The 144,179-nt window shown below is 39.0% G+C and overlaps 2 protein-coding genes and 1 pseudogene across 4 annotated transcripts; all 3 read left to right on the top strand.

The window, feature by feature from the left end:
• Positions 1-3,914: 3,914 nt before the first annotated feature.
• Positions 3,915-5,561, top strand: klf17 (Kruppel like factor 17; the record flags this gene model as incomplete). Its single annotated transcript, XM_079243554.1, has 3 exons — positions 3,915-3,980; positions 4,100-5,240; positions 5,350-5,561. 3 exons carry the CDS (start codon positions 3,915-3,917, stop codon positions 5,523-5,525), a joined length of 1,383 nt encoding a protein of 460 aa, XP_079099680.1. The 3' UTR covers positions 5,526-5,561.
• A 36,099-nt stretch (positions 5,562-41,660) lies between these two features.
• slc6a9 (solute carrier family 6 member 9) lies at positions 41,661-103,921 on the top strand (the record flags this gene model as incomplete). 2 transcript variants are annotated; one of them, XM_079244056.1, is made up of 13 exons in its annotated part: positions 41,661-41,690; positions 86,159-86,315; positions 89,895-90,026; positions 90,185-90,458; positions 92,331-92,463; positions 92,597-92,731; positions 92,837-92,940; positions 95,560-95,797; positions 97,919-98,053; positions 98,140-98,239; positions 100,502-100,602; positions 102,573-102,743; positions 103,661-103,921. In XM_079244056.1, 13 exons carry the CDS (start codon positions 41,661-41,663, stop codon positions 103,919-103,921), a joined length of 1,971 nt encoding a protein of 656 aa, XP_079100182.1. The 2 variants fall into 2 exon arrangements, with proteins under 2 accessions (XP_079100182.1, XP_079100181.1); XM_079244055.1 differs by lacking the exon at positions 41,661-41,690 and adding an exon at positions 56,975-57,016.
• Positions 103,922-136,503: 32,582 nt separating this feature from the next.
• Positions 136,504-141,749, top strand: LOC306757956 (leucine-rich repeat-containing protein 24-like; annotated as a pseudogene). Its single transcript has 5 exons — positions 136,504-136,628; positions 136,668-136,904; positions 137,650-137,928; positions 138,291-138,459; positions 140,503-141,749. The product of its transcript is annotated as a leucine-rich repeat-containing protein 24-like (transcript).
• Positions 141,750-144,179: the final 2,430 nt, after the last annotated feature.

A 144,179-nucleotide genomic window follows, 5' to 3' on the forward strand; every position in this document is an offset into this window, starting at 1 on the left:
AAAAATCAAAAAAAGGAAAAACTGTATAAAGCTTTTATTAGTAAAGGGTTAAAAAAAAAAAAAACTGAAAGACAGAATGACCACAATAAGCTGTATTAAGTTAAATAGACAAGTTGCTTTTGTACATTAATAATAGAAACAGTAAATAATATCTTTAATCAGGCATTAATTATAACTACTCAAGTTTAACGTAGTTTCTTCTGATCCTGATCATGTAACATGTTTAAGGCAACAGTCTGTCAAAGACTGCCAAGTGTGTATCACACTGATCTCATTAGGCTAACAGCTAGCTGTTAATGGCATCAATAGTGCTGAATGCTACTAAACCATTTAACCACCATGAGCCTGAATAAACCTTTTAACACTGCTGGCATCTAGAGTGGGGCAATAATCTTTTGTTTGATAGGAGGGACTTATTTAGCATATGGGATCACAGTGAGTCTGCCAAGTGATTTCATTTTTTAAAACTTGTTTGTCTTTATGGATGTTATATAATAGAATTACGCAATAATGATTTAATATAAATGTGTAGACCAATTGTTGTCTTTTTCATTGTGTAATGTATCTCTGCATTTGATTATTTTAAAAGTTGGTCCAAGTTGTAGCTAACAGTTAAATGTGGTCTAGCCTGGTCAGATGTCTGAATTTTCCACCTTCAAAATGACTGTTTGACCCAACAGGCATTTTTTTAGGACTCAGGAAGGGCAAAATTAAAGATTAGACAGGTTTCAGACCAATGCTATTACTGTTTTGCTTTCCCATGATTCTCGTTGCTTGTTTGTCTTTTTTTTTTCTTATTTCCTCTCCTTCAAACCTCCCGTTGATATCTTTCTAGAAGGTAACTAGCCTGTCTCCTTGCTGTCGCTGTACTTTCTTTTTTCTCTGTCTCTAATCACTTTGTTGCTTTTTCATGTCATGCACGGCAGCATATTTATCCAAGATAACAACTGGGCTTCCCCTCTCTTTCTGGGTGAACGAGAATAATTGCTGTTTGTGTTTGTCTGTGTGTGTCCCAATATTCTCCAACCGAGATTGTTCTTGACTGTTCTCAGAACAGCTCATGTATTAAACAGGATACCAAATGTTCACGTGACACCAGAAGTCTCTACCTGACTCTCAGTCATAACAGATTAACTTTAAAAACACCTATGTGCTCTAGATATGTCCATTTGAATTAATATGGAAGTTACTTGTCATTAATGGTGTAAAGCAATAACTTTTTTCTTAGAAATGCATGGATTTTTAGTGTTGCATGCATCCATGATTCAGTTATTTACTGATAGCTGCTAATGCCAACAATTTCTCATAACTACAGTTTCAGTTGTCCTGCAGTTAGCCAAGTTTTTTTTTTTTTTAGCTATTTGACCATTGTTTTTTTCAAAATTCCAAAAATAAGCTAACATGTTTCTTTAAATTCAGACATTTTTATACTTTTAGCTTTTTAAAATGACCTTTAAGCTAACAATATCCATTATTTTCTGAGAGCAAATCGTTAACATGTAACAAACTAATATGAGCTATCCCGCTGTTTTAGCCATTTAGCTTTTGTTTGGGAGAAGTAAGCTCATAAATCAGTAGCTGTTTCAAACATGTATAGTCTATCTTGAGCTTCTTTTAAGTATCAGTTTAGCTAATGATATCCACTAATTTCTGTTAGAGCCATTTACATTTAGCAGGCTATATTATTAACAAGCTACTTTCAGCTACAGTTTAAAACAATGGATAATTTGATTTTTCTTTTGTTTTTTAAAGTAACAACACACAATATTGTAGACATTTCTAAACAACAGAGTTTCGATTGACACACTCCAAGAGAGAGAATGGGGGAATTGTAACAACTAAAATAAAGAAGCTGGGCTATTTGTGTTTGCCTAGTTAACGTTTCAGTGTGTCCAGGTTGGGATGCCGTGGTTCTCACTGTCTGCTCAACTGTAATCTTAAGTAATTGTGTTTAGCAAACACTTTAGCTGAAAGACTTCCTCCCAGCTCAGAAAAGACAGTCGGAAAAGAGAAACTTGAGCCCAGAATGATTCTTTATCTGCGTCTGCCCCTCTTTTCTTGGCAAGTTGTTTTCTTACATGACCTGAAGCCTTTGATGAGACAAGATGGATGAGTTGTTCAAGTAAAGCTAATGTCAAGTTTTAGTGAGTTTAATTGTTTTAATGTTTTTCTAAATTGAATTACACTTTGTTTATCAAAAGAATCGATAGGCAGCAATAGTTACAGACATGCAACGGAGGATTCTCTTCTTAGTTAAGAGTAAAGAAATTGAAAAAGCTTTTTATGCTTTAATGTGGAACATATTTAGTGATTTCTGTAAAAGGTTAAGAGAACATCTGTATCCCTCTGACTGTCTGAAGGTGACTGCAGAGTGAAAGTACAGGAAGCAAGTGTGAAGATTTTCCTCAGGAAACAGTCCATTTCCACTTGGCTCAGAGGCTAAACCGGAATAAGTTTTACGTAAGCAGAGCAGGTCAAAAATAACTGAGTATAAAGACAGAGCTGCTGGACGCTGCATTTCACAACACCTGCAGGAACACCGAGAGAGAAGGAGCCATAGCAAAGTTTCAATCAGCCTGTTTGACTTTACAGTAATCTGAGATATTTCCTATTAAAATCCAGCTAAACTATAAGATAATAAACTACTGGACCAGTTAAATGTTTCATTTTCATGTTAGGAGTGACAATATTAAGGTTGAGCTTTACAGTGAACTATCAGTGGGAATGAAATAATTTAAAATTACTAATTTTAAGAAAACTCATTGATGATTTTTTTTTTTTTTTTAAAATGTGGCAACTCCATTTCAAAACAGGCAAAAAAAAATTACATTAAGTAAATAATCATTTGAATTCATTTAAAACTTCAAGCCTTGAAGTTAACATTCTTCCTCAGGTTTTCAGCTGTTCTTAACATCCTTCTTCTGCACAGGAATGATGGCACTAATGGCGGTTGGGAAATCTTTAGGTAACATTGTTTGCTCCCGGATTATCAGCTTGTCTCGATGGGCCGCGGGAAGAGTCGCCGCTTCACACGTTTGTGTTTGTGCTGGGCTGGCAGGGATGATTTCAGGGACCAAGTAATGAGACTTTTCTCTTTGGAGTCGCCGGGACGAAACTGTCGGGAACATTTAAATTGCTAAATTTGTGAGCAGCAGAGGCTTTACTGGCTTTACGGACAGCCTGCTCTGGTTCAGCTCTTCTGTGTTTTTCCGTGTCCTTACACACACGCTGAAGTTTTGACTCGTGTATTACATGTTTTTTTCTTTCTTTCTTTCTTTTTTCCTGCAGGTTTAGTGTCGCCCCCTGTACCTGCCTGAAGAAAAATGTCATTTCATATGGAAGCTTACTTTGATAACTTGATGCGTGAATAGAAGATGCCTTTAATGTGTCTGACTCATTCTGACTCATAAGATTAAAATTTTGTCATTTTATTGTTTGATTTGACTCATTTTTTTAAATCTCCTTTTCTATTTCTTTCTTTTTATTTATTTGATCCGTACAGCAGAGAAACAAACATGCACTTGCAGTGCACTGAATGCAGATAAAAGCTCCTGCCCATAAAAAAAAAATAAAAAAAAAGGGGATATTAGTTTGGTTAATTTCATCCAAAGCAACTGGGACGTACCTGCTTAAGGCACCAGTGCTTTTCTTTTTTTTCCTTCTTAAATAGCCGGGAAGGTGCGCACGTGCGTGCATGTGCATACCAGTTGAGTAGGTATCCAGACCACACCCCCCCTGGTCTGAGTAAAATCAGCTATAAAAGAGTTCGTCAACAGTGCTGATGCTCATTGCTCACATACTGAATTCTGAAACGCAGCCAGCCTTCAGCTCTATGGACACAGATAAGATTCTCTGTTTGGGATTGGAGTTTTAAAAATTTGCTTCTCTTTTTATAAATCACACAAACTGTCAGCATGGCTGTGGCTGAAGTATTAATGCCTGCCATTACGTCGTTTCAGACTGGCAAAGCGATGGAAAATGTAAGTATGCAGGATTGAACGTGCTTTTTCTCTGCTTTTGTGTCAACGCACTTATGATTGTTGAGTTGCTGCTTGACTGTTTTTTGACGTGCATTTTTTTCTTGACGCTGCTTTTCCAGCTGTGCAAGATGGATGAGAGCTTGCTGAGCAGCGCAACAGGTGGCGCAGACAACCGGCGCATTGAGGTGGAGTTCAGCATCGTTCACTCTCCTGCGCTTCATCCCAAAGACGAAGACGAGCTGGACACATATTTAGACCTCGAGTTCATTTTGTCAAACACCATCGGCAGCGAGGTCGTTGGCAGTCACCACAATGGGAACATTTCACCGTCTCAGCAGCAGCAGCAGCCGCCGCCGTGTGCGTACTCCTTGCCGGAGTCTCCGGATAGCTGCAGTTCTGTACAAGACTGCGCCGATCGCACTTCTTCTCACCTGGTCTCACAAGGTTACCACGGAACGGTAAACTTCACTGACTCTAGCCCAGTCCGAAGCCTGATGGAGGAGCTTTTGACACCTGACACGAATTACGCAAGGGAGAGGTCATCCGACAGAGCTGGAAAGGCGAGAGATGGTCGCGAGTACACAGAACTGCGAGCTCTAAACCCTGCCAGCATTCCGTCAGCTCCGACTCACCCTCAAGTGGCGGCATCTGCTTCCCCGCTCGGATACAAAATTAAAACCGAGCCTGGCGTTCAGTCCTGCATGATGACTGCTGTTGGAGGGAACTTCGTGGAAGAGGGTTATGACAAACACCAAATGCGCTCCGTGCATACAGCGGCTTTTACGCACCACCTGAGCGCAGTTCCAGCTGCGGCGCAGGGCTTCGGAGCGCACCCCGCTCAGCAGCCAGCGCTTCACGGACACACAGACTGCAGCCTTGTGCAAATAAATTCACCCTTGAATCCTCATCATCATCATCATCATCACCCCAATGCGCACCACCTGTCAAACCAGTACGTGAACGCACCATATCTCCCACAGTACGCGCAGTTTCAGGGAGCGTACAGCATGCACAGGGAGCCCGCCCACGTTCACCAGCAGCACCATCCTGCTTCCATGCAGGGAATGATGCTCACGCCTCCCCCATCGCCATCCTTGCTGGACTTTTACGCGCATGATGAGGCGGGCTGCATCAAGCAGAAGCGAGGCCGCAGGTCGTGGGCCAGAAAACGAGCCGCCACGCACAACTGCGAGTTCCCCGGCTGTGGGAAAACTTACACCAAGAGCTCTCATCTTAAAGCACACATGAGGACGCACACAGGTGAGAACATTTATAAAAGAAAATCACTCTTCATTGACAGCTCTTGTGTGGTTTCTGGACAATAAATAAAAGCTGAATTCTCACCTGCAACCTTGTGTTTGTGTTCCAGGTGAAAAGCCATACCACTGCAACTGGGAGGGCTGCGGCTGGAAGTTCGCCAGATCGGACGAGTTGACTCGGCACTTCAGAAAGCACACTGGACACAGGCCTTTCCAGTGTCACCTCTGCGAGCGCGCCTTCTCCCGCTCAGACCACCTGGCTCTCCACATGAAGAGGCACATGTAGGCCTTACTCTGCTTCTGGACACTTCCATCTATCAATCCACCGTGGGGTGGTGCATTCCATCCCAGTTGGCCTTCAGATAAATGAATGTATTAAAATTTTCCTGGAGAGACCTTCTTGTCATCAACCATAATGAACATTGTTGGGTATTTAGGTGGGAAACAGTGCTGATGTTTTGTGGTTGTCCTAAACTAAGTGCCTCTCTTAATTTTGTGTGTGTATATATATATCTGTGTATATATAAAAACCTCTGGCTAACTTATAGTAGCTTAGTATTTAAGTCATTTCCTCTCCATGTCTTTCTAAGTTATTGATCGCTGGTGAGTGCCTTAAAGATAATGCTTATTTGCTGACTGTGGGCAGGACCCAGAAATTTGTACATAAAAAAGTGTGTTTTTTTCCCTCAATGTTTACATGTCATCATGACTACTCTGATCAAGTTCAGGTCATTCAGAGTTTGTCTTTTGTTTTTTTTTTTAAACTTACAGGGTTTTAAACACATAAAAGTGGCTTTATATTTGCTATATGCTGTGGGGTTAACCCAAGGTTCAGACATTTTATTTGGCTTTATGGAGGCTTGCTTCAACATTTACAGCTTGTTGTTAAAATTTCAGACGCGGACATGAGTTTTATTATGGACAGATTGTTTTTATGAATGAAGAAATTTACTGTAACTATGGCTATATACTTGAAACTGAATTGTAAGCTCATATATGTTGATTTCCTGGAGTGCATATGTTTTATACGCTTGCAAGGGCTCAAAAATTAAAGTACTTTTACTATTAATGTCCTGTTTTTCTATATGTCTTCAACTTGCAAAAGTTGTACAACCCCTTATGTTATAATAATGTCATATATATATAATATAATGTTATAGTATACATATATGTATACTGAGGATATGACAAGTAACACAGCACTGATCCTATTTCAAATCGTGGCTTCCAGCCTTTAACCTTTTACTTATGTTAACTTATCATCTGAACAGTAACCTCAGCTAAATGTAATGTGGCTTCAAATGATCTTTACACACTATAAAATCTATGATGTGGTTATGAAAACATCTACAAGGCCACATCGTTTTGTCATTTTCAGAAAATGGAAAGCGAGCTTAAAAACCAGGCAGGTGAAAGACTGCACCCTGGTGTTCATCATGTCCATTTATCGCTCTGATCAGTAAAGCTGATGTCAAGTTTTCTCTTGTGTTTTATTGGGAAAATTAATGACATTATTTGTTTTATTTTAATTTTTTTAAGAGTGACATTTCTTATATTTACGGTCAAATTTCCAAGTTCCCACCAAATGTAGAAAGCGGAAAAATAAGAGATCATTTGATAATGATTTAACTTTTAATAGAATACATGCTCATCAGAAATATGTATAGGCACATTAATTAGCTCACTTAGTAAAGAATCAGGATCTGTTTGTGGATTTAGTTGTTTGAATGGTCCAGCAGGTTTATATGTATATATATATATATATATATATATATATATATATATATATATATGTATATGTATGTACATATCTTATGTATATATATGTATATATCATCTATCAATACTCTCATTCTTATGTGTACAATAAACTGTGATCACTGTTAAACCTTTCTGAAATCTGAGCAAAATAATTGTGTTGTTAGTTATTCTAAGCTACAGAATCAATTTTATGAAAACCAATATTCCTGATATACTTATAATTACTTACTTATAATTACTTTTTTTCTAACATACACCCTTTTGTAATAATGTAGTGCAATATATTAATGTTTTTTTTTCACCTCAATAAACCTTTTTTTTTCCTATATCAAACTGTTGAATTGCTTCTTAATCTTATAAATAAACAGCATAATTTTTGCTTAGTTTTTCATCCAGAAAGCCTCCTGTTAAGATGGAGTGAATTACTTTCTGTTCCTCAATGTATCCACCAGGTGTCCTCCCTGCTTCAGTTTGTACTACCAACAGTGGCCCTTTCAGTGTCTTGCTGCAGTGTAAACTTTTCTTTTATGAAGACCTTGCCTTTGTTCAAGGCTCTTTGAGGCACTGAATTTAATCTATTTTTGTTTATAATAACAAACACATAGTTTTTTTATGTGCAGCCTCCATGATTCATTATTAGATTGGTGTTAATTTTTCCTAAAAAGATTAAGCATCACTCTGTTGACCTCAAATGGGCTACATATTAAAGTCTGGATATTAATCAATTCTACAGACATTAAATAAAACTTCAGAAGCGAAATGATAATCAGCCATCATTCATTTTATTATTCACAGTTAATACTGTGTATGATGATGTGTATGTTGATTCATGTATGTAAAGTGCCCTGTGACAACATTGTTGTGAAGTGGCGCTATACAAATAAAGTTGAATTGAATTAAATTGAATACCCATTGTAATGTGTATTTTACCCACACAGATTGTTTTCAAACAGTGTGTGTTACAATAAAGCAAGGCTAACAGCAAAACAGAACATGATAGTTGCAGATTTGGGTCCAGATCACAAACAATTTTCCTCAGGAATTTTGACATTTTATTTTTTTTAAAGACTACAGAGGATGAATATTTTTAACATATAATATCATTACAAAGAATGTTGTAAATTTTTGTTTTTGAGGGCGAATCGTAATTTATTAAAGTCGATCCAACAGGAAAATGTCACATAATAAATTCTATAACTGATGTTGAATTTAAAAATGAAGATCATTAACACTATCAGTTGAGCCACACTGTAACGTGACCCTCTTACCAGTTCATCTTAGTGGGAACAGTATCAGTATTCTGAGTGTGTGCTTGTGTGAGTGTGTTGTCAAGGAAACAAAGCTATGTGTGTGCCTTTAGCTTTGTTTACCTAACCCTGTGGGCTTCTGGGTTTTGTCAACTGTCACTGGGTCAGAAGTCAAACTCCACATACCCTGTTTGTAGGCAGAGAGTGATCATCAGTAATAATAACCAATAATCTAAAACGATGTTGTATTGACAACTCGTCACGCATTTTCTCTAATCTGAATGAGTAGACATCCAAAGCACACAGTCTGGGTATTGTGCTTTACATATATTAATATAAATCCACAAAGGAAACATGTATTTTGATGTGGATTTCTCCCAGACAGCCACTCCCTGAAAACGCAAACATCTTTCCTTTGGGTCAAACTGGGGGCATGGGAAGACTCCCATGTCGACAACAGACAGAGGAGGTAACTTTCACTTATCTGTCCCAGACTCACACTGTAGAAGATTTTTGAGACTGATTTGAGTTTTTGACATCCTCAAACGGAATTCTAATGTAAAGATAACACTGTGTGAAATGGCTTTTCCTGTAAGTTTTGCTGTCTTTCATATATGCAAATAATTATGCTTTATCTTTTGTGAGATATAGAGCAGTAAATAAAGGCAAGATCATGTTTCATAGGTGTGAAACTTTATATTTCAATACTGTGTTATAAATGACAATAACAACAGTAATATAATATAATATAATATAATATAATATAATATAATATAATATAATATAATATAATATAATATAATATAATATAATGTAATGTAATGTAATATAATATAATATAATATAATATAATATAATATAATATAATATAATATAATATAATATAATATCAGTAACAATAATACTGAGGACCAGGAAACCTTGTATCATCATTGACGTTTCATCATCAGTCTCATTCTTTATGCTGACCATTGAACCTTCTATTCATTGAGTTTTCACAAAGTAAAGAGGAAGATAGAAGAAGAAATTCCAGCTCACTGATTGGCCAGGACATTCACCACATGTAAACAATGGCACAACAGAGACTGTGCACATGATGTCACTGCGGGTTACTTTGCCATTTTACAGGAACCGTTCTGCTGTTTCCGCCTACACTTTCAGGTTTCCTGTGGTAAACTAGGTTAAAAACATGAACAGAAATGTCATTATACCATGATAAGCTGACAAGAGAAGTAAAGAGTTATTAAGATACAGAAACATTACTTATTAATAAGTTTGACTGATACAAGCTGCTGAACACAAATGAAGTTCAGGTTCAGGTGTTTTGCCACCGGCTTCAGTCTCAGAAGTCAGTTTTTACCTTGTGTGTGTGTAAATTCCTGCATCTGCCATGAATTAAAATCTGTGGCGTTACAAACTGTCCGTTGCAATTTCCTCCGCATACTGGAAATCTATATGCTAAATTAACATTTCTTGTTGAGTAATTTGATTCTTTATTTAAAGAATTTCTGTTCAATTATATGGATACATTTATGATAAATTAATATTTTCTGGGTGCTATAAAAGATAAAGTGTATGTCTGAATATACAGGATTAATACATTCAATACATCCTGCAAAATAAGAAATAAAAAACTAAAAGCATTAAATTTTATATTAGGTATATTCAATTATTACAAGAACAATTAAATATACGTATTTAAATAACTTTACTGGACCTGATGGCAGATCTGCGTCTACAGTCAGTAACTGGTTCTACATGAATTCTCAGGTGTACCACCACATGTAAACCAGGTCTGAGACTCCTGCTTTTCAAGCAGACCAAAGTTTGCATTTATGGTAAACCCCAAAGTCCAAATGTAGACTTATTAACATGCAAGGTGGCAAATAGGTCAACACCTTGTGAACAGAAGTGGATTTATTCCGAGGTATAGAAAGGATGATGGATGTCAGAAAGTTGAAAGAAGCAGTTGGTGTTCTCGGCTCACAACTTGTACACAACGTGACGCCAGCTTTGCAGTAAATAAACCATCACAGTATTTTGCTGAACAGACAGAAGGACAGGGGATTACTATTAAACTATTAAACGGCTGAACGGTGGCACAGTGGATAGAACTGTGGCCTCACTGTCACTGGTTCGATCCTTGGCTGGGGAGGGGTTCAGTCAGTGGCCTTTCTGTGTGGAGTTTGCATGTTCTCCCCATGTATGTGTGGGTTCTCTCCGGGTACTCTGGCTTCCCCCCACCATCCAAAGACATGCATGTTAGGTTAATAGGTTACTCTAAATTGCCCCTAGAAGTGAGTGTAGCGTGAGTGGTTGTTTGTCTCTGTGTGGCCCTGCGATGGACTGGCGAGCTGTCCAGGGTGTACCCTGCCTGTCGTCCAAAGCCAGCTGGGATAGGCTCCAGCTTCCCCGCGACCCTGAATTGGATTAAGCGGTTCAGAAAATGAATGAATGAATATTCTGAAATGCCTGAAAGGTAGTCTCTCGTTACAGAAAATGTGATGATGTGAAGCAAGGACTACATGCTGCAGACATCACTAACAGATGTAACACAATTACATTATTGTGTGAGTGTAAGTTACAATGGTCCCTTTATCTCTTAGAAAACCAAAACACAACCTACTGTTGCTTATTCCATATGTGAAGCTGAGTATAAGACATTAGTTGCCACTCAAGACTACTTACAAGGCATGATGGGTACCAGTACATTTTACCCATTTACGTTTATGAAGACAACCGGTACTATAAATTTGGCAAAGGATCCTGTGAACACAGACATGTGAACATGCCAACATGAAGTACATATAGTAAAATCCACTGTGAATGATGCAAAAATGACCTTAGAATTTTTTCTAACTGATCAGATGGTGATGGATGTGATGACTGAGCACGCAAAAAAGCTTTAAGAAACAAAAAGCAAAAAGGATAGAAGGATGAGAGGGGAAAAAACCTTTACAGTGATGTTTGTTGATTTAATTATAACAACATGAGAGTAATGGGGGTGTTATAAAAAAGTGCTCTTACTTGTATGAGCTCTATGAATGCTGTTACGCCGCATGTTAATCTGAAAGTGATGGATGATGAAGTCAGCCATTGAGAAGCACTGCAGCTGACATGAGATGTTTGTAAAAGTTATTTCTGCAAAATAAAACTTCATAGAACTCCGGCTGAAGTTCAGCTGATGCCAATTCAGTTTTTCTTACCTATGTCATTTTAATACAAGCGTTGGGTACACACGTAAGGACCGTTGTATGAAATATAATTCTGCTCACAGTGGGCCTTAAACACCAGGGTTGGGGATCACTGCTGCCTTTTATTATGGATCTTTAAACATCAATGCCTTCCTCCTGCCTGGTCCCCACATTTGGGTCTTTTACTTAAAACCACACATTAACTGCAGTTTTAGGGCATTAATTGTGCTTTTCCTATAGGTGCTAGAACAGTTTGTCTGATTATAGCTGAGAGTAAATTAAACAACAAGCTAAACAGTTTTTAATGAATTTGAGTCTACACAATGCAATAAAAGAATCTATATGCAAAAATAAAAAACAACATTTGAACCTTTAAGCACAAACTTGCAAGATCTGGGCACCTATAATTGATTGGCCATTGAAAATCCAAAGCAGGCTACATGGATACTAATTATTTTCCTTTAAAATAACTAAAAGTAAGCTTGGGCATCCAAAATTTCCTGACCATTTGCGGAGTTTTGAAGAAAACCTGTCCTGATATAACTGCGCTCAAACTGCCACAAAAATACTTCCCATCATCCCAAGTGTCAAACCTCCTCGTCTGTCTCCCTCCTCTCACCCCATCCCTGTCTCCTCCTCCGCGCACCCCCACAACCCTTCAACCCGATCGGTCCACCAACAAGGTAAAGCCCCCATCCGCATGTCAAAACCTCCCCAGCGCCATCCCCCCATCATTCAGTTTTCATTCTGTCCTTTTGTTAACGTGTTTTCTCTCATTATTTATGATTAAGTGGAAGCTTCCATTTCCCAGTAGCGGTTGCTGCACCAGTCTATCACACCTGTCTGGAGGACTGGGCGCTTTCTCTCCGCTTTCATCGGATTGTTTAACGAGCATTTCACTCGCATTCTGGCTCACACACACTCTGCATGATGGATGCGCTCATATTTAGCTTCCAAACAACTGGACACAACCAATGTGAGCCAAAACACCACGAGGCTCTCTCTGTGACAGGAATGGTTGCGGCGCGCTCTCATAACAAAAGACCGAACAACACTCGCGCTCATCGCCCCCTCCCCCGACACACACCGAACACGTGTAGCTTCACCACCAATATCAGTATGTAGCGCAGTTCCTCTCATAGTAAACCCCCATTTTTGGAGCTTTTAGTCGCTAAAGTTTGCGACTATGTCCAGGTTTTCATTCACACTTTGCAACTAGAAGCTGGACTGAATCCGTTTTAGTGACGCAGATAGAAACGGAGCCGAGTCCACCACCGCCGACAGGTTGGACCCGCGTCTTTGGGCAGAAAGCCCTCTCACATGTTGATGCACCCCCGCCTGTTTTATGAGTTGAGGGGGGAAAAGAAAAAAGGGAGGGGTTTGAGGAGGAGTTGTTGCCCTGGCAGTGACCGAGGCGGGACTGAAGACCAAGGTGATGCAACCTCCAATAAGCCAATATTGCCGGGAAAAATGACAATCATGACTTTTACTTGAACAGCTTCAGGGTAAGAAGACAAGGACTCACTTCTAAGGTAAGAAAATTTCTCTGATGAGGGATAGATGACTTAATTCTATCCTTTTTTTGTGCTTTTCTGCTCAGTAGTTAATGAGCGAGTGGTTACCAGCCATAACGTGGTAAATCCTCTTAAAGGAGCAGTCCGCACGCGACCAGATCATCAGGCCTTTTTATGAAACCAAAAGTGTCGGCAGGTTGCCTGATATATATTGGATTGTGGATTGTTTTAAAGTTTTTATCTGATGTCAGCAGAGAGGAACACGTGGCATCGATTGTGGGTTCCCCCTTGTCGTGATGACAGAGAAATAGTAGAGGCGGTGGTGAGCAGGAGGAAGAGGAGAGGGTGGTGATGAAGGGAGGCGCATAGTCGAGCGTTTTTCTTTAAACTTTTCTGCCCTGTTAAACAAATACTTTCATATCTTTTGCACACCTACTCTTCTTCTGAATTACTCCAACACATTATGACTTCCGGGCTTTGTAAAGCAAAAATTTAGCACAAACGTAAAGGAAATTGTGTTTGGTTGTATACTTCCACTCTTTATTAATTCATATCAGTGATGTTTTATACATGTTAGAAAGCCTGAATAATCAACATTGCCAGGTGGTATAGCTTGTAAAGGTCATGCATCTGTGAAATGGGCAAAACTGCTAAATATATAGGTATTTCCCTCCAAAAATCTGCCAAAATCCCCTGCTGTATTCTGTTTGTGTTCACACTAATTTCACTAATTTATTTATTGCCATGTTTTTTTTAACAGGAACAAATGCTGGATGTTTATATGAATAAATAGATATACGGTATATATATATATATATATATATATATATATATATATATATATATATATATATATAATTGGATTAAAAATTCAGAAATCAGGATTATTTTATTCACAATTTAAAATTGATTTTTTGTTAGAAAAAAAAACATTTTATAGATCTGTTTTTTTTTTTAATCTACAAAAATCAGCAATATTGGATAATTGTGAGAAACGCAATTTCAACAGATTGGCACCCAAAACAATCGGAAACGGATCAAATCGGGACAGAAGCATATTGTCACAACTCAAATATATATATATGTATATATATATATATATATATATATATATATATATATATATATATATATATATATATATATTAATACTAACAATATATATATATATATATATATATATATATATATATATATATATATATATATATATATATATATATATATATATATGTATATGTATGTATATGTATGCCCCTGTCAGGTGTACAGACTGAAAACACAGACAGTGCTGGATTCAAAATACAGGAGTGTAGAAACAGATAATATAAGATTAGCGTTTGCAACAAAATTTAAGATTTCAAAAGTAAGAAGGGGTTAAAGTTTGACGACGCAGAGGGAAATAAAGGAAAAAGAATGAATAGATTGAGGTTTGTGTGCTTGTGTGTGCAAATGCGTGTGTACATGTCACTGTGCACATGCATACGTCTGCATGTGATCACTGGTAACTCATCGCAGACTTATTTCAGTTTCAGATATTTGTTTATATGTGTGTTATAAACTTTGACTACAGTCACTTCCTTGCATTCAGGTGGCAATGATTCCATAGTTTCATTGTACTAAATGAAAATGATCATTGGCGTCTTGCTAAAAGACGGTTTACACTCGCTGCACATCAAGTCATAATGGCTTTATTTGTTCAGTTGTTGAAATACTAGCTCGTTTATGCTATTAACAATCAACTATAGGAATAAAAAAGGAACAAAACTGTCAAGACATGGTAAATTATGTTTTTCCAGGATAAGGTGTTGAATCAGGTTTATTATCCACTATTTCTAAGCTTTGTTTATAAGGTGGTCTTAAAGGTAAGATTGTGGCCTGTTTGCAGTGGCCCAAAACAGTTACACAGAAAGACAAGTGAGAAAGAATCATTGTGTGCATAAATTACTGTGCCGCTACAAGAGATATTATTAAACACGAACTACCTCAGTTTGTTTGGCAGCTTTGCAAAATCTCCTAACATGCCCTTTAAAATAAAGCTGGGAATAAAAAAATCACTTAAAAACTTCAGTTGCCAGGTGTGTGACAGTCATGGATGTATGGCGGAAGGCAGAGCTCTGTTGCTATAACTGTATGCAAGGTGCTTCTGTGCACAAGCACCAGTTTGTCTGGTAGTATGAAAAAAATACTAACAATGAACAAAATGGGCTAACATGCACAGGCTTCAACAACTACTTATGTGGGGGTGTGTGCTTGAACACTGGATACGCTTAGTTCATAAGTTAGTATAAGTGTCTGGCAGACAGTGGTGACAGCTGGATGGAGTTCCTTGAGTTCAGGCTTTGTGGGACCACACATGACAGATGTTTTGAACTTAACCCAGACTTCTTTTGGCTTTGAGTTACTGAAGTGTCCCATGTAGATCAGAGGTGTCCAAAGTCTGTCCTTAAGGGCTGTTGTCCTGCAGGTTTGTCTCAGCACACCTGCCTTACTCTGAATGGATCCAGCAGCCTATGAAGTTCTGCATAACAAATGAATAATTTGAGTCAGGTCTGTTGGAGCAGGACACATGGGAAACCCTGCAGGGTTGTGGCCTTTGAGGCCTGGAGCTGGACACCCATGATGTCGAATATAGAGACATTGTGGCTCAGTGTTTTGGGCAGGGATGCACCGATCCACTTTTTAGGAGTTCCGATACGATACCGATATCTGAAACTTGAATACCTGCCGATACTGATATTTGCCAATACCAAATCTGTTTATGTGAACATTATTGTGACTATGGTTATTATTGCTGTTATAACTGTGTAAGATTTCATTAGGTTGTAATAAATGATCCATCCTTTCTGAAGTTACCTCACCAATACAAATATAATAACATTACAGATCTAACAATTTCAATAAGCTTTATTTTGATTTGACACATTGTACCTAAATACAACTATAAATGTGTGCTTTGAAACAAAGATCTAGCTTTTAGTGCAGTGTTCCTCACTGTGTGGCTCGCAAGCCGCATGCGGCTCACTGACTCTTGACTTGCGACTCGTGAAGCAGCCACTGGCTTTCTGAAAATGCTATCTAAACAAGTCATAATGATCCTCAACGGTGCAGTTCTCTCCACAAACAAGAGCTGCAGGTTTCTTACAAAAACTCCACTTAAATCGTAATGGCCTCAACTGACCCTGTCAGAGTTGATTTCAGCTGCACTGTACTGCCAAAGAGCTGCTCCGTCGGTAACTCCATATATATATTGAAAAAGAAACACCCACATTCCGGAGGCATTATTGTATTTTCACCATATACTGTTGCATTAGAATGTCATTACTCTTTGTAATATTTAGGACAACAATTCCTTGCTAAAAAGCTGAATGTTACTGATTTGACAACGTAGCAGGATACGCAGCATGGGAACGCATTTTTGGGGGGAGTGGCGGCTCTCCTCTTGTCTTAGTATATTGAATTCTTGTTGAATTAACAGTGAGGATCACTGTTTTAACAAAAAATGTCACATTTTAACATTCTGTCCGAAGCATGTCATCAAACACATCTGCGCTAGCTTGACTAGTGTGGTATCTGTTGTGGTATCGGTCCGCTTTTATTAATACGAAGTACGAGTACACACGCTTGGTACTGAGCCGATTCCGATACTGGTATCGTTATTGGTGCATCCCTAGTTTTGGGTTTTCTCTTTTTTTTCTTAAAATTCTTATGTAACCTTGGAGATTGTTGGTTTGTTTAGTCTTGTTTGTTTACCATGTTGCAGTTTATTTACCATGTCACCTTCTCAGCCCTCCTCTTCCTTTTCCATTGTCCAGCTTTTGGTAAGTCTTGTACAGCAACCGGGCTCATGTCTAAGCAGGGTTTCTTCAGTGGAGCTCGAGGCTTTTTGATTTGTTGGAGAAGCGGCTTGGTTGGCATCTGAAACAAAAGCTTGGTTGCTGTAAGGAGCAGAGGTTTAGTTGAACCAGTAACTTGGTCTATAAATAAGGTTGAGGCCTGAAAAGCTGGATTTGGATGATGGGTTACTTGTAAACATGTAAACTGACCTTCCTTAAATATGACTGAATAAATTGAATTTTATGGCCTAATTCTTAACAAGACCTGGTGTGACATGTATTGTTACACAGTACATGTGTATTGTGCCACACCAGGTACAGCAACTGCACTCATGTCTAAGCAGGTCTTTCCAGGATTCATTCTCTTCCAGGAAGCCCTATTTTATAAAGGAGTGGAATTTCTTTCATAAACTAGAACCCGTGGGCTCACCATCTGCGGGAGGAGCCATAGGGGTCGGGTGCAGTGTGAGCTGGGCACGAGCAAGGGGCGGGGACCCTGGCGGTCTGATCCCCGGCTGCAGAAGCTGGCTCTAGGGACGTGGAACGTCACCTCTCTGGTGGGGAACGAGCCTGAGCTTGTGCGCGAGGTTGAGCGGTTCCGGCTAGATATAGTTGGACTCACCTCAACGCATGGCTTGGGCTCTGGAACCAGTACCCGTGAAAGGGGCTGGACTTTCTTCCACTCTGGAGTTGCTCATGGTGAGAGGCGCCGAGCAGGTGTGGGCATTCTCATCAGCCCCCAGCTTGGTGCCTGCACGTTGGGGTTTACCCTGGTGGATGAAAGGGTAGTTTCCCTCCGCCTCCGGGTGGGGGGACGCGTCCTGACTGCTGTCTGTGCTTATGCGCCGAACAGCAGTTCAGAGTACCCACCCTTTCTGGAGTCCTTGGAGGGAGTGCTGGAGGGTGCTCCTTCTGGGGACTCCATTGTTCTGCTGGGGGACTTCAATGCTCACGTGGGCAATGACAGTGAGACCTGGAGGGGAGTGATTGGGAGGCATGGTCCCCCCCCCCTCTGAACCCAAATGGTGTTTTGTTATTGGACTTCTGTGCTCGTCATGGATTGTCCATAACGAACACCATGTTCCAACATAAGAGTGTCCATATGTACACCTGGCATCAGGATTCCCTGGGCCGCAGTTCGATGATCGATTTTGTAGTCGTATCATCGGACCTGCGGCCACATGCCTTGGACACTCGGGTGAAGAGGGGGGCAGAGCTGTCAACTGATCACCACCTGGTGGTGAGTTGGCTCAGATGGTGGGGGAGGAAGCCGGTCAGATCTGGCAGGCCCAAACGTGTTGTGAGGGTCTGCTGGGAACGTCTGGCTGAGTCCCCTGTCAGAGCGAGCTTCAACTCCCACCTTCAGCAGAGCTTCGAACATGTCCCGAGTGAGGCGGGGACATTGAGTCCGAATGGGCTGTGTTCCGTGCCTCTATTGCTGAGGCGGCCAGCCGGAGCTGTGGCCGTAAGGTCATTGGTGCCTGTCGTGGCGGTAATCCCAGGACTCGTTGGTGGACACCAGCAGTGAGGGATGCCGTCAAGCTGAAGAAGGAGTCCTATCGGGCCTTCTTGGCCTGTGGGACTCTGGAGGCAGCTGATGGGTACCGACGGGCTAAGCGGCACGCGGCTTCGGCTGTTGCCGAGGCAAAAACTCGGGCATGGGAGGAGTTTGGCGAGGCCATGGAGAAAGACTTCTGGACGGCTTCGAGGAGATTCTGGTCCACCATCCGGTGGCTCAGGAGGGGGAAGCAGTGCTCCATCAATACTGTGTACAGTGGAGGTGGGGAGCTGCTGACCTCAACTCGGGACGTAGTGGGTCGGTGGAAGGAATACTTCGAAGACCTCAGCAATCCTACCAACACGTCTTCCGATGAGGAGGCAGAGCTGGTGGACTCAGGGGTGGACTCTCCTATCTCTGGGGCTGAAGTCACTGAGGTGGTCAAAAAGCTCCTTGGCGGCAAGGCCCCGGGGGTGGATGAGATCCGCCCGGAGTTCCTTAAGGCTCTGGATGCTGTGGGGCTGTCTTGGCTGACACGCCTCTGCAGCATCGCGTGGACATCGGGGGCAGTACCTCTGGATTGGCAGACTGGGGTGGTGGTCCCCCTTTTTAAGAAGGGGGACCGGAGGGTGTGTTCCAATTACAGGGGAATCACACTCCTCAGCCTCCCTGGTAAGGTCTTTTCAGGGGTCCTGGAGAGGAGGGTCCGCCGGATTGTCGAATCCCGGATTGAGGAGGAGCAGTGTGGTTTTCGTCCTGGTCGCGGAACAGTGGACCAGCTCTATACCCTCTTTGGGGTCCTGGAGGGGGCATGGGAGTTTGCCCAAGCAATCTACATGTGCTTTGTGGACCTGGAGAAGGCATTCGACCGTGTCCCCCGGGGGCTCCTGTGGGGGGTACTCCGGGAGTATGGGGTACCGGACCCCCTTGTACGAGCTGTCCAGTCCCTGTACGACAGGTGTCAGAGCTTGGTCCGCATTGCTGGTAGTAAGTCAGATTCGTTTCTGGTGAGGGTTGGACTCCGCCAAGGCTGCCCTTTATCACCGATTCTGTTCATAACTTATATGGACAGAATTTCTAGGCGCAGCCGAGGTGTTGAGGGGATCCGACTTGGTAGCCTCAGGATTGGGTCCCTGCTTTTTGCAGATGACGTGGTCCTGTTGGCTTCATCTGGTCGTGATCTCCAGCTCTCGCTTGAGCGATTCGTGGCCGAGTGTCAAGCGGCTGGGATGAGAATCAGCACCTCCAAATCTGAGACCATGGTCCTCAGCTGGAATAGGGTGGATTGCCCTCTCCGGGTCGGGAGTGAGGTCCTGCCTCAAGTGGAGGAGTTTAAATATCTCGGGGTCTTGTTCACGAGTGAGGGAAGGATGGAGCGCGAGATCGACAGACGGATCGGTGCGGCGTCTGCAGTAATGCGGACTCTGCGCCGGTCTGTCGTGGTGAAGAAGGAGCTGAGCCAGAAGGCGAAGCTCTCAATTTACCAGTCGATCTACGTTCCTACACTCACCTATGGTCATGAGCTGTGGGTCGTGACCGAAAGAACGAGATCTCGTATACAGGCGGCTGAAATGGGTTTCCTCCGCAGGGTGGCCGGGCTCTCCCTTAGAGATAGGGTGAGGAGCTCGGTCATCCGGGAGGGGCTCAGAGTAGAGCTGCTGCTCCTTCGCATCGAGAGGAACCAGTTGAGGTGGCCCGGGCATCTGGTCAGGATGCCTCCTGGACGCCTCCCTGGTGAGGTGTTCCAGGCACGTCCCTCTGGGAGGAGACCCCGGGGAAGACCCAGGACACGCTGGAGGGATTATATCTCTCGGCTGGCCCCCCCGCAGAGTTGGCGAATGTGGCTGGGGAGAGGGAAGTCTGGGCTTCCCTGCTTAGGCTGCTGCCCCCGCGACCCGACCCCGGATAAGCGGCTGAAGATGAAGATGAAGATGAAACTAGAACTCTGAACTGGCCAAGTCTTGTCTTGACTGTGGATGCTTGCAGCTATATATTACTACAAGCTGACTTGCAATTTAACTGTTTCAAGAAAACATGAAGTACTTCTCCATTCATTATATTTTACACTGTCAGCAGTATAACTTTTGAAAAATTCCTCTGACTTTTCCTTTGTCACTTCCTGTGTGTTTACCTTCCATAGACACAGTCCATATATGCATTAGCAGCTGCTTTTGGACACTCTGTCAACACCTTTTTTCCTTCATCAGTGAACACCGTTGTTCCAGAGTTATAGCATGCATGTAGATCTTTGCTTGATACTGATCACACTTTTTCCTCACTTTGCAGAACAGAAAGCGTGTAACATTGCATATGCCAAACAGTTTTGCCACCAGTATGACTGACTTTCCATGGATTTAACATTGGATGTTCAAAATGTTGAGAGGCATCCCTCTATCAGTCTTTCTCTTCTGAGACCTTAGCATAGTGAAACAGATAAAAAAAAAATCCTTCATGTATTCATTTGTATTCAGTTTGGATTAATTGTAACTATACAACCTACCTCATTCAAGTGTGTTATGAAAGTGATGAGCTAGCTTGCTACTAAGCTAACAACGTTTGGCATTTTGTGCTGAAAATGTTGAGGATTGACGATGTCTTCATAGAATCCATGTCTTATCTATGCACAAAAATGTACTCTGACAAAATATAATGAAAGCAGCAAAATAAAATACATGCCCATGTATGTAATAGTGTATATTCAAACCGCTGACTTGCACATTTAACAGCAGTTCTTATCATGCTAAAATTAAATGTTCTGCTGGAAAAAGGTGCATACAGACATTCACATGGAGGTTCATTTGACACTTGCGACCTACCTAAACATTTTCCCAGACCAGTTATACCCTCTTCCCGCAGTGGAAAATAGCACTCCCCATCCACACTTTCTCACTTTGGTAACCTGGTATGAGGCAAATGCTCTAATATGCTGTTTGTACCAAGTATGTGGCCTTGCACATCTCAGTGTAGGTATTCTCTGTTGAAACATGGCTCCAGAAGGGTTTTTGTTTATTCAAATACAATTTTGCAAACCTGCAGCATTACAACTGACCAGATTGATAAGCAGCAACAGTTGATTTTCTAAGAGCTGCCTTTCTTTCCTGGCATTGTGTTAACACACTCCTGAATGCTTCAGAAAAGCAAACAGCCAAAGCAGCTGCTTTTACAGAGATGCTGATAATCATTGATGATTATCAGTTAACTGTGTGCCTTCAAATACTTATATATGACTAGTACTTAACCTCTTAAATGTGTACATTTTTTTCAGCCAAATATTTTGAAGGGTGCCCGAGGTACACCAGTGTTAGGTTATAAAGGATGAAACAGTTAACAATTACACCATGCTTAAACTGTAAAAAGCCCCAAAACAAGGGTGGTCTTCTGTGTCATGTTTGTTCTGCTGCATCTTTTTAATTTATTTGCTTTGTTGAAGCTAAATCTGATCAGAGGAAAACATTCAAGCCGGCAACAAAGACGCAGACGCTACATGTGCCAGATAACTAGCGGTTAGCATGCAACACTTCTGCTGTGTTTCTGAGGATGTGGTGAACAAAAAACCAGAAAATGCCAAAAAGAAGAAAAATATGTCAAAACAAAACTAGATGTGTCCAACTTTGAAGCAACTTTGAAGTATATCAGATATATATTTTGGACTAGAACCATTCAGTGTCTTCTACACCAGCAGCAGCATGTTAAAATAAAAGCTTTGGCACACAGGAAGCCGGTGTAAAAACGACAACAGGAGGGATATGCGCCCTCATTTTGGTCTTTGTGAAGACGCAAGCAGCAGCATTTTTAATTGTTTGCTGTTGTCTTGGGGTTTTTTGTGTCGAAAAACCTGTAAACACTCCATTACAGTCATCTGCCAGCCAATTCCCCTTTTCTGTTTTCTTTCACTTTATGAATGATTTCATTAAGTTTCCACCGGTGACTGAAACAAAACATTTAAATACCTCATGTGAATATCACATGAGGATTAAATGAAGAACTAAATATTTACAGAATTTTCCATTATTTTTATAGAAAGCAAAACTTGCTATCAGACAAGGAGGAAAGTGTTCTGCATGTTTACCAGGCATTGCTGCAACGCTTCCAAACTGGTGTCTGGACTCATGGTAAAAGTGAGGTATGTAAACTGAGACTGAGCATGCATGAATGGCAGGATCCCCAGCCCCCATTCACTCAGACTTTCTACCCTCCTCCCACTACATCCTTACCTTCATTACAGGAGCACCTTTCTCTCATCTGGCCCTGACATTTTTCATTTGCTGTGCCGGTGCTGAGCTCTGTGGGGGCACACGGTTGTGTATAAAAGTAGAAAGCCAAGGAGTCCTTTCACCAAATGACAATTCAAACCTCTTATGAGTCATTCTCCAGCATGAAAAATAGGAAAAAAAAGTTTTAAAAAGTAATCAACAGTACTGTTGAAAAGCTTGAAGCATCCCTTGATTTCTTTATATTTTATATAACAACCCTGTCTTCTGAGCTTGATCAGTCGTCTGCTAGACCTCCTGAAGGATTTTGAAAGGTTTTCTTCTGAACTTGGCCGCTTTTTCAGCCACTCTCAGTCTAGTCCTGGTCATTTTTAGAGGAATGTGTGTGTGTGTGTGTGTGTGTGTGTGTGTGTGTGTGTGTGTGTGTGTGTGTGTGTGTGTGTGTGTGTAAAACATTGAGTGCTGAGCTATGAATCATTTAGGCTGAGAAAGTTTTCTAACCCAACGGATAAACCAGTGTTGCACAAACATGGCACATAACCTATTGTAAGATGTAAATTTACTGGAAGCTTATTGCATCATTTAGTCAGATTTTTAGTCAGATTTTACTATATGTATTAAAATGACCTTTTATAACAGTTTAGCAGAGATGGAGTTGTATTTTTTCACCAATGAGATGAATACTGAAGAGCTGTAAGTCAAAAACTTGGACAATGATAGTAGCTAATAGCATTCTTTTACAACACCTAGTACAAACTCATTTTTGCCACATATGATGTATTTTCATTTACTTTTGTGCATTTCAACGAATTCATTCAATGATTTTGCCTGACAATGTAAGAAAAAAAAAAAAAAAAATAGTGGCTCAAGTCTTTTGCACATGACTGTGTGCTGTAGATATTATTCCATCAAGATCAATATGTATCATATCAAAAGTGTACAAAAATTCTAATTCAAAGTTTTTACAATTAAAAAATAAATAAATACAATTTGCAATCAAAATTTATAAATAGACCTGTGAAAGCATTCCTCACACCAAAACTCATGTTAGCAATAACTTGTGGTGACAAACCCAAAAAGGATTAAAACAAACATTGTCCTTCACTTTGCAGAAACTTTAGTACCCTCCACTGAATGAGCATTTTAGCATCACTGAGTGAGCTGTTTTGATTTCACGGACATTGGCTATAATGTTTAGTTCCCTTTCTTCCTCATATCCGTAACAGGAGGCTGGAAAAGCTTTTAAAAAGCTTCAGTTTGCGCAGCACCGAACTGTGTAAACCTTTTACAATGAATTAGCATGTAGCAAAACAACTCAAGCCAATGTTGATCTGTGACAAATGGTTGGAATTTTTTGGTTCTTTCCACATATCATGACTATTATTATTTAATATAGTTGTTATCAGAATGTGTCCAAAATCCATTTTGGTTCAACAGAAACACACTGAAAGATCATGGCCAAGGCTAATTGCCAGAAAGGCAAATATGCTCATAATCCTAACCCTACTTCTCCATATGGAAATCCCATATTTCACAATTGTTTTACGTAAACAATAATTCCAAGAAGAATGCAGGCCTGGTTTAAATGTTGGGGTATAACAAAGGGTTTATGTTTTCTGGCAGAACAAGTGACTTGCAGCATTTTTGTTATAGTGTATTATACTAAAATATGTTGGTAGGATTTTCCCATGGCTCGTATCAGACAGTTTTCACAGCATGGCTCCCGGATATTTCAGTGTTGTTTTTGTGAAGCATTAGTCCAGACATGTCTGGACGTCTGGAATGCCCAAATGCTGTGGCATTAGAGCATTAGAGGCAAAGAGGAGGAAACGAAACACTGACAGCACTGAAGAAAAACAAAAGAAAAAACTAGTAGCTGCGAGTCAGCTGTGGCATCACAGTTGTCTGTACATTATGGGTCATTACTGAGATGCTGCAGCAGAATGATGCATGGCAACTTGCAAGTCACTCGGATGAAAAGTCATGAGAGAAGAAGATGGAGTTGTTTCTGTTCCCACCACTAGAGGGCACCAAATCACAGTATAGCATGTCAGAACATTAAATCTGCATTCAATGAGAAGTGGCACTGCATCTTAGTGCATTTATTTTTCAGCTGATAGAAGCTGCTCATCTGGATGGAAAAATACCAGCTCTGGCAGCCTTACCTGCAGGATGATTTTGAACATGTCAGATGGCTCTTTTGTTTCAAGAAAACGAAAGTAAAACCTTCTCAGCTAAATGCAAATATAGTTAGAGGGTTGTCACGAGCCTGTTCATGCTTGAGCATCTGTGTTTTGGTTGATTTGAACAGAAATGGTTTGCAAACTGACATATTCAAGTGGTCTGCTGTCCATATTTAAGCCTTACAGTTGAAGGTAATTTTATACTTTGGGTATATTTATTCCACTCTTACAGAAAAGTCACTGATTTCTCATTTACACATCACAATGGAGCTGAGTCATAATGAGTTCACCCTTAAAAAATGAAAACACTAAAAACAATCAGGCCCTGTTTAGTTCACAACATTTCTATGCAAAACAAAAAACTTTTCTTTGTGTATTTGAAGAAAAAATGCATTTAAACAGCATAATGAAGAGGCAAACAGGACTAGAAACAATGTATTGTATTTTCCGCACCATAAGGCGCACTTAAAAGCCTTTCATTTTCTCAAATATCAACGGTGTGCCTTTAAACCTGGTGGGTCTTATCTGAACACATTCAGAACACAATGAGACCCCCTTAACTTAAAAAACGCCTGAATTCAAAGCATTCTTGGGTGAATCGCATCCATTGGCTGAAGACTATGGATAAACCATTTCCTTAAAAATCGTAAGGGCTGCTCGCTCTCTCACCATCAGTTGTTGGTTGTCACCTGCAGGTTTTATTAATTATTATTATTATTAAGGGGGTTGCATTACATCCGTAGTTTTTATAATTAAATGGAGATTCAAAAAACAACAAATGATAAATAATTATTTCTAAAAGGTCAATGTAATTAGTAGGCAATCATAATAATAATTATTATTAAGGCAGTTGCACGCACGTTTTTTACTCAGTTGGCCTTCCACAGGGAGTCAGTCGGGCGAGGTATGCGAGTTTATGTGAAAGTATTGTGGACGCCTGGGCTAAGGTATCTCCTTTGACTGTTGTCTAAGCCTTTGCAAAAGCCGGTATCATTGCTAAACAGCTACCCATCAATGAGACTGAGAAACCAAAATGTTTGATGGCGAAAAGCTGTTCAATTGAGATACAGAAGATGAGAACAGTGATGGATTTGTGACAACATATTGATAAATAAATAATGTTTGTATGTTAAATATGTTCCGTAGTTGAATAAAATTCAGCCAAATTCATTGTTTTGCTTTCGTTATCTTGTTTTACTTTTGTTTTAGCATGTGCACAATAACGCGGTGTGCCTTATGTGTGTCTTAAGCACAGAAGTAGATCCTGCGTCTCATAATCAAGCACCTCCTGTGGCCTGAAAAATATGGTTAATATGCATGCCAGTTAAAACCTTTGTATGACACATGTACTCGGCTTCCTCATAAGACTGGGTAAACACAACACAGCAACAATATCGTTGCCTGCTAACCGCTTGCTGATCTGGCACATGGAACATCTGCGTCTTTGCTGACAATATATATGTTTAACACAAAACAGGTTTCGCTTCAACATTCCAGATAAATTACAAAGTTCCAGGAACATGTTCACTTGTTCACTTGTTTAAGTGACATGTTGTTTAAGATATGAAAGACGTCACCCAAATGTTTCCATTCCAGTTTGCACTGACAGGGCTCATCTCGGGGTTGCACGGATATTTCACTCTGGAGGCTGTTGTCAAATCTTTGTGGTTTTATGCGACCCTGCGACTGTCTAAACGTGACGCCAGAACGCAACCAAACCTTTGTGTTTTGCTCTCTGCGGGGCCTCAGGAAAACGAAAACATTCTCAGAAAAACAAGCCTATACTTGAACCGAAAAAAATTCTTTACCTTGCAGCGTATTTCCTTAATCTGCACACAGTCATGTAGAAATAACAATGGCCGGAACTGATGAGTGACAGTTTATGAATTTGATGTGATTAATATGTAGTTCTGCCACAATCTATCAGCTTTGCATTAACTTCTGTAATAAGCATATCCAACAGCATCTATTATTTCTACTGCTTCTCCATAGAATGTATGTTATTAAACTATCATTAGGCTTACGCTATAATAGAGTCATAAAATAAACTGTTAAAGGGACAGTTCATTTTTAATTATTCTGACAAGTCAATTAACTTCCTGCAATTATTAACTAGCTTATGGAAACTACACAATACATTTAATGGGAAAAGATGCCTGTCGCGTTCAGACTATTTGTAGGTAAACTGAGGAATAAGGAAGATGATACATTTTGTATGATGAAAGCTATCATGTTGTGTGTTCTGTAATTTTAGTCTTGGTCTCTTGTTTTGTACCGTAGTTCTGGTTTCCTGTTTTAGTTTGTAGTTTTCCTGGTTTAGTTCAGTGATGTCTAGTTTCCTGTTTTACTTTCCTGTTCATTAGTTCACCTGGACTCATTAGTTAAGTCATCCCACCTGTGTCTTGTTCTGTTTGTGTGTGTATACACACGGCTTGGTTTCTGTTCCTCGTTGCTGGATCATTGTGTTAGCTTGTGTTAGATCACGTTTCCCTGTGTTAGTTTAGTTCCTTGTGTTAGTTTTGTTTTCACCGTGTAAGTTCTGCCTTCATTTGCTTCCTGGATTAAAAAACCTCTTAGCTCTGCATCTCTGGCTCCCTTCTCCTGCATGTGGATTCACATCTCCACCACCTCTATGACAGAAGCTGTTAAAAATGAATAATTGTGATCTCTCATAGGTCACATTTATATTTTTGGGAAATATAGCCAACTTCAGAGTCAAATAAATGATAAAACATAGAATGATTTCTTCTTCTTGTCCTTATGTGACCCATATCCGATTTTTTTCTATTTCAGTCAGAGCAGCACAAATCCATTTTTATTTTTGTTTCAAATCCGACTTCACTTTGACACGTGCCACTAAATGGGATACATATCCGATCTTTTTCAAAGGCACCTTTTATCGTACTTTTACATGATTTAAGTGAGGAAGACATCACAAATCTGTGCCTGAAGGAGCAGGACACGATGTAAGCAATAGGCACAATAATGTTGTAACTTTTTTCAACTCTTCAACTTTAAAACTGTTACAAACATGCTAACAAGTTTAGCATCTGTATTTACCTTCGTGAACACGTCACACCGCACGTGATGTCACATCTTCCACTGCGCAGGCGGATCACTTCAGGTACATGTCCAGTTCACAGTGAAGTGTGATGGAAGTTGCATTTTCATGATAATGTGAAGAAATGTGCAAGAGTAATTGAAATTTTTAGAAAAAAAGAAAAGATTTGATTTTGTTTTAGTCATAAAATTGGGGGGAATGGTAGCCTAGTGGTTACAGAGGTGGCTTCAGTCTGGAGGATCTGGGTTTAGGTTCCCCACTGTGCCAAACAGCAGGATACCACTGAGGACCCATGAGCAAGTTCTATAGCCTGCTCATTGGTCCCTGGGAGCTGAAACATTACAGCCAATTGCTCTTTGGTAAATCTAGAGATGAGTCATTTGCAGAGTCTGATCATCTCGCTCTGTGATGGACTGTTGTAGGTTGCGTGGCCAGAGTGTCTAACAGATGGCAGTCAGCAGACGTCCGCCAACAAGTTGAGACATTATTGTGCAATGGTGCATGTTGTCTTAAAATACATAGAAACCCACAATGGAAAATTATCATTACACACATTACATTTTACCCACTAAACATAACTGAAATCAAATAAGCCTAAAGTAATCTAACATGCACCATGCTACATCAATATCGGCTCTCGCGGGCAAACAAAATGCCCGCTTTAAATACCCTCACACCTGAATCCCAACATGAGCATCTTCCACCTTTCAGGTACGCGCACTAAATAATGTCTTAGTCATTCTTTCCCCGCTGCCACAGATAACTCTCCAAACTGTTTCCCCATCCCCAAACAACTGGTACCATACATATCCTATAAAAGGCAAACCAATTCCTGTAACACAATACAACTCCCCCCCCTTCCCATATTTGGTACCATCCAGTGGCATCACCAGTTGGGTAAAACCCTCTAAATGCAGGACATGAGCAGCCCTTCCTCCTTTTGGTCCTAGAACATAAGTATGATAAGTAAATCAAGAATACTAACATTTCATTAACACAGCAAAGAGAATATTAAACCAAATTATTTCTATTGGTTATTTATTTTAACTTTGCTCAAACACAAAACACAAACAAACCCAGAATAGTTGGTGTCTGCTTACCACTGAGAGGATAAAGAAGAGTATCAGTACCTCAAATACAAAATGGTTAGCTGTTTTTGTGTTAACAGTGACAAGTGGTGGCACCTTACCCACTTTGTCACATGGACTGACGACCTGTCCAGGTTGTGCCCGGCCTCTCGCCCCATGATTGCTGGGATGAACTCCAGCCTCCCTGCGATCCTTCACTGGACCAAGTGGTATAAAAAAATGAATGAACCAATATTAATAATCTTGTTATTAGAATTAATTGAATTTCGTCAGCTAAATTAAACAGTGATACAGTTGACTGTATCGACAGTAGAATTAGTTAGAATTAATAATAGTTAGTTTATGTTTTGAATTTATTATTTACAGCATTATGAATTCTGAAGTTTGGAGGCCTGCAGAAACACTTGTCACTCATGAAAAAAGCTTAGCTTAAACACGCTTATCTTTGCATAGATTTCTGCTGATCTCATTTCGAATGAGTGTTTGTACCAGTGAAAGTTACCCCGCAGGTTTGTAAAGTGTCATGTTTTGCGTTCCGTCACATAGGAAACGTGCTATAATGTTTGCTGTTGTTTTACATTCGGTTAAAAGACAGTACATAGAAACGGGTTATCATGATCTGTGGATTATAGTTTAGGGTTTTGGTAATCTGTCTGATTTGAGTTGATTTGTTTTATTTTGTAATTATTCGCCCTCTGTGTTCGGTTTTGCTTCCTGCTCGTCACCTCAGCTGGTTTAACGGCCTGACTTCGTCTGTTTTTATCTGAGTTCCTCGGTCTATTTGTACACCTTGGCTTCAGTTTCTTCATCGTTTCCTGCTATTATTCTTGTATAAGGTCCATGTGTCTCTTTCAGTTTTCTTACTTCTGTTTGGCTTTTATTTTTTATTAAACCTTGGTTTCCTGCACCTGCCTTGTCAGCCTGCATTTGGGTCCACATTCGACACAAACCTTGATACTAGTTGAATCATACTGGGAATGGCCCTGCTGTGTGCTTCCTCTATACAACATTCAGATTGGATCTCCTATTGACTGAGTGAACAGTGATGCTCTTTACATTTGTTTTTTGGAAGAATGGTGATTGGGATGTCTAAAATGTCTATTGATAGGTAGAACACTAGGTAGAACCTGATTGTGGACATTTGAAATGATTATTTCTAAATGTTAAAAGGACTAACCATCCCTGGTGAAACTGACCTCTGCCAAGTTCAGAGTATTGGCTTGTCCTGCAGTGGTGCAGCTCTGACTAGTCACTAGCTATTTTTTTTGTTTGTTACTGTTTCTCCCGTGTCTTTTTTATATCTTTGTGAAGACTCATCAGGTGCGCTCGTGATTACTTTTCATGTGAAGTGATGATGCTCAGACAAGCTATACACACTTTTGCTGAAATAATCCCATCTGTTTTCAATTTTTGGGCCTTCAACTTTTGGGGCCTGTACTTCTCGTGTATAAGAGGAAATACTCTAATTGTCACCTTGTTAATTACTGAGAGGTGGTTTGGATTGATTTATTTTATTTCATGGTATAGAAAAGTGGTGTAATCTCCATTGTGTACAGCAGACTGTGTTTAAGTTGATTCATGATAGGGTGAAAATGAAAGAGGAATTTTTGTTCTTACACACCAAGTGGAATGTTGCAGATAGTATGCAATTTTTTTTTTTTTTGGTAGAGTGCACTAATAATAGGGCTTTGAGCTACACAGCATATTCAACTATACCTCAACATAAAAGAAATCTGAGTCAGGAGTCTTGCTCAGAGTACAGTAGATAGGTAAACAAGACTTTTTTCCGTTATATTTACAAGTGTATTATATGCATGTTGGGTAATTCTTGTGTGGGTTCTAAAGCATACAGTAAAAGTGAGTACAGTCATGTGAACAAACCAAAACAAAACTGAAACAGATATATGCTTCTTTCCACATGAGATCACATCCACCTCATTAGTTGTGCATTGCATAGAATTGTCAGTGTGTTCTTGATCTCTTGAAAAATCCTTGTATAAGCATAGTTTGTTCCCTTTTCTAGTTGTTCATTTCATGAAACAGATCAAGGCTGCTTTAGTGTTTCTCCTGCAGCTGTTAAAAAGGGACAGCAAGCTGAGGATTTTACCAAAAGACATCAATAATAGTGGCTCACAAACTGTTTGTAGGGATCAAAACTAGCTGAGTCAAAGCATGTAAGTTTACAGTGATCACTTAAGCCTCCTTTCTACCAAAGAAGAACCTTTGGTGGTTCGGTGCTGGTGCTAGAGCCACTGGTTAGCAGGCTTTGTTCCGGTGCTTGCAAAGAACTGGTTTTGGTTTCAACTGAAATACCGTGGTTGGTGCTGTGTCATTACGGCATCTAACATGTTTTTACGTACCTGGACACCTGGGAGAAGAAGTTCTCTCTCAGAAATCATAAACCATGGAGAAGTGTGTGGTTCCCCTGCAAGCTCTGCTCTTGGCCTTCCAAATTTGTGTCGACTTTCACAGATGAACAAGCCATTTGGAAATGGCTTCCCCTCAACGTTCAATAATCAAACGCAGAGAACAGCAAGTACGTGTTACGGAAAAGGGTATTTATAATCAGTGTATAATGTCGTTGCAACAGTTGTTAGCTACATGTAGCTCAACTTAGAAGATTACAATTTGAGCACTCTTAGATACATTTATGTACATTTTCTCAGATGGTATTAACGCAGATCAGAATGCAGTCGTCTTCTGTCATGTGGGCACATCCTGTGTTGTCGGTAAATCAAAGCTCAGAAAGAAAAAGCTGAAGCTGCTTCCTTGGATTGCTCATCAAGGGGGTGATTCCTAAGGAGGAAGATGTCAATAGCACATTAGCTGAGATCATTTTAACTTGAACTAATGTTTTTGATCACCCTCAAGGATGATCTTTACAGTAAAGTCAAAACAGAACAAAGTCATTGGAGAATGTAAACCCATGCAGAAGTGAAACAGCCGGATGTTGTTTGTTTACACCAAACACATGTAGCAACGGTGTTATTTGCACACTTACTGGAGCAGAAATAACAGTGGAAAATCTGGATCCATGAACTCCGATGTCATATCTTGAATTTAAGCCATTAGCAGTGAAGAGATTAATCATTAAGAGTTTTTCTTTACAGGTTTGACGAAATTCTGTACCTGCATGTTCACATTAAAAGCCTTCTGAACTTGGACTTGAGCTTTGAAAAAAATCAAGAAAACTTTTATGACTTCTCTAAGTAAGTACTTGAATCCAGTCCAACAACTTCAGGATGTTTTTTTCAAAGACAAGTTAAGCAGCTGCTAAACGTTTCTTGAAATGTTTGTTCAACATTTGTATTGAATTAAATGAGAATGGAATAATAAGATCAGACTGCTCCTGCATTGAATGTCTACTGTGTCGACAGCATCATTTTAAATTTATTATTGTGAAAAATGCCTGTATTAATTTGAACACATGGACATGTAAGTATTTTGGGACACAGGCGAACTCACACAGTAAACTGTGTTTGTACTATTATGTCTTTATGGTGTATTTGATGCTGTTTTTGCTGTTAAATCTGGGGGAAAGTCTTTGTCCTATTAAAAGACAACAGAGCATTGCCCCTGCATGGGTACATTTTGTGCTTGTGTGTGTTTTTGGATGTGCCATCAGAGTATGATGGTTTTTGATCATCTCTACCATTTTTGGCTGGGATTTTTAACTCGGTTGTCATGGCAGCCTACATTGCTTTGTGGTTGGTTTTTATGCTTGTAGATTTACTGATATATATAATGAGTTTCTCCTTCCTCTGTATCTGTCACAGCAGTCAATATCATTTAAATGTCACCATTAAAAAAAAAAAAGATTTGTGAATCTTGTATTAAATCCTATATTCTCTCATTCCTGCTTCCACTGCTTTATTGTGAGATTCTTTTTAATTTTCCAGCTGTCCAAAGTGATGCCTCATTTGCTGACTCTATTCTCCTCAGTGCTGAACAAAGACCCTCCATAGTTAGGGGTGCTTTGAGTGCTGTAACAGTTTTGTAGTTGTATTTAGCCGTATATCTGAACACAATATGAGAATAAGGTGGTCTATCATGACTAAACAGAACCCCTGGAGTCACAATCATACTGCCGCATATTGACCTCATTGATAATAGACACAGCTGCTTTGCAAGCCCAACAATATGATGCATTGTGAACATGGCTAGCAATAATGGAGGCTGTTTTGTCTTCAGTCCGCTCTGTTGTACATCATGTCAGAAAGGGCTCTTACACAGCTACAGCACAAATGCAGTTTGCAAATACAGAACAGCTGTGTGATTGTGTAACTGCAGGAGGCTGGTGTTGTACATGGGCCTTCCTTTTATGGCTTCACCTTGGTTATCTGCATCAAAGATGGTGAAACAGGATTTAACAAGAACATCCTCATTAGCTATCATTCAGTTACTGTCCGACTTCCAGTTCTTTGGCTTATCAGGTCATGTTGTTCTCAGAAAATGGGGCCATAACAGAAATAGTCAATTATGTTCATTATAACTAACTATTAATGTAGAACAGAAGTCAAGTAAAGTTAGGCTGATTTTAAATGTTTCTGACTGCTGTCTTGTAGCAGGTAACGTCTGTTTGGTAAAGATACTTTAACATGTTTACTGCAGTATTAAACAACTGCTCCGTTGAGCCCCGTGTAAGCTTTAACTTTAAAGACAGTTGGTGACACAAGACTCTGATTTGGGTCAAGTCTGACGTGGGGGCTGGTATTTGAGGCAGAAAATAAAGCAGAAAATCATGATTTTGAATAAGGGGCTCAACATACCTCTGCAGCTTTGCATAGTGCTTCCAAATGTTCAACTGCCTGGTAAACTTGCTACTGCCACAAAGAGGAAGTGCTATAAATAGGCTTGTAGGTGCCTTTTGGTTTTGTTTGTCCTGTCACTGAGCTTCACCCTGAATGAAGAAAGGGCTTGTAAGCTTTTGTGCAGAAAATATATATTGTAAAAACACGAGGCTCATAGGTGTTGTTCACCACCGGACAATTATTACAAGTGATGCGTTTATGATTGTGAGGGTAACATTCTTAACACTTTATCGCGCTTGTTATGACATTAATTGTAAGATTTGCACAACAATGATGATTTGGACCTACCCTATGCATTTAACATTCAACCAATCAACATTTGACCAATGCTTGGGGTGAGCTCCCTGAGTTCTGCATTGTTAGCTTTTTAGAGGACTGCATGCTAGGACTGGGCGATTAATCAGATTTTAATCTCAGTTACGATCTGGGTTTTCAACAATCATAAAAATAAAAGGGTGTGATTATTTTTCTCTTTGCAGTTTTCTCTCCTGCTGTCTTCAGTTGCTAATCGAGCGTCTCTGGCATTGCAGCGCTGTGCTGTAAACTCCTCCCACAGCCGCTTTAGTTTTATTCAGCCACTGTTACCAACTTGGAGAGTTTCTCGCTAAATCTGACAACTTTTTTTGTTAAAAGCGACTTGCGACAAATCTAGCAACTTTTACTGGAGTTATTAGAGACTTTTCTTGTGTTTTGGTGATTGACTTAAAGGCACATATTGTTTTGCAGTTACTGTAAGGAAGGAGCAGCGGGAGCTTCTCCCCGTCCTAAAGCACTCCCAGGCGGCCAGTCTCACAGTCAGCTCCGGCTGCAGGTCAATGTAGAATAACTGCAGTAGGTTGTGGAAGTTCACCTAAACATAGTTTATACCATTGTCAGTGAGAACTGGCTGTGTTATTTTCGTATACATAGTTCAGCGAGTTAAGACACTGTAATATATCTCCGTTATAGGGCGTTACCATAGCAAGGTGTTAATCAGCTTGTTCAAATCAGCCGTCTTTTAACAGGTGGATGAGAAAAACGCGCTGTAGCTTGACAGCGGTTGTTTGGCATAAAACGTACATCGAGGCCAACATAAAATAGTTCCTATATAAGCGGTAAAACCTGATTAAACAACTCGGAACCGTGCATGAGATGGTTATAATCCGCGACACGGAGTCGAGAACAGCACGGCGTGCAGCGTTGTTTAAGAATACTGGATAATTGTGTTAAATAATCGAGATCTCAGTTTCAGTCAAAATAATCATGTTTATAATTGTTGTCATAATTGAGCAGTCCTACTGTGTGCCCCTTCCACCTGGATTGAAAATGTCTAGGTCTGCAGAAACTGACACGTTCTCAATCTGGCACCTCAGCAAAAGTATAAACACATACAAAATAAGTTAGAGCTACTTAAGATCATAATACTTTTGAAATAACCCACATAGACTGAGTCAAGTCAACCGGATGGGGTTTGATTTCTTGAAGATGCTTCACTCTATATGTAGAACGTCTTCAGTTCTGATGGAGGTAGTGGAATATTTCAGTCAAGCAGTTTGTGAAACCATTGATGTTTTAGAGCCTCATGGTGTAACTGAGAATTTTGACTCAGGAAAGATCACCTTTGAATGACCATTGCCCGTTGTTTCATATAAAGCTAACAGTGGGACGTAAACAGTGGCCTTTCTGTGTGGAGTAGAAAAACAAAACTTACTTCACTTTTGATTTTTCTGAAACATGAACTCATTTGTGATTGTCCATCTAAGTTTTAGCCCAGAGAATTTAGTAATTATTCTGAATTTTTCCCCTGGCTTATTACAATTTAATACAATTAAGACACTTTCTGGTATCATTACTGGGTGGAGTGGTGGGCTGTGTTAGATTAAAAAGGTTTTCCAAGGTATTATCAAGTCCATGTGTGGCATTTTCATGCTGCACCATGTAAGAAGTGACATATTTTCCATCCTTGGCTTTTTTGCACTGAGACATGTTCAGAATTTCTCCATGTATATTTTTTTCAGTTTAGATTTTGAAAGACTGAAATCTTGTACTGAAAACATGTACTTAATTTTTCAACTTACAAAGTTTGGCATTGTTTCGAAATTTGATTTATTATGTTTACATAAATTAAAACAAAAGTTAATTTCCTCTGACTTTTCTTTAACCGTTGGGCTGGTAAAAGTGAAAATTCAGTTCATGAAGTTGAATTTTTTTTTACCTCTCATTAACAGAGATCAAATGTCTTCCAATACATCTGTGAAATTAACACATAATCCTCGAACTTTAGATATTTTTCCTGTCTTCTCTTTATCCTTTCAAGATTTTTTTCAATTTCTTTGGTAGTTTGCAGCCTTGATTTGATTATTTCCTACTTGTATCGTAATAGATGGCTCCTGGAAAAAACTCATAAGAAAACTGCATGTACAAATGGCACTGTGTATGTATAGGGGAATACCCCCCCCCCCCACTCAGGTGGACTATTTCAACACCAAGGGGGCTGGGTTAAGTCAGGTTTTTTTCAACTCCTCATATTTTCCCCAAGTTTCCGGTGGCTTTCTGGGATCTTATTAACATTCCATGATTTCAGCTTTGGAGCGGGGGGTAAACAGTACACAAGGGTCCAGGAGCCGTAACAGGTTACTTTGGGCTTGGGTTACAGATAAGAACAGCATGTTCTTACACACTAATCACATGCAGTTCAGCAGTGCTGCCAATCATCTGTCATTGTGTCAGGACAGGAAGAAGTGCTACTTCTGTGCTCTTTTGTTGTAGACAGAGACGCCTTGATTTTCCATAATGCTGCAGTCATCGCTAGTCAAAGTCTTTCTTTTGAAGCTGCGTCACTTTCTTAACTGAACTTGTCAATCTCATTGCTTTGTGAGCAGTGCAGCAATATTATGCAGGCTTTCTTTTTAATGACACGGGCTGAAGACTTCTTCATTTTCTAACTTTGTTGATAATTCTATTATCAAATTAAAATCCAAAAACCAAAAATCTGTTTAGCTATAAATAAAAAGGCGAATAATAATAACAATAAAAACATTTTCATTCATCTATCCGTCCATTTTCTGGACGCTTATCCTGGGTCAGGTCGCAAGGATAGCTGCCTCATTCGTCCCTTGTCCAGGGGGGGATCCTAAGGTCCTCTCAGGCCAGCTGAGAGATGTAAGTCACGGCAAGTTTCTTTGTACAGCATATTTCATGAACAAAACAACTTTAATTTCTTTACATAAAACAAAAAAAAGCAAAAAATTCAAAATGATTGTAAATCAAATAAAATAGTTAAAAGCCTGATAAGGCAAGTTCCACCCAGGAATACCAGGTTGACATCCAGGACCCACATAACCAGATGCCCGAACCTTCTCCATTTGGCTCATCTCTGAGCCCCTTTCTGATGCCTGAGCTTCTTATCACCCTATCTCCAGTACCCAGTCCTCTGGAGGACTGCACTCAATTCAGCTGCTCATATCTGTGATTAAGGATGTCACAATTACAGAATTTATGATTATTGTGAAAGAAACAATCATGATTTTACGACTTTAATTCTTTAAATTTTACTTTGGACCATCAAACTTAACGCATTAATTAGAATGAACACATTTCTTATTAACTCGTAAACATCTCAGCATTTACTTATGTCATAAAAATCTGAATTCTGCATTGTGTTGGTAAGAAAAGTTAATTTTGGGTCCTGTCAGGGCGGTGAACCGAATGCACCAAAAACCACTCCTCCTCATTCGTAAACATTCTGACAGTTTTCAGCCTGACCTTCAGAAGACGGCAGGATGAACTATTTAAAGTTTCATATAAGTTTGCTGAGCTGCTGAGCTGAGCTGATCTGCTCGTATGGTTCAGACATGACATGCAATGATTGATTAATCATGGAGTGAAATACCTTTGTTAATTGTGAAATGAAATAATTATGACATCCCTATTTTTTTGGTTACAACTCACAGCTGATGACGACAGGAGAGGGTAGGAGTGTAGAATGACTCTGCTCTGTTTTCACCACAAGAGACCGATGCAGAGTCTGTATTACTGGAGACATCTCACCCATCTGCCTGTGGATCTAATGCGTCATCCTTTCCTTACTCATCAACAAAACCCCAAGATACTTGAAATTCTCTGCTTGGGGCAGGACCTCGTTCCCAACCTGGAGAAGACTCGCCACCCTCTTCCAGCTGAGGACCATGGTCTCAGATTTGGAGGTGCTGATTCTCATCCCAACTGCTTTAAACTTGACTTGGCCACTGGAACCACATCATCTGCAAAGATCCTGAGTCCACCAGACCAGTTCCTCTGAACACTTCAGCTACAGCTAGAAATTATGGCCATGAAAGTTATAAAGAGCAGCCTTGATGAAGTCCAACCCTCACTGGAAATGAATCTGACTGGCAGGTACTGATGGCAATGCAGACCAAGCTCTGTCACATCGCATAAGGTCAGGACTGCTTGTACAAGTGGGTCCAGTACGAAGAACCCATGCACAGGAGCCCCAAGGAATAGGGTCAAACTCCCTCTCCAAGTCCACAAAGCATATGTAGAAAAGTTTGGGCAAACTCGCATCGTCCTTCCAACACCCAAAAGAGGGTACAGAGCTGGTCCTCCGTTCCACAACTGAGATGAAAACCACACTGCTCCTCCTGCATCCGAAATTCGGCTTTCTGATGGACCATTTTCTCTAGGACCCCTCACTGGGGAGACCTAGTGGAACACATCTCCGGTCCCTCTTCTTGAACAAAGACAATGCCATCCCAGTCTACCAGTCTAGAGGCACTGTCCTTGAAGTCCATAATAAAAAAAAATACACTAACAAGTAAAAGATTGATTATAATTTTATTAAATAATAAATAAATGTGTAAACATTTAATGATTTTTTTTTATTTAATAAAATCTTGGTTATAGTCTCCTACAGTTTAGGCTCAGGATTATCCTTTATGACTAACAAACAGGTCAGGTTTGAGTAAGTTTAGTTAGCCATCAAGTTGCCACTCCCCAGGAGTTGTCCAATAGGCTTGACTCACTGCTGTGTGTACCTACATTAGTGACATCAGTGAGGTATACACAGAGCTGTGTGATTGGATCACACACTTTAGTTTTAGTTTCTCAGGGGGATGAACCAAGTCCCTCTGCTGAATCTCAAGTTGTTGTTTTTCTTTACTTTGTTGTCCCTTTAATCTTCCAGCGTCACATTGTGAATGGTGAGTTTCAGTTTTTCACCCAGTTTTGTTTCCAGTCATCTTTTCATTAGTGTGCAGTGTGCTGCGTGTGATGGATGTCCCGGGACAGATTTGGGTCCCTGTGGGCTCTTGCAGATGTGATAGGAGAAGCGTTTCCTTGTGTGTGGGATTGTAACACTGAATGGTGGCTATATTTGGCCACTTTTCTCTTTAGCTGAAGTGCTTTTAGTTCACTGTCTGCCGTTTTTATTTTCATTCACTGAGTCAGCGATGGAGTCAGCTGAAAGGAGACAGGCAGAAGAATTTCTGTTTGAGTCTTTAAATGACAACCTCATAGGGCTTACTCGAACATATGTTTAACCAGTTTTCTTTTTTCTCTTTACTTGGATATTGAATAGGCGTGGGGATCTTCTGTTAATTTTGAATCATTTTTCTGTGCTGAGATATGGGAAGAAACTTGCTTAGATCAGACTTGTTTGGGCACATTCTGTGCACGCCTTGCCCTGTTGTAGACCGAAGAACTGTTGCCATAAAGGGGTATATTTTATGTATAGCAATAAAATTACTCTGACAATTACTGGACATTACTGTGACACATGGCAATATTTGCTACTGAGATTAGAAAGATCATCCACTTTACCTATCAGCAGTTTTAATTTCCTGTCCTATTGAGTTGTTTATGGACATCATTTGTTATTAAAACAGTATTAGTTTGATGTAGATTTCACCTGACCCTCTCAGAACTCAGAGAATTTTATAGACTAATCAAAAGAAGTTGGGCTTTTTTTGCTCACGTAAAATTCAAGTTAAATGTAAATGTTTCATGCTACGCTGATAGGTATTTCACATTTGTTCAAGTCATGCACGCCATCAACACTGATGTGTCCCTGATATATGTCACAGACCTTCTTAAAACACTTTAATAATAATATTTAGTCATGAACATAACACTTACCAGGAATATCAGAGATGGCATTTTATTGGAAATTTGGTGGATCTAACAAGTTTACAACTCCAAACCAGATGCAACAATTGGTAATTGTTGACCCCCCTCCCCCGCTCCCCATAGTGTCCCTCCATATATTTTAGTGCTTATTTAAGTGGTTTTAACTTCATAATCATTTTTTATATTCAGTTGTGAGACTTCACAAACAATTTCACTGTTGTTTCCTTTTACTTACTCTTCTCTGGCCTCGTTTGATCTTGTTTTGTTTTGTCTGTTTGTCTTTGTTTAAGTCGCTGGGGCCTCTTGCCAGGTCATCATTGTAAATGAGAAGTTGTTCTCAACTGATTTTACCAGATTAGATTAAAAAAAATAAACCAAATAAAAAAGATGCCTGAAAAATTGGTGCAAACTACATGAGTTGTTCAGTCAACTCTATTAAATGTGAAAAATTGTGTGGAAATGGCATTTCTGCTGGTTTAACCCATAAATACCTTGACCTACAAAGGTTAATTAAAGTGATTACACTCATGCAGATGTGACATAATTATTTTTATCCCAATAAAAATTGGTTACATGATTTATTGTTGTTGGTGATGGTCACAGAAACACAATAGTGTTTCTGAAATCTTTGGACCTCTCTTTGCACATTACAGTTTTAGGTTAAATTTCCGTAGACAAAAACTGACCGTGTTAATTTGTATTTATAATGGCAGTATGACAGCTTTTTTATTTTTTTTCCATTGATGACTGTAATTTACTTTGGCACAAGGGGATGAGTCACAACCTTACCTTACCTCAACAAGTCTGTCCTTGGTTCGAGCTCCTTTTATACCCAGTTTTAGCACCCATACCTATCACCAATTTATTAATTGTGGAGTCTTTTAGACCAACAATTTTCTGCATATTTAAATTTCAGTCTCTACTGCATCAAACTCTACATCTGTTTATATTGTCTAATCATCATCACGTACATTATTCATTTTCTTTGTATTTGTGTTAAATTCAGTAAGATTATAATAAATGTTTTAACTATTCTAGAAATGTGGTTTGTGTCAAGCACTTATTCAAGTTAATCACAAGAGAAAGGAAGTTGTTTCATACCTGTATGGATCACCTACTGGGAACACTTTTTCTAAAAGTTTTAGATAACTTCTTAAGATTCTGAAAATAAATAAATAAAATTGAGGCATCTTGTCCAAATGAGCATTTAAAAAAACGTTACACTAGAACTTCAGTGTTTTCTGCCACCTTTCTAATCTGAGTTCAGTGTTCTTTTTCCCAGTTTGGCCAGCATACAGCAGCAGTCAGTGTGTAGTCTGACTGTTTCCCTAACAGTTAATCTCTGCTCACAAAAGACCACTTTGTTATGGTAGCTGCCTTGCTACAATATGCAAATCTTTTACTACATGCTTTTGAAATTCTTTACATTAATTGTAACCTGTTTATTTAATTATTGCCCAGGGCAATAAAGGTCGATGATGAATGACAAAATTTTCTTCTTTGGCTTCCAAAGGAGTCCGTATTTAAAGACCAAGGAAATGGTTTGATTATAGCAGAGGAAAAAATAACTCAAAAGTATTGCCTTGCCTTCCCTCCCTTCCCCTCTCCTCCCCTCCCTCCACCCCTCTCTGCCTGTCACGTGTTCTTTTCACAGCATAGAAAAGTTTCTGGATTAGGGCAGAATTAACACAAAGCAGCGACGCCACCCCAGCTACACTTGCAAGCAACACAGAAGAAGAAGGGGGGACGGAGACAGAGCCTGACACGGCGGGGTGAAGACACTTGAGCGAAATCGCAGCCACCTCAGAAAACTCCGAACCCTGATAGCGAGCGGCGGGCAAAGACGAAGCTCCAGACAGAGCGAGAGAGAGAGCAGCAGCAAGGCTGAGGATCTTTGCCGACAAGGTCCTGAAGGATGGCAGAGAAGCAGTTTGCTGGGATCCAGGTAAGTTTCTTCTTGTTTAAAGAAAAGAGAACACACACTCTGTCACACATGGATGCAGCCTCATCTCAGCTGTATTGCTCTGGTGGGATGCAGCTGCTGGACCACTAGTTGAGTTACTCCCTGCCTCCCCGTTTCGCACCTTTTTGAGGCTCAGTTCTTTCGTTTCTCTGCACTAAAAGAGCTCCAACACTAAAGTTACAAAGTTATCCTCACTTTTGTATTAATAATTCATGTTTTCATAACTAGATTCCTAATTTTTTTTCTGAATAACAGCAAAGTGTTGAAGACAGACCTGCCATGTGCTGCTCAACCTGACCACAAAATAGGTCACCTTTGACTTTGTTCAGGGGGAAAAGAAGCTTTTCTCTCCATTTACTTTGCTCTCCTCAACTCTTTTTTTGCCTGGAACAAGAAACACATTTTCACTATTTTGGCCTGATAAGAGTCGAGGCCAAGAGGTAAACGTGTCGGTGTCAGGCTTGCGCTGACTGTGAAGCTGGAAATAGAGGTTTGGCATCATTGACAGTCAGGTCACTTCTCCCTCCATCTCTCCCTCTCAGTGCTGGAAAGTCCTTTAGTCCGTCTTAAGAAAGCGATAAACACAAACTCCAAGCTCCAACTCTCCACTGACATTCTTGCTTGTTTGAAGCCCTGCTTTCCTCCCCGCTAACTTTTTCTTCCCCTCCCTCACTCCGCCCTTTCAAGATGAGCCTCCACATTAAAAGGATTAAAAAAAAAACAACTGTGTATATATCATCTTAAGAGGAGGACGTTATCAGTCTCGCCTGCTCTCTCCTCTCGCTCACTGTTGAACGATGGAGATTGGATTCTTTCTGGGTTTGTTGTGAAGTCAGTCAGTATTCAGAATAATCTGCCGCAGCTTGATTGTTAAGGTTGAGAAGAAGTTAAATAATTTCCACAAGAGGATTTATTTTTAAATGCCCCTCCCTGAAACTAGATCTTACTGATATTCAGTAGTCACTAGGAAGCTTCAAATGTTTTGACAGCCATCAACGACCTTATGGAAATCAGTGTGTAGTGGTTGCCATGACTCCCTGTAGTCACTAGGCGGTTTGAGGCTTAATAATGTGTTCCTGCATCAAAAAACAAAAAAGGAAAAGAAAGATGTTTGTATTAATGTGTTATTGTTTTAGGTCATGTGATAAAGAAAAAGCTGCAGTGTAGCTAAGAGACTAAGAAGTCTTAGATTAAAAGGTAAAATGTGTAAAAGTGACAAAGATGGACATTAGAACATCGAATGTCAAGCACAGTTCTTGACAGAAGGTGTCCATCAGGGGTAAAATTCCTTCAGACATGAATATGTTTTTATCTATAAGTGGATCCAGTGGGCTCTGGTGCAGCAGTGACTGCACCACAGGTAACTAGAACATCGTGTACATGACTACTGTCTTCTTCTGTGTACTTTTTAATACATTGCTTACAGTCCCAAATGGTGCTCCAACACCTATTAAACATATCATACGCAGTGTTAAAGCTCAGAGGGCTTTCACATCACACATACAGTTGTTTGTCCATACAGAGACACCATAGTAAAAATGGTGCCACAAATATGGCAATAGATGTAAAGTGATTAGATACTAACTGAAATATAGTTGTTAATTATATACTACTTTTTTCTGATCTTTGATTTTGTGACATCCTGCACCTGTAAGTTTGCTTTCGAGTGACTTCAATCATTTATGAAGGTAAATGAAGCGCAGAGTGATGGGGAGATTGCAGAAAACAGCTGCTTGTGTACTGTTATGCTGAATCCGCCTGCTGTGATTGGTTGCTTCTGATGGCTAGGCCTGTTGTCCTCAGCTGTGTTGGACAGTGATGTCAGCTTTGGCTAGGAGGCGTCAACAACGACTCAAAGAAAGCGTGTGTGAGTGCGCGGACAAAAATCTCGCTCCTGTCGTCAGCTGTCACCTTATTCTTCACTCTGCTCCACCCTCTCCTTGATGCCTTTTCCATCGCTTCCTCCTTCGCTTCTCTTCTCACATCTACAGCAATAGTTTGTAAGAGGAACTTATTCGTCTCACATTTCACACGTATTCTGCTTATTTTCACCTCCTATTTGAAGGCGGTAAATCACCTTTGTTGCTTGTTTCTCTTCAACTTTGCATTACTTCTTTGGGCGTCCCTTGGCCTTTTAGTCGGGTCAGATTTATCTGTGCTAGCCCAGATGGTTGGTGGATGGACCGGTCAACATAAATCTCAAAACACACAAGGCGGTAGCTTCCTGCTACCGCTTGGCTCGGGCGCTCGCCTTCTGCCAGGACTCCTTTCTGTCCAAACTTAATTCTCCTGCTCGCTCACAGCTCTGAAAAGAAGCCCCATCCCTTCAATCTTAACCGCGTTGTCTTTGACTGCCCTGAAAGCCACAACTTCCACTGAGCGGATGAGCAGATGGTGCCCTGGCACAAGCTTTTTACAGGATGGACGGATATCTGTCTCTTTGTTTTTACTCCTTAGTTACTTCTTTTTACACTTGTAGTCTTTAAAATGTCTGCCGTGTCGATGTATGTGCCGGGATGTGAGAGTAGGAGGGGAAGAAGGAGGAGTTGGTCCGTTGTGTTACTTATTTGTCCACTCAAGCCCACATTCATCTGTCAGGCTGTGCAGGCCACAGCTGCTCCTTCATCACCATCAAGGCCAAATGGGCGAAGAGGTCACGTAAGACTGGCCTGTGATCAAAGCATGTTATAGGCCTGCTGTTTCATTTTAAACCCACAGTATTTAAGATTCCCAGGAACCGAAGGGCAACACTTTATATTCATACACTCATCTCACATATGACTGGGCAGTGAGTATTAGGTTTATCAAAACACACTGCCTTAAAATATACAAATAAATAAATATACAAATGTACTTACATTCAGTATTATCATGCAATAAACCATGAGCCGTAGTTAAGTAAACTGTTAAATTACAATAAAATATAATTTAGCCAACCTTTTATTTTGAAATAGCAACCTGCACCAATAGGCTTTTCCAGTGTTTCTGCTACCATTTTACGTGGCTCCTCTCATCATTTTATTTTATTATGTTATATTTTGCATACGTTTATATTTTGTCCTTTTACTATAAAAGCTAAACAGCCTGATGTTGTTAATTTTATTCACATGATCACAATATTTACGACGTGCCATGTCTCTAAATGTCATGCCACACACACACACACAGGTGAGTTACACTCCCACTAGTTTGCATGTTGGACATTATGTTGCATCAACTGTGTGAAAAACACACAAAAATATCTATAATTTGAAACACTTTCACTCCTGCGAGGAGTCTCCCTGCCTCGGTGCTATGAACCTTGTGTGTATGAATGCATGATGAACAATCAGAATCTCCCGATCATTTCAGTCATTTCTGGGACACATTAAGTCTTAACGTTGATATTTCACATTCAACTTCTTTCTCTTCACATGTGTGTACAATAACACATGTGTGCAAATAAAGTTTTCTTGATAGGCAGGGAAGTCAGCTGTCTGTCTGTTGTGACAGAAGCCAAACTACCAAGAAAATTATCTTTGGAGATGCATTAGGTATATTAGTCATATAACCAACCATAATTTCACCAAATGAATGGTACGGATACTGTATCAGAAATAGCTAAACTAGTTAAACAGCAGGCAGTAAATGGTGCACATCAACAGCTGCATTTCCACCTCTGGAGAAGAGGATCGATCTTCTCCTGCATAGACTGATACCTGTCATAACATGTCTTGGCTGCAGCTGTCTTTTCAGTATTAATGCTGTCAACCTCAAGTGGAGGCTGACATCTCCTGGAGAAGGGATTAAAGACATGTAACATTAATAAATCCCTTTATTATTTATTTGTTCTTATTAATTGATTGTGAGATTATATATATATATATATATATATATATATATATATATATATATATATATATATATATATATATATATATATATATATATATATATATATATATATATATATATATATATATATATATATATATATATGTATATATATATATATGTATATATATATATATATATATGTATATATATATATATATGTATATATATATATATATATATATATATATATATATATATATATATATATTCTGAACTCTAGACGAAGCATCACTGTTTCATTTTGCTCAAACATATTCAACTAGATTTAAACTCAATAAATTTAAAAAAACACCATGCGCAGATGATGTTTTGTAAGGCGCCCCCCGAATTGGGAGCCTTTCAGTATGTGTGAGGGTGTAATAGAATGAATGTTTTCACTCCGTCGGTGTGTGTTTGTGCGTGTGCCGTTTCCCAGGGGTTGTGGGGCTAATGTGTGCTTTAAGCTGTGAGGCAGAAACTAAATGGGAAGAAATAGTAGAACCAACAGCCAAAACCTCAAAGGGGTCAACACACACACATACACATACACACACACAGACACACTAGGGCTGTGACGATCAGCTTTTGTCCCGATTCGATTTGATTCAGATTTTTTTGGGCGCCGATTCAGTTCAAATTGCGATTCTAACAATTCTTTGATTTGCTGATTTTTGTAGATTAAAAACAAGAAACAGTACAAAACATTTTTGTTTGTCAGTTTTCTTGATTTCAATGAGAAAAAAAACAACACAGAAGCCAGACCATCATTTTGCTGCTATAACGCCCAACATGACAAGTAAAAAGATCAATAAAAACAATAAGAATGACAAAAAATATATAATGGATTATTTTTATTTATTTGAAAAAAAAAAAAAGATTTTTTTTTAAACAAAAAAATCCATTTCAAAATTGTGAAGCAAAAAATCCTGATATTTAATTTTTTGATTTGATTTTCCCACCCCTAATGCACACACTGAGAAACAAAATGGACGACACTTAACGCATCAAGGTCATCCTTTAGAGAACACAGGATTTAGGTGAAGTCACTAGAATTTCACATTTTTATCACTTCTGTTTTTTTTTTTGTAATGTAATGTAATTCATGTTCTACAATGCATTAAAAACTTTTTCAAAGATGTAATTATAATCAGTGGTCTAATGAGCACCAATCCTTTGTTTAAAGGCTGTTCCTGACATACAGTCACGCTGCATTTGCAGCCGTCTGATTATTGTCAGGCGTTTTCTGTTATTTAGGCTGTCCATCCGCCGTGTGCGGCCCTTGACTTGACTTACAGGTGAAACGACTACTTTATTCGCCTCCCTCTCTGTTCTTACGTAAGAGACATATTGAATTGCCAGTCAGCCAGTTTAGTGAACAGCAGTGCTCAGCAACCGTGTTGACTGCCTCTGGGGCCAACGGCCAACTAACAGATGTGAACCGAGAACCAGAGCGAGACGCAGCTATGAGGGCAGGTCGACAGGGTTGAAATCGGACGTGATTTTGTCTCTCCACCTCCTGACTGATGAGCTCATCGGAAAAAAAAAAAGAAAAAAAAAAACCCCAAAACAATGCAATCCTTCGTGTAGGACGTAGGCAGCACCCAGCGTTAGCTTAAATGGCAGCCACTGTGGCGAACATACAATTGAGCGACAAGGCCACACATGCCAAACACGTCCACTGCTGGGCACTCATGAAAAGGTACCCCACCACCAACCGACTTCCAATGTATGCTTACACACATAAGAGAAAAAAGGGACTCTGCTGTGTTTCAAACCTTTAGATTTCATTAAGAAAAACCACTCAGGCTGAAAATGTCGTTTTCTGATTTTCTTCCTCTTCTTTAATGGGTTTCCCTCCTTCTAACCGCACAAATTAAAAAGAGGGGACTTTACGCTCGTCTCTGAAGACAGTGAAAGTATGGACAGGGCGCTGACATTGTGTCTGCACAACAGAGCAGCTATATGTCCCCCCCGTTTTCTGTTAGCATCATCAGCAGCAGCAGCAGTTTCCAGCTGAACTCTTTTCAAAGACCTTTTCAGAACCATAATTATGTAATTTGTTGTGCTTGAGCCCCAGCCTGCTTTTCCGGCTGGATGTACTGTATGTGTGTGTACTAAATGGCAGCTGTAAGCCAGCGATGAAGGGAGGAGTTCGCTTTTCTCAGGGCTGGACAGCCTTGTCCTGCTTGGTGTCACACCTCCCCCTGAGTTATTTATCACGCTTCTATCTCTCTCCGTTTCCTGTTTAAACGTAGAGTCCACAGCAGTGTAGTCAGATAAAATAATCTTTTTTGGCTCATGGATTGTTATTAAAAAGTTGATTGTGACAGAACCAGGTGCAGCTCAGCTGGAGAACAGCTGCTTTGAATAAAAGAGAAAAAAAAAAACAGGAGACAAGTAGAAGAGCAACACAGACGGCCGTGTTGATGATGTACAAACTTTATGTTGTTGACTGTGTATCCTCAGCTGGATTGCGGACCCTCTCCAGGGCTGTATGGGGGTTCTGGGTTTTGCTAAAGGACCTTTTAACACATGGAAGGAACTTCAAATTAACGGAACATTTCTCTAAAACCTGGAAGAAAGACAAGGACACACACTTTTAAGAACGCTGCCAGACTTTAGTGTTTGCTACATAAATTATATGATATTCTATGAAAAAAGAGCCCCCCCCCCTTTTTTTTTTCCTTAAACACACTTTCTTCCCTGTCTTTGCACACATGAAGCAGCAGATGAAGTTGCATGCAGCAAAGCGGCAGCACCTTGGACAGTGCTTCGTCTTTATGTGGAAATCAAGACGACATATTTCCCGTCCTTCCCGTCTGTTTGTTCGCTCGCCCCCTCTTGTCACATTTTCAGCACGACAGCGACTTCTGCCACGTGAGGCCAACTTTTCTCACATGTTCCGCACTTTCATCCCCAGCAATGGTCCCATATGTTTGTCAAAACGTGTATGTTGTGTGCTTTTTCCGGCCCGATTTGTTCCCATGCCTTCTCTCCAATGAGGCCCGCTCTCCCCGGGGGTCCGGGCCAAAGCCTCACGCTATTTATACAGAGCGAACAGCTGGGGCCCTCCCAGCCAAAGCAGTGAGGGATGAGGGGTCGGGGGATGGGTGGAGAGATTATCATGGAAACTTCAGGTTTAACCAAGCGTTGGAAATGTCTCCTGTTCCTTTTTTTTTCCTCTGTGCTCCCTTGTCTTTCGTGCTCTATGGGTGTGCAGGGGGTTACCAAGACCAGGTCGTGTCCAGTTCATGTCATCTGGACTGCTGGACCCACCTTCATCCCTCATCTGAAATATGTCCACCTCTTTGTTTTACCTTAGTTTTAAAGAAATTTCTCAGGAGCTGATGTTTCTTGTTTTGTTTTTGCTTTTTTTTTTTCCATCCTGAAACACAGTTTCTTTTAATGCATCCAATTAAAGTTTTCGTGTTGGACTGAATGGAAAGAAAAAAAAACAAAAAAAAAAGTTGATTCTGCCTCCATCTGCGCTTCAGCACATTTAGTCCTTTTGTTAAGTTGGACAAAGCCGAACTGCCGTTGCAAAACTGATCTTTTTGCAAGCTTTTCCCATTTCCTCCTGCTCCACAGCTCCTGCGGTGCTTGTCTCATTGTGAACTTCAGTCCTGTGCAGTTCTCTCCTCACCGCTCTTCCCTTCACTTGTTTCATCCAGTCTCCTCTCACAAGTCACGACTGCTCTGCCCTCCATTCTTTCAGCTTTTCCTCACATGAACCACTCGTACTCGGGCTGAGCCATGCCTCCTTCGGTTCGAGGCCGCTCTCGCAGTCAGATGTCCCGTCACATACGTGCCGAAGCTAACGAGAGGTGAAGAGAAATTATCCTGATTGCTTTAAGGGACAGATATATAGATCACACATGATGTCACGAGTAGAGATGGAACTCCCTGTGAGATGAGATGTTTAAAGGATGGGAAACAATGTTGTGATTTTGAAGTTTTTGTTTTTTTAAATTCACATGTTGAGATAATGTCAGATCCTCCCGGTACTGCAGTTACAGTATGTCAAAAGCTGCATTAGGGTACAGCGAGGGGCTGTATGGTTACTTAGAAGTGCATTCGAAATATATTTAAAACATGTATCTGAAAATATTCTGAGCTGTTTTGATTTCATCAGGATACATATTTCTGTTTTGTCAACTTACTCAAAGAAGTGATGTTTATATTGTACAAAATCAGAACAGATTAAACTTTAAAGCGCTAAAACCCCAAAGTTGAGTAAAAGGAATAAAACTTCGACTACCTCTCAGTCAATAAAACATCTGTAATTAAATGTCTTTAATTTCTCTCACAATATTTCTTGTGCACATCAGCAGGGCTTGTGCACGTGCGTTTGCTCACTTCAGACAAATGGGGTCTTGCGCAAGTCACTTGTTTGTTTAACTGTAGTCCCAGATAGAGGGATATTAAAATGCTCTCAGTGTGGGTTACAGACAGAACAGTTCTGGACACCGATGCATCGACTGCTGTTCAAAGTGTCTGATGTAACCTTCTCCATCCAGTTTGTGCTGGATGGATAAGCCTCAGAAGCTAATCAGACAGAATGACAGTCACGGTCATACGCAGCATGCGGGCATCACCTTTGGACTGTGGGAGGAAACGTGTGTTATTGTTAACAATGATGCAATTTTGTGACTTTTTGTGGAATATTAATTGAGTTTTTCGGCCTTTAGAAGCACAAAGCTCTCTCATACAGAAAGGTATTGAAGGGATGCTGCATATCTGGCATGATTATGCAGTGATATTTAAATTCATTTGTAAATGCTGATATGAATACTTTGAAAAATGAGAGAGAGACAGAAAATATGAGAAAGAATTAAATATTTCAAATGGCTGTTTTTAAAGCTCCACTGCCTCTGAAATGTTAATGTGACAGGAAATGATAGCAGGTTGTCGATTGTTGTAATAGATAATAATTTTTCTCACAATCTTCTTGGTTCTGGTGAACAATTAAGAGAGAAAAGAGTCTGAATACTGATTTAACATTCATTTAGAATAATTTTACAAGTTCAACGCTTGTGTATTTTGTGTGCCACAATCAGATAAGTGTATAAAGAAACTGAAAAACAGCCTGCTTGCTGTAAACAATCAACCTTTGGCAACAAGATAAAGATTATTATTATCCCTTTGAGGCTAAAGGTGTTAACTCTGTTAAGCAATCAGAAACTGAATAATGAGCTAAAGACTGACAAGAACATGAATGTTAAGACATGACTTTAGTGTTTCTAATATGAGCTATAATCCCTATTGTTATTTATATCACAGAGAAAAATCCAGATGAGTTCTTTGAGGTGTTTAATTGTGAATTCTTTTAACTCTCCTACTTTCTATGGATGAACAAATAGCCTGTCTTCTATTTACAGCTTAGAAGTTAACCATACAAGCAAAAGTAAGACATGTAAACTACTTTATTCTAAATTTCAGATTAAATTATATTTGTTGTGGTTTGTAGAGAAAATATGAGTTTGTTAGGTTCCCTGGCTTAGTTTTTCCCTGTTTATTTCTTTCACTCACTTAAAGATGAATTTCCGTTGGATTGGCGTCTGTGTTTGTCCCCAGGTTTACCTATAATGGATGTTGGCATGCGTTGGGATGTTAACAGGAAAGGCCTGAGGACGAAGGAAAAGGTTCTTTCTGACCTTATCAGCGTTGTGCTGGCAGCCTTTTTCCCGCTATTTGTCTGTCTGCTCTCATCCACCAATGTTTCTGATTGATTAACTGATAAACAGCTTTGGTAATGGGTTCACGTTTGGTGTTATTGCCTTTCCTTGCTCCTTGTGACTGCTGTTCAGGATTTCAGTGATTGAATGTAAGCAGCGTTAGCCTGTACCAGAACGAATGTAAGTCTCTCAAACATGTAGAAATAAATGAGAATCATAACAAGTTGGTCTTATTATAAGCACCAGCTTCTGTGCTTCTCTAATTAGAGTTAAATGACCTAATGTAATGGTGCAATTAGTTAACTAAACAAGCCTCCTCTATAAACAGCCGGCTGCAGCCACGATAAGCACTTACTTTAACATGTGTTTCATCTCCAACGGTTAAAACTAAATGCTCACTGATGGCCTCAGAACTTAATGCCTCCGTAACTCAAGTATTGTCATGTTGAAGCGTGTGTCTGAGTGGGTGCACTTTTGAAAGTTTTTTCTCAAACTTGGCCTCATCATGGGCCAACAGACCCCTCCTAAGGCATAACTAGTCAGAAGTGTCCCTGTGGAGCAACTAATGATTCACCATACGGCGCCCCTAGACTTTAAACCAAAACTTTTCATAGTTCTTGTTGCTGCTTGTAGAAAGAGCTGATTTTTTTTTTTGTTCCTGTCCAAGATCATCCAACAGTGACATTACTCTAGACTGGATGGGTGTATGTTGTTTTGTCCAACACACAAACACAGCAAAGGTAACCCGCAACTCTGTTTTACTGGAGGTAAAATGCTGGTTGTGTAAGGGACAGTTTGAAACATTAATCTGAAAACATGAAACAAAGCAGATAGCGTGATGATGAAGCCCATGTTTGGTGCCAAATTTAGCATTCATTCATGCACATACACATGTCTGAGTGTGTGTATTGTTTATCCCAGAAATAACACATTAGTTAATGAAGTACTAGTTAAAATGACCCATTATAACCTGAAACTGAAAGTCTCTATACCACCACACAAAACCTTCAGTGGGCGGCGTCTTTGGGGAGTGCCATAACACATAGATAAACAATGAATTGGCATGCAGCCTGCAACAGCAGCAGTGACAAGCTGTTTGTTTAGCTGTTAGATGTAGAAATAGATACATACCAACCTTTACAGTACACGGACAGTTTGTACATTTTTGTTCATGGTATGCCACGCAGCTTGTTATGCCTCAGAAACTCCCACGAAGGAAGTCACAGATCATTTTAAACCAGAAGTAATCATTATAACATTGAGTCTGTTTTCTAAAATTTCCACTGCATTTTATAAAGCAGAGTTCTTTGGCTAAGCTTTACATTAGCTTCATAGTTATTGTCTTTACCCTTATCAGCATCAGAATCTTGTTTTAGAAACCAGAAGCAACCGAAGCGGATGTCATATCAGAAGCTTTGGCTTGATTTTTAGCAACAATTTTGATGGATTTTAAGTGTTTTTGAAGGAGTGCAGGCTCTCAAGCTTTCAAAGCTCTATCAGGCGGTTGATTTTAAATGCTGATTATTCAAGGAAGAAGTAGGGCTGGACAATAGATCATGAACAATATAAATCAATCGATAGATGTCTGTTGAAATAGAAAATTTCTAAATACTGCAGTCAGGACTTCCCTACAAACCCGTCACAAACACAAACCCAGGCATGCTCTGTCAACAAGCCCCGCCCCTCTCAAACCATAACAGAGGACATGTGTTTTGCAAAAGATGTTGCACCAACAAGTGTAGAGATGTTGAATTTTTTTTTTTACTTTTATGATGCATTGAGATGCAGGCATGTGCAATTCTGCATTAATATACCAACAAATAGTTATAGTCAATTATGACTATAACAATGCCATGCATTCTGTTGCAGGTTGTGTTTGTGGGTGTGATCCAGCATGCTGCAACAGCTCGCCAGATAATTAGGTTTCCCAAGACAGATCTGAGACAGAATCTTTTGTAAAATATTTTATTTGTAAAAGTGTAAAACAAATATTTTCATTGACTCAGTGAAATCACATAACACATCAAAATGTATTTAAAAAAACTATACGTTAGCTTGCGGCTAATGTCAATGGAAAATACTATTGGTAGGCAAGCGGTTTGCATACGCAAGCGTACTAAAGGAACTAAAACAACTTTGGCCATTAATAAATGTTTACCTCAACAATATTATTTTTGTTTGATTTTAAACGGACAAGAAAACTTGCAGGAAAACATATTCTTGGCATAAAAGACAAAATGAAAAACATCTGAACTTCCTCTAAATTCTGACTAGCCATATGCAACAAGGTAGGTTTATGTGTGATGTTTTAGACAAGTTTTGGAAATTGATGTTGGTTGGGTGTGTGTATGAGTGTGTGTGAGAAGGGAGGGGCTGTTGAATATTCTTTGTTGTGTTTTTATATCTTGTAAAAGTACTTTTGTTTCATTCTATTGTAGGAAAAGTCCTTAATAAAGTTTAATTTGATTTGATTTGATTTGACGAAACTGACCACAGACACTGCAAAACATCTCACCACTATATAGCTGCTTTTTCTTGATTTTCCAGCAGTGTAACAATTAAGTTAAATAAATAATAAAGCTCAAAATAACATTATTGTTTAGATGTTTATGACTTTTGTCAATATCAGGGTACTTAAATTGATTTCCGATATAACTAGAAATACACAGAGTACATAATTATCTGACTGCTTGTATTCATTGATTAAAAAAGTAACAAAGTGCAGAAACAAAAAACTGTTGTTGGTAAATCAAATTGAAGACAAGACAAAATTTTGAGAGACCAGTAAAAATGAACAGCTGTTATACAGAAGCATAAAATGACCAGGGCTGATGTTCTGCTGTTTTAATGTAGCCTCCAATGTTTCACGAGGGTTTCTGTACACTTTTAAATTATGTTTAGTTCAGAAACATCCTTGTTACTTATTCAAAATAAATATCAAGCACTTATCTCTGATCTGTGTTATATCAGCGTTCTTCACTGTTAACAGGGGCATGCGCAGCCTTGCTGCTAGATGAGAATAAATAAAACAAACATGCTTTTACATCACTCTCTAATAACGCCAAAAAAGTCTCTAGATCTGTTTATGGTCTTTTTTTTTTGGAAAAAAAATATTGCGAGGGTTGCAGCAGCTGTCCGCAAACGGAATATCTGAAAACTCAATAAAAAGAAGGACAGTGGCAGCACTGATAACTAAGAAAGTCTACATTAGCTTATATTTATTTGTGATTATTTTGATCTCTAACTGCCGTTTTTGTAAAATACTTTGGTCAGCTGTGTGAATTTTTGTTTTAAATGTGCCATATTTAAATTGTTATTGAATTGATATGTCATTTATAATATAGTTACATTTAATTTAATTTAATTTAAGGAATAAAATAATTGAAACTCATCAACATCACAGAATTATTTGTTGATGGAAGTATAATAAGAAACAGTTAAGAAGCATAAAGATCCAAAACATGCTGTGCGTAATTACTTAATGACACTAAACATTAATTTAATCATTTACATATCAATTACCATGTGGTAGTATATAGTCTGGGGGAAAAAATGAAAGCGTAGAATATTAATCCAGGCATAACGTGGATAACCAATGTGTACAAAAGAAAGAGGTGATAGGGACATCCCTATCAATTAGTACGTTTTATAAAACAGATGGATGGATGAATATTAGTATTTAATGGCTTCAGTATCTGGGTGGCTTGTCCTAACTGCAAGTTGTATTCGTTCCAGTGTCTGATGCGTATTTCAGGGAAAGCCAGGCTGACATCTTTTCCTGATCCATGTTTTTATTTTATTTTTTTGTCTTTGATCCAACGTGGAAAAGTCAGATGGCATACACACACAGGTTCAAATATACAAACATGATATAACATTTTTGCGATAATATAATGGAAAACATCCAGTGTGGTTTGACGTGTAAAAATCTTAGTTTCACATTATATTAAATTGGTTTCACATTAAATCAATTTTGGTTTCACATGAAAAAACACTTTTTTTTTTGTAATGGATGAATTGAGATTCGGTGATTTAAAAAAAAAAAAAAAAAAAACTCCATTAGCGCCTCTGATATAATGTGTCTGTTTTATGTATTGGCCTGTGCAGCCGTTTGACAGGAGCACTTGTTTTCTTCGCTTTAGTACTTCCTCTCAGCTCGCTGAATAGTTTGGGTAAATGCTAATTATTCTTTTATTGCATCCCCTGTGAGATTCTATTGCTATGAATTGATAGACAAATGAATAGCATCCTGTCTGCGTTACTCGTCTCGTGTTAAACATAACTTGAGGCCCTCCACTCAAGCGGCAAGCGGCCATTGTCCGCAGCCATCAAACACCCATTAGGCCCAGCGCCAGTTGCTTGTCAACTTTTGACATCCCCCGCGCCACATCCTGTCAGAGATTTAATGCTGACCGGTTGAGAGACAGCATCTCATACTTCCGCTTGACTCATGGTTTTGTTCATCTCTCAATCACTCCTCTATTGTGGATGCGGTCTTACCTTTTTTTTTTTTTTTTTTCATGCCCCCCCTCCCCCCTCCTTTGCCCTTTTTGTTGTGGGTAGCCATTAAACATATGCCGGCAAACAAGCACGTCAATGTGGGCATCAAAACAGAGGCTCAGGAGGGAAGCGCTTGAATTTCAAAGGTTGTAACTCTGCGAACATGTTGCAGATGAGGCGAAGGAGGTGGGCTTTGGCTCCGGCCGGCCTCTCGGTGTGACACGGCAGGCGGGTGGGGGGCATTGGCAATGTCAGGTTGTAGAGACGGACGAGGATTTGGAAGAGTCAAGTACTACTGAAAGGGAAGTTGTTGGTGGTCTGCAGAGTTGCAGCAGCTGCCCCTGAAAACAAACGGAAGAAATAAGGGAGACAGAGAGAAAATGGGATGGGAGGAGGAGGGGGGGGGCAAAGGGGAGTCCGGTGGAAGGCGTGCGGGCTCCTCACTTTTTGGGCTTCCCACTTTTTTTGTGTGTGTCCTTGTGTTAATCTGTGGAGGGGGGGAAAAAAGTGAAGGAGCGAGAAGGAAAGAACTTGGCAGGGACCCGTTTGTTCCCCATACTCTCTCCCACCCCCACCACTTTACTCTGGCCAGCTAAACTGGAAGTTCAACACCCCCCATGTCCCCTCCACCATCACCACCACCATGGGTCCTCCTCTGTCCCGCTTACTTGCTCTGTATTCAGCCTAGGTGCTCCAGTGACAACGAGCCATTCATTGTGGAGGTAGAGCAAAAGAACTGTGGATCTCTCCTGTGTCTTTTCTTCTTTTTTAGGGGGGGTTGGAAGGTGTATGGCTGAGAAAAAAGAGGGAGAGATCATAGTCCTGCAATAAAGAAATGCTACGTAAAAAGGGCAGATAGAAAGGGAAAGTAAACGAAGGAGAAGAGAAAGTGAGGGAGGGGTGAGTAAAAAGTAAGAGTGAAGAGCGAGGGAGAGATGGATGGAGAGGGGAGGCAGAGCTGGGATCACAGAGGGAAGGGAGGGGGTGTGAGAGAGAGAGAGAGATAGGCGAGAGAGTGGGCTACCATGCCGAATGAGCAAGAGAGGCGGAGAGGAAGCAGAGCTCCATCAGATGAAATGAGGTGAAAGTAATTCAGGCATTAATCAAGCCAGGGCAAAAGGGAGGGTATACTGTGTTTTCTTCCCCCTCTTTCGCTGCGGAACTGAAAGGCAAGGTGTGAATGAAGGAGCCCACAGTGGCCGGCAGAGAAGCACCACTGGGTCACAGCATCAAATCATGTCCGAATCGAACACCATTGCCGCTTCAACCGCAGACCAGGTCAGTCCAAGCTGTCATATTGTCTTTTAGTTTATTTTATCTTGTTTTTACTCGCGAGGAGCAAAAGTGATGCTGTTGTTCCTCCTGAATTTGTCGCACCTGACATCGATTTCAGCAGAAGGAAGCTTTTTTTTTTTTTTTTTTTTCTGAAGTTATAAAAAAAAAAAAAAAAGAGCCTTGGAAAAAAGGGGGAAAGAAACACTGAACAGAATCCCAAGTTCCGGTGAGATGTATATCATCTTTAGATCCTAATTCGGAAGTAGTTAGGGTGGGGGGGGGGGGGGGTGAGTTTCTAAGAGCGACTGAGTGAGTGTGTGTTTCTTGGACTATCAAAGCAACGATTGTTTTGCTCGGAGCTGCCTGGACAACGGTACAGGGTCCTGAAAGAATTGAATTCATCAAGACGAGCTATTGTCTACGCCGCCTTATTTTTCGGTGATCATTCAGGGGGTCGGTGACGACTCAATACCCCCCACGCCACGTGAGGAGGGGGAACCAGCTCTTTAAAAACCCGACCACGTGTGGCGGCCCTGAAAAGTTTGAGAAGTAATTGCAGTGGGAAGTCCGGGCAGTGCTGCAAGAGATGGGGTTGGTAAGGAAGTGGGCCGGTCTGCCGTGTGTGTGAAAGAGTGTGACAGAGGAGAAAAGTAGAAGTGTCCAGAAAAGGATGATATTTATGCCCCCTTCCTACCCACACCAACACCACCTGCCCACCCATCCCCTTCCACAAGCAGCTTTAATTGCACACTTTGGCACATGCATCCCTCGCTCCGCTGTCCTTTATTAACCGTCGACTCACTGAAGCAATTAAATCCTCTGATCTGTTGAAGATAAGATATACAGTTATTTCCATTGTAGCAGATAAAGACAAAAACGGTGTGTGTGTGTGTGTGTGTGTGTTGGTGTATAATTGTGTATGTGTGCATCCGACCTTGCTGCCGGCATACGTTATTTGCCAAGTCCTTGTCTCCTGTTTCCGATGCAACTGTCAAGGCTGAGTCAGCTCGCTATAGTTTTCTGAGCAGACACACACATAAAAACACACACCTACAGGGTTGTATCCATAGATGTTTGTCCTTTTTTTTTTTCATGCCCCTCAAACAAACACAGCTGATGTTGAAATCTCTCAACACAAATCTCAAAACAGGATGGATGTTGTAGGTGAAGGGTTGAAGTTTTTTAGCGCTTCAGATTGTGTGTATGTGGGAGCATGTAGACATGCGTGTGTGTGTGTGTGTGTGTGTGTGTGTGTGTGTTTGTGTGTGTGTGAGTGCCTATTCAACATATCTGGATGGGTTAGATTTGTTAACAGCCATACAGTGTTTTTCTCCCAAAACTGCAGGAGTTACAAATAGCGCTGCCTGTGCTTGCGTGTCCAAATTTTTCGTGATAATTACTGACTCGTCCTCTTTCTGATCTGCTGTCAAATTACACACCGCTTCAGTACCAGCGGGCACGCTACACAGTCGAATCTTACTTGTCTAATCACTGACCGTTCAGACGTATGTGACCGCTATCGTTTTGAGTTCATGGGTATTCATTATTAAATCCTCAAACCTTCAGTTTCCGTTTGAAGTATATTGATTTTTGAAAGTGTGTTTTGCTGCTGTAATCAGTAAGAAATAGCATTCTTACCACTATTTCCCCGCGACCCTTCATTGGATTAAGCAGTTAGGACAATGAAGGAATGAATGAATGAACAACTATTTCCCTCGTTAGTGGGAAAGTAACATTAAGACCCCAGCAAACTGGCAAATACAAATGCTATTTGCTGTAATCATAAACGATCAGAATGAGCTAAAATGTTTCTTACATTTAGAAAAAAAAAAGAACAGGATACGAGTCGTGCAACTTTGAATCTGTCTCCCAGTAGTGAGCAATGTCTACCTCAGTTTCCATTGGAAGGTTTTCCTTCTCTTCAATGTTTGTTAATGTGTAAATGTGCAACTTAAATAAAGTAGAGAGGTCCATAGCAGTGTGCAGACACATATGGGAATGTTGTAACTCTTAAACAATTTGTCACCTTATACAAGCTATTTTTCTTGTATCAGTAAAAATAATTCATTCATGACCCCAAATATCCTGTTTAACCTGATATCCAAGTTATACAACTTATTCTATTTTTCAACATTTAGTAGAAGTTAGATGAAGTACCTGGTGTCCAGTGGCTCATGTTTGCCTGAATCAATAGTGAAATCCTCATATCCTCCAGATTTCTCTTTATGTTGCAGGAGACCCTATTTATTACCGAGAAATTGATTGCCTTTTGAATTTGGTTATCTAGGCGAAACCCTTCTCTACTTTGGTTAAATATGTTGGATGGATGCACGTCAGCAGGACCTTAAAGAATCTATTTTTGACAAAAGTCAAGTTGAAACTGAGTGAAAAGTTTAAATAATCTCAGAAACTGTAAATAATGTGGATGTCACAGAGCTGAGAGAACATAGCTAAACTGAAATGTCCTTAAAAGCTAAAGTTGAAAAAAAAAAAAAAAAAGTAGATATGTCCTTTCTGGTCACACATGGTCAGATCTAGCTCCACAGCTCTGGAGAATGATCTGATATTATCTAATATTTGAGAAGATATTCTAACACTGGTCTTGGGTGGCAATAAGTCTGCGGTGCTGTAAAATGTTGTAAAGTGGAAACATGTTATAGTAATTTTGAAGGACAAGCAAGCCAAAGCATTTTCAGTTGTTTTGGTTTGTTTCTCAGGCATTTGCTGCTGTTTAAAAATGAATGCACACAGATTTTTATGAGAAGAACAGACTGCTCCTTGAACTAAGCATTGGATGTCATTCCAAATGTTTTTCTTATAGTTTTCCACTGTTTTTGCAACGTAGTCTTTATTTAATGCTCCACTGGTTCTTGTTTGTACAAGAAGGAAAAAAAAAGAAAGAGTCAATCTGTACTTTTGATAACTTGTGCAAAGTTTTTCTTTGTTGTAGCATTTCATTTATAACATTATTATGAGTGTTACTAAATATAATAAGGAAAAATATCTCATGATATGGTTGAATAAGACTGAGCTGATGGAGATGACTACTTGTGTCCCGTCCACACACTATTTTTTGCAAGGGGAGGGTAAAGCTTCTCTCAAGACTGACTTCATAAAACATGGACGTTAAAGAAAAGTTTGATGTCATTCCATGAGTGTTAACTATTGGCCACCTATAATTAAAACTCTGATCTAACCTTTAATTGTCAATCAATAGAATATCAGACTATAATTTATTTTATCTCTTGCTGCAGGGAGGAATGTTGTTTTCAGCCCTCTTGGAATGACAACTCTTTCACCGTTGTCAAAAACATCCAAAATCACCCAGTTTCTCCTCTCACAAGTAGTTTGGCTGTCCAGCTCTGATCAAAACCTTGTTTTTCCCCATTTCCTTTGCCATTACATGGCTCACGTCTTTTATCACAGCAGTAAAATGACCCTGCCATGTTGGGACAATTGTCTGAGGTCATGTGTGCGATATCAAGGCATGCTTGGATAGTAATTGGAGTAATAAGAAGTTCAGATGGATATGGAAATACAAAGTGAACACTGGTGATTGGCTTTGACATCGTTTTACAGAAAGAAAAGATTAGATGATACCATATTCATACCCAGACAAATGCTGTGGTTGCCCGGTCATTTCTCTGACTTCATGTGATCGCAGCAAATTTATTCAGTTAGTCAATGTTTTAAAGACGTCAGCTGAGTAGCTGAGTTCAAGTTATTTCTGATAACACACAAGAAATAAGAATACACATATATATGGTGTCAAATATAATGATATAATATGATATATATATAATATAATATGGTGTCAAAGATTCTAAGGAAGCCCCTCATGAAGAAATATAGAACTCTTTCCATCTTGTAGGCATTTGATGCACCCCCGAACATCTACCTGTCCATCTATAGCTGTGTACTGATGTAAATTTAGCCTGTCTGCCCTTCAGGCTTTCATGGTTTCTGTAAAGAACTTTATAAGTTCTCCCAAAATGACTTTTTTAGTTTTGCATTATAAACTGAGTAAGAAAAGGACTGGGAAACGTATCGAAATGGAATCGACGGTGAAACATCCACAGATGTCATAAAAAAAAAAAAAGGTTGATGTAGCTGCTATTATACAGCTTAGTACATTACATCTGGCATTTGAAGCTGGCACCACACACACACACACACACACACACACACACACACACAATGCCCATCTGGGGGCAGGTGTTGCAGTTTATGGAGCGGAAGTGCAAAGTAACTGTGTTTATTTGCTGCGCCAAGGTTTAGTAAGCAAGGGAACAGACACATGTGCAAGAGAGACATAAATAGATTTAGTGTGTGTGTGTGTTAATGTGTGAACAGGCATTATTGTGACTCTTGTCCATCTCCCTGTGGTGGCTCCAACCTTCGGTCTGCCTTTGACTTCACTAAGTTTGGCTTCCGGGTTCACAGCTGCTTTACCAAAACATTCACTCAAACTACACAACACAGATCAAACAGATGACATGTGCATTATGTGGATGAACAAAAGAATTAAGGTTGTGTGAGCAGAGAGGTCAGCTGATAAGTTTAGTGAAAGAAGAGCTGGGATACTGATGAAAGGATTGACTTGACATGCATATTCAAACTTCAAGCTTCTTGATTGATTTTAGATTTAGTTGAAGTCTTTTAGCAATTTTAACATCTCAAATAAGTTGCCAAATTTTCTCTTTGGATTTTACTATGGATCTGACATTGGTTTAAACCTTCCCTGAGATATTCATTGCCTGTCATAGTTGTTTTATATCTTCTTTTGAAGATTGTGTTGTTTCAGGTACTTATGAGTGGTCAGGGCCTTACCTGCAGTAAGTAGATTGCAGGTAACTAGCAAGCTAACAGCTATGATGAAACAGTGAATTTTACACTATGTTACTTTTACACTAGTTACTTACTGTGTCTTTACATTTTATTTAATCCAGAACATTCATGTTGCAACATGGTCCATGATTTGAAGAGATGTGGTGTAAAAATATATAAAATACTTTGCTTTAGTCAGTATGAAAGTTGTTAAAGGTAATGTTCAAAATGTAAAGAAAACTAGCTTTTGTGCTGGCTCCATGATGAACAGCGATTAGCTTAGTTCACCACTCAAGAAATCCTCTATGACTCACCAAACTGAAAGCACTACATACAACTTCACTTACAAAAAAAAAAAAAAAAAAAAAAAAAAAAAAACTAACTATATAGCTTTTTAAATATCTTTGTGTTGGTTTGCATTCTTATGAAGACTAAATTATCAATATGTTTGCATTAAATATCGAGCTAAATTTAACCAAGCAGTTAGCTTAGCATAGCAAACAGACAGCTAGCCAACCCAAAGGCAGCTTGTCATTGTTGAAGGCAAAAGAGAAAAATCTAGATCTCACTAAATAACAATATTTATGTGCCTTATGTAAAATTGTTTGATATATTAACCATAATGTTTAAAAGAGGACGGTATGATGTGTTAGAAAGGATAAGTGCATTGTATTGCTGACCTATGATTTAAAGGTGTTTTGCTAGCTTGGCAGTGGAAGCCCATACATTTTAATAGTACCGTTTGCTATTTTAACTATTAACTGCTTGCATTTGGTAGACCAAAATTTTTGGTGGGTGTAATGAATCTTATTGAAAATGTATTAAAACCAGTTTACATGAGCATCTCTCACACTTGGTTTGGGTATGTAATCCCAAAAGTAGTGTTTTGTATCCCGTTACTGTTTGAAGTTAAGTCTGTTAAATCAACAATCTGTTTGAAAAAAAGAAAGAAAAAGAAGCCTTTTTCTCTTGCTCTTTTTCTTTGGTTGAAAATTAAAGGGTTTTGGTGTTATAGTTGGTCAGATACAGATTTAAACCACTCTCAGTCCAAAGCTGAGTGGTACTAGAAATAGCATTAGTTGGGATTTTAATCAGAACTCAAATCATCATATGAAGATTGCAGTACTGCAATTCAGTGTATGCCAATATCAGAAATTCTGCCACAACTTTGATTTGATTTGATCAGATAGTAAGCAATTATGATAACTTGCAGATTTAAACAATAAATAAATGTTGTATCCATTGGATCAATGAAACTGGATCATTGAATCAATGTATCAAAGTATGCTGGTATTCTGGTACACCCCTACTGCCTAGATAAGGCTGTTTCTTTCATTCAGATCATTGTTTGATTAAGGAAACACCTGCTAACAGAACCTTATACAACACAATAGGTAAATCTCTGTTTACTCATATTGCCCGTAAATGAATAGATAAGAAAAAAAATTACTGAGTATGTTCAGCTTCCTGTCAACTTGTCATTTGTAGGCAGAAATAAAAGAGGACCAAACAAGTAATGCCTTGTTTAGCACATCTTACTCCATTTATGCTTCATTGCATGCTGGTTATAAAATATCCTGATGTGACCCAAGGCATCAGTCAACATAGAGGTCCAGAGACTGCGAGCTGTAATTGTGCAGCTCATCTAGCAGATTGTTATGCATATCTGTTGTTTGATAGTTCTTATTGTGTAGTAGTATCTGTTGATGGTGAACACAAACAAAAATTGATGCGGATGTCCATATGCCATAGAAATAAAATAAAGTTTGATAATATCTGTTGTACCTTTACATTTGATGTAAATTGCTGAGACAGCAATGTTGATGTTCAGTAACAAAGCCAAACATTATTGCTTAATGTGTCTAATTAGTTTTTATGCACACAAATGCAATGGAATCAACAAACTTTCTTGTCACATAGTTGCTTATCCTTTCCTCTAACACTTTAACCAACTAATTCCAAAGTTAATTTTAGCTGATTTAAGATATGCAACATTATAACAGGTAAAGTGCCTTACAAGCCTTGTTTGTTTTGTCCCGCTCCTGTAATTCAGCGTTTCTCAATCCACCTCACATGTTTGAGATCTTTCTGTTCTGAAATGAATGGCTTGTTAACAGGTTTTCAAAAAACTTAATGAGGGTGTCCATTAATCTGAATCAAGTGTGCTGGAGTAAGAAAACATCTAAAACATGCGGGGCGGTGAGCCCTGAGGATCAGGGCTGAGAAACACTGGTGAGCTGGTCAGGGTGTTCCCTGCTTCTTGCCATGCAACAGCTGGGGAAGGATCACTACTTTGAATAGGAAGAACTGATATAGAGGATTAATAGAAACATAGATGCATGGATAGATGGCAGAAAACTGAAATAAGAAACTGAAGCGGTCACTTTTGGAATGTGTCTCATACCTCAGAGATGCTAAAAATGTCAGAGTTTCAGACAACAGCTGGCAGCAACAGGAAAAACAGAGACAGACATATACTTGGGTTAAGACGGGTCAGACCTTAAGGTCATTCAAAGTTGAGCTGTTTCTTTATGTGTTTGATCACCTTTTGGAGCCCTGTTCATTTACCAAATCTTTTATGTCTATTATTTTGTATCAGTACTATATATGATATATGTAAACGTAATATATAGTTAGAAAAAATAGGCATGCTTTATGTTATATTTATCATAAAGCAAAAATTCAGGTAAACCATGCATCAACTGAGCTTAAAGTCGCTTCACATACAAGTTCCACAGCTCTTGTATTATCACTTAGAGATAACACAAAGGGTTAAAGATTGTATTTAATTGTAGGGTTCAGCAGCTTCAGTATTTTGGAGGCTGTTAGTAAAAGAAATAACTGTCAAGATTGTACCATGGTCAGTCACCCTGCTTGAGTTTCCTTCCTCAGGCAAACACACTATTAGAGAATGCTGGGGTCAAGGCATGGGTGAACAGCCCAAAGCCTACAGTGGCAACAGGCAGAATGTTTTGATGTTGAGTGTGTGGCAACTGGGATTTAGATCGACATGGATATGTTCCAATTTTAGCTGCTATAATTGTGAATCAGTCTATATAGTCTTCATTTCAATTAATTAATAAAATAATTAAATAAAATCATAGACAGAGAGACAGAGCCATTTACATCAAGACAATCTTCTTGATAAACTGTTTTTATGAGCATCTTCATCTTTCACTGTACCATAATGCACCTATTAATTCTGGTTCCTGGGACCCTGGGCAGTAAGGCACTTCACATTCAGGCTTGTAAGGTGCTCCAAGCCTAAATCTGTGGAAAATTAGTATACAGGTCATTTTAACCCTCTCATGCCTTCTTGATATAAATTCCTGCTTTTATTTTGGACTGTAGCACCACCACCAGCTCTCCAGAAAACTGAAATTAAAAAATCTCAGTTATTCACTTTATTATCTTTCAAGAAAGTGGCAATAAATACAGCCTATGTCATATCATCCATTCTAATTTAACGTCAGTGATTTAAACCAAAAAAAAAAAAAAAAAAGAAAAGCAGAGAGTAGTTTTTAAATGCAACAATCATTACTTGCTTTAAAGAAAAAATAATTAAAGAAAAATTAGGAAATAAGTTAAGGCAATAAACTAATTTATGCTCCTTTAACATAAGTACATAGGTGCGTATGTGTCAGACGTCACTGCCAGAGTAGTCCCTTGTGTACTTTACATTGGCATGGTTGAGAAGGGGAAGTGCAGACTTTAGTGTTCATTTACTTGTTTTGACATCAGTTACAGACAACAGTGACAATGCAGAAGATCTTGACAACTTGCTTTTTTTGTTTTTTAGAAAGATCCATAAAAGAGGCAGCAAAATATGGTGGTCTGTTTTTTTTTCTTTGCATCTTTCACTGGGTGCGCATAAACTATACTGTACTTGTAGTTTCTGGTGGAAGTGTTCTGTTTGCTACTTATCGGTATGCATAAATTAAGCTTTACACTGCAAGGAAAAACAACAATGATACTTGGCCACAGAGATAAACATAAAACTACATGCATTCTTTTTAAGTTAATTCCAGGCCCTTTGTGTTGTGGCTTGCTTGGTGGAATCATCATTTTATGGAAGCAATGGTGGAGTTTTATAGAGAATAAGAAAGACAAAAACAGATCAATAACTCTTTAAATACACATATTATACATCATATTAATGGGAAAACAGTACCAGTACATGTAATTAAAAAAGACATTTCGGTTAAGATAAAGTAAATATACATGCACTGAGGCGTCGTCTCAGCCTCCACGTCACACATTGTAAGAACCTATATGGAACCTTGTAACTTCAAAACTTGCTCTATTTTTTTTTTTCTTTTTTTTTTTTTACATTTATTTAATGAGCACCGTAAAGTCGAAATGACGTAAGTTGAGAACCGTGTAACCCAAGGACCGCCTGTACAACATTAGCTTAGCTGCGGTGGCCTACCTAAGGCAGAAAGACATCAATGCAATCATTCTACTTTAATATATAGGTTATATATATTCATTTTATCTTTAATATAATCTTTCAGATGATGATTTTCTATAGTCTGTAGTACCTAACGATTTGAAACTGATGGCATTTACTGCTTTTCGTTGCGGAATAAAATTTATGTAACAGCATCTCCTACTAGCCAGGCAGAGAAGCTGCACAACTCACCCCAGTGCTGTACGGTCGAGGCACAGTCCTGCCTTTTCCTCTCATATCGTCACAGCGGTCTGTTTGTACATTCGCAGTCCATTCCCCTATATAAATTCATATACATAAAAAGACAGATCGCTATGCTGCCTTTTCACGTTACTGCACCATGCCAATAGTCTATGTACGCTCACAGAGAATTAGTGAAATACTGTTACACTCTCAACATTGGTTGACATTCCCACCAGAGGGTTGACCCTGCTAGAGAGGCCAAAACAATTTTCAACTATATCTTTTGAGGATATAGTTGGTTGTGGTGACATAGTTAATAGTTTAGGGACTGCATTGATCATTTTGCTAGTTTTCCAAGGTGTTAATGGCGTCTTACAATCTTGATTGTGTTAGATTAGGCAGGTACTTACCTGTGTATGGCGCAGTTTTCAACCCTAGAGCTCACAGCATGTGCCGGCTTAGCTGTCACTTTGTTCATGCATAGTGGTGAGTGCCACATAAACAAGCCTCTTTTCACCAATCTTCCTTTCCACATTTTTTAAAACTGGAGCTGGAAAATGCTTAAATACATATAAATAAATAAATACATTTGTCTCACTGTAAAGCCCCAGTTTGTGAAAATTACTTAAATGCAGTGGAACAATTATTGAACTTAAACAACCAAGCGAGGCGTTAGAGCACTACTTAGGACTACTTCAGTAAGAAGTTAGTGGAGAGTCACAAATGTAAAACATCTTGCACAAGTTGAAATCTCCCATCACGTGATGAGGTACGGAATGATACATAAGTCTGTTAATTCCATTACTGATGCAGATTAGTGACAAGCAAGCCCTCCATGTATTTGGCACCAAGCGCCTGCTGACAGCTAATATCATCATATGAAATTGTGCTACTAGGGAGGACATATATCCTTCCCATTGACCAGTCAGCTGAAATAAATCATCAAACACGAGGAAAAACTTGGAAAATACAGCTGAAAGAAGTGCACGATCTCCTGCTAGTATGACTTCTGTGAAGAGTAATAGCAACTGAAAACTGTTTGGACAGAGCTTCTCCTCTGTAGGCTAAATAACAAATTAGCTGTCTCTGACATTTTATAAAGCAAGTAACAGTAAGTTATCCACCTTAAACTGCAGGATAAAGTACTTGATGGACTACCTGCCCTGTTTCCAATATAATTTAAACTTCTAATATAATATAAACTCAAATAAACTTCTCTGCTAGATTGAATTAACTTACCTGTCCAGTAAAAAGCCTTCAACTTTCATGTCAGTTTTGAAGTCCCTCTACCTCATACATCTACTTCCCTTTCCTTTTTTCCCTCCCTCTCATGGGACAACGAGTATGGCTCCATTTCATTGGAAAAAGGCAAGCTGACTAATCCACACTCACCTTTGGTTGTTTCTCCTTAACCTTCCCACAAACAACACGTGGGGCTTCACAGCTAAAACGCAAAAGGCTAACAAGTTTGTCCCTTTGGGCTATAGTGGCATCATAATGATAAGCATTTAGACTCATAACAGATAGCTATTGTTCAGTATTACACAGACAATGTTACTTATAAGTCTGAGCACACTTGTATCACTATATATATCAAATATGCTCCATTCTGCGAAAAAAAAAAAAAACTAGAACAAAGCATAAATCAGTTGAAATGACAGCATTCTTGTAACAACCCACATTCCTCAGCAGTTTTCTGTGATAAACTGCTCCAACCTGTTCTAACCTGCTCCACATTTGCATTGCATTATGCTGCAAGTTACAGAAAGAAGGAAAAGTTTAAGCAAAACTCAGAAACTGGGTGAGGAGAAAAGGCTGATGAGGCTTATTCACAAGCTTTGTCATGGATTTGTAGGAAGCAAAGACCAGGAGAGAAAAGAGCTGATGATGAGGCTTGTTGAGGCAGCGTGCTCACCGTGTTAGCAAGGAAACATGAGGGGGTTTAAGGCCGATAGTGCTTAATAAGGCTGCGAGTGTGTGTGCCCACGTGCATGCGCTTGTTGAAACAGAACACTAGCTGTGCAGTACAAGGATCTCTGTGGAGATGATGTGTGTTAACTGCGACCGCTGGAGAGGGCTGAAACACGAACAAAGAGGAATGAAGAGTGATTGGAAATTTAGTTTGATGACCCCGTTTTTTGGTATTTCAAAAACCTGAGAATAAGGAAACTACAGAGGATAAAAGTTAGGAATTCATCTTCACAATGTATCCTTTTGTTGAAACAGTTTGTCCCAGAGACAGAACTCAAAAACTAACTTGGAGTGAAATTTTCTATCCTATCTATCTGCATTTTCTTTCATTTAATGTAATATTTGTTTTTATCAGATAGTTAAATGATTGAAACTGGGGAAAAAATATAATAAAAAAGATTTTCATTCCGTTTTTTCATTAGCTGGCACGGTATGGGAGAAAATGTAGAAATGACTTTTTTGCATTCCTATTGATCGCCAGACATTAAGAATGTTTACAGTTATTAAATCAAAATGTTAAGTTAAAGTAAAAATAAAAATAAAAAAAAAACCTAAAACAAAACGTGAATATCAGAAATCTGGTATGTATTTTAGGAAAAGAATTGAAATTCATTGAAATGCATTTGCTGATAGCTGATAAATGTATTAGTTTTTTCCTTTGTGCAGCTTCATCTCTATTGAAGAGGATGAATTTGTGTGCGAATAAAGGCCACATATCACACATAAAAGCTTCATTGCCACTGCAGAGACCTATGCCCAAACCTTATTACATTTGTTTCATATTTACTATCATTGGATAATTAAACCCCAAAGTTACTCAGTTTTACATGTCTTTGGTGTCCCCTGATGTAAATTGCAGGATAAGTGAATGTTTTACAGTAAAAACATGACTGATGGTGCTGCAGATGTCATGTGCTTCATAATTACACAGCCTCGAGGTTCTTAAGCACTTCATCATCGTCCTCCAACTTCCAGCTGACTGAATCCAACATGGCAAAAGGCTTCTGCTGCCCTCTAAAACCCAGAAAGATGGTGTTTTATGTGTTTACCAACACAAAAGTTAAAGAAGGCTTTTTTCCTTCTACATAGCTACGTACATCAGCAGTTAGAAAATAAGTTTTAAATTGACGATTATCAAAGCTGCTCCTGCGCACCAATTGTCTGATTTAAAGTGATGCAACACAACAAGTCAAAAAAGTGACGTGAATTTTTGCTCCACGGCTGATATTGTGAAAATACTCCAGCTTCAATCTAGTATTCACACACCATTTGATCGTGCTGCAGGCATTGTTGGATGCCTCAGCTATGCTCTTGCGCAGGAGTGTTGTGTAGGGGGGTGAGTAGGATGCAGGTGAACAGCTTGCGAGGGCCAACAGCTCCGCGGGCCAGTCTCGCGCATCAGTTGACTGCCATACCCTGATGGGACCACGCACAAATGAACTTGTTAAGCAAATGAGTGAGCAAGCAAGAGGGTTGGGGGCAGGGGTTGGTTGGGTGGGTGCACATAACTACAGCAGCTCCTATTAGACCTGCTTGTAGACCCGACACACATCGGCCATCGCTGCACCTCACCCTCTGATTCTATCTGTCAGACTGTCTTCCTGTCACAGCCCTCAGTGTCCATCTCTGTTTCATTCTGCCTCTTTCAATCTCTCCCGTTCACTTGAGCTCACGTAATACCATTGTTTAATCAGAGAACAGCCTATTTCTGAATTGGATTGGGAGATTATCTTTACAATGCTTTGGCAGGACAGAAAATGGACAGCAGAGGAGACTGTCAAAATCGGATTTCCCTTTTGATGCTATAGAGATGCTTACCAAAAATAAATAGATATGTTTACAGGATGGGACATGGGCCTGAAATCCACAGCCGATGGTTATTCCAGGTAGCTAATCTCCACTGGAATAAAAATTCACTTCTTATTTTTAACATGAAAGAGTGATTTTGGACGTAAAAAGTCAAGCATTTAACCTCTGCCCCAACCCCACTTATCTTCATTCTCATCTCTACCATTCCTCTCTCCTACAAAGATGTCTGCACATGATCTCCGTGTTAACCCAGGAAGGGAGGAGATGGAGATGAGTCGTTCAGTCCCTAGGTTTTTCTGGACTATTTTAAGGGATTTTGTATCAATTTTCTTAGCAGAAAGAATTTTCTGAAGGCAGGGAGCTGGATGGGATTATAAATAGCATTTCGGTTTGGTTTGGTGTTTGGATTTTACTTTCACTGTTTAACACTATAAGAAGCTTTTTTTTTTCATTATTCTTAATTAAAATTTATTTCCCAAACTTTTAACCAAAGGACTTTTTAACAATGGACTCGGAACAGTTCATGATTAAAACAAGCTCCCTCCAGTTTGTGATTGGTATTTGATCTGAAATTAATACTTCAGTGATGATCATAGATCAGATTTCAACTCCTGAGAACAGCTTTTTATCAGAGAGAGTTTTCTTTGGACATCAGCCATAAAGTGTAAAAGCACAGTTATCTTTATTTGCAAATTGTACAGTATGAAACCACGAACCAATAACAGAGAGGGTACAGGCTTCTTTCAGAAGAAAAACAAAAATCTAAACTCCACAACATTGCTTTTTATCATAAAGCATTATCCGTTTCAATTCAGGGAAATGTACAAGAAAAATACGCTTAAGTTTTTTTTCAAGAAACAGTTTAGTCTAAAATCATGTCTATGGGTAACTGTGTTTATAACTCTTCCAAATTGCCAGATAGGAGAAGGGACATGATGGGAGAAACATGCCTTAAATTCAGCTGTTGCTGTTGGTTTTATTTACAGAAAGGGATGGGAAAATGTACGAGATTCTACAGCACTTCCTTTTTTCAGTCCTCAACTTATCAGATTGTTGGAATGTCACTTTGGAAAAATGCTCAAACACCTTCACTGTTTTCAGCTGTGTTTTAGTCGATATCAAAGCTTTTCATTTACTTGTGGTTGCATCACTGTGCGCATCACCTCCCATCTTAAACCACAAAGCAATTGTTCTTAATTACATTCATGTTGATCTTTGCACAGATGATCCAGTCATCTGACACCAAGAAAGTACTTTTTTTTTTTTTTATTGTTTTTTTTTTTTTTTTAATGCATAAAGCAAGAGCAGCAGCCCAGGAAGTATTGTTCGCAATACTGTGACTCTTGCTAATCTCACTCACATCATGATATACTGCCGCTTGTCATTGCGATGTTGCATTTCACTTTGTGTAACATCACCCACAGAATCAACTCGAGATTTGCAATACACAGTTGTAAAAAATAAAAGCTTCAACCTTCTTTCAGTTCAAAGATTTTTTTTTTTTTTATCTATCTGAAGACTGAATTAATATGATTTGTTGGGTATGATTACCAGAAAGGTAAAAGATCAGACTGGTTAAGTTTCCAAACCTTTCAGCAAACCACAGGACTTCTGAAATTACCTTTAGAACTGACAAGACCAGCTCTGATGTTGGTAAAAATGTTTGGTCATAATGAACAGCAACAAATTTGGTGAAAAGGAAATGCAGCATGTCCACACACATCTACATCCCATGCTAAATAATAAGCACAGTGGTGGAGGGGTAATGGTTAGGGCTTGTTTTGCAGTCACAGAACCTGGATATATGGAAGTCATCCAGTCATTTAATAAAAATTTGGTCATTTAGATGTAAAAATGACTGCTGCTGAATCAAGGTTTAGTAATGACATTAAAACACTGAGTCAACAATGAAATGCTGCAAAAAAACTGTGTTCTTACATTTTGGTATATTTTCTCTACTAAATAAATACTTGCATAGGGATGTGCAGGTTGTCTTTTCCAATTCTCTATACCTTGTAACGACCAAGGGAAATTTCCACTCTTTCAGAGATGTGAAATCTGAGCCATAAAATGGGACTACTTTATTTTGCAATACAACAGTTTGGAGTGATAGATCCTGTAAATGATCCCCATCTCTTATCCCACTCTTCATCTCATCCTCCTCTTTCCTCCTCATGACACCCCAGCCATTGGGTTCAATTAATCAGCCATGGAGGGAGATTTATTCAGCCCCTGCCCAATGAGATTCTTTGGAATGTGGCCCCAATGGTAGCAGGTTGAGAAGCCACGGTCTACACTGTCTTTAGGCCTATTACTCTCACCTCACAGCTCATTCATAAAAGACGCTTTGAGCTGCCTGGTTTTAGAGGGGATCCGGTGGGCTTTTTGTCCCATAACAGCTGAGTGGATTCAATCATTACATACAGACGTGTTTACTAAACTCTGCATAGGTGCTGCGGGGGAGATTACGTGTGCCACTTTGAATGACTAGGAGTCTGATTATTGGCTGGGAAACCTCTACTAAATGACAACATGTTGTTCTGCCTGTTTTGTACCAAAAGACCACCTTAGACAGGCTTGAATACAGTATTGAGCTGTTTACAAAACTGTGACAGGAGATAATCGTGTAAAAGTAATTTGAAAGCATGTATTTATATCATTAAATCCAACAAAAAGACAACAAGAAAAAAACTATACTTACAAGCATTACTGGTCTTTTAAAGGCAAAAACTGGAGAGCATTCAGATAGAAGAAAAAAGAACGATAACACTACAATAAAAAAACAATGTTATTATTTGTCCTCGGTGTCTTTTACCTACTTTAGCTTAGTTGTTTATTGACAGATTTATAATAATTTCTAGTTAAAAAAAGGGTCAAGGATATTTTCCCTTTACAAGAACTGCATAGTATTTAGAAAAGGTATTATGGTATTAATTTTTAACAAATTTACCATTTCTGTGTAATGCATTGATCAAAATACTGCAAGAAAAAAAAAAAAAACTCCACTGCCACCATGGTTTCATCCAACTGGATTAGTTTTATGGAACACTGCTCTATGCCATATGGTCTGAATCTTTCACAATAGTCTTTAGTAACTTTTAAAGCTACTTTGAGAGAGCAAACTACTCCACATTAGTGTGCATTCGCACCTAATGGTTTGCCAGGTCCAAGCAAACTGAATGGTTATATGAATTTGCTTTTCATAGCGAAAGTGTTTCTGAGAAAAAGCAAGTTTTCCAGTTAAACTTCTGAAGTACAAGGAAAGCAACATGATTTGAACTTGCAGTTGGGTGGAAATAGAAATAATGAGAAAGGATATTTCTGTTCTGAGCTGGTCATGAAATGTCTTCCTAAAAATCTAAATCAGTCATTGACTGCTTTATTTTGTGACCAAATAAGTCCCTAACAAATTTCTTGAGTTGGTGCTGACTTCAGATGCCAACATATGTACTCGGTAGGAAGCTCGTGAGTGCTGAATGAGCTACTAAACACTTATTAAGTTTTGCTTTGAGCAAAACTCTTAATCTCTCAGATGCAACATAAACTCTTTTTCAAAAAGGCAAGATATACACACTGGTTTGACCGCTTTCCTTGCCTATGTTTAGACAGATGTCTGTACAGACAAGACATTCCCTGCATCAACTTTTCCTTCCCACACTGCTAAGTTCCATTGTATTCAATAACACTGATATATAGAATTTGCTGGTTCTCAGTGAATCCTAAACCACCCTACCTGTACTGCAGTGGTGTGCAGTCAAGGAAGGCAGATAGACATAAATGCATTTTAATATTTAGTTTATACACACACACACACACACACACACATATATATATATATATATATATATATATATATATATATATATATATATATATATATATATATATATATATATATATATATATATATATATATATATATGGTTTTTTTTTAACTTTATTTTAGAATTATATTTATTATAATCTGTCAGATGATAATGTCCTATAGCCTGTTTTACCTATCAATTTGAATCTGATGGCATTTCATAGCTCAATAAATATTACTCAACACCACCTCCTCCTGGCCAGGCAGAGAAGCTGCCCCTTTCACCCTTGTGCTGTACGGTCAAGACCGTGGGCACAGTCCTGCACTGCCTTTTTATCTTAAGGCAGATTGCTACGCTGTCGTTTTACGTTACTGCACTATGCCAATAGTTTATGTTTGTTCAAAGGATAAGTGAGTTAGCGCTTTGCTATCAAGTTCGGCTGTCATGAGTACCGGGGGGGCTGACCCTTTTTCAGAATCCTAAACAATTTTCACGTCTTTTATTTGAGGAAAAACATTAAAATATACTTCTGGTTGTGATTACATACAAAGTTAAATATTCTGAAGACTGCTATTTAATCATTTTGCTAGCTTTACAAGTTTTTAACACAGTCTTACAATCTTGATTGTGTTAGATTAAGCAGGCACTTACCTGCCCACACATTTAAATGATCTTTCTTTGCTGTTTGGGACTGTCTGCCTACTTAACCCTATAGCTCACGGCACATGCCTGCTGTAGAAGTGACTCGTATGTTTATCTCTATCGTTATCGTATCGTCTACTTACTGCTCCTCTAGTCCTAACTCAATGACTTTGTTTATAATTTGAAATACTATTGCTGGTGCAAGCTTGATTACACACAGAGATGCATAAAAGTTAGTCATATAAATGAGAAATACATAAAACTATCAAAAGTCATAAATTATGTTTCCTCAGAATGAGGCAATGATGCCATTTTACTGATGTGTGCATTCAAAACAAAAGCGTTAAACAAAATTTAGTTTAAATTTCATGTGGAAATCCAGAAGCATAAATGGTGAAGTGGGGTTTCTCAGCCTCAGGCCGCAGCTGGACAGTAAGCTCCAGAAATATGTAGAACAGATTTTACTGAGCCATCAAAAGAGTAAGTAGTGTGTTGGTAAAGGAACAGAACAGATGTCAAAAGGTATAAACACACACTTGTTTAATAGTTATTACTTTCTAGGTTGATTCTTATCTCTCTGATGAATGGGTCCTACCACATGTTACAAGCATGATTATGTAACAGCATAGAATGCGTGCAAGAACAGGTTTCTCTAAACTTCTGTCAAAATGAGCAAAATGCAAATAAGAAAGACAAGACGCATATATCTATTTGCGGTTTCCGGCTAAATACGCAATATGTCACTGCCACAACTGTGCTCCATCATTGTTCAGTTTGTTAGTTTGTTTGCTAGTTCTAAGAATGTTTTTTTTTTTCCAATAACAAAGTCGAATAAGGCTGTTTGTTCAGTATTTTGCAATTATGAGAACTTCCTGCCAGTATGAACCAATATAGCATTAAATTAGTCTCTGTTTAGCTTTCCCAGGAACAGTGAGAGGAGCTTGAAGGAGGACAACAGAGTGTTTATTGTGGAGTAGTGCTGAGCGAACGTCCTGAGTTCAGATACAAGTATCTGAAGGGCACAGCTGCAGGGACAGGGACAATGACCAGAACATCTACATCTGCAGTGATCAGTACAAACAACAAACCTTTGTATGCAAAAGCATTTGTCAATGGCTAATCTTCAGTTGTTTCCATGCTTTTCTGGGCTTTCTGACTACCTCTTGCATTTATGCAAAACACTGACTGCAATTTCTGAGGGGATTTGTTTGCTATGTGTGTTTGAAGTTTGTGACATTTTGTATTTAATAGTTGCAAAACTGACATTAGCTAATTTTATGATTACTTGAATGAACATTAGACATTAATTAGAATACCAGTGTGGTATTTCTTTACACACTTCAAACACACTTGTATAGAAGATATTTGCTTTAGTGGACATGTTCACTTCCTGCTTATCTCTTCCTTGTAATGCCACTAACAGGTATTACCTCTACAGAAGCAGCCGTTCATATGGTCACATATAGATTTTACAGCATTTGGATACAGCTATATGCTCAAACTAGGAGTTTGAACTCTCACTATATCACAGAAGGACGGCTTCCCATGAGAGAAGGGCCGTGAGCTGTCAGTAAAATGCCATCGCTCTGCTGGAGGTGCCACAAAATAAAATTCTTTCACACAGGAAATGAGATGCACAGTAAGCAGTTGCACTACTTTACAAATCGCTTTCTGTTGGAAAGATTATCAGGCCTTTGCAGAGCTTTGCACTCGACTGACTGCTTTCTTTTGGCAATTGTACGAAGAAGTTGTGGCTGGTGAAGCATGCCGCAAATGGGAATAAAGCAAGGTATTGTAAAGCAAGAGAAGTGCAAAGGCACACACTGCTACTTTAAAATTTGTGTTAAACACTTTTTTTCTGTTTCAGGAGAAGGTAAATAAACTCAGCTGTATTTATTGATACACTGGCAGCAAGTCCTTTACACTGTACGGACCTGCTGCCAGGAGGCTCTATGAGATCTCCATAAGCAAAAAAAAGCACCTACCTAAAGGGATTAAACAGTGTTCTGTCATATTTGAAGAAATACCTGCATGCATAATATTTCCTGTTTTCCAAGAAATATGTAACGCAAGTAGGAACAGGTCAGGATTATTGCGAAATATTCATGTGTCATAGGCACTTGAGACATCTTGTATCAAGGCAAAGTTTTGTGAAACGATACAAGAAAATGACTCATCAGTGCAACATTCTGCCAGCCAGGACTTTTTATTAGATTTGGCCAATAAAAGCCATTCTACTTTGGGGACTCTGAGACATTCTGAAAAAGGTTGCACCTTTGTTTTGTTCTGGTTTGCTTTCACAGCTTTTGATTTAGGTGCCTAGGTTGGGTTATACAGTCATAATAGCTGCTATTCCACAAAACAAAAGCTTACAAACAGGAAAGAAAATCCAGGCACTGTATCCAAGCAATAATGACGTCATTATTATCACCCTTACAGTCAAGCACGGCAGTGGTGGCATCATGCTGAGGTGATACTACTCTGCTAAAGGCACTTAAAAAATAATTGAAGAAATACAAAACAAAAGCTGGTTTACAGATAGTTGTGTGTAAGACCAAACAAGATCATGTCCAGAGAGACCTTCAAATGACTGGACCAGTCTGTCCTGTTGAGCGTGAATGTTTCTGCAAGGGGGAGAAGAAACTTGCCAAACAAAGATGATCTGAGCTTGTTGGATCATTGCCAAGAAAACTTTAGGAAGCGCTACTGGACTTTGACAGATTTTCTTAGAAAGGCACCCCCTAAAGACTTCTAATTATTGTCCATCGTGCATCCTACCATTGTTGTAGCTCTCTCTGTCTAGCAAGTAACATTCAGTCCAATGTTCAATCTTTCCTTATTCCTTGTTCTGTCCCTTTCTCTCTTTCTTTTCCTCTCTTCCTCCAATATTTCTCAGATGAAAAAAAACATAATGCACATTAAAAAACGACCAGTATGCTGATATCCATTTGCTAGCTTGTGACACAGTGCGTACAGTAGGGCTCATCGGCCACATGATGATCCACGCTGGAACCTAAAGTGTGAGTTTTCAGCCTCAGTACATCACGGGGCAAAAAGTTACACAGTGCTACTATTGGGTTGTCATTGCTCCCAAAGGTTGTAAATTTGTGCTTTCTGAAAAAGACTAATAATTTTAGGAGTTTAAAAGGTGACAAAAAGCTTCATGCTCTGCTGAGGCGAGTTTTCAACAGATTTTCACAGCTTTTTTTGGTCAATGTTTGTTGTTGTGTTTAGCTTGTCAGCAAGCAGCTCAGGCACAGCACTTAGTACCTAAAGCCAAGTTAACAGCACTTTATAAAGGGTTTTACATCCACCATCCTCCCTCATCAACAGCATACCACACATTTTCTTCACCTTACTGCAGGGTGTTGTTGACATGGTTCTGGCTAAAACACTCTGGACCAACCTCCTGTCACTTCCTGCACGTGTAGTCTGAGCCTGCACAGCAGAGATGAGTGGCTCTGCTGGCATTTACATTTAAAGCACTGAGCTGGCATTCTTTTTAAGATCAGCTTAGTGGAGAAGTGGAGTTTGGAACTGATTATTTTCAGTCGCTGTTCGACAGACTGCTGGACTGAAACCTGTTTGAATTTTAGAGAAAAGTTAATTAATACAGCTGCCAGCACAGATGTACTGTTTGTGCTGAACATACAAAGCTGCAGGCTTTGAACTGAAGATGATACAAGCTCAGTAGAAGCAAAGTGTAATTGAAGTTTGATTTCAGTATGTGGAAATGTGTTACCTTATTAACACAACCTGACCTGTCTGCCATCTTTTTGGTTTGGCTGGTACTGCTGAGGAGCAGTCAGCTGATCATGTGATTTTTGTCATATTTTCCATTGTCAGCAATGACTTCGCTAAATGGAAGTGATGAAGCCCATCAAAGTAAGCAGACAGAAATCACCAATTTGAGCAACATTCAGAATCCTTATGTTATTCTTTATTCTTCATGATATTACATATTGCAGGGTTATGAATTCAGTGTTTTAGTAGATTAACTGTAATTGTGTTCACAAGTTCTTTTCAGGATGTTTAAGTCAAGATATTGGTTAAGTGTTTGAAGATGTTCTAAAGAAAGTCAAGAACATGGACTTTTGGACTATAAATGAAAAGTTCTTTGCTCACAGTTTTGTTGGTTTATGTATGTTAGGCCCACCGCTCTTCCTCCGACTCTGGACTAGCTGACTATCAAAAGTAGAAAGATTTGCACTGAGAATTTACAAGCGGTTGCTTTGTCCAGACTTTTTTTTCAGAACCAGACATGTTGATACATGATTTTGCTTTAAGTTGACATAGTTTTTGATGGGGGGTCTTCTATTGCTGTTGTTTTGGATTTGTTATTGTGTCCTCTTGTCTTATCACCCCTTTCACAATTCTGTAGTTTGCTGTTTTTAAAGTTTTAGCAGCAATTCATAACATGAGAATTTGCCTATCACTCAACTTGACATGTTTACTATGTGACAGGCGATACTTGTGCCTAAGGGAAGCACAGGTACCAAGCATAACCCTTTCAAGTCCTGCATGTAGGCAGTAAGTCTGTAATCTGACTCCAATAATATCTATATCTTGGAAAGTTGCAAACTAAATATGAGCGCAACAAGGGTGGTAATGTTGGGTCTTATGTAAAGCCCAGATGGTCCTAGAGAATTCTGTGTCAGTGAAAGGGAAGAAGGGAGGATGTCTGTCTGACAGGCTGAATGACTGATGACCAAGGTGGCTTGAGTGGCCAAGACCGCAGGCTGTAACACCTGGGAACAAAAGGCAGCTGTCGTGGTTATTTAAGGACATGATGAATAAAAAGATTAGTCAGTCTTTTCTATAATCCTGGCTGTACAATGCAGATTTGGGCGGGGCTAGCAGGGATAGTGGGCGGAGACTGACTCCTGTTGGGTGTGGCAAAATAAACTTGCTGAAAAGTAGCTCCATCCTCTGGAGAAGTCTAAGAACCCCATAGAATCCTTCAATTAGGAATATTCACGATGAAAAATTGTGCATTTGCCGTAAACTCCCATGGTATACGTATTTAAAATGGTAAAATATTTCTTCTTCATATATACTCCTCACTAAAAGTTAGGGATACTCAGCTGGTTTTTCTGTCAGAATAAATCCACCATAACCTTCCCGGGTAAAGTTAGGCTGACCTCGAAACTTCTGGATGCACACCTACATCTGTTCAATGTCTAAATAAGGGGTGGGGCTTTAACACATTAATTACAAGTAATCAATATGAGATAAATTAATGGGTTAAAAAATCAACACATTTTATTGCGGAACGTTTGTCAGTGCACCAATTTTACTGATGCACATTGGAGGCTTCCGCTAAAAACGTGGCACTTTGGTGCTATATTTAGCGATGATTAAAAAGTAGGCCTGTCATGGTAACAAATTTTGCCATGTGATTAATTGTCTCAGAAATGATTGCGATAGACGATAATATTGCACTAAGTGATTATTGTTGTCATTTTGAGACCGTTTTCAACAAAAATAACAATAATACCAAAATAATGCAAGCGCACCCTTTCAAAGATCAACATACTTTAATTTCTAAAGAACATTTAGCTCAATTTGAAGACTAGACTCATCCAGTCCCCAGTCTGCTAAAACAGATCAGGATTTCTCTGGGGTTTTTGGCAATGTATCTATCTGGAACATTGATTTCTAAACACGATGCAACACAGTTACATAGTCTATGGTCAAGCTCATATAAAAGGACAAGTTTGTACTTGGCCAAAGGTGGTATGGTACAATTGAATGTCTTTGATCACCTTCAGTATGTCATTTTTTATATCATTGTAAAGTTGTGGAAATGCCGTTTGTAATATGTTTGTTCATCCAGGCAATTCATAGTGGCTGTGAAATGTTTGCAACATTTTTCGTGTTGCACCGTCCTGCTTGTATTTAATGTGTCGGTTAAACACCTCAGTGATCGTGGACTGTCGGGAAGATGAAGCTAGCCTGTTTGTTAAAGTCTTTTTTTCCCAGCTGGGAAAACTGCAGTTGATAATTGTGTTTTAAGTGCAGATGGAAGCTTGTCATATTGCTATGTTTAGTTAAAACAAATAAGGGAGAAAAGAAAGAGAAATGAGAATTATTGCGTCCAGCGAACATATTGCAAACATTTTTTCTTATCGTGCGATGAATTGACTGGTTTATCATTGCAACAGGCCTATTAACAAGTCTAGCAACTGTTGTTAAAGAATTTTGGTGAGTAATGTGAAACTCTTGTCTGGTAACAGAATGGCTGCTGCGTAAGCCGCTCCCACATCCAAAAGATCACACAAGAACCTCGGTCCTCACACAACATCGTGCTTCAAGCTGCAGTCCGAACAGAAGATAAATATCTCTGTTCTCTGACCAGTCACAGTCTGGCTTACTGTCAGATAATAAAACCTAAAAATGAAGACAAAAAATTAAAAAAGTTAAAACACTTCGACTGGAGTTGTTAGTAAAAGTACATGAAATAACATTGTTATTTTAGGTCTGTCAAGTGTCCTATTTTTTCTACTGTTCTAAATAAAATTTAAATTAAATGGATATTTCATGAACCAAAAAGAGCCAAAGTTTACAACATTATTATCCTGGTCTAATGGTTTAGTCAACCCGCTAAATAGATGTAACTTAAAAAAAAAAGATTTGCTTTTGGGGCCAAATATTATGAAATTGAAATGCGATCAATTAAGATGAATTAATTACAAAGCCTGTAATTAATTCGATAATTTTTTAAAAATCTTTTCCCAGTCCTATTTTAATACATATTCATGCTGATCTCTAATCTCTCTCTCTATCTCTAAGATCTTGTACCAAGAAACAAAGAAGCATCGAAACCATGAATTGAACATTAAACGTTCTGGTTCGATGGCAGCTTGTCTAAACAGTCAGTCTCACCAAGACTACACAAAACCCATGACTACCCATAGTTATTTTATGTTGTAGTACTAAGTACTGCTTGTATACTTTTGTTTCTATAAATTGTTTTAGGTGAAGGAGCAATTCTCCTTTCATGTCCGACATTCATGATACAATATTAATATAGCATCAAGCTTTTACATTTTCTTACAATTTCACATTAAATAATTATAATTAGCATATAATATTAGAACAAAAACTAAATACAACCTTATTTGTAAACATTTTGTCTAATGTCTAAAGTACAACTTTTTAGTTAATATCAAAACACAAACAATTACATCATAAATATTTCATAATCAGATTTTAAATATAGTCATAAATGGCTCATAAACATTTTGTCTGCTAAAATTGTACTTAATAACAACTTTTAAATGTTGGATTATTTAAATGAAGACTTGTTAAAGAAATATTCTTCATATTGACTCAGTCATCATAAAACTGCAGTGGGACATCATGTTTCCTATAAACTGCATCTGTTAACATCCGACACAGTTCGTCACATGCAGTTCTTTCTTTTAAGACCGAGAAAATTATTCACTGTTATCGTCTTTATAAACATGAATTAACAGAGAATAACCATAAACCAGTGGTCATGATATTGACCTGATTTAAACTTGAAAATTACACATTTCACAAGATATTTATGAGCATATTTTATAAGAAATCAGAAATCCAGCCCAACCTGGCCTGTTCTTCGTTCCATAGCCAGAACCCTGTCTAACTTTTGCACTGAGTTATTTTTTATAGTTTCTTTGAGTTTACTAATTTAAATAAATTAGTAAAGATTGACTGCCAAAGCCTCAACTGCCTAAGTTGCAGGATGTTAAAAAGAGGGACAACACAGAGAAGTAACTGTAGTGGAGCATTGTTTTAGCAACTGTAAAACACTCAAGAGCATCTTAGTGGACTTCTGAGATTAGACAGTGCAATGCTCAGAGAAAATGTAAAAAAAACAGCTACATTTAGGATTTTACAGGCCTCAGTTAGCATGTTAAATGTTAAAAGGGCATGACTGAACTCACATTTTCTTACTTTATGTCCCTGTAATGACAACTGATTCAACAACTAGCTGCATCATGTCTCTTCTCTGATGTTTCCAGCCAATAAAAGTCAGTCCAGTGTTAGTGATGGTGATCTGGTTCATTTTTCAATGACTAAGATTTCCTGAATTTTTTCTGAAAATCTGTCCATAACTTTTTGAGTTATGTTGCTGGTAAACAGACTTGGTGGAGGTAATAAATATGGCTGTTTTCTTCTGAGGGATTTTCAGAAGCGAATCATGTATGTTTTATTATTATACACTGCAGATGGTAAGATCTTCAACATTTTCACAGTTGTGTGCTGAAGAACATTTGTCTGAGGTTGCTCCATACATATATATATATATATATATATATATATATATATATATATATATATATATATATATATATACATACACACACACATATATATATATATATATATATATATATATATATATATATATATATATATATATATATATTTTTTTTTTTTTTTTTTTTTTTTTTTTCATGTATTATTCATAGCATTTCAAAGCCATCTGAGAGGTTCTCTCTAAAAGGCTTCTTTTTTCCCAGTTATGTCACCAGCCTGTTAATGTTATTACTTACCAAATACTCATCAGCCGTTTTTCAAAACAACTACATTTTCAACCTTTTGTTGCCTTTGCTCCACCTTTGTTTTAGATGTATTGTTGCCATCAAATCCTAAATCAGCAATTTTCCATGACATGTTAAAATGTCTCAGTTTTAAAATCTGAATTTGTTTCTGTTCTACTATGAATTAAAATGGGTAATTAAATTCATACTTTTACATACATTGTACGCATAATGTACACATTATTGGAACTGAGGTTGTGTAGAAATGGCATCTAAAGTAATAAGGCTAATTTTGTTCGTTTCAGCTGTCGAAGCAGCAGTTGAATAACAAGTTTTATTTAGTTACTAATAAACCAGTTTTGTGTATAGAAAAAGATATCCATCTTTTAGTTTTGAATAATGACTATACAGTATACTGTCGACATTTTTTTTTTGGTTCACTCACTGCACTAGTTAATTTAAATTCAGCTATGTTGACAGCTGTGTGTACATGCCTGTCCTGAACACATCAGGTTAGGCTTTGTAGAATGGACACCACAGATTTAAGAGTTATTGCTATTCCCAGTGTTTCCTCTCCTGTTCATGTGGAACGGGTTATAGACTGGAGTACAACCTGTCAGCTTGTGTGTTTATGCATTTGTGTATGTGTGTGTGTGTTTGTGGTATTTTGGGGGATTTTTTTTTTCTGTGCACCCACACCTAGATGCTGACAGGGGAGTCAGTACAAGAAGTTCTGTCGAACCAAACAAAAACACACACACAGCTGCACACTGCCTACAACACTTCTTTTCCTTCCAAAGTCAACTCTGGACAGAGACAATGTAAAGTGCGACCCACTGCGATGTCGGGCTAACTGCTGGTGGTTCTGACCCGTACACTGCAGTGCCTGTGGGCTCACTCTGAGATTTCCGTCACTAACAAAGCTTGTGTTTGCTAAACTTCCTGTCGATTGCACCTGCAGCCTGAAAGCCCTGCAAAGAGGAATCAAGGATGTTGGGAAAACTCATGTTTGGGTTTTTTTTTTCTTCTAACAGCCAGAAACAAACACAAACGGCAGAGCTCTGGAGAAAATTTAGCAACTGTTTATTTTATGTGGCCATTGCTGTTTTGTTGTTCATTTTGTTGTGCTGTTTTTTTTTTCTTTGTTTTTCAATAAGTCTTAGTAGCAGAGCTTTAGAAAGATGTGTTTTTAGATGTTTCTGTTTGTTTTTTTTTAATAGGACTTCAGTCTCCTGTAGTTTTATGCAACAAAATATAAAAGAACACTTTTTCAGAAAGTCTGTAAGGTTTTGTATCTTTAAATCTGTAGTTTAATTTGTTTAGATATTCATTCAGCACATTGGATTGAATAATCACCGAATGGAGCCAATTATCTATGAATAACCTTGGACTAAAATGGCAATTAAAGACACTTGTTAAATACAGCCCACATCAATAATCAACAGGTAAGGGTGTCAGGGTTGGATATAAAAGTAGTAGACCATAATGACTGGTTTGGTCATTATGAGCCATGACCAAATCAGTTGGTCATGGCTCATAATTTGTGCAAAGGTCTTTTAAAAATGTTTGACCTTACTGCTTTTATGGCAAAACAGTCTGATATAAAACATTTTAGTGAAAACAATGAGGAGATATTATCGAGGTGAAAATGCCAGAAGCAAAATCACTTGATTTTATCTTTTTAAATAAAAATAGCACTTCATTTTCTAAACTCTCCTTTTGCTACAACATTGAAGTCTATATTAAATGCATTAAATAGTAAAACTACGACTTGTCAACTTTAGGCATATTTTCCGAGGAATGTGATGCAATTCATTTGATTATGAAGAAGCTGCCTCTGTTTCACACAGTCAAAAAATGCAGCATGAATAAATATTTTTATATTGCGTTATGCACAAAAATGTTCACGGACTAAACAGATTTATATAACACCCCATATTGGTACAAGACATATGCAGAAAGCTACATGTGTGCTGTTAAACTGTAATAACAAAAAGAAAATGAATTGTAAATCACTTTGGTTATGAGGTTGACAATCACTCCTGTTTTTATTTCTTCTGAACACCAGAACACGTCAGGGCCTCAGACTGCAACTATGTAGTTGCATTTTTCCAGCCAACTCTTGAGGCAGCGCAATAAAATTACAAAGTAACTATACATACTAGTGCACTTCAAAATATGCCTCCCAGCTGCCTTTGGGACTCTGGTTCATTTCACGTTTACTGTATTGACCCGGGCCATGTCGAGCCAAGTTAGCCACAGTTGAAGTCAAAGACTTTGTCAACATTTTAAGTCTTGGGTATTTACCTCAGTGATATTAGTTAGGTGAATTTATTTTTTAGCACAAGTGCTGTCATGTAAGTCCAAAAACACTAACACGCACACACACGCACGCAAAAGAGCCCGTAACAGGACGGACAGACACAGCTAAGGGTATAGGAGAGGTCACGAGAGAGGGACCATCTGATGCCAGCAGATGGAGTGATTGAGGGAGGAAAGGAGAAGCTGGAAATCAGGACAAGACCAAATGCTTATGGGCAACTCTGAAGGCGCTGATTTCACTTCACATCCCGTCTGCTCCAGCGAGCCCACCTTATGTTAAACTTTGGGGTAGACGGGGTAGTGCTCCACTGAACATGTTCAGTGACAAGTTTAAGCCTTAGCTCACAAGCATCTAAAATGTTAATGACTTAGTGTTGTGTTTTATTGCTTGATTTTGATTACAATAACTTTATAAACACATCCAGTATTGCAATCTCATGGAAATAAGGGATAGTTTTTTTCTATTTGACTATCAGCTGTTTAAAATGCTGCTGCAGGAGGCCTCACCGCCGGAGGCAGGAGACCTCACCGCCGAGCAGTCTCAGGTACATACACCCTTTTCTGTCACCCAACGTCACCTCCGTGTCTGTCTCTGTCCTTGTAGAATGGAGCACTTCCAGGCGAGCCAGTGAAGAAGGATGAAAATTCCCGGAGGGGGAACTGGGGCAACCAGATTGAGTTTGTCCTCACAAGTGTGGGCTACGCAGTGGGCCTGGGCAACGTCTGGAGGTTTCCCTACCTCTGCTACAGAAATGGAGGAGGTATGATTAAGATTGACTTTGATAAAGAGTGTGAAGCTGTCCCGATGCACCTGTTTGTTCAAACATTTATTTGAAACTTTGGAAAAACTTCAAGTTTCGAATATGACACCATTGTGTTTGTAAAGAAAGTTACAGTCCGTAAGTGCTTCAGACTAGTTTGTTTATATGGATGCATCAGGCTGTTAGAGGCAGGGTACTTTACAAACCAGCAGAGGGTGCTCTTGTATCACTTGACCTTATCAATCAGTAAATTAAGCTAACGTTATGTTAGCCACATAGCTATGAAACGAGCTAGCTTAAGAGAAAAGTTACGACGCAAACTAAAGTGAGATGCAGGGTTTGGAAATAATATGAAATTTACTTTGAAAGTAATGTTGAAACAAACAAAAACTAATTTGTTTTTTGTAAACAAGCTGTTTATCATTGTAAAACAGCTGAGGCTCTGCATTGTCATCATACTGCAGGCTGTTTGGTAATTTCAAATTCAGTCACAAGCGTGTAAACATAAATATCTTCAGCAAGATAACATGATTCATATTGAGACACAAACAGCCTATGCACTTTTATTTCTTTAGCAACTAACATCCCAAATTTTATCTTGCATACTTTCCATTCAATTCAATTCAGCTTTATTTGTATCGCGCCACTTCACAACAATGTTGTCTCAGGCACTTTACATACATATCAATTCAAGCCAATTTATAAATATTCTAGCTACTAGAAACAAACTGATTGTATTGAACCTTGACTTTGAGCCAGTCCCCCATCCTGAGCATGCATGAGGCGACTGTGGGAAAGAAAACTCCCTTTTAACAGGAAGACAAAACTTCCAGTATAACCCGGCTCAGGGAGGGCAGCCATCTGCCTGGATTGGTAGGGGTGGAGAGGACAAGAAAGACAGATCAACATATACAGCATCTTTTATTCAGGAAGACCTGTGGAAAAAGGAGAAACATGTTAATGATGGCAATACTGTCATATATTTATAAATGAAGGAAAAGGAGCAGGATACTACTCATTGCATCATGTGACGTGCCCATTGCTGCATAGCTACTGGTTGGCTCGACCACCCCTAACCATAAGAGCATAACATGGACATTTGGACAGTTGGGACATACATATAGTATATTTAATTTATTTAGTTTGAATTAATCATAGTAATTGGACCATTTGTACTATAATATAATTATTTTTATTATGTCTATATATGCCAACAATATGACTGGATTTCTTTTGGCTGGAATAATCACAAAATAAAATCTTTGAAATCAGTAATCTACTAAAGCCGGCTTTGGCGTCTCTGTCATTGTATTGGAAGCAAATGTTCCATAAACTGGAATAAAAAATCTGTGTAAGTGCCTGATAGAGCTGGAGCAGCAGATGCATTCATAACAATCTACAAATTATAAAATTTATATTTCTTAAACATGTTGATAAAATGATGCAAATACCAAACTAAGAATTGTTTGAGGGTTTTTTTTTTTTCAAGCTATCCCAGAACACATGTAAGCCAAAAATTTGCTGTCTATATTTTGGGCTCAAACTCCATGAGTCCTGATTCCAATCACCATCTCTAAGCTTAACTTGGTGCTGGCTCTCTGTCATCCATCAGAGTGGAATTCTCACTGCAATAACCCTAACCAGTAGCCTAAAACTACCAGGCAAATAACTTCTAATTTGTTTGTATTGTCATGCATAAATTCTTTTTAGGGCATTTTTTTTTCTGTTAACGGTCCAGATGTGTCAGCTATGGTTCCATATGAGCATGCTCAATGCAGCTGCCCACACCAGCCACACACACTCTCACCCTCTGTGGATAACTTGCATCCAGAGCATCTTTTATTGTTCATTTTGCGTAAATACGTTATTGTTTATTGAGCTGTGAGCAGTGTCAAAATATGTCTGTGCACACTGGGAGAATCCAGGTGCTGCTGCTGTTGTGCTGCTGACGTGAGGCTTTCTTCATGTAGCAGCTGTGTCTGCAGCACAAGAGCGTGATGACAGAAAAGAAAAATCAGACTAGTTTTTTGTCAGTGTGTGTGTTTTTTTCAGTCTAAAGCAGATCCAACCAAAAAAATTTTTTTTTTTTTTTGTCAAAATAATGTTTTACACACTTTTTTCTCTTTGAAAATGCCCTGGAAAATGTCCACAACACTCCAAAGGGCTGCCAATGCAGTAAAGGTTCCCTCACCGAGTGATTGAGATTATTTCCTTGGCATGACTCCCATATTGGTTCATATGTTTATTTTGCAAATATTTGGATTAGTGCTTTGCATATCGCAGACCTGCATTCCCATGCCATGACTTGCTATATGTGAGTCATGTATTAGCTCATATCCAGCAGTGGATGGTGTCGTCAGAAGGCTGAGTTTTACCAGCAGTAAAGCTTTTAGTATGAGCCGGCTGAGATTACTTTGTTTACTTCTGGATAACGTGAATTATAAAAACACTCACAAATGTTTCTTCTAGATGTCTGATTTCCAATTCAGCCTGAATAACCCAGCTGGGCATTGGGTGACCTCTGTGCTCATGTGTGAGATGGTTTGCATGACAGATGATGTTTATGTTTTCTTTAATTCTTGTTATTGTCTCCTTTATTTATAATTTGGGCTGTTTTGAGTTGGTATAGCAGGTCTTTCAAAAATAATTTAAATCCTACATTTATTTCAAAATAGAAAGATTAATTACTAAATGTTGGAACTAAGAAAGTGTTTGTCATATATGTTTTATAAATACAAAATCTATTCATTTTTAATATGACACTGATTAGATGTCTCAATACTATTACCAGGGACAGAGGTGACAAAAATACTGCAAAGTTTGTGTAATTAGGTAAATAACCCCCCCCCCAAAAAAAGGAATAAAGGGAGTTTTTTATGGTATTTATTTGCCAAAAAGCCCAAAACAGAATGCCATCCGGCATTTTGAAGAAAAAAAAGATCAACCTTTTTTGGACTATATTGTCAGCTGTGGTTTGCTGTTCTCCTTCAAGTTCTGTAATATATTTCTATGTATTAATATATTGCTCTGTATGTATATATTTATTTAAATACTTAATCTTAATTGTTTTGATAATAATCTTAGCTGCACTGTCATTGACGTGAACCTGACCTGTTAGCTCTCCCCAGTCAGCAATAGACAATCTCACAATGACTCTTGTTTTGTCCCTTTCTGTCTTTTAATCTTTTTGTGTGTCCTTGCTCAATCAGCACAGTTGTGTGTTCAGTTCCTTGTGTTCAGTCAGTTCCTTATTATACCGTAGAGCGAAACTCTGCTGCAATGTTGCACAGTGTCCTGGATAAAAAACCTGTACAGTGCAGTTTCTCATCCTCGTGACGCTGCTAGGCGGCAGCGGTTCCAAACATTCACATGATAGATGTCACTGTGTCGTTGAACAAGTTTGAAACCCGCAGTTTTAAAGTCAGAAAGTTACATAATGCATGTTTAAAAAGGACACATATATTTCACTGCTACTTTACTTGTTTTTCTGTAACAAATAGTTTTTCTAACTGTATACAGGAAACAGTTAACTGAAGTGAGAGTGAATTCAGAGATTCTGACTTGTTGCTTCTCCTCCAGGTGCCTTCATGCTACCATACTTCATCATGTTGGTATTCTGTGGAATTCCCCTCTTCTTCCTCGAGCTTTCCTTTGGACAGTTCGCCAGCCAGGGGTGTCTGGGAGTCTGGAAGATCAGCCCTATGTTCAAAGGTCAGTACTGCATGTCTGTCACATAAACGGATAAAGAAAATGATGGGAACTCATGTATATGTGACGTTTCCAGTGAAAACCTGACTGTAAATGAATTGTGTAAATGTACAGACTGTTGCATCGACGTGACATCCTTCTGTTTCCTTTCCTTCCTGTAGGTGTGGGTTACGGCATGATGGTGGTGTCCACCTACATTGGGATCTATTACAACGTGGTCATTTGCATTGCCTTCTATTACTTTTTCATGTCTATGACCAACCTGCTGCCATGGACGTACTGCAACAACCCCTGGAACACACCTGACTGCAGCGGAGTGGTTGGCACCGGCTCACAGCTCAACAACACCCTGGCAAACGCCACCAGCCTGGTAGCTGGGGTATCAGAAGTGGTCAATCGCACTAAAAGGACCAGCCCCAGCGAGGAGTACTGGAAGTAAGAAGTAGAAAGGATTTATGAGTCTTGGTGATGCACTGTCATCATTGACTGTGAACATAAATGCACTTTTCTGCTTTACTCAAATACACAAACATTTTGTTCCCAACATCCATTTCCAAGAAGTGTAAACAGTTGTTATAAAAGCACATGTCTACAGATACCTACATTTTGCTTAGGTAAAGAGTAGTTGTGTAATACATTGTTTTGCCAAGTCACTCAAACGCCTACTTTGGACTGAGTTTTGCAGGACTATCGTACTTGACACACAGGTCAAAATTGACTTGAAACCTGCTAGATAAGCTGGCCTCAAACGTGCCTCGTGTTTGTCGACAGCATTCAAATATTTGAACTAGATTTGACTGGAGGTGCAACAGCTTCTGGACGTTATTGGCTTGCATCATCAGTAGTGACATGCTGAAGGTTTCCCACATCCCTGTACTGTTCAATCCACTTTTAATCGTAACAATCGGAAGTACATGACCGAGCAGAAGTCTTGAGCATCTTCCTCATCTGTAAATCAGACTTTTTCTTTGTTTTTTCTTTGAACATTTTATTATTTTTGTATTATCTACAATCTAGCTGATGCATTTTTTAAAATTGTGAATAATTTGTTCACCCCTAACATTGTCATTTAAGCACTGAAAAGGCATCGCCCTCAAAGAATGGCCAATGGTTTGTCTACATATAGTAGAAAGCATTTTCAAAGCATTTTTAGCTTAATCTACAAAAAGATGTCATAAATAACACAGTTTCACAGACATAAAATCATACTTTCCCACCAACAAGGTGATTCTCAAAGGACTAAGTGAAGGACAACTTCCTGCTGTGAAGGACAGCATCAAGCTAGAATTAATTTAAAAAAAAAAAAAAAAAAAAAAAAAAAGCAAATGAACAGGATTTATGGTGAGATGAATCCTCCTCAGATATTACCAAAGTACAGTGGGATGATAATCCACACAGGGAACAGAACCAAAGGCATCCAAAGGCAAATTTGACCTTCAAGCTTGTTAAGATGAGCTCTGCATGTGCGTTTGCACGTGCTCAGCAACAGGTTCTGCACCTACTTCCTTTTTTTATGGTAATATACAAAAAAATAAGAAGCAGCTTGAGTCTTGTGCACAGTGCTGTGTATCTGACACACTCCTACTGGGGCGTCTGATTCTCTTGGTTAGAAGGGCTTTTTCTAAGTAATCTGGATAGTTATTCCATGTGCTCTTTGGATGCCTTATCCATTGCCAGTGCAGATATAGTAATACTACATTTCCTTCAGCAAACACACATATCAGTTTGCCAGTATTGACTAGTTTAAAGTTTGAACAATCTCAGGGAAATATTGCTCCTTCTCTGGTTAATAAAAAAACTAAAGTTGGATTGGGCTGCACGGTGGCGCAGTGGTTAGCACTGTGGCCTCACAGCAAGAAGGTCATTGGTTCAATCCTTGGCTGGGGGGGTTTGGTCAGTGGCCTTTCTGTGTGGAGTTTGCATGTTCTCCCCGTGTATGCGTGGGTTCTCTCCGGGTACTCCAGCTTCCTCCCACCATCCAAAGACATGCATGATAGGTTAATTGGTCACTCTAAATTGCCCCTAGGAGTGAGTGTGGTTGTTCGTCTCTCTGTGTGTGGCCCTGCGATGGACTGGCGAGCTGTCCAGGGTGTACCCTGCCTGTCGCCCAAAGCCGGCTGGGATAGGCTCCAGCTTTTCCCCGCAACCCTGAATTGGAATAAGCGGTTCGGAAAATGAATGAATGAATGAATGAATAAAGTTGGATTGATGTTTTCAGTTTCTATTCTGTAGGGAAAGAAATATCTGAGCCCGTAAAGGTGAAATATTTAAACGTATTTTCTCTGTTTGTCTGACTCTCTATCTCAGGCACTATGTGTTGAACATCTCTGATGATATTGGGAATTTTGGAGAGGTCCGCCTGCCCATCTTGGGCTGCCTGGCTGTGTCCTGGTTTGTGGTTTTCCTCTGTCTCATCAGGGGAGTTAAATCCTCAGGAAAGGTCAGCATGCAAAAGCAGATACATACTAGTCTACACGTTTGCAATATGCTACTTCAGTCTACTGACATATGTATATGAAAGCCTTGTAAGCTCTTCTGTGGCTTGCGCTTTGCCTGATTATCTGTGTGTCCAGGTGGTGTACTTCACAGCCACATTCCCATATGTCGTTCTGACCATCCTCTTCATCCGTGGCATCACCCTGGATGGAGCCATAAATGGCATTAAGTATTACCTGACTCCACAGTGGCAGAAGGTCCTTGATGCGAAGGTATGTCCTAACATTACCACATAGATGGAGAGTCAGCCTGGAAGAAGCTCTGCTTTGTTTCAGCTCTGCTTCTGCTTGCATTTGGGCTTTTTTTTATTCTTGTAGGTGTGGGGAGATGCTGCCTCACAGATCTTCTACTCCCTGGGCTGTGCCTGGGGTGGTCTCATTACTATGGCTTCCTATAACAAGTTTCACAACAACTGTTTCAGGTTGGTACTATAGAATGCAAAGAAAAACTGATTTACAAGAGCAGTTCCTGAATTTAGAAAAAATGCATCAACTTTGTATGTTTAGAAACTTGCATAAAACTTAAGCAAATTTGTGTTTGGGTAGTCATTTTTTTTCCCTTTAATTGTAAAAATTTGTTTATTTTACATCTTTGAAAAACCTGAAAAGTTAACTTTACAGTAAGATAAAACATGTAAGGGTCATGCTTCTGTGGAATTACCAACACAGCTGAACATGTAGGTAGATCTTCAAAGATATCCCCAAATCCTGTGCAAAATTCTGTAAGCAACCAAACACAAAATTCTGTATTTTTAGTGCCAAGTCTTTATTTATTCTTCTAGTTGTTCACCTGTCATAAAGTTTTAATTGAATTAAAATTAATTCAATTTATCTAGTTCATAAAATGTTGAGTTCAATCAGCAGACATTTAGTTTAGCTTAGCAGGAAGAGAAAAAAGGGCATACAGCTACTCTGTAATTAGAGTAATGAACCTGCTTTACCACTGAGAATAAAAGTTAAGTTCTTAATGTTTACATTTACTCTTAAAAAAAAGTTAAATAATGGGGTGCTGTCATGGAGAGTGACCACAAGGATAATATATTGTTACTATGCTGCTAGCCCAGGATGGGACATTAGCCCACACATAATACCTTTTCACAAAGAATTACACAGAATTTAGGAAAGCTTAACTCAGATTTATCTTCCAATAAAAGCTAAGTAAAAGTAAATCAATTTTCTACCCAGATCTACTGGCTAGCTATATTTTCTAAAATATCTAAAAGACAACTAAAAGAAAGAAAGAAAGATATTATTTATATATGTGCATACTGTCCAGATGTGACCTAAAACAGCAAAAATGCACTTTTTCTTATTTATATTTAACCAACAAATAATTCACGATAAGGATAAATACATGAAATAAAATTGCATTTATATTAAAAAAGCATCAGCTCCAGTTTTTCTAAATGATCAAAATAAATGAAAAAATAATTGACGATTGTTGTGAACTCTTGCTTTTAAAGGTAATTAGCACAGAAGTTGTCATGAGTCACTTCAAAACATCCTTTAAACAGAAAGTTTAATCAGTCAGGAGCCAACTTATAAGGGATAAAAAGAGAAGTAGCATAAACTTCGAAACACTTCAGCAGGGAAAAGAAGGGAGATAACACTTTCAGGACTTGCATTAAGAGGCTAGTTGCTCTATGTTTGGCCACCAAGGGAGCGAGCATGAGCCAAGGAAAAGGTTAAAACTGTGGGAAGGGGAGATAAAGAAAAGATAGGACATCCTTTATTTTCTTTGATTATCCTCACATAGTGACAGTAAAGGCTTGAAGGAGTTGCAGAGGGCAAAGAAGAAGGCAGAGGATATAATTTGCTCCTCTTCCAGGAGCTTGAGATAGTTTTATCTGTGCAAACAGTTGCATGAGGGTTCAAATCAGAAAGCAGCTCCGTCTGTAGAGACACTTTCTGCTTTCCTGTTACACCACCAATCGGTGCACAAACAGAAGTGCAGAGTGAGAGCATCAAAGACATCCTGTGTGAGAAAGCAAACAGGAAATGTGAGGGAGGCAAGCTGTGTGAAACCACATAATTCCCTTGTTAAATCTGAACAAAGCCCCAGACTGAGGGGGGAAAGCCAAGAAGTGGCTCTGCAGGTGTAGTCCGGAGGCTAGAATCAGTCACTGTCAAAGAACTCACCTGTCATTCTAAAGTCAGACATGTATTGTCTCCTGTTTTGATTTTTAATTTAAAACATAAGATATCTGTTTGAATAAACAAGTGAGAAACAAACTAGTATTTCTGCTAGTAAATCAAAACCACTTTGACCACAAAACAGAGCACAGAGGAAGTTTTATCAGACTTTTAAAGCAACATTTTAACAGGCCTTGATGTAGCTGTGGAGTGTCATAGATAGAATAAGACTTTGTGAGCAAAGCTTTAGAGAAAATCCATTCGCAGTTTAATAAAACATTATTGATCCCCCCTGTTCAACACAGCGTAGGTCAATCATTCTTTGGGCTTTTGTTGCTGCTGGCAGTGATGGAAACATTTAAACGTTAGAAGGAAGAATAGGCCAATCCAATACCAACAAATTCTCTAAATAAACAAACTAAATAAAAAGAGGGAGTTTCATTCAATACCTATCTCAAAATGCTCTCAGGTTGTGGAGGCTGATTATTTTGACATATTACAGGAGTTCCTGTCCATCATGTGGCCAAAAATGTCCTTTTCCTGGAAGAGTGGGATGGAAGATATACCAAAAAAAGTCCCTTTGAGCCAGACTTAAACTAGATTTACAGGCTGCGATGCACCTGTTTTAGACCACGTTGTTATAAAGCTTTAAGTCGTTTTCTCTCGAACTGACACTTTGATGAGGTCATGGTCAAAGTTGTGAAATCAACAAACTGACCAAAGTGCTTTACAGTCAGATAAACATGGAAATATGAAAGTATGAAACACATTTCTAATGACCATCATGTACAACATAATAAAAAGTTACTGAATACTTGGTTGGAACAGATCTGCATACACTTTATATAGCTCTATCTGTCCCGTTTTGCTTTTACTAAAGGTGCATTATGTCTTTTTGTGACATACAGAGACAGCATCATCATCAGTATAACCAACTGTGCGACCAGCGTGTACGCCGGCTTTGTCATCTTTTCCATTCTGGGCTTCATGGCGCTCCACTTGAATGTCCCTGTGTCAGAGGTGGCTGATCATGGCCCAGGATTGGCCTTTGTGGCTTACCCAGAAGCCCTCACTCTGCTTCCCATCTCACCACTCTGGTCACTGCTGTTCTTCTTCATGCTCATCCTTCTGGGACTGGGAACTCAGGTGAGATCAGTCTACTGTGTTACTAAAGAGTAATAAATACAAAGACTGTGTTTAACCATGAATAAAGAAATACAGCTTAATTCCTCATGAACTGATGCTGTTTTTGCAGATTGAGTGCAAACCACACATGGTCTCAATTAACTTGTTTAAGTTGAGGAAAAGTGGTGAAATGTCAGCCTCTCCTCTCATCCAAGCTAATCCAGATATAATACGACAGGGTTGCACCACTGAAAATGAAAGTGAATGTAGGATCTGTTAGAAGGTTTATACCAAAGGTAGTGAGATTTGGTCTCCTCCACATTAGAAACAGGGTTGTCTTCCTGGCTGAGAAATGATGCTAAGAGATTAATTAATCATCCTTTATTTCCTCCAGGCTCCACTGCTAATGTCTTGACAAATGAACAGTTTGTACCAGATTATTGGTTGTCCCTAGTTACATCATACTGGGAGTCATCCATAGAACTTTTCTTGTGTCACAAAGGTTTAAGAAGACAATAGGATAGATAAGTTATCAATAGATTTTGCTGGCAGTCACATCATAATATTCTAATAAATTCATCAGGGCTGAGGTCCAGAGTTGACGAAAATCATTCCAAAAGGCTTATATGCCTATCTGGTTTAGCTTTTTTTGGAGTTATTGACTAGATGGAAGGCCAAATAGTGTGACTAAAACTAAAAGTAGTAAGATGTTTCACAACTATATTGTCTACCAAGCAACCCACAGGATGATGGTCCCAACGCCAGTTTGTAAAACATATTTGGGGTTGAGTTGTAAGTTAAAACTATGAGCATCTGGACTAAACAACTCTTTAGTCCAGAATACTTTTCCTTTGTTCATGAGGTTTGAACTTTAGATTTTGAGAAAACAGGAAGTAAATTAAGACTGAACTCCTAGTATTTCTCTGCATGTTATGCATGTCCCTCAGCAGGTCTTAAACTGTTGTTTCCCATCAATTTGGGAATGGTATTTAGATCAATATAGATCAATATTTTACTCTATGAAAGGTCATTTACATGTGAGACTGATACAAATCTTTCCAGTGGACATCTCAGCAAGATTCTTCCATGAGACCATGCGATCGTTAGAGAAAGTGCAGGAAACCCAAGAGCTACATGGTCTCAGCTAGCATGTCAAAGACTGAAAAGTAGGACTTGTTTGAAAGGATTACCAGAAGAAGATTGTTCTCTAAGTCACATAGTTGTAAAGTCGGCTCTTAACAGTGAAATAATCCTGGAATAATATTCTTTCTACAGATGACACCAAAGTGGGCATTTTTTGCTCATAAAACAGCATATCAATACAAACACCTCATACCTGCTGTCAAGCACAGTGGTGGAGGAGTGATGATATAGGATTGTTTTGTAGTCTCAGGTATGGACACCTCGTATTCCACACAAATGGGTCATTTCACATGACAGTGACCTGATGGTGACTGGTAAGCTAGTTGTTACAGGGGTGGGCTTGGGCTTTAAGGTCTTGGGTCCAAGTCCTCGGTGTGCGATATATATAGATATATATAATTTTTAGTTGACTAACATTTATATTTAAGCTGGTTTAAAGCAAGCGGCAACCTCCGGCGGTTCAAAGTGAAGCCTATGCGGAAGTGCATAAAACTGCAGTTCCCCCTTCATCCACTAGGGGCTGGCTGCAAAACAGAGCAAATCTCCATAGACTCCCATGTTAAAAAGGCCAACTTCACAGCAGAAATAAACATGTTTACAGCCTGGTTCAAAAATCCATTTTCGGTTTATAGGTCTGGTTAACCTTCATGAAAACTGTGGGGGGAGTGAATTTTTTTCTAACTCGCCCATTTAAAAGTAATTTAATCTCGAAGTTTGGCATATTTAGGGGCGTGTCCTTTTGATGGACAGGTACCAATCTCCGGCTTCAAGTAAGAAGAACGTAGAACAACCGCGGTTTTTAGCCGGTTAACAACGTGACTTAGCTTTAGCCCGCTTACCTCCGTTAGCTGGTTAGCTCCCATTATCTCGGGGGTAACTCGGTTAGTCAACTGTCCCACTTGCCATATCTCTTATCATGTTAGACGGAACCTAAAAACCAGATGTCTCATCTGTAATTTTAATTCAATCCACAAACTTCCTTGTTACCCATTCTTGCAGTTCTGTCTGCTTGAGACGTTAGTGACGGCCATCGTGGATGAGATTGGTACAGACTGGATTATCAGGAACAAGACTGTCGTCACGCTGTCGGTCGCCATTGTCGGCTTCCTGTTGGGGGTGCCTCTAACAACACAGGTAGGTCTTGAACACACGCAGTCATGTCGATGCTCGCATCGTGTTTTCTGTCATAAAGGAGAATAATCTTGTGTTCCTGTGTGCAGGCAGGAATCTATTGGCTGTTACTGATGGACAACTATGCTGCTAGCTTCTCATTGGTCATCATCTCCTGCATCATGTGTATCTGCGTCATGTATATTTACGGTAAGAAGGAAATTGGCTGATTTTGCTTACATGACACATGATGGGACAAGTTAGTTTTTTGACAAGCAGGAAAAAGTTCCTCTGGATGATTACTGGCTACATGACTTTAACAGGTCACACATAATGTTATATTAATTCCCATCAGTTTTATTTATACATCCATCAACAGCTAAAATTGTTGAAAAAGCACACTTTGGAGAACATTATGTTCAAACCCAGGTGTATGGACTCATTACTTCATTAGGATCTGATTAATTCTGATGTCTGCATGTCAGATGTTATGAATGACTCAACAGAAAAGGTTACTAACACCGTGAAATCATAATTGATGAAGTCAGGTGTACACGAATAGGGAAATACCGATGCATCAAAGAGCTCATAACCTGAGCAGAAACATGTCATATGAAAAGACAGCTTCATACAATCTGTGATTTATGATCTTTATCTGGATTTGACTGATTTTTTTACTTAAATACTACTTGAAGTTTTGTTATCCAGTACCTAGATTTTCCGATAAAATCTTTTTAGTTGTCATTTTGATCCATATTAGAGAGATTATATCCCGTCCAAACTTTACTGAATGAATAATTTATGTCAGAACGTGATCTTTGCTGCCCAGTTAACTGGTATTTAGCAGGAGGGGATTCTATATAAAAACAAGTGGACCCACAAGAATGTGGTCTTCATCGCCATGTCTGGCCCTCCGACAGGCTATGAGAGTAAAACAGTAAAAATCCAAAAAGCAGGAAGCGCAAACAGAGGAAGCCTGAAACTGGGAAACAGGACATTTATCCAAACAGCAGTGAATGTATACCAGTCGTATTCAGCCCCAGTATGTGGTAGACTAGTTATACTATTAGAAAGCAGACAAAACTCCTGCATAGAAGAATAAAAATGCACAGGAACATATATATAACTAGTTTCAGATGAGAAAGCAAACCTTTTTTCTTTTGCAGAAACTGTACTAAAAGTTGATTATTTTGCAGCTGATCATTTATATTTATCCCTTCTGCCTTTTGTTAGTGTCTCCAGTAGTCAGATCAACTAACTGCATCGTGTGATGCACTGAAATTAAGAGCTGAATGAAAGCTAAATATTGACAGGAGGTTCACTTTTTTAATCTCTGAGCAACTTAGCCAAGCTGCTTGTGGGTTTGTTTTACAGCATAATGACTGGGAATGTTCAGTCCTTCACCTGCAATCTTCTTATTACATTATCATATGAAACGAGAATATTTTGAGTTCTTGGCTGCATGGGTGATGTAGGGGTTACTCCTGTGGCCTCACAGCAAGAAAGCTGCCAGTTTGAGCCTTGCTTAGGGGGGAAGGTTCCCACTCCCCAAAGACATGCATGTTAGGTTAATTGGCTATTCTATTCTAAATTGTCCCTAAGAGTCAGTGTGAGTGGTTGTTTGTCTCTCTGTGTGGCCCTGAAATGCAACCTATCCAAGGTGTACCCTGCCTCTTGCCCAGTGAATGCTGGGATAGGATCCAGCTTCCCTATGACCCTGAATTGGACGAAGCAGTTAAGAAAATGGATGGATCGTTGGATTTTGAGTTCTTTCGGGGTTATCTTAAAGTCATTTCCATTACTTTTAAGGCATGGTCTTTACAACAGATGCAACTAACACTAAAATAAACTTGTTGTCTTGACTCTATAGTGACTCTGCAAAAAGTTTTATAACTTTCATCCTTTTATCGTAACTGCTTCAATAGCTTTCATGGACTCATCAGAGCCTTGTTAGAGGAAAAGAAACTTCAGTCATCATGTTCGGTAGTGTGAAATAGAATCCTGCCTCAGGTTTCCAGCAGAATGCCGCTCACAAAGCAGGACTGTGATCATAAAACATGTAGTATCAATGTGAAGCAGAAGTGTCAGAATTTAAATAGTTCTTGAAAGCAAAAAGGGTCTTTTTTCACTGTCAGATCATCACTGATTTAACGTCAAAGAGGTTGGTGCAAAACTTAAAACATTTTAGAGTATGGATCCATTGTATTCATGCACCAGATAAAAAATGACCACTATAATGAGAGATCTGCACAATGCTCTGTTCAGTGATATAAGAAAATATCACAGATGTAGGGTGTTTTTGTTTGTTTGTTTGTTTGTTTTTTTAAGCAGGAGAAAAAAAAGGAAACTTGTATCATATGTAAAATTAGAAAAGAGAGAAGCGCAAGACTCTTCACTCCTCTGCCTTGGAAACTCTGAAACTTCATGAAAAAAAAAAAAAACTTTTTTGTTTGTTTGTTTGTTTGTTTCTAGGTCACAGGAACTACTTCAAAGATGTAGAGATGATGCTGGGCTTCCCTCCTCCTCTCTTCTTCAAAGTCTGCTGGAGATTCATCTCCCCTGTCATCATCTCTGTAAGTTAACACATATGTATGTAATGAAACTGTTTCACACACACACTGCTTCTTATTCATCTGGTGGTGACTGGACAACTAGGTGTCGTATCTGAGTTAACGCCATCGCGCTCAACATGGAACAAGTACGAATTACTGCAGTCGTATTTCCAGGTGAACACACACTGCAGAGGTGTGTTAATCTGACATACGATCAGCTCCTACGCAGACGCCAAAAGTTTCAATTACCGAATAAATAAGCAAGAAGTCCGATTGAACTTGTCTTCACCTTCTGTGTCACGTCATTACAGTAGCCAATCAGATGTCATGTTGATGCTGCTACTGTTAATGATGGAGGTTTTTTTTTAATATATATATATTGTGGGTTTGATGCAGGTTATTGCACATTATGTTTTAATATATTTACATATATTATTTATTATATATTTTTGTTTTCCACTTTATAAATGTGAATAATCCCATAGTAATCAGTTGTTCATTTTAGAAAGGACAAGAAGAAAGTGGCAGAGCAAGAGATAAGACATTAGACTGACTTTCACTGGTTGAGGAGAGCTTAGAGAAGAAACAGGATGCAAGATGGGTGGCAAATATTCCTTCCTTGGGAAGTGCTTCTGTGAAAAAATCTGCCAAAGTTTAATATTCTGCCTTAAATTCTTTTTCTTTTTTTTTTGTTATCACCACTGTCATCCGCTTTGCTTTGCATGTTCAGGAATAAAAAAGACTTTGAACAGAAGAATGTTTCCTTTTTAGCTAGGTCATATTTTATTTGATTAATTGTCATTTTTAAACAAAATTAATATGAATTTGGTATCATTTGATTGGATTATGATTAGATTAGATGATAGAACTGGATTGACTTGATTAGAATTGGATTAGATCATAAAAGTGCACTCAGATAAATTTGTTCAGATTTCATGGACTCTTGTTTTATCCTAATTGCATATCTCACAAGTGCGTCACAGCTCATTCTATCTAAAATAAGTATGAGGAACATAAACAGAAAACGTAACAAAGTCAGCATGAATTAATGGCCTCGCTTTAACAGATCAGCTCCATTAATCTAATGTGTGAAAAGGGCTATACACACACCTGTTGATCTGAAACCAGTCCTGATTGTTCATTTTCAATAAGTCATGTTTGCCTACTGTAAAAGTTGCAGATTTATTTTAGCAGAACAGCATGCAGCTCTGTGGCTGGATGATAGAAAGGTTATTTTGAAGGTGGTTATAAGTTTTCCTGTGTTACTGGCCAGTTGTTTGAGACCTGACCTCCATTTGAGCTGTCGTCGCCGCTAATCTTTTTTACTTTTGTTGGCTTTGTTTCCAGTATAAAGCTCTCAAACAAATCTTTCTGAGTGGGAACTGGACACATGCAGTGGCTGTCAATGGTGTTTCCCAAATAGGCGAATTAGTCCACTAAGCTACTGGGTCAAGCAAGAAATTTGTTGTTGTGGTCAGAATTCAGGCACACTTTTGTTCTGTCTTGTGTTGCTCCAGAGAAGAACATGCTGCTCTCTGGAGTCTCTGTCAGAACCGTGACTAACAAGCTTCTGCTAGGATTTTCTTTAAAAAATTATTGGAAACTTTTATATTTATAAAAAGAAAAAAGTATCTATAATGTGCTTTCATTAAACTGTACCGAGTGGATTTTTCTGCTCATTTTAGTTTATGTTTGTGTGCTAAATCATGTGTTTCATATGAAAACAAACTACTTAAAAAAAAAATATATATATATATTCTAATTGTCAGTAAATATTCAACACGTCCTTTTTTTCTTACATGTCGGTAGATTATCTAATAAACCTTTTGTAATTACTTAAAGAAAATGAACAACCTGCCTTCTTTCAGTTCCATGTGTTTAAATCTGTTGGCTCTCAGAGATGTTCTGAGGGATATTTATAAGATATTATTATGGTTTGACACAAAAACAAGATTAAATGACTGTAATCTGCTTTTCTTGTGTTCCTGCAGTTCATCCTGATCTTCACAGTGATCCAGTACAAGCCCATCACCTACAATGACTATGTGTACCCTGGCTGGTCCTTGGCAATTGGCTTCGCCATGGCTCTGTCCTCAGTGGTCTGCATACCCATCTATGCACTCTACAAGATCTCTCGATCCCCAGGAGCCACCTTCAGAGAGGTACAGTATCAAGTTCAAGATGTCATGTCCTTAAAAAACGGCTTCTGAAATGTTTCTCTTATGAGATAAAGCAGATCTAAGGTGTACTGTTTTATTACAGCAAAACCCAGCAGCATAGTTAACTAAACCAGTTTAAACTTCTCAGAGGGAATATTAAAACACATTTAACCTTATAATACCAGATCTTTGACTATTTAAATATGAATGAATATATCCAGTTGTTAACAATTTGATGTGTCCTCTGCTTGTCAGTGGATTCTTAAATTAAAACTGCAGTACTGACCTTGTTTGATAGGTGCTAGAGCACCTTTTTGGAACAACTTACACCTGAAAAGGTCCATAGAAGGCAGTACACTTGTACACAATGTGGAAGTAATTACCTATCATACAGTTGTTGCTACACTTGAAGCCACTGGATGCACTCACAGATGAAAACATCTTTATGTTTGGATGAATTTTGCCACTGACAGCTACTGTCCACTCATAACTGCGCTTGGCATTTTGAGGTGATTGCTGTTGTCAGTATTTCGCTAGTTTCTATTTAGTGTACCTTTAAATTAGATTTGGAAAACTTTATGTCAATTTCGAAGATCACTTTATTAGGTAGTGTTACTTTACTTATTAGGTACTGTAACTCTAAAAGTAACAGAAGTTGTAAGACACAATTTCCAATTAGATTTATTGGGAAAGGAGCAAACTAGCCAAAAGTACCTGTAATATAGCAAGAATATACAGTATTACAGGTATCCTTGATATATCACATGTACTTTTGGCTAGTTTGCTTATCCATTCTTTTTTTTTTCCAAGTGATGAGTGGAGTACGTTATTCCAATTTTCTCCTTTTTTAACTTATTGAACTGGCCGCAGCTTGAAACTTGATGCTCTGACTGACGTCTTTCTCTCCAACTTTGTCCCAGCGGTTGAAGTTTGCATGCCAAGCACATCCAAAGTGGGGTCCCGCCCTACAGGAGCACAGGACAGGCCGCTACGCCTCCGTGGTTTCCGAAGATACTGTGGAGGCCCGTCCCTTAAAGGAGAAGGAGGAGCTGAAGGAAGAGCAGAAGGAAGAGGAGAACGAGAAAGAGAAGGAGAAGGAGAGGAAGGATGAGATTAGCCTCACCATCCAGGGAAGCAACGGCTCCACCAACACACACAACAACCCCAACCCCAGCGCATAGACGCCATCCCCTCTCCTCTCAGTGCTACTGGCCTGTGTGGCCCACTGTCTCCTCCTTCTCTTCCTCCCTTTTCCTACCTTCTTCTCCATCCTCACCCCACTTTCCCACAGTCCTCTGTGGGGGAGATCCCATTCGCTGGAGACCTTTACATATTGTAAGGGCTTATTATATCTGTCCTAACCTCTTCTGTCTGTCTGCGTGTTGTCTCTTGATAAATGAGGAAAAAAAATGAAAGGAAGAAGAAACTGGGTCATCATCCAAAAGATTTGTGTGCATGTCTGTCCGTATGTGTGTGTGTGTGTGTGTGCTTGTGTGTGGGTGAGTTTTTAATTTGTTCCTCATAATTTAATAAAGCAGTTTGTTTTTCCTTTCTTTTTTTTTTTTTAAATTAAACCTGTAAATGTCATCTCCATCAGCAGTTAGAGGTACAGTAGATTGTGAAGCTGCATGTGTTTTGTTTTGTGCATGCAGCAGCATAGAGACACACACTGTTCTCCTGGTTCAGTTGGCTGGGGCTGTTTGGAATGGATGACTTTGTAGCAGCAGTGATTGGGGCAGCTGGAAATGTGTGGTGCTGCAACTGCAGAGAAAGGAGGGTAAACTATGTCTGTACTGGCCATTTACAGTGTTATGATGCAGAAAAATTGAAAGATCTATTCTGTAGCAGCAGAAGGAGTCACGTTCATATACTCTGTATATTTCACAGCACACAGTGACCTCAAACACAGCTGATCTCAGCTTAAGACTAAGGTTCTTGCTTTTTTATGCTGCTGCTTCTTTAATGAAAAAAAAAATTTAATAGAGCACAAATATTTAACAAACACCTGAGAAGATAAGAGATATTTAAGGCAGATTTTACTGTGGAGATGTTACATTCGTAGCATTTTTCCATTAAAACTGCTTAGAGTATGAGGACTAGGCAGAGAAATGTCAATGAGTTGTACTGTAATGTTGCATTCACACATGCATGTGCAAAGCACATTTATATGTGACAGAAGAGGTCCCAGTGCCCATTTCTCAGGGTCCAAGTGAAGGTAAACTTTGCGGTTCCTTGCCTGTGGAAACTGTTAACAGGGACTGAAACCACCTAACTGGATACATATATAATATGCCATCTTTTCTTTAGTCTTCCAGACATTGCTTTCGGGTGAAATGCATTTTGGGATGTGGTGTGTGAAGGAGAATTTGTGCGTCGTCATTGGCATCTCCAATGGGACGCAGTCGTCTGCCCCATTCAAGCGTGTTACCAAAAACATTACCTAAGCTACATGAGTGCTGCATGTGTTTTTGGTAACATATATCTCTCAGATACTGACATGCTGTCAGTTTCTTGCTGTCAGTGGAATCCTTTAATGTACTAAAGCTCTGAGCCAAGCTGTGCTGTAACTGATGGAGAGACAGAAAACATAGAGATGTGGCTTGTTTTAAGAGGAAAGCAAGAGCTCTGTAATGAATTATGTAGTTTTAAATGTAGCTGCTTAGACCTGTTCTTTCAGTAGATTTCTCCTTTTTACCTCTTACTGTAAAGTAACTTAGTAAATAATAATGAAGATTGCATATGTTTATTTTGTACAAAAGATATAAACTATAGAATCATTAACCTTGTTTACCATTCCTCATCTGTGACTTGTTGCTGTTTTGTTGGAGGGTGAGATGTGATACAGAGGGGTCTTTTTATCATACACAGTTGGGTTTCCAAGAGTGTCTTTTTGGATTATGTCCAGTACAGTATTGTTGTAGTGTGGTGGCAGAGGTATGCAATGATGAGCCAGCAGATTCAGGTGACGTCAAGATGCCTCTAGCTTTACCAACAGAGACCATTTTGGGGATTGCATTAATTGTGGCTGTTTCTTTCCATTGACTCTTCAGGTTTATACAGTTTGTTAACTATTTAGGAACTTTAGGGTTGGAATACTGATGTAAGCACTTAAAAGATGAACATAATATACAGAACTGCATTTAACATACAGTATGTTTATATAAACAGCAGACATGTTGTCCTTAAAGAAAGTTAGATGAGCAGCTACAGTTAGCTTAGCACAAAGACAGAAGCTTAAAAAGGCAATGCTAACTGTGTCGGTAAGCATTGCCACAGATGCCAGGTAGCACAATTTACTTCCCAACACTTCTAAATCTTTGTGTAGACTTCTTTTGAAAAAGAAGAAAACTATATAGTTTCCTGGCAGCTGGTCTCAGCCACTTCTAAAACTTTCAAATTTGGCTAATGCTAAAAAAGACGAAGTTAATTAGTTTTAGATAAGTTGGGCAGTGGTTTCCTTTTTTATGCTAAGCTAAGAAAACTTGATACAGGCTGTAGCTTCATATTTAGAAAAAAGCTTAAAAAACAGAAATATAATCTTATTTAAAAGTCTGAAAGACAGCAAATAAGCACATTTCTTAAAATGGTGGATTTAAAAAAAATAAAGTCTCAAGCACAACTTTGAACTAATATGCACATGTTTATTCCCCTTTTCATAATTTTTCCCTAAATGCCAATTCTTAGAAGATAGCTGTTTTATAGGGTTCTGCTATATTAAACCACAAGATGGAGCAATGGTAAAACTCAGGACAGAGAAGGCTCAACAGACCAAGAGCTGAGATGTGACTACAGAAGACCCAACAGATGTTTAGCAAGGATTCAGTGTTAAGCAAAGGTACTCAGATGTAATGAACCACATCACGCACAATGAACATTTTGAAACAAGCACACATTTTCAATCAGCTTTTTAATTGGCTTTAATGCTAAAAAAAATAAAATAAAACAAATATACAGGATATGCTCTACCTAATCCCAACAATAAAAAAAACCAAACTTTGCCGGCAGTTTCTTTTAATGTATTACTAATATTTCAAACCATATAGCATATTTCCTCATCTTTTTATTATTATTTTTAATTAATCCTGCAAAATCAGGTGCTCTGTGACACAAGCCAGGATCTTTCTCTTCTAATCTAATTATACTGTTCTTGTGAAACTTTTCAGACATCCTCTTTCTACTTAAGTTTTACTTGTTGAAGGATGTGAACAGGAACTTCTCGTGCTCAGTATAGAGTGGGACAGCATGTAGCCCAGACCATATTCTGTTTGTAATTGTCTTGTATGTTCTTGTTGTTATAAGTGAAGCTTAGCCACCACATTCCCTGTAAATCCCAACGTCTGCCATCTCTGCTGGCCCCACATCTCTTCCACCTATTTTACAGTAATGTAAAAAAAAAAAAGAAAAACAAAACAAAGGAAAAAAGAAAACAATATAATCAGATTGTGTATGTGTGTTTGTTTCTCTTTGCCTTTACTTTTGGGGGAGGGTATGTTTTTTTGCGGGTCAGGGGAGGGCAGATATGAATTGATTTCAGTTTTGATTTGTCATGTTTCTGGTAGTGTAATGTAGATGATGTCAGGTGCATTGTGTATTCTTTGTGTCATAGTTTAGCTCTTACTGCTGAGCCTGCATGTAAAGCAGGTCTAGTGTCAGTATTGATGTCCATGTTCCTCTAATCTACCAGAACTAGCCCTGTCCTATTCTGCTAATCATTTAGTGTCTATCTTTTGGAAAAACAGACATTTTATACTAAAAGATAAGAAAGAAACATATTCACAGTTGTTCAATGACACTGCTTTTTGTTTGCTTTTGAGGTTGTATTCATAGAAAATAAGATAAAGCCAGCTGATATTAAAAGCATTGCCAAACAAATAGCTTTGGATCGAAACTTGAACTACAACAGAATGGTTACTTTTTACTGTGAGCTCTGGTGTAGGCAGACACTGCAGCTACATGATGATGCTTTTGTTTGTTTGTTGTTTTTCTTTCTTTTTTTTTTTTTTGACAGTATTACATCTTCATGCTGTTTTATACAGCACAGTGCCAACAGACATACATCGCTGTTTACCTTTAATATCCGGTGGCCCTAAATGCGAGCAGATTGGTTGTTTCTGTTGTTGTAAAAATTAGACAAATACCAAAATGACCGTGCAACCAGGATATAATAAACATGTCAAACTAGAAATTTAAATCTTCAGAAAATGTTATATGAGGATATTTTAGGCAAAAAATGTATCATATGTATCAGACAGGGATCCATTTGCAACTTCAAATTGATTTTTTTCTTTTTTTGGTTATTTAAACCTTCATTTGTGTGGCTACCAAACTTCGCTCCTGAAAAATACAACTGAGAACAATAAATTATTAACCCAGGTCTTCAAATATTAATGTAACATTATCTACCATCACCATGCAGATAGTCGCTGATGCTGAGAAACGTAAACTAGGCAGACCACTTTTGTATAAGAAAACATAGCACTACCGCTCAATTGTAGAGAGAGAAAAAAAAAACAAAACTGTGATTTTACTTATTTTTGTGGTTCTCTGTAAACATTACCTCTTGAATTTCTTACTACTGCTCATATAAGCATAATCTCATGTTGCAGCACTTTAAAGAAATCAGCATTTTTTATAAGCAGCAAGATATATATATGATTAATAATTAACACTTCCATTTGAAACAGCACAAATAAATGATGTCTTTCAGTGGTATGGCTGAAAGAATTTGCAGTGTTTCTGGTTTTGTTTCAATAAAGGAATGGAGAAGAAATGCACAAGAGAGAAAAAAAAGAACACAGTTCTTCTGGTACCTTCTATCATATATATCTGTCTATCTATCTAACCATGTCTGTTCTTCTTGTTCTTCAACCTTTAGGGCCAAAATCCATTGAAATGTCTTAGTCCTGTCAGCTGTATATCGTAAACTGTTGAATTACAAAATGGTAAATAAAATCTATTTTAAAGATCAATTTTTGTGTTTCTTTACAAGCAGCAGTGTGTGTATTTTATTGTTGATTACAGATATTTACTGTTTTACGGTTCAGTTTTTTGGTTTAGTTCCTTCTTTGTTACTTTAAATTTTATATATCATACTGGCTCAGTCAATTTCCATAAGAGACATTTTAATAGTTTGTGAGTTAGCATAATTTGAAATGTTTCAGCTTTATTGCAATGTGATTTTTGACCAAAATAAATATAAGTTTTACCCTATAAAGTAATATCTTATACATTTACTGAACGAGAAGTAAAATTCACCCTTATTCAATTCAGTACTGAGAGAGGTTTAATCCCTGCTACCATATGTATTATGTGGCTAACAGTATCCTACACTAGCTAGCTAGCAATATGTGACAGATGTCTGAGTGGGGAGATAGCAGCTGTGTTTACAATGTGCTGCATTTATTTAAAATCAAGATTTTGTATAAGAGTTTACAAGTAGTATGTAGATATGCCAAGAGAGTACCAATTTAAGACATATTTTTAATAAGGCATGCTAACAAAGCTACATACTTGTCCTTGCTAGGAAACAAAGACAAAGTACTGCAATTGTCTCTGAACAAAAGGTCCTAAGCAGAATATTTTATCAATCAACTATTTGCAATCAGTAACATCTGTTAGCTTCAAGTTAAAATGCAAGACTTTTGCTAGTTTAGAATTTTTAAGATTGAATAAGTTTACTTGTTTAGTTGTAGCCCTTTGATCAGCCTTTTACTAAACAAAGAATGAAGTTTTGGACCCACACCAGTAAAAGAGCAGACTGAGGATCAGGTTTGCAAATCCTAAAAACATCTGACATCTCTCAAAATGTAAAACTTCGCACCTGTGTCACAGCCAGTCAACTGGTTTGTCAACTCAGTTGTTTAAACAAAAGTGTGGTAATATCTTAGGATATTTAAGAATGATTGTGTTTGTTTGGTTTTGTTTTGTTTCTTACTGGCTCTTTCCAAGCTAAAAGTAAGGTAAAGCTACAGTCCCAGACTAATCAAACTGTTTGATATGAGTCTTGAAAATTATGTTTAGCATTGGCGTCATTTCTGATAAAAGTAGTTGGTCCTTAATCTCATCAAGATTATCACACATTAAGGCTATCATCAGAACTGCATTAAGATCATTAAAAAAAAATATTCAATGTCTAAGCATGAAACTTCGTATTCAGACTGATTTGTTTAACTAAGTTAAAAATTCATAAACAAAAAACGCACATTTATTGAAGAAATAATTTGGTGAGCAACAAGTAGTTTTGCATTCACTGAATCATGCTCATCCTCTTTTATTTTATTGCTAGGAAATCCATCTGCTGCGATGGACTGGTGACATGTGCAAGTTGTAACCTGCCACTCACCCAAAGACTGCTGGGGTGGGCTCTAGCTTCCTGTGACCCTGAATTGAACTAAGCAGTTAAAACTGGGGTAGGTAATATTGGGGCGCTAGCAAGATTTGAAAGTGACACCCTGTCTTGGCTCCCCCCTTTTGTTTGCTCCTTGCGTGATCCAAGGCTTTTTTATAAGAAATGAACAACTCCATTTTGGTCCGAAGGTTTGGATTGGTCAGAGTTTTTACGGATTACAGTAAACTGAGGGGTCTAACTATATTTCTTATTGTTCATGATTACAAAATGCATAGACTACTATGGGGACGAGGAACCACTTCACCCAGAGTAAAAAAAAAAATTGTCTCTGAGCAAGGTTACCTACCCCAGCTTTAAGAAAATGAATGTATGGAAATCCATCTGTAGGCAGAAAGACAAACCTAATCCTACAGTTGTAATTCATTTAATCAGGTGAAAATATTTCATATTTATGTTCATTTAGAACAATCTATGCTCTATATGTCACTATGACTAGAGATGGAGTTGCATTCAAATTTATTCAGCCCCCACTGCAAATTGGTTTGTTACAGTAATGTAACAAAACAACAACAATTTAAATATCTCATAAAAACTATGTATGTGTTTTCCCTTAATTCAACATAAAATGTCTCTTTCAATGACCACTGCAGTCTCAAAATTATTAAACCCTCCATGACTAGCAGTTTTAGTACTTAGCAAAGCACCCTTTTGATTTCATGATGTGCTACGAACATGATGCATAGCCGGACACCAGCTTCTGGCAGCAATCGGATCCAACCAGATATTTTCAATGAGATTCAAGTCAGGCAACTGTGATGACCATTAATAGCTTCCAGGACTTCTTTAAAAACCAAGCTATGGTGGGCTTTGAGGTATGCTTGGGATCTTAGTCCTGTTGGAAGGTCCAAAAGGACCAACCTTCAGCTTCCACACAGATGGCATCACGTTTTCTCTCAGGATTTCCCAACACTTGATTGAATCCATCTTGCGGAAACAAAGCCACCCCAGAGCATCACTGATTCACCAGGCTTCACTGTGGGCAATTTGTTCTTTTCAGCACATCTTCATTCTTCCTCCTCCAGACATACCGCTGATCCATAAGCCCAAAGAGTTCCGGTTCTGTTTCATCACTCCAAAGAACAGCATTCCAAAAACTCGTTGGCTAATTTCACAAATCAGAGGCGACTTTTCTTGTCATTCTGGGTCAGTAGTGCTGTAGGCTTTGGAGTTCAGCCATGAAGCCCTCCAGCGTGTGCACCCTACTGTGGAAGCTGAAACCTCAGTGTCTTCTGTCACCAAGTGTTGCTACAGGTAATTTGCATCAGTGAAGGTTTTTTTTTTTTTTTTTTTTTAACCCCCATCAGGAATCTGGTAGCAACCATCAATAGCTCCCTGTTTCTACCACGTCCAGGTTGGGTAGCCCACTGTTCCTTGAATTGAAAACTTGTGAACTATGCTTCCAACTATATCTCCAGGAATGTTCAATGCCATTGCTGTTTTTTCCATCATTTTCCTTGTTTATGCAAAGCAATGATCTCTCCTCTGAAAGTTTTGGACAATTCTTTTGACTCAGTCATCTCTAACATGCAATCCAACATCCAAGTCGACAATCTAGGTATTTGGAGTGTTCCATCTCAAGCACACCTGCAACCAATGAAAACTCTTGCTTGGTTGTATCAAGTGTGCTTGAGACTGAACCTGATTTCCATGTGGTCTTATAGGGACTTCTGTTCAGCTGGTTGAATCATTTTGAGACTACAGTGGTCACTTTTGCTATTTTCCCATTGCATGCCCCTATCGACGGCTAATTCGTTATCCATCTTGCAACCTGCCTGACCTATTAAGTCTCTCCGGCCAGCAAAAGAGAATCTGAAAATGACTTTTGTTTTGTCTCTTCTTCTTTTAATGATTAATTCCATGTTAAAAATCATCATGTAAATGTACCCATTGAAAGTGGCATTTTCTGTTGAATTTGCAGAAACTTCCTTGTTATGACCTATTTAAATTATTCTTCTTTAATTTGTTTATTCCAAACAGATGGTAATTTGCACATTTGGCTAGTTAATCTAATTTGCAGTGGGTCTGAATAATTTTGACTTTAACTGTTGCATGAGTCCTTGTTTCAGAGAGACAGAGCAGACTGAGAACAGGTTGGTCTTATGTTTAGAAACCAACAGAATTTCTCCAAACTGATTTAAATACACTGCGAGACAGGAGATACTCAAGAGGTTGTAATCTTCATGTGTATAATAACCCAAAAAATGTGCCTTTAAAGACAAACCACAAAACTTTTGCCATTTTCCCGCCCCGCGCCCCTTATTGACGGATAATTTGGCATCTATCTTGCATCCTACCTGAACTGTTGGCTCTCTCCAGCCAGCAAAAAATCTCTTATGATAATCTTATGATGACTTTGTTTTGTTTCTTTCTCTCTTTTAATCTTTTTGCGTTTCTTTGCTGAATCAGCAGTGTTGCATTGTTCAATACAGCTAGTTCCTTACTATACCGTGAAGCAAAACTCTACTGCAATGTCATGTCGTGTCCCGGATGCTAAAGTTGTATAGCGCGGTTTTTCAGCTTCGTAACGCTGTTGGGTAGCAGCTGCTCTGTGTGCATAAACAGGAGTCCGAGATGCAGAGTTTTAAGGTAAAAAAAGTTAAGTAATGCATCTTTAAAGCAGCCCTGCAATGGACTGGCGAGCTGTCCAGAGTGTACCCTACCTTTCCCCCAGAGACTGCTGGGATAGGCTCCAGCTTCCCCACAACTTTTAATCGGACTAAGCGGTTAGGATAATGAAACCCTGTATATTTTAGATGTCTCAAACTTCAGCACACCTGATTCAGCTTTATAAAACTGTTCATCAAGTTCTTTGAAAACATGTTAATGAGTCATTCATTATATTTGGGTGTGTTGCAGTCTGGAAATCTTTAAAACACACAGGGAAAGGGTCCTCGAAAACCAGATCTGAGACACACTGCCTTCAGGCCACAGACGTAAACATTTTTGGATATAAAGAGATAATGTATAAATTGTCATTTCCACTGTATTAATTAACACAATTTACAACTTTTGCACATTCATGCCTGAAATGCACTCAGTGATCACATGCAGACTGCTCAAAAGCAGTTTTTACTAGTGAAAGCCTGTTATGGTTGGCATACTGAACGAGTCACAAGTAGTCATCATTTAACCTCCTCTTATCATCTCTAAAGCAGCTTGCAAAGGTAAAATTGTGCAACTTTTTCACAATAGAATATACCATGCAGAGAAAAAAGCATAAATGCACCGATCACTGTGGGTTGTGTTGTGGGGATAGAAGTATAATAAAAACCTTTCCACCCACAAAGAGCAATGCAGCAGCGCTTCTCTGCCCTGCTTGTAATTCAGCGCTGACTGAGCCTCAGGCACTGAACTACAGAGGCCAGGTGCTGAGCCATGTTATTACTTTCCCATTATATGGGGTTGGAGAGGGTATTACCCTAAGTGTAAAATTCATAGTGGTTTTTCTTGCCCTGGATCAGTTTGATAGAGTTGCACAGCAATCCCTTTCTACGGATTACAGTGTGTAGAATGGCCTTTTGTTAGCACAAAAAAAAAAAAACTTATTTGACTTTCTTTGACTAGAATAATAATAATTTAATCAAACCAGCTATAATGTACTCGGATGAGACGCTAACACATTAAGAAAAAAACCCATACTGAACATCTGGAAGTTCTGTTTGTTCAAGTAACTAGAATCAGTGAAACAGTACCATGCAGAGTCAGAGGGGGGCAGCATGGCTGTAATTATAAAAACTCACCCACAAACAGCCACAGCTGCTCTTCAGAAAGCCTGCACAGACTTCAAGGCTATTTAAAGCTTCCGAGATGGATGCTATCAAACATTGTCAAGACAAAATCCCAAAGCCTCATTTCACTGTCTTTAAATCCTTTTTGATGTCTTCTTTTTGGATTGCACTTAATTGGAAAATAGAAACGTTAAAAACTCAACTGTGCTTGTAGTTAAAATAAACATTTAAAAGTAGAAATGCTCACTGAGACCTTCAGTATGGAAGAGATTTTGTTCTAAATGCTTTATTTTGGCAGAAAATCTGATTAATCTATGTTTTACAACAGACATCATGGTCTGTGGTTGCTGTTGCAAGGGTTTCGTTTGATCTTTGGATTTTCTTGTTGATTGCTTGTTTTACCTGTAATTTAATGCTTGGTTCGCATTTCCATTATTTCTGTGTCTACATTATGTTTTGCAGTCTGTTTTTGTTTTCATCCAGTTTTTCTTCAACGGCTTTCATTCATGTGGCGAGACACGGGGGGATATGTAAATATGATAGTTCACTGACAACGCCACTCTAGGACTTTCACCCAGAGATTAACATTAGCAACCCAAACTCAAGACATTCAGGTTTGTTGTACTAAAAGAGACATGAGATAAGTGTGTGATTACAATAATTCAGGTTCTCCCCAGCCTTCTAATTAATTGACAAGCAGTGATAGTCTTTATACCTCCATATTAAATATAAAGACCTACACCAAGGCTTGTTTGGGTTCTTGCTTGCCATATCCTCACATATCTTTGTTCTGAGCATTCTCCTCATGTATTTCTTTTTGTTTGTTTATTTCTTCTCCCCTCTTGTCCCTTTCTCTTTCAGCTCTGAACTTTTGGATTTATGATTTCTGGACTCCCTGCCTCTGCAGTGCTTTGTGTTTTGTTAAATAAAAGTTTAATTCCTTCACCTGGTTCCCTCCTGAGCCTGCATTTAAGTGCACTCATACACGTGCTATTGGATGAATAAAGCTACAATCACTACTGTTGGGTTTGTAATCTGCTTCACTGAAACCTTAAATGGCTCATTCCTTAGAGAATAGAGACGAGGTAGAAGTCACTTGATCTTCCTTTTTGATATCCAGAATTTGGTATGCAAAATTCTCATGATTGCAATTTTCACTGTGGGTGGTGCCGTGCTTCAGGTGTCGGCGGGGTCTGGGTTGATCAAAGCCATTTTTCTTTACTGGAGTCTGCTTGTGCAAGAGCCTGAGGGTGGACAGCTCAGAAAGAGAGATACTGTCAAAAGTCCTCTCCAGCAAGGACAAAATGCCTGCACTGTGCTGGGGTTGACAAGAGAAGCTCACCCAGCTAAAATGACAATATTTTGAACTAGCACAATGATCAACAACTGTTTAAAACCAATATACCAGTAACTTTAAAGGCACAGCTTGTTGAATTGAATGGCATCTAGTGGCAAAGATGGGCATAACAATGACTTAAAATGCCAAGCACAGTCAAGTTGTCGTCAGTGGCCAAATATCTTCCAAACATAAACATGTTTTCATCTGTGCGTGGATCCAGTGGCCCCAGGTGCAGCGATGACTGCACTACAGGTAACGACTCCAAAATTGTGTGCATGCATGCATTTGTCTCTGTCTTTCAAGGCATTACTTATCACAGATGGTGCTCTAGCAGCTGTCTGCCAAAGCCAGAGTTGCATTTTTAAACCTGAGAGATGTCTCACTTCCCAGAGATGTTTGTCCTTTCAGACACATTACAATAAAAATGGCACCTACCATCTGTAGACTCAGATGAATTCTACAAAAATGTAAAAACATTATTACTTTGTAAAGTTTTTAGATTGAGAGAGAAAGCAAAAACATTTTTAAAGACATTTTTTCCTGTCATTGACTTTTGATGTTGTCACAGACTGCACATATATGATAAACATATTAAAGACTCATAAGATTGAAAGAGCCTGATTGAAGATCACAGGATTTTATGATTTTAGAAATAAATGAAAAGATGTCGGCACAAATGACTGATTTCAGACATCAAACAGAAATGCCTACTATAGCTAATTAGCTGTGCAATTTAAGTCCCTGTATCCATGACAACGATTACTACTTATTCTTCTGTTCATCTAGTGTTTTACAACTTATCTAATTAATCCATTCATATAAAAGAAAGCTTTTTACTTGACCCAGAGACAGTCTTCTGATTTACAGCCAAGATTGTTTCCTCCATGATTTGTTTGTTTGAGAGAAGCTACAAACACAATATTACAGATGTCTGCATTTCAGCAGCGTTTGACCCACATGTTTGTTGAAACTGTTGGTGAATCAATCCAAATATTGATACCAATGTTGGTTTATCACTGTGACAAGGCACCTGTTTTCTCAAAATCAGATTCAAAGTCATTCTGAATTTGTATTTGTATTTTAATATTCTACAGTCATTTTGCAGATGCTTCGATCCAAAGCAACTTATGTGTGCACAACACTAGTTTAAAATCATCAACCCAGTGGGCCACCTTATTAATCAGTCATTAAGACAAAAGAATGTCTTTTTGAGATTAATTTGTACTTCGACTGAAACTAGTTCAAGTCTGATTGTTCAAGCTGATGATGAGATGAAAGCTCACATCAGTCTTAAAATGTGCTGAGCAGTCTATTATTCACTATCAATTGGAATCAGATAAAGCATGATTGAGACTTTAAGATCCGGCAGAGCTGCTGCTGCAGCAAAGTCATTTTACCATCAGGTCGTAACATCCATCATGGAAGCAGCCAGGCCACAGGATTACGCTGCGTAATGAACTCAGCAACATGTCTATTAACTGCAAACAGACACAACACCTCTCCTGATTGCCAGCATGCTGTGGTGAGTGGGATTCTGTCATAAGATGCACAATCTCATCAGCTCCCACAGTCCTGTTTGGCACAGATAATAAACAACATGACTCATAGAATGGATTTGCAGCTAAACCATGAGCATTTTTCTTTTGTGGAAACTAACCAAAAGAAAGGCATGTCGACTGTAATTCTTGTGTTGTGAAGTGATTCTGCTTTTGCATCAGGGGTAGCCGAAGGTGGAACCAACTCTTTTTTTTTCCCCCTTTCTTTTTGCATGACACAATTTTTTAAACCTATTTTATTGTTGTCTGTATAAAATAAAGCTGCTTGTTTTCAGGGAACACAAAACATCTGATTAGCAGAAGACAGACACTACTAATGGTCACAGGGAAAAACACTGGTGTCCATCAACTTCTTTCAGCTGTGAAATACTGCATAACATGCACATGGAAACCTTTTTAAATATCAAATTCATGTTTTTTCACCGCCCCAATTTAAACCGTTTATGAGCAACATTATCAGAGTGACATAGGAGGTGTAGAAGGTGCACCTTAAAATTGCACACTCAAGAAAAAGGTTTTACAAGCTTGGCCCAACCTTCCCGTAAAAGTCTACACCATTCTTCTTGGCAGATTTGCTCAAGCTTAACCAGCTTGGCTATCAGTGCACAACCATTTCTGGTCTCAGAAGCTCCACTGGGTTCAAGAACAGACTGAAGCTGAGATACTCAAGAGCTTTAAAAGAGGTTTTTTTTTTGTCAAGCAACTGCTGTGATTGCCAGGGCATTAACTCAAAGTCACTGTAAGAGAAGTAGAGCTCGGGGGTCTTTAGGGAGCGCAGCCATTCGAGGCGAAAATGTACATCGTAGAATGATTGGAAAGGAACAATGAGTCACTTAAAATAGATTAATTATGCAAGTCTCTATTCATTGAATTAGGCCGCTTTATCAGCATCGTAACAATGTAATAAGAAATATATAGTGTAAGAAGAACAGTACTAACATTATGGCCTTTCCTCCGAACAATGTTAAACCTTTCTTACAGCATCCCTTTCTATAACCATTTTTCCAAGCATTGCACAATCACTGAAGAGGTATTTCATTAAAAGTATTTATTGTCCTTCACATCTTTTTCTACTGATTTTACCAGAGCTGCAGACCGGGGAAGATTACATTACATGCTCCAGCTGAAACGTTCATATCTGTAATTTGTTCATATTATGAAATATGTACCATAATGGCTTTCTCTGTAAGGTAGCATCTCTACAAGTGGCATGAAGGTGACTCATTAGCGTATCCAGATCAGAGCAAATATTGAAATCAAGTTCATCATTTCAGAGGTAATTATAAGGAGGATGGAGGAAGGGTTGGATGGAGCTCTTAGGAGCAAAGCTTTCAACCATGAGATTCTTTTTGAGACTGGGATCCACAGATCTTCCTGTCAGTATGACAAACATTTGCAAAGCACTGCCGGGTTTGATCTGAAGAACATTTTTAGGGCTAAAAATTCATTAATTCAATTTCTGAACCCGTTTAATCCAAGTAAAGGTCGTGGGGGAGCTGGAGCCAATCCCAGCAGCCTTCGGGAGAGAGGCAGGGTACACCCTGGACATGTCTCCAGTCTATCGCAGGGTTAACACAAACAACCATTCACACTCACTTTGGGCAATTTAAAATAACCAGTTAACCTAACATGCATGTCTTTGGATGGTAGGAGAAAGCAGAGCACTGGAGAGAACCCATGCATACATGGGAAGAACATGCAAACTCCACACAGAAAGACCAACATATGAGCCTCCCCTCAGCTGAGGATCAAACCAGTGACCTACTTGCTGTGAGGCTGCAGTGCTAACCACTACACCACCATACAGCCCAGAAATTTTCAGGCTTTTATGTTTTGTGACGTTTTGTGACTCAGCGTTTTGGGGGGGGTGAGTTTGATTTGATGATGAACATATTAAACAAAGGGTTAAAGATGCAACAGTACTTGAGCAGGGAACATATGCTGTCATGCCCGAGCCAATGAGAGAACTCTTCGTAAAAAGTTCATCAGACAGCTGCAGATAGTCCTCTGAACTGCTGTTTGAGTCCTCACTAAGTCCAAGAAAATGGATCTTAAAACTCCAGTCCTCTAAACTGGTACTTTAAACTGGTTTGTTGTTTGTCAAGGAATGGGCTTCAAAATCCTGCTGTTAGTTTATAAAGCATCAAATGCTTAAGGACCAAAACACATTCAGGATCTTCTGGTTAGTTGTGAAGCAACCAGATCACTCAGATCATCAGGGTCAGGTCTACTTTCTGTTCCCAGAGTCAGAACAAAACATTGAGAGGCAGCATTCAGTATTTATGCTCCTCACATGTGGAACAAACTGCCAGAAACCAGCAGGTCTGCTGAAAATCTCAGCGGCTTTAAAATAAAGTTGAAAACTTTTGTCTTTCCTGACTTTTATTAAAAACGACTGTTTTTCATCCCACTGTAGATTTCATCTGTTTTATTTCAGCCCTTCTATTTTCTTTTTTTTTTTTTAAACTTCTTTTAAGTGTATTTTTTAATGCTTCCTGCACCCTGCTGTAAGTCTTTGAATGTTTTATGTAAAGCACTTTGAATCGTCTTGTACATGATATGTGTCATAGAAATAAACTTGCCTTGTGTCTTGTGTTTGGATGGCTGTGGACTACAGTGAGCTTTGTACTGACTGTTTTCCTTCATTTACAGCTCGTAGCAAGGAGATGGTCCACCTTGGAAGTGAGTTTAGTTAAGAAACACAAGCTTTTTCTCATTGAAATTTGAATCATTTAAAAAAATGTAATTGAAAATTGGCCTCAGTGTTTATGAAAATAACCACAGAGGAGAATTACTTTAATATTCAAGAAATACTGGTGTTGTTACATAAATACTTGTAAATAAATCTGTACTGAATCAAATAAAATTAATCGAACTATAGGTTCTTGTGAACTGAAACAAATCAACTGAGAGAATTAGTGGTGATACCGTCTCCTCCGCACTGGTTCAGATCATCACCAGGCCGGAAAAGTGCCGCCTTTCGCCAGGCTGTCATTTAAATGAGAAATTGCTCTCAATTGGCTCATCTGGTTAAATAAAGGTTGACCATAGCCCTGAACAGACTTTTTTGTTGTCGGTAGTGGTCTAACTCCTAGACTGAGCGAGGAAATTGGAAATTCACAAAAACCCAGAAAATGTGTTCAACAGTCCATGAACTGCCTTATTAGAACTTCTACTTCTAATAAAGACAAGACCAACATAAGAACTCACATATTTCTGTGAGCTCACATTAAAAAAAAAAAAAAAAAAAAGCCCAGAGCCTGTTTGAAAGAGGACCAGCAGCAATGTAACCACAAATGGCCTTGCAGTTCTGGTATTAAATTGGGTACAATTTTAACGACATATCGCCATTATTTTTCATATCTCTTAAATTTGAATGGCTAAGACACCGCACCTGAATCATTTCATTTAGTTAAAGACATTTCTTTTCTTATTCATCAGCAATGCTGATATCATCCTGTGTAAGTCACGGAGAGATGTGAACTTTGTTTAAGCGCTCTGCAGGATTTGCTCGCTGGCTGTGCTGAATATTCCGCCGCAAACCCGTCAGTCACCCAATAATTGCTTTGCTGCTCTGCATTTCTCTTTTCTCTTTGGATTACCAAAAGATAGTGGAACATGTCAGCTGTTAAATTGAGGGAAAACAGCTTGTGGAGCAAGCTAACAGAACAGACTTTATTAAATTAAATGCTGCTGTCTTTGCCAAGGTTTTCACAGCATGTCCATCTCGGGGAAAAATAGTAGAGCTAGTTTCCATTTCCCAAGGCGGTGACTTTGCATTCCTTTTATGAATTAAAAGAATAGTGGGTGTTTTCTGTCAGCATTGGTTCTAATGTTTACTGTGGATGAGGAGAAATGTATTTTTTTGTCGTTATGCTTCTTTTGAATTTGCACATGTGCCATACCAGCTTCCATTCCACCTTTTTTTGCAACCAGAATTGACTGAAAATAAACACCTTTTTAAAACCAGTGGGTTTTTATCTTATATGAAAAACAACTTACAAAAGACAAAAGGACATTGAGCTATGAGTCTAAATCACATTTCATAAACTTGATCTTGAGTTTTATTTGTGGTTATGAGTCATTGTTTTTCACCATAGAAGGATATTTTGACGGTACAACTTCAGAGATATTCAATATTAAAGTAAACAATGTCATTTTCTAGGCTCATCACTTCAAGCTGAGTCAAAATTACCTCTGTGACTTGACTGATAAAAATGATTACTCATTCAAGGTGTGGGAAATGAATGACGGCGTCTGATTTGAGTGCTAAAGTAAGGGACGGAATTAATTACACAACAGATGTCCAATTGCGAGGATGGGGGAGTTGGTCGGACTTGGCTGCTCAGTCATCCTCTTCACCCTTCACATCACCTGGGTGCTGTGCTGTCATGCTGACACTGAGTGATTCGGATCAGTGGATCCTGAGAATTTGTCTTGACTGCAGACGGTTTGGGAAACGTACCGTTCATCACCTTAATGGAAGAGTATTGATTGTGGAGCAGGAGCGCGATACCCCTCTGCAATAGTAATGGACTTCCTGAAATCACAGATGAAAAGACATCGGGGGGATGCCCAGAAGAGGGGAGATGCTGTTCCCCTGATTGTTGGCACCTTGTTATCTGTTTGGACATGTGTCTGACAGACAGAACCTTTTCATGTAGCAAGCAGCTGACAGATAAACCCTTTTAAAGGGATCAGTTTGAATTTGACAATCTTTTTTTTTTATTATTCTCTCTGTTGATGTCTTCTTGATGATAATAGTTTAGTCTTGATTTAGCACAATCTCTGATGGCATTTCTGCGCTTTCCTCTTCTTTCTCTGGATTTTTTACAATTATGTCTCCTTGGATTTCTTTGATGAATCAATCACGATGCACGTTCAAAACAGCCAGTACGTGATATCCTGTTGTTATGTTATTAGCATGTGACACAGCACCGTAAAGCGAAATGATGCTGGAAAGCAGTGCTTCTCAAACTAGGGCTTGGACCCCAAGAGATCATTTCAGAGCATCACCACACAATTGTAAAAGATATGTCGCCTAGATTTATCATATACATTTAGGAATTTAGGTAAATTAATACAATAATGCTGAAATGAATCTGTGAAATTACAGCTGCAATTTTTCAACACAATAACGCTTGAACAACAAAGTTGTTGTTGCAAATATCAACATTATACTGTGGGTTGTGGCTCAAAATGCTTGAGAACCACTGCTGTGAAGTAATGCAGTGAAGCAGGGCAACAAGACCACCACCCATGTGATTAATCGCCACCCACAACTAATCACTGATCAATGAAACAATGCAGATCTATGTACTGCTACACCCTGAGTTGTATTCAGGTTCTGCTAATTTCATAAAAGTTGCTACGCTGAAATTCAATGTTAACTTGTCCTGAGTTAACACGGAGTGGTAGGTGATTACAAAGACAGAAAAACTCTCTAAACCTCCAGCAGAACCAGGAAGGAAGAACAACCATCTTCACTGGCTTAAGAGAGAAGCTCTTCATCGTTCTGAGAACTGCTGAGATTAGTTTATAAATCCCTCATGTCACATTGTTCTCCATGAAAAAATAGAGCTGGATTAATGTGTAGACTACATCTAGCAGACGTACAAATTTAAAACCTTGAATAATTTTACACTAAAGATGATAAAAAAAAAGGAAATATGAGACTGATGCTGTTTTACTGACACCAGAAACAACCGGGTTTGGTTTTGTAAATGATTTCATGGAGCTGAAGACTTCCCCAGTTGACTCTGAGCTGGAGGAGGAATACATGAACAGGTGGTCCATTTTTACCAGCAACACAACCAGTCTGTAAAGGAAAATGGCATGTTTTCTTGTCATATTTCACAAAAAATAAGTTCAGGCTCACTGAGAGGCTGTTGATTTAGACCAAAGAAATGGACTTATTGCCTCCCTTTAACAGGGAGAAAAAACATTAAATCAGGACAGCAGATCTGAAATGTGATATGAAGAAGCACTACGTGTAGCAACCAATGTGCTGACAAAGATCTGGCAAAGTGCGTGTGAAGCTGACAGAAAAAACACACCGATCGAACAGAGACAAATGACCAAAAGGTGTGACAAAAGTGTCACAAACTCAGACCAGATGGATGGAAAGTTACACTAACTGCGGCGAATCAAAGAAACTGGCTGTCAATAAATATGAATATGAACTAAACAGAAAGCAATAAAACCAAAACTACAAATCCAAACCATCAAAACTTACAAACCATGAGATTATCAACATGTCTGGCAGATCAAGATGACTTATAAATGCTTTTTATGATGTGTTTCTGTGCTTTAAGTGGTAAAAAAAAACCCAATTTGTTACAGCTTGCAGATTTCTTAAAAACCGTTTGTCAAAGGCACGTGTTTTAGAAAGACTCTGGCATGGGATGCGAAAATGCTTGTTTTGTAATTGAAATAAGCCTAAATCTTTAATCTGCAGGCTTGTACAACCCACTCTTGTTTACTTGATATGTACCCTACATCTATGTATTATCTGACAGGACTGCCTCCTTTTTCCCCACAGATCAGTGTAATCCCTCACCCTGTGATCTCACATGTCAAAATCCCTGACAGATGTCAAGGTGTGAAGACCAAGGCTCGGGATGCTGGACAAAAGACCCATCCAGTGTGTGTAGGTCTGTGCTGGTGTTTTTTGGAGTCGCTGTCGCAGGACCTAATAACATAAGTCTCTGATAGCCTCCATTCGGCTGCATGACAATCCCCTCAGTGATTAGTGGAACAAATGTCTGCCTGTCGCATTACAGCTGTTGTTTTGCCGGCCATTTGTAAAGCTTTCATGTCCTGCATGCTTTTCACTGGGAGATCATCTCATTACACGGTGTGTGTATATGTGGGTGCAAGTGTGTGCAGTTTTGCATTAAATCACTGTTATCACTCCCACATCTGTGTGTGCATGTTATTGATTTTAACCCATGTCGACCAAATCCCAAACAAATAAAGGGATTTATTCACCTGGATATCTGCCTCCTCCTCCACACCCTCCTATATTTACATGTAAATTGTGCTCATTTATATTACTCCCTAAAATATGTAAATGGTTACTGCCCTGCTGGTAATTTGGTTTTGTTTGGATGGCTTCGACTCCATCTTTCTGTCTGACTGCGAATCAAGTCATCAAAGTTTATGTTTTCCTACTCTGTCGTAAATTGCTCAAATCTGTCAGTTTTAGTAACAAAGAGACGGATGAATCTGTCTCAAATATATTTTTCACAATTACAAAGAGGTTGTCTACTTCTGTGTCAGCTTGTGCTTCTTGATTTAAGCTTCTTTTCACATGCAGTGACAAAGAGAGGGGGAAAATTGAACTGAGAGGACACGGCTTCTTGTCTATACAGAAACCAAATGGCAACAAAGACGCATCATTTCAAGATCAGAAGAGGCGAAGCTTCTGCAGAAAGGGATGGACCCAATGTGCTCCTTCTTTGATTTAGAGGTGTTTTCATTTACAAGCCAAGTTGAGAACACTCCTAATTACAGCCAATCCTCACAGGAATATCTGCAAAGGGATGAAGGCTTTTTATTTAAACACACTAACAAATGTGGGTGTTTGCACGCATGCACACACGCACACACTCACACACGCACACATCCAAAAACAGTCTAAAGATCCTCAGTGTTGTACAGTCAGCCTCAGAGCAGCACTAATGGAACTGGGACCAGGTCAAGTGCACTTAGTTGGGCGGTGTTGAGTGAGTACAAAGGAGTGATTTCTCTGCAGATCTGAGCAACTTTGGCTTTATAAGCCATTATAAGTCAGCCAGTCACACTCTGAGGCTGTTTAATAAGGTTCTTCTGGATTTTAATGCTGGAAAACACAACTTGTAATAAAATTTGTGGACCAGTTAATGTGCAAATAAAACCCTAATGGGACTTTGCATACATACAAATGACCAGTGAGTTTCAATTTAACATTTTTCAAGTTAGCTGAAAAAGGTGAGTTGAGAGCAGTGGCATGTGAGGAAAGATGGTGAAAGGACCTCTGCACTCCAACAGACATTTGAGTGTGATATTAATTATCCTGATGTGGGTCGAACAGGCTCATTGTGGCCCAGAGGGGGAAGGAGGGGATCATTAAAATTGGAGCTTATATATACACACTCTACAGCACATGCAGTAATTCAAAGACACACAATTAGATGCAAACTAATGCACATCTTTAGGCATGGGAGCCTTTTGTTATATGTGGCTCAGTGTGCATTCATCCATTTATATGTATATGCATACAAACACACATGCCTGCATACACACGCATACACAATCAGATGGCTGTTAATCAAACTGAGCTAAATGTGGGTCAGTGTGGTGTTAACTTCTGCAGTGTGTGATTACTGTGTGATCAAGTCATGATCAAAGGGGACATGCACTCAGAGAGGCGTGTGCGTGTAACTTCTGTGATCCAAACTCAACCTATCCCAAGTAGACTTCAATGCCTGTGATGTGGTAGGTGGAGAGTTACACACAAAGCGTACTTGTAACTACAGAGAAAAATGACATATTGCATCATCGTTTGAGGAGCTATTCATGATAGAAGACAGGCTTGTCAAATACATGCAATTTACAGGTGAGCAAAAAGACCACAAGAGTTTGGTGTAAAACAACACAAAGACATATTTCCATCCTGCTTCATACCAACAGTACAGCTGCTGGTGGTGTAATAGTGCGGGGGGTGTTTTCTTGAGCCCCTTATTACCAACTGAGGATCATTTGAATAGTCTTCCTGAGTACTCCTGGTGAACATGTTCATCCCTTTATGATCACATTGTATTCTTTTTTTTAGGTCTATTTCCAGCAGAATACTGCTCCATACTGCAAAGCTCAAATCATCATCAACTGGTTCTTTGACCATCAGTGAGTTCACTGTAGTCCAATCAGCCAACAAATCTGCAGCAGCTGTGTGACGCCATCATGTCAACATGCTGTGAAGAACTAAGGAAGTTCTGATGACAAAAAAGAGACCAAACTGGTACCAGCAAGGAGTACTTAATCAAATTTGAATCCAGTTTTATTCATGAAGCATTTTTCATTAAACAGGTAGTACAAAGTGCTTCCCAAAGGGAAAAAAAAGAAAAAAAAAAAACCAGTTTTTGAAAGTTAAAAACACAAATCGTCAAAACAATTTAGGAAACACACACACACACACACACACACACACACACACACACACACACACACACACACACACACACACACACACACACTATCATACTTTATCTCTGTATCAAACACACACAGACTAAGCACACAGACCTTTCCTCCCACCTCCCAACCCCATTCTGAACAGACTAAACAGGCAGTCTCTAACAGAATAAGTCTATAAAATAACCATTTAACCTCTTCATTCCCACCAGATGATGATAAAGTGTAAGGCTGGATCGGTGGTAATGAAGAGTGAAGAGGATAAACAGCTTTATGTGTTTGCACATATGACGCAGGGGAGGAAATGATCTCATAAGCATCCTTAGGGATCCATCCACATCAAGAACCACCCCACCCATAACCATATAAATCATAACCACAGAAACAGATCTGAGCAGACAGACCCCAACTATATCGCTACCCAGACCCAAACTATATGGCTGCAGTGCAGGGCCCCCAGCTACCCAGACAAGAACAATCATCGTGGCAAAGACCCCTCAGTAAAAGCAGGCCTGGTTACCAATGTGGAGGCCGTCAAAAGGACAACATTAGTCTAAATGGTTAAATAAAGTCAAGTAAATGTAAATCAGAGATCAGCCGCAGTTGAACACTTCTGATGCATCAGCCATGTGAATAGCTAAATAGCTATCTTGATATCTGGATGTCTCGATTCAGTCTCCAGCAGGTCTCACAGGTTTCCCTGCTACAACTCACCTGACCCTGGGTCATCCAGAGACTGGTGCAGAATCGGTTGTGGTACATTGTTTTTGTTTTTACTCTGCAATGTGAGCAATGTTTAAAATGGTCTTTCCTCTGTGAGATAAAGGACTTTTGATATGTGTATTAACAATGAAGTATCTTTTTATAGTTAAAATCTTATATATTATTCTTTATAATCTACAAACTGAGTTTTGTTTATGACACTGGAAAAAGCCCAAAAAACATTCAGCAATTCCTTTGTTTCACACTAATTCTAAACAAAGTTAAAAACAATCCTGCTGGACATATCAGCTTGTGACAGCTATTGCTCGGCTCTCCCACACTAACTGGTATCTTCTCATGACCATCCCAGTGAAAACGTCTCGGATACCAGTGGCAACTGTGCAGAAGCATCACCTTTAAACACTGAAAGTTGAACACTTGCCTATAAAATACTTCATATACAACAGAGCATGTTGATAGAATCAGCAACCGATGTCCTTAGAGTGAGAAAAACAGGAAATAACCTTTGCCCAGACTCTGTCGGTGGCCTCGCGCTGTGGCAGCGCAGCGTGACTTTTCAGGATATTGAAAGGTCGCGGTTCAGCTTGAATTCACTTGCCCTTGGCCTGACAGAAATGGCAATGATTTAAAAGCTCACTCTTGTTTTCCACTTGTTTCTTGCCGTCGCCACAGCCGGAAACACAACTTGAAGCGCGTGTCTTTCTTCCAACCGTCCACAACGCAAGACGCGGCAGCTGTCCACGGTGCTGAAACCGCTGCGCTTCACAGCAAAGTGTCCTTTCTCTTCTCAGCGCAGTGGCACAATGAAGCCTCGCCTTGTCAGCCGTGGGAGCCACTCTTAAGTTAACAAACATTTGGCTCCATGTGGTGACAGAACCCCACAGTGAAGGCGTTTAAAAGTAAATAATTAAAAATGAAGAATACAAAGACATCCCCTCCACTTTCTCACTCAGGCGCACAGAGAGGAGGGGAAAAAGGGGGGAGGGAATCTATCCAAGCAGAGGTAATTAGAAGAGTGGGTCACTATTGGAGGACAGCATCCGGCGGAGGCAGGCATAAGGACGGGGGGGGCGTATGAAAGCCGCATAACAATATCAGAGCCGACCATCATCAGCGCTGACGTCCAGCCTGGCAGACGGAGCAGTTTCCAGTTACAGTGGACGAGCTGTGAGCTCCGTCAGGAGTGAGAGGGGGGGGGGTGCAGATTAGAGCATCCTGAAAGTACGACACTGCGTTTCATTTATTTGTTTGTTTATTTATTTATTACTATAATTTCCCTTTCAAGTCGCTGGTGCAAGTGGACGGGGGAGGCTGCTGCGGAGATCAAGTGTGTGCACGTCAGGAAGCAGGTAGGTGGCGGTTGTTTTCGGGAAAGAATCGGAGGAAACCGCGTGCGCTTGGGATGGTAATACTGATGTTTTGGCATTTGATATGAAAACGGAAAACGTTTTTGTTTTTTTTTTGTTTGCTGGTGATGTTTTTTTTTTCAAGTGGTTTAAAACTGCCTGCTGGGTACTTTGGGAGATTACAGAGTGGGAGTGAAACAAAAGAGGCGAGTTCTTTCTGTGACTGGAATAATCGCGTGATTGAAGTTTGAAATGAAAAGAAATACCATTATAATTTCGACTCAAGTGCCATCCAACAAAAACGTTACGCCTCCATGTTGTGTCTTATTAGTTCAGGTACACGTGGTGTAGAAATGGTTTTTGTTTTTGTGTAGCTGGATACAGATTACTCACATCGCATTACTTAGTCGAACCACTTTGTTTTGGATGGCTTGTACTGCACTAAGAACAATTATACAATTATACACCTTAAATAAAGAGATAGGTAAAATAACTTTCATGTTTTATCGTTTCATGTTGATATTTGCCAACCTCTTCATGTGTTGCCTTCTTCACATGTGTGATCAGTCATTAATTTTTTAGTGTACTTGTGCAGACCTCTGTCTCATGTCTGTCTATAATGCTCCATCATTTTGTCTGTTGTGTAGACTATGTGACTGGAAACAACTAAAGAACAAACCAAGCTTTGTTAATAGCATCCAGGCAGACGCGCTGCAAAGCATTAAACTGTGCAATGTACCTAATAAACTGTCCTCTAAATGTTTATAATCAAATAATGATTTATAAAGCTGAAAAGCACCACACAATCCTGAATGCTGGCTCTGCTGCAGAGCTGCTGTTTAGGTCTGCATAAGGTTAAGCAAAGTTTTCCCAAAATATTGACAACTGGGGCATCACTTGGACTCAGTGTGATGATGTGATCTGAAATCTACTCCCCGCTTGGAAGATGTCATTTAGAAAGACAATTGACTTGTAAAACAAGCATGCAGTTGTTCAGTACTTAAGTTTGAGGCATTTGAGCCACAATAACACTGGAAAACATTTCATGCACAAATCAAGTCCGTCTCTTTGTGAAGCTGCTGTGTGACCAAATCATACTGAAATATAAAAAGACGTAATGTTGTGATGGGGAAAACAGTGCTTGACAAGATCCATGCTGAGCACAGCATGCACCCCATAGGACTCTGGCAGAGATATTACAGTGACACTATGGGAGTTGCCAGGAGCAATATGCCATGATTAGGTTAGCACTGACTCACTATTAAATATTATATGTCCCTACAGGAAGACCAACATGTTTTCACATTCTGAACGTTCAGCATTGCTGTTTCTTTTGGTAATGTCAGAGTTGGAGTGCATATCCCTGCGGTTAATTGCTATTCAGCACAGGAATAGTGTGAAGCCAAGCAGCAGGCCAATAGATAGGACCTCGTTTGTTTAACTCCAAGGGTGGGGAATTTGGCTTGCATCGACAGATCCGAATGGACAAGCTGACTTCTAACGCCTTCAGAGATTTTTAATTTTTCATTGGGTACCGACGGGCCAGAATGATTGCTGAATTCTCTCTATAGGCTGTAATGGTATCGGTGCCTCAGTTCTAGCTTGTCTCTGGCAAGATGGCAGAGATCAGCCAATATATGAAATTCATGAGGAGAAAAAAGAGAAAAATAGATTATTTTCCAGCTTTATTATTTCTTGTCTTTATGTGAGAATGCATGCATAACCATGATATAGGTTCTTTGCCTGACTGTAATTTGACATCATTCTGACATCCATCACTTGGAGTCAGCAGATGCTGTCACTTCCATGGCAACAAAGAAACATAATTTATGAGGATTCATTGACTCCCATAGCACACATCACTGCACCCCCAATATTACAGAAATGCAATGGAGTGGGATGATAAGCAATCGTCACCAATCCATCATTTTTATTTTCAGATACAAACAAACTTTCACTTTTAGTGCTGCTTGATTAAAATGTGCATGTTCAACAGAACCTCCATTTAAAAAAATGAGCAATATTCCCAATTCATATTTATCCATCTGGAACATCAGGAGGAAACACAGAAATACCAAGGCTTAAAAGCAAATAGAGTTGAATACTTTATTTGAGAACTGAGGGAAAAATCAAAATGAAAGGGACTGTTGTGCTTTTCCGTGGAAGATGTGGCTCCTCTGCACCCATCCACCAACCTGTCTGATCTCATTTATCCCTTATAATGTAAAACAGGCCTCCACTGAGCGGCCATCCAAAAATGATTGGTGCATGTATGTGTGTCACTGACTTATAGAGATGGAGAGGAAAAGAGGAAGCGTGTTGTAACCAGACTAGCAAAAATGGAGCAAAACAAAATGTAAAAATCAAGCCAGCCAGTTTGATCGGGCATAATCCACTGACTCATAAATTCTACTGCCCTTCCGATGAGCCCCCTGTGAGTGAAATGGCCCTGATCGATTGCATCAACCAACCTCAGCTGTTAGAACGATAGTATGCGAGACAGAGAGGCTGTAGAAAATTGGCATTTGAAAAGGGTTGACACAAGAGATCATAAGAAACCACAGAAGAAAGTGTCAGACGGGTATCCATTCAAAGGTTCTCTGGAAAAAGGGGGAGGAGCAGGAAATATTGACAACTAGCCTTTATTTAGAAAGGTGACATGTTTATGAAACTGCGGCCAACCTTTACAAAAGTCAAGCAAATGCACACTGATGATGTTTCTTTAAAATATGCATTAATTTTGGCTTTGAATAAATAATTTAATATTTGGATTAAGATGTCTATTTGCCATCTGCTACAACAGTATATATTGATACATCCTTTGTGTTTATTATGCAAATATGAGAATTTAGCTTTGCTTAGGATGAACAAATCAGATATGAACCAGACTACTTTCATGTGCCAACGTAGCCAATCCATTAAATCACTTGCCAGTCCAGTATTATATTATTGTTTGTGTGCACAGGCCTTGTATTTAAAGCATTAAACTAAAAAGATTGAATATGTCAAATATTGAGTTGCAAGGATTGTTGTATTGTTGTATTATTCTTGCAGTCAATGTGTTTTCTTTTAAGGTTTGTTCTTTTTGTTTAAGTCTATGCAAGCATTAACCTCCTGTTATAGTATCATTGCATCCAATATCAGTTTAAAAGCTAAAATGGTATCATGTTAACTCCTAAATATGTCAGTTCATATATTGGAATATACTGCTACTTTTTTTTGGGCAAAGACCATCCGATACATTCACAGGCATTTATGCTAAGAAAAGCTCATATTAGCCTCAAAGTGTTTATTAAACAGCTTATCCTAAATCAGACAGAAAATTTAAAAATGTTTCTAAGACATTAACTCCTTTAATAATGCTAGATTGTCTGATGCTCTTCAAAATGTAAACAGGATTCTTCCTTAAGTTGTTTAAAAGTGACAGCAGGAGAACTGTCACCTTTGACAAAAGTATGTGAATACAGAATTATGCTAAGCTAAGCTAACATTAGCCTCTGGTTGATATATATACACATCCAAATAAAATGACTTTAATAAGAATTCTTTAAGTTATGATGCATTTTTGTGAGTGCTATCATGTACTGTGCTCATGAATAATACCTGTTAGGAAAATATTTGCACCCTTGATTTATGAAAACTCTCACAAGTCATTAAGCTAAGCTAAAGTAATGGGATTTAGCTTCTGGGGTTAATCTCATTTTCAAAAACTGGTTAGGGTATTTCTCCCATGCCACGTTGTTTATGTCATAAAGGATATGACCATATGACCACATGATATGATATGATACCAGGATATCCTTGACTTTAAAAACGTTTTTTTTTTTTTTTTTTTTTTTTTAATATTTTGTATTTTGAAGCTATCAATAACTATTTCAAGACTTGTCAGCCACAACATTTTCCTTAACTATTGTCTCAGTTGACTAAATGCATCATCTCAAAAGCTATTTTTTAAGATGCATTTGTTTCAAAAACTGGTACCCAAAGCAAACTAGCCATCTTCTCTCTTGTACAAACAATCAATAATTACTCTCAGCATCATTTAGTTGATTGTATTTCTCTCAAGAGGCAACAAGAGAATTCTATTTCTGTGTTACTAGTTCTAATCCTGTGGATTGTTAAGGAGCCCAAAACAGCACATTACTCTAGAGCATTGTGTTTGTGTGTGTCTTGTATCCAGGCATTAGTAAACAGGCTTGCATCAGTTTCATTAAATTGTGTTTTCTTACAAATGCTGTTTGATGAGAAAAGTGGAATCCTTTTATATTAAATTAATTTGATCTGGATAAATGTATTTGTTTCTGAAAAGAGTGTGATTTTTTTCTGCATAATTCATTTGTTGTTTGGAAGTACTGCATTTTTTACAAAGCCTCTGTTTCATCATGCAGATAAAGCACTGGATTTAGAAGAAAGGCAGCTCAGAATTGAAGAAAAAAACTGAAAAGTACTTAAATGAGGTCTCAAATCTCCCTTTAAGCTTCAAGCAATCACAATGTGATGTTACAATCACTGTGTCGTAGCAGCGAGAGCTGAACAATAAATCTTGCACTGAAAATGGACATTGATTATGCAGCCATGCGGTCGCCATTGTGCTTTTAGCTCTCAATTATCAACCACAAATCAAATTGACTTGCAAAAATTTCCACACAGAAACTTGTTACACGTGAGGAGACGAGGCGTGCTGATTTTTTTCTATTTGGTTCCATTTATAGTCAACGGTGCTGCCACTGGCTGCAACATCACATTAGTGGCTGTGGTTTATTCAAACCTGTGTGCATTCACATCAATAACTCCAGAGCATTTCTGCTGCCGAGCTTGTGCTACCAACAACTGTCTTTGCTTGTCACAGTAGTTTATCATTTACACACTTTAAAAAAGTAAAGATTCATCAAGTTTTTCTGAGCAAGGGGAGATGGATGGAGTATTTTAGTCTAAACGTTCCACTGGGAGCAGCGGCAGAGTGCTGCTGCTACTGCTGCTGCTTGGAGGGTGATTCTGCTTCAGGCAGTCTGACAGTGAGCTTGACACACAAGCTACTGCACAAAGAGAGATATGCACACACACACACACAAGCGCACACACAAGTAGTCCAGCAATAAGAAGGGCACACTCATTTACTCTGTTTCTCCTCAACATAGACATTCACAAATGCCACCCCTCCCACCCCCTCCCATCTGCTTTCACTGTGAAAATCAATGGCTGCAGAAGCCAAACTGGACAGAGCAGTCGTGGAAAAATAAAGCAATCAATGCAGACTTATTAACTGAGCAGGAATTCTTTTAGTACTGACACAAAAATATGCGAGTGCTTGTGTCCGACTTGATCCATGTCTGCAAGTGATGGTAGCTGCTGCCGGTTAGAGGCAGGATGTGCGAACGTTTAAGCATCGGCGTCTTCTTGAGTGTGTCCCTGAATGCTGGTGGCCTGTGTTTGTGCCAAACTGCTACTTTGTAGGCGTGCCCTGCATGCGTATGAGTGACTGTGTGTGCGTGTGCATTTTTCTTACAATCGCTCAAAGACGGTGTGCTGGTCTTGGGTTAGTGCCACGGTGTTGGGTTAGTGCCTTGGCCTCAGTCTATTTGTGGACAAAAGGATGTTCTAAGACAAATGATTTAGCACCTGTCAGTCAGAGCAGAAGGACGAGAGATGAGAAAAGAGAGAGGTCAGAGACTCAGGATGGAAAAATGATTGAGTCTTTCAGAGCAACCGTGAAGGGAACAAGAGAGTATAGAGTGAGAGAGAGCAAAGTAGAAGAAAAAAGTCAAAACCGCAGAAGAAGATGGAAAGTTGGACTAAAAGCGAATTTGCAATTTAGCTCTGGGTCATCAGATAGCTCAAGTGCCTGTGAGCTATTTTCCCTGGGAAATGACAGCTTCGGATTCTGTAGTTGTTTGCCTAACACCAACTCACAGGAACCGTGGCTGGCCTTCGGGCCCAGTGAGCAGACCTTCCCTCATCACAAGAGTTACCATAACAACAGATTAGGTCGACCTGCACCAGTGGCTGCACAGGGATGTGAACTTTGTTTCTGCCTGCAGCACTTCAGCTGTCTGCTGATCCTCCGGCACATCAGCGCCTATCTTTCCTGGAAAATCATTGCAGTGCATTTTGTGTGCCGTGAATGTTTGGCTAGTAGGCCGTGATTGCTCGGCAGCGGAAGATTTGTTTGTGCTGTGAAACTAAGGCCGTATGTCAACAATAAAACAGACATATGTCATTTTCAGAAATGTCTGAATAAACACACTCCAAGCTGATGCAGAGTGAAGTGCCGAATAATGTTTGCAGAGATGTTTTTGGATGCATGTAAGGACTTAGATACTCCAGAAGAATGTTGAAAAGGCTTTGTTGGATGTGTGGTTTTATTCGATTTCCTTTGGCGTTTGTTGACTGACATCTGCCACACCAGGTCTTTCCTTTGACAGATAAATCTATGTACACAACATTAAGCTTTAATCATCCAATTTGCACATTTTCACACAGAGATATATGCCTGACCTTGTTCTTTTTTCTTCTTTAATGCTGAACAAAGCAGCTCCCTTCCTGGAAATGTCGACATTGCCGAGAGCGGCTTAACTAACGAGCATCTGATTGTGCAGATTACGCATGTTCCACAGAGGATTACTGAGACTGAAATGAACAAATTGACCTCTTACTACTAAAACCCCACATCAGCATGACAAAAGAGTCAAGTGGAGGCTTGATTCCTAACTTCAGGGCTCATACCGTATATTAAAACAATATTTAAAGAGCTCTGCTGCTTCACATTTGTCACCGTCTTCTTCCCAGTGCCAGAACATGATTAAATATCCTCCTGCGTCATCAAACCTCCAAACACTGCATATGTAAAAGAAAATACATATTTTTTTCCCTCATTCTTTGGAAATAAGAACCTTTATGAGTGAGAAGAAAATATCTGTTTTCTCTACCTGACAAGGTGTCATTTGCATTGATGGGCTCTTATTCTCACAACAAATATCAGCCTGTGCATCCTGTTCTGTGTATTCTTAGCCGAAGGCAGGCCAGTGTCTTCCTCTCTGCTTCCCTTTTGACACGTTTCAGGCAATTCAAAGCTATTTAGAAATCATCTCACAGGGAGAAATATAACAAAAGCTCAATGACAGACCAAGGCCTTATTCAAAATTCAATTTTTCTGCTTTCTGTCCCCAACAATAGAAACACATGATTTCTCTTCATGCCTGTTTGAGGGACACTGTATGCTTTTGATAATATGTGTCTCTTCTTTTTATTTTGTTTTTACATGAGAGACGATGTTTGAAAAGCTCATGTAGGTCACAATGTACTGATTTGGTGGGCTATCCTCATAAATGTGCTAAAAAAAGCACACGTAATATTAAAATGAGTTCATTGCTCATTGGCTTAATAATGCAGTTTGGCTGGAGTGGGAATTACTTCTCGTCAACTGAAATGATGATCCAAGTGCGTTTGCACTTAGGCATCAAACTACTGGTCTGTATTAAAACATTACAAATGGGACATGCTTGATTTCAGTCCATGAAAGCAGCTCACACGCTAAATATTTATCAGTCGTAGTTTATTTCAGGCAGAAGGTCTTTCATCACTCTGCTTTAATTAGATCTGCGCACATTCCAGTAATTAATAAACTAGATCATTGTCAAATCATTCCCAGCTAGCTGTAAACGCTATCAGTTATCTGTGTGGGTGCCTCTGCAACCAAAAGCAAACCAGAAATTTCACATGTGAGGGAAGCTTAATGGGATAAGGAGAAGGGGCCCGGGTGCACATGAATGTTTTATAACGATGTGAGGCTGCAGCTTGGATCAATGAGACGTCTGCTTCTCTAAAGAAAGGAGCTTCTTTAGCCAGGTGGTGCAGGATATCAACCTTTTGTCAGCGGAGCAAAATGACTGACCCAGTGTGACATGTCAGCGTGTATTATATCCCCAACTGTGCTGTATCTTCATGTGATCTGCTGCTGAGGAACGATTGTGTACACTGCCGTGCTACATGGTATGGGGTGGAGTATGAGGCTGTTTGGACGTGAGCAGTCAGGCAGAATGATAAGTCCCTTCTGACTTGTATAGAAGTAAAAATAAGGGGAAAAAAAAAAAAAAAGAGTGCATGGATGAGTAACTCAGTGTTGGGTTCATATCAAAGAGATATTGCTGTTAGGTGCAGAAAGCTGCCAGTAATGATGGCTTTCATCAGATCATTAGAGTTGTTACCACTTGAGATTTGCTTTGAGGAGGTAAAGGTGGTTTGTGAGATTACAGGGTTTAAAACAGACCCTTTCCTTCTGCCCTGCACATTTCTTATGTATGTGTTTATAAGACAAAGATAGAGACAGAAGTGTGGGGATAGCGTGGATGTGTTTGTGCATGCATTACATAGACAAGAGAAAGGTCCTTGAGGCAACCTGCACATCTTTTATCACATCTTTAATTAATTGAAGCCTATAATAAAAGCTGCAGCAATTCCACTCAACACAGTTGAATAGTAATCAGCCAAGGATGAAGAGATATGCTTATGTTCTTCTTGCGTCTTTGTCAATCCTCCCTAGCCATTTCACAATCATCTGCTTATTCAACATATTCAGATACCGCCAGTCTCTACTTTGAGGATGAAATGCATTGCTGTGAGGAAGAAAAGATGATTGTTGTGTGACTGAAGTGAGGGATTGCTGCTTGATTTCCTCTCCTTCTGCTTCTTATCTCAGGTTTTCTCTCAGAAGGCAAACAACAGAAACATCATGGGCCACTTATGGTTTTCCAGACTCGTCCTGATCATCTTGGCTCTATTCCCACACCAGTGCCAGGGTTGTCCCTCCGGATGTCGCTGCTACAGCCTCACAGTGGAGTGCGGCTCCCTCGGGATCAAAGAAATCCCACAGGGCATCCCCTCTATCACCGAGGTCAGTGGGTTGATCGACAAGAAGTTAGGGCACAGGCTGCCAGTGCATTGCAGCTGACCCGTCCTCTCTGCCTCTGCGGTTTCCAGTTGGCTTCCCCTGTGATCCATTCTTATTACCATGAAATGATTGTGGTTAATCAATTCGCTGTGACCCTCTTTGATGTAAGCCTGAGGGAGGGGCTGTGCTATTGGTTGTGTAATTATTCATTCTTTCTCAGAAAGTAACTCGCACACACCCTCTGATCATCTGTTGAGAAGATGTTTAGCATTACACCATCATTTCCTCTCAGGTTCAGGCCCTCCAACATTACTGCAGCTCATGAATATTAATGAATATCAAGTTCTGCATAAATTGTTCCATTAACCTCAATCAGCAGGTCTTTCTCGTCGATCATACCTCACCTTGATTCATGATGAAGGCACACTACCGAGCAGGCAGGCATCCATCCATTTTCTATCACACCTACCAAGAACTGATCAGCCAAGTGTTTTTGCAGATTTATGCAAAGCTTGAAACACAAAGCAAGAAAAATGCAGTACAAGTCAACATTATTACAAAAATGGCCCCTAAGAAGTTCATTTTATTTTAGTTGCATTCATAAACATGTTTCCAAAGCTTTGCAGACATAATGAAGTAGTTTTCAAAGGCAGCTCTTTATGGTTGAGACATTTTTCTACCTCTAATATACGCTGCATCTTTTTTGTGATAACTTTGCTAATTTTTATTACCCTTGTCTTTCATAAAGACTATCTTCTTCCAGGACAACACCATAGTGCAGATCCGTCTTCAGGACCTGACTCGCCTCAGAAGCCTCCATTATCTGTACCTCCAGAACAACAGCATCTCGGCCCTGGAGCCAGGCGCCTTTCTTAACCAGGGGCACCTGCTGGAGCTGGCCCTAAATGGGAACCTTATCCACCTGGTCACTTCGGACTTGTTTCGGGGTCTAGAGCACCTTCGGATACTCTATCTTGCTGGCAACCAGATCACCCGTGTCCAGGACCACACCTTCAGGGGACTGCAGGTAAGGTTGTGTGATCTGCATGATGGGCACTTTAATATTAGAGCTCTAAAAACTAAATATAGGATGCATTATAATAGATAGCGTTGAAAGTTGAAAGATTATGTGCAACTGTAAAACTAATTCATGCCCTGCTAAATAAAACCTCAAAATGTGATGAATTTTTATTTGGCTTTTCTATTAGTTATGGTATGTATATATATATATATATATATATATATATATATATATATATATATATATATATATATATATATATATATATATATATATTTTTTTTTTTTTTTTTTTTTTTTTTTTTTTTACCTTTTTTTTTTACCTACTGTTCTTCTACAATTTTATGTCTCTTTCCTTCTTCCTTTCAGCGGCTGCAGGAACTCCATCTGCAGGAAAACAGCATAGAGTTGCTAGCAGAACACGCCCTGTCCGGCTTGTCATCTTTGGCCTTGCTGGACCTCAGCAGGAATCACCTCCGCACCCTGGGAGCCTCGTTCCTCAAACCACTTGTCAGTCTGCAGGTGCTTCGCATCACAGGTAAAGAGATTTGCTTGATCAAATAATACGTCACAGTAATGTGATGTAATTTTTCAAGGCTAATTTTAATTCAGTGACTTGAAAGAAATGTTTCATAATGATGAACTAATAACTCTATAAAAGAAAAAAAAAATCCTCCACCATAAATTCATCCAAAATCAGCTAGCCACAACATGCAGATTCACCCAAATGAAAGTGAAGTGCTTTTGAATGTATTTTACACATCAAAGAATTTCATGCAACCAAAGACCTCCTAATGAGAAAAGAAGTACTCAAAGACACAATTTAAAGTGTAGCAAAGAAACAGCCAATTAAGCCTCATGTAGATGCCAATTAGGGAGATAGTAGAATTTAGCTATGGAAACCCTGCTTCCCACCTTTGTAAAACCAGACCAACCATTTCTGTAACTTTCTCAACCCAACAATCTGACATTGTGATTGTACTTCTTACAGTATTGACCATCTATACCCAGGCGACATGGGAGCTGGGGACGGGACCTTTGTTTTTTTTTTTTACGAGAACAACTGCTATTGTGTCTTTTGCGTGGCAGCTGTTTCTTCACACTGCCTCAGAGGGGTTTTTCAGAAAAAAACCTTTTTAATCTCAAACATGGTCAGGAAACAGACGGGTCGTGAATAAATAATAACATGGTTGTGCAAAAGTCTTGGGCGATACATTTCTTTATGTCTTGCTTCAAAGGAGCCCAGCGTTCTTGTAATCTTTGAAAGTGTTCTCAAGCAGTAGTTCTCTGGGCTGTCTGAAGGTGAAGGTGAATTTTTCTTTGAAGACTCTACGACTGTTTTTTTTTTACTCTCACTTTTGGTTCGAGCTTTTTACCAGATCATTTGCAGAGAGTTTGCTGTTGTGGTTTTGTTTGTTCAGTTGTTGTTGGTCACACATACTGTACAATTACTTACAGTTAAGCAGTTTAAAAAAGACACAGGATTCACTAACATTGTGTCTGCACATAAAAAAATGTGGCAAAGGGTGTGATTTTTATCTTCAGGGACCTTGATGATAGTAGCTTTATGAAAAGATACATAATTTGTTCCACGTTTTTGTTGCCGCTACAGAAAATGCTAAAGAATCGTACTTTTGCACAAGGCCATTACAGCTATTATCTGAAAACTTGGCAATCCTCAGCATGATATGCAATGTATCATTAAAAACTGGAGGAAACGGAACTTGAAGGACAAAAGAAGTGGCTGGCCTAAAACGCCATCTACAATAAATAAACAAAGTGTAATTGTGATGTTCTTAGGAAATGCATTATTCCCCCAACAATTCTAGACAAAGGGCCAGATAAATGCATTTTACCTCAACATTCACGGAGGGCTGAATACCTTGCCTTGATGCAGTTGATGCTTTTCACCGAAACTTTATCAGAAATGGCCTCCGTGAATGGGGTGCTGTCAAAAGAAGTAAGTCTTGTGGGAAAGAAACAGGAAGGAAATGTCAAAGTATGGCAAATGACACAAGAACTAGAATGAAAATCAGAGGCAACAGGTTTTATGGAGTGATTAATAATTCCCAGAGCATGGATTTCAACATTACTGATGTAATATGGGATCATTTTGACAATGAACAGAATAAAAGGGAGCCAACATCCAAGAAAAGCTTTGAAATGTTCCCCAAGAAGCCCGTAGAACTATTCCTGAATACTACTTAAAGAAATTACAAGAAAGTTTAACAGGTTCAGGCTGTGTCGAAGAATAAATGTGGTCAAACTGAATGCTGACTTTAAAGCTTGTTAAAATTGTACAAACTCTCATTGCTTACACAGTAAATTTCCATGTTTCATAAATTGCCACATCTCTATCCTGCTTTTGTGGGAATCCATTAAAAAACAGGCGTTGTTGAAGACTGTTGCACGTTATGTAACCTGATCCTGGGATGTTTGGTGTTCCAACAAAACTTAAAGGGCCCTTTTATGGTCAATAAAATAATCTTCTTCAACATGCAGCCAAAATTAAAGATTGTTTGGAAGTTCAGTCACGGCTGTAATGCAACTCTAGATACAAACCATGCTTTCTCTCTTCCAGACAACCCATGGCGCTGCGATTGTGCTCTTGGCTGGCTGAGAACCTGGATCAGTGAGGACGGACAGCGACTTTTGAGTTCTGCAGAGCAACGTCGACTGATGTGCTCAGAACCACCTCGCCTTTCCCACCTCAGCCTAGTGGAGGTGGCTCCCAACAGTCTTGTGTGCATCCCTCCTGTGGTGCAGTTGGAGCCCAGTCACCTGACTGTGAGACTCGGAGAAAGCCTCCGGGTCTCCTGCCAGGCGTCAGGATATCCTCAGCCTCAGGTTACGTGGAAGAAAGCCTCCCATGGTAAAGCCCAGTTATCACCTCACGGTCTGTTCCAAGAGCTTGGACCCAACGGGGAGCTATTCAGACCTGGCGCTGGAGGAGTGGTGACAGCCCTGCCCAGCAGTGGAGGGAATAAAGTGGGAGGCGGTGAAGGGCTTCATGGTCTGGTGCGTGGGGCTGAAGAAGGTGGTGAAAGAGACAGCTTTGATCCTGACATGGGCAGCGGCATGCTGTTTCTCAGCAATGTGACTGTTGCACATGCTGGGCGCTACGAATGTGAGGCTTGGAACCCAGGCGGTGTGGCTAAAGTTACTTTTCACCTGGCTGTGAACATGTCCTCTTCATCGTATTCATCGCAATTCTGGCCTCGTTTGAACACGCACTCCTACGTTTCGTCTTCATCAAGCTCCTTCTATCAGCCGGAGGTTCTAGACATTAGCCAGGAGCCATTGTATGAACAGGACAGCATGGACTTCAGCGCCCTGGGCCCTGCCACACAGACGGCTATTGCTGTCGGCATCTCCTTATTGGCGCTCACTGCTGTTCTTCTCTTGATAATGATCTACACTCGTCACCAGCAGTACCAGAAAGAGGATACTGGCTCCTACTGTACCAGCAAAGAAGAGAGCATCCTCTATGTGAACGACTACTCGGATGGACCCACAACCTTTGCCCAGCTGGAGGAGTACCGTGATGACCACGGTCACGAGATGTACGTACTCAACCGGGCTAAGCCTGTCATGGGCTCCACTTCATCCAGGTGTCCCATGATGAGCGGATTTGTCCAACACAAGGGGATGAAGGAGGCTCTCCTCGACCATGAAGTTGTGCAGACACTGACAAGATCGGCGGGAATGGGGCTTCGCAGAAACCCTGCAGAAGGAGGAGAGGGACCCCTAACAACAGATCCGGAGGAACTCTTTCTGAGTCAGAGTCTCCTCTTTGGATCACAGGTTGCCTACGAGATCCACTGCTAAGGTCCAGATTTTATGTCTCAACATGAAAGAAAAGTCAATGGACTTACTTTAAGACATTAAATAAATAATCATGGTGTATTGATTGGATGTATCAGGTTATTGTCAAGCCTTTAAAAGAGGGAAGAGAGTCAGTAGGTGATTGCTGGGAGAAACAGAGACTGCTTTCAGATTCATTGTGTGATGTAAAGATGGGTCAGGGGGCTGAACAATGACAAATACAGGGAAACTATTAGATAACCCTTATTTTTCTGTCACCAAATAAACCCTTTAAAATAATTTTAAGTGGCTAATCTCATTAAAAATATGGTTAAAATGACAAACTAAATTATCAAAAAGAGGCTTAAAATATGCATCAAGTAGTAAGTGATTATTATTTTGTACAAATTTATTTCTTTTTGCTTAATTTTCTGTGTTTGTTGTGTGTTCTGTGTAAATATGATGAAGCTAATTTTCAATGTGAATTGCAGCTGTCTTGTGGACCTCGATGTAGATCCCATTAGAAATAGACCTACAGCAATCCTCTTACTGAAACTGTATCATCATACTCAAATGTATGAGTGGGCGGCTGGACTTCATTAAAAGCTTCAATCTGAATGTGGTAACAAGTCTTCTTTTTATTTTTACCATGACGTATTATAGTTTACATGCCATGGGTTTTATTTGTTTACTGCAACATCAGAACTAAGGATTAACTGTGAGGGTTTGCGGTGAGGAACACAACAATACAGGATGAAATGTAACATCAAAACCAAAGACAGCGTTTTAGAAAACTGAACAAAAGAGGAAATTAAAATTTTCACATAAGAAAATCCCGTTTCAGAAAACACAACATCAAAACCAATAACATGGTGTTTTAACAGGATATGCTGAAATAAAAAAATTCAGCAAAAAAACAACTAACATGCTATCTTCTATTAACAACATTTGAAGAAATGCCTGGCTTTGCTTTTCAACAGTGTTGTTGGGTTTTCTGAAATGCCTCTGTTTTTTGTTACTTTTGTTCTTGTGTTTTGTTGAACGTTGTTGTGTTTTGAGCCTGGGGGCCACGGTGAAAATGTGCTAATTTGGGAGATCTCAGTCTGCTCACCGTAGACGGTATTTGAACCATTTGAATGTGAATATTGTACAAATGTGTCTTCAGTTTATTTACTAATAAAATGAAATTGAAAAGTTTCAGCGTCTTTTTTCTTCTAATGTCACCCGGTCAAGGCTCTCTTTTCTGTGCCTTTGTGGTGCAGCTTTGAGAGTTTATAGAATTTCTATCTTATCTTCCTTTTATCTCATGGCGCTCAGCAGATCTGAGTGAAAAACATGCTTTCAAAGAAAGACTGTCGCTTTTACTTAGTATGTAAGTATGTTTGTCAGTCATACAGTTCATAGACCTTTTATTCTTCTTCTTTTCTGCTCGGTATAAGGTGTGCTTTCCTCGCTTCTTGTGGGCTAAGATGGAGCAATACTATTGAAATTCGCTTTGCAAAACCAAATAACCTGTGATTCACAAAAACTCGGAGGGCCATATTGATTCTGGGTGAAACGCTTGTCAATTTTCTCTTCAAAGCGGCTGCTTCTGCAGTAGTTTACCCTAAACACTATAGGACACAGGCCCAATTTCAGTATGTTTAGAGGAGTAAAACATTAAACACACCTGTTTGTGCAAAAGGTCAATTTAATGGTTACATAAAGGAAAGGTTCGAGCGCTTGAGAAGTTCTCTGTAAACTCTGAGTTATGCTTCACTGTGAAGTTTTCTGTGGAGGAAGAGGTACAACGTTCAGGCGGCAATCTCAGAAGTGCCTTTGTTGTGAACTGGCATTCTCATATCAAACTTCACATACATCAAATTTAAAATGTTTAATTTTCAAGATGAGATGAGATAGAGCTTTATTTGTCCCCAGTGGGGAAACTCCAGTGAAACAGCAGAAAGACATACGAATCAGCAGTAAGACCACAGAAAAAATTATTAAAAATAAAACAAACAAAAATGTGGAGACATAAAGAAAAAAATGAAGAAATTATTCGTAATTTTTCATGCATTTTACTTTTTCATCATATCTAAACTGCAAATGGTGTATATTACATAACAGAAATCACACATGAGACAAAATGATTGCACCCTTTTCTAATTGATGCCTATTGTTGAATGATCTGCAAAGATTATCTTCCAAATATTCTTGATCAAGTTTATTATCTTTACCACCAAGAAGATCAGGTTTATAGCAAGTACACCATATGTCAGACATGTTAGATATCCAATATTCCAGTGAATATTATTTTCGTAAATGAGTGTACAAATGATAAATTAAACTGACAGTAGAGACAGCATTGTACGTCATATACCTACCGTGATTAGTTTTAACTAACAAATTTAATTGTGGATATTGAAACATTTCTTCATGGTAATATCTTTAGTTTTCATTAGCCAAGCTCTTTTT

Source organism: Telmatherina bonti (genome assembly GCF_933228915.1).
Source record: "Telmatherina bonti genome assembly, chromosome: 7".
Lineage (NCBI taxonomy): Eukaryota > Metazoa > Chordata > Actinopteri > Atheriniformes > Telmatherinidae > Telmatherina > Telmatherina bonti.